Below are 144179 nucleotides of genomic sequence, written 5' to 3'. Positions count from 1 at the left end.
GATCTCTGAGCCTCTTCACCTCTGGTAGCGCCACAGCATCCTAGGAGTCATATACTGGCAACTGGCACCTCCAGGACACTTGCTGCTCCTAGGATGCTTTTCTCTGGGAAAATCTTCTTGCACACGACATTGCTGCCGATTTTACTTCTAGGCCTTTCGTGGCCATCTGCATCCTCAGCCACAAGCAGCTTCTGATGATCAACAGGGCTCTGGGAGAGCAGGGACTCCTGTCTGTGGACAAAGAAAACAAAGACAACTTGTAAGAAGAAAACCTGGAGCTTCTAGATAGAAGAGAAAGGACTATTCAATCAAGGCAGGGCCAAAGCAGGAAACTTTCTAAAATGGAACAAGCAGCAGAAGCAGAGCAGTTTTGCAGAAGAAATTCCCCTCCCAGCACTTGGCTTAAGGAAAAAGCCTGATGTTTCTATGAGAGACTTGAGTTCATGTCTACTATTGGGTTCCAGACATCTGAACATTTAGACTATTGGCTTTCCAGGCTCACACTATTCAAACCGGAAAGTGAAACTACTCTAAAAGCTAGAGGCGATTGCAAGAAATGTTTCTGCTCACACCACGACTGCCGACCATGCATCATTCTTACCTTGCACCTGTCCAAAGGCCTTCCTCCGTCTGCGCTCTGGCAACTCTCACCCAAGCTCGGGCAGGGATGGAGGCTCTTGCCACAAGTAGCCCAAGCCTGGAGATATTCCTCATCCTGATCTTCCACTGCTGACATCTAGGAATTCCCTGGAGCTGCAAACACTTGCCTTTGCTGCTCGAGGATCTTCTCTAGCACCATGCCAAATGCCTTCTCCTATGGCAGTGCTGCAGCATCCTGCGAGCCATGGACTGGAACTGGCACCTTCAGCATAGTTGCTCCTGGGAAACATCCTTCAGCCATTCCCTTACTGCAATGAGCTGGACTCCTACACCTTTGCAAGGCTCTTCCTGGATAGGTGCATCCTCAGCAATGAGACGGTTCTGCTGAGAGCCACGGCTCTGAGGGAGCAGCCAGTCCTGCCCAAAGGCCTTCCTCCGTCCTGCAGTCCTCCAGTCCTGCAGCTCCCACGGAGGCACTGGGAGCCTTGGACACTCTTGCCACAAGTAGCCCAAGCGTCGAGATCTTCCTCATCCTGCTCCTCCACTGCTGACATCAGGGAATTCCCTGGAGCTCCCAACATCTGCCTTTCCTGCTCGAGGATCGTGTCTGGCAGCTCTCTGAGCCTCTTACACTTTGGAAGCGCAACAGCATCCTAGGAGTCATATACTGGCAACTGGCACCTCCAGGACACTTGCTGCTCCTAGGATGCTTTTCTCTGGGAAAATCTTCTTGCACACAACCTTGCTGCAGATTTTACTTCTAGGCCTTTTGTGGCCATCTGCATCCGCAGCCACAAGCAGCTTCTGATGATCGACATGGCTCTGGGAGAGCAGGGACTCCTGTCTGTGGACAAAGAAAACAAAGACAACTTGTAAGAAGAAAACCTGGAGCTTCTAGTTAGAAGAGAAAGGACTATTCAATCAAGGCAGAGCCAAGGGAGGAAACTTTCTAAAATGGAACAAGCAGCAGAAGCACAGCAGTATTGCAGAAGAAATTCCCCTCCCAGCACTTGGCTTAAGGAAAACGCCTGATGTTTCTATGAGAGACTTGAGTTCATGTCTACTATTGGGTACCAGACATCTGAATATTTGGACTATTGGCTTTCCAGGCTCACGCTATTCAAACCAGAAAGTGAAACTACTCTAACAGTAGGGATGATTGCAAGAAATGTTTCTGCTCGCACCACGACTGCCAACCATGCATCATTCTTACCTTGCACCTGTCCAAAGGCCTTCCTCCGTCTGCGCTCCGGCAACTCTCACCCAGGCAAGGGCAAGGATGGAGGCCCTTGCCACAAGTAGCCCAAGCGTGGACATCTTCCTCATCCTGCTACTCCACTGCTGACGTCAGGGTATTCCCTGGAGCTGCAAACACCTGCCTTTGCTGCTCGAGGACCTTCTCTAGCACCATGCAAAACCCCTTCTCCTATGGCAGTGCTGCAGCATCCTGCGAGCCATGGACTGGAACTGGCACCTTCAGCATAGTTGCTCCTGGGAAACATCATTCAGCCATTCCCTTACTGCAATGAGCTGGACTCCTACTCCTCTGCAAGGCTCTTCCTGGACAGGTGCATCCTCAGCAATGAGACGGTTCTGCTGAGAGCCATGGCTCTGAGGGAGCAGCCAGTCCTGTCAAAAGGCCTTCCTCTGACTCCACTCCTGCAGCTCCCACGGAGGCACTGGGAGCCTTGGACACTCTTGCCACAAGTAGCCCAAGCGTGGACATCTTCCTCATCCTGCTCCTCCACTGCTGACGTCAGGGAATTCCCTGGAGCTCCTAAAATCTGCCTTTCCTGCTCGAGGATCGTGTCTGGCAGCTCTCTGAGCCTCTTCGCCTTTGGCAGCGCCACAGCATCCTGAGAGTCATATACTGGAAACTGGCAGCTACAGGACACTTGCTGCTCCTAGGATGCTTTTCTCTGGGAAAATCTTCTTGGACACGACATTGCTCCAGTTTTTACTTCTAGGCCTTTCGTGGCCATCTGCATCCGCAGCCACAAGCAGCTTCTGATGATCGACATGGCTCTGGGAAAACAGGGACTCCTGTCTGTGGACAAAGAAAACAAAGACAACTTGTAAGAAGAAAACCTGGAGCTTCTAGATAGAAGACAAAGGACTATTCAATCAAGGCAGGGCCAAGGGAGGAAACTTTCTAAAATGGAACAAGCAGCAGAAGCACAGTAGTTTTGCAGAAGAAATTCCCTTCCCAGCACTTGGCTTAAGGAAAAAACCTCATGTTTCTATGAGAGACTTGAGTTCATGTCTACTACTGGGTACCAGACATCTGAACATTTAGACTATTGGCTTTCCAGGCTCACGCTATTCAAACCGGAAAGTGAAACTACTCTAACAGTAAGGATGATTGCAAGAAATGTTTCTGTTTACACCACGACTGCCGACCATGCATCATTCTTACCTTCCACCTGTCCAAAAGCCTTCCTCCATCTGCGCTCCGGCAACTCTCACCCAGGCAAGGGCAGGGATGGAGGCTCTTGCCACAAGTAGCCCAAGCGTAGACATCTTCCTCATCCTGCTACTCCACTGCTGACGTCAGGGTATTCCCTGGAGCTGCAAACACCTGCCTTTGCTGCTCGAGGATCTTCTCTAGCATCATGCAAAACCCCTTCTCCTATGGCAGCGCTGCAGCATCCTGCGAGCCACGGACTGGAACTGGCACCTCCAGCAAAGTTGCTCCTGGGAAACATCCCTCAGCCATTCCCTTACTGCAATGAGCTGGACTCCTACTCCTCTGCAATGCTCTTCCTGGACAGGTGCATCCTCAGCAATGAGACGGTTCTGCTGAGAGCCACAGCTCTGAGGGAGCAGCCAGTCCTGCCCAATGGTTGCCCTCTGTCACCAGTCCTGCAGCTCCCACGGAGGCACTGGGAGCCTTGGACACTCTTGCCACAAGTAGCCCAAGCGTGGACATCTTCCTCATCCTGCTCCTCCACTGCTGACGGCAGGGAATTCCCTGGTGCTCCCAACATCTGCCTTTCCTGCTGGAGGATCGTGTCTGGCAGATCTCTGAGCCTCTTTGCCTTTGGCAGCGCCACAGCATCCTAGGAGTCATATACTGGCAACTGGCACCTCCAGGACACTTGCTGCTCCTAGGATGCTTTTCTCTGGGAAAATCTTCTTGCACACGACCTTGCTGCCGATTTTACTCCTAGGCCTTTCGTGGCCATCTGCATTCTCAGCCACAAGAAGCTTCTGATGATCGACATGGCTCTGGGAGAGCAGGGACCCCTGTCTGTGGACAAAGAAAACAAAGACAACTTGTAAGATTAAAACCTGGAGCTTCTAGTTAGAAGAGAAAGGACTATTCAATCAAGGCAGGGCCAAGGGAGGAAACTTTCTAAAATGGAACAAGCAGCAGAAGCACAGTAGTTTTGCAGAAGAAATTCCCCTCCCCGCACTTGGCTTAAGGAAAAAGCATGATGTTTCTATGAGAGACTTGAGTTCATGTCTACTATTGGATAGCAGACATCTGAACATTTAGACTACTGGCTTTCCAGGCTCACGCAATTCAAACCGGAATGTCAAACTATTTCAAAAGCTAGAGATGCTTCGAAGAAATGTTTCTGTATTCACCACAACTGGGGACCATGCATCATTCTTACCTTGCACCTGTCCAAAGGCCTTCCTCCGTCTCCAGTCCTGCCGCTCTCACGGAGGCACTGGGAGCCTTGGACACTCTTGCCACAAGTAGCCCAAGCGTGGACATCTTCCTCATCCTGCTCCTCCACTGCTGACGTCAGGGAATTCCCTGGAGCTCCAAACATCTGCCTTTCCAGCTGGAGGATCATGTCTGGCAGCTCTCTGAGCCTCTTCACCTCTGGTAGCGCCACAGCATCCTAGGAGTCATATACTGGCAACTGGCACCTCCAGGACACTTGCTGCTCCTAGGATGCTTTTCTCTGGGAAAATCTTCTTGCACACGACATTGCTGCCGATTTTACTTCTAGGCCTTTCGTGGCCATCTGCATCCTCAGCCACAAGCAGCTTCTGATGATCAACAGGGCTCTGGGAGAGCAGGGACTCCTGTCTGTGGACAAAGAAAACAAAGACAACTTGTAAGAAGAAAACCTGGAGCTTCTAGATAGAAGACAAAGGACTATTCAATCAAGGCAGGGCCAAGGGAGGAAACTTTCTAAAATGGAACAAGCAGCAGAAGCAGAGCAGTTTTGCAGAAGAAATTCCCCTCCCAGCACTTGGCTTAAGGAAAAAGCCTGATGTTTCTATGAGAGACTTGAGTTCATGTCTACTATTGGGTACCAGACATCTGAACATTTAGACTATTGGCTTTCCAGGCTCACACTATTCAAACCGGAAAGTGAAACTACTCTAAAAGCTAGAGGCGATTGCAAGAAATGTTTCTGCTCACACCACGACTGCCGACCATGCATCATTCTTACCTTGCACCTGTCCAAAGGCCTTCCTCCGTCTGCGCTCTGGCAACTCTCACCCAAGCTCGGGCAGGGATGGAGGCTCTTGCCACAAGTAGCCCAAGCCTGGAGATATTCCTCATCCTGATCTTCCACTGCTGACATCTAGGAATTCCCTGGAGCTGCAAACACTTGCCTTTGCTGCTCGAGGATCTTCTCTAGCACCATGCCAAATGCCTTCTCCTATGGCAGTGCTGCAGCATCCTGCGAGCCATGGACTGGAACTGGCACCTTCAGCATAGTTGCTCCTGGGAAACATCCTTCAGCCATTCCCTTACTGCAATGAGCTGGACTCCTACACCTTTGCAAGGCTCTTCCTGGATAGGTGCATCCTCAGCAATGAGACGGTTCTGCTGAGAGCCACGGCTCTGAGGGAGCAGCCAGTCCTGCCCAAAGGCCTTCCTCCGTCACCAGTCCTGCAGCTCCCACGGAGGCACTGGGAGCCTTGGACACTCTTGCCACAAGTAGCCCAAGCGTCGAGATCTTCCTCATCCTGCTCCTCCACTGCTGACATCAGGGAATTCCCTGGAGCTCCCAACATCTGCCTTTCCTGCTCGAGGATCGTGTCTGGCAGCTCTCTGAGCCTCTTACACTTTGGAAGCGCAACAGCATCCTAGGAGTCATATACTGGCAACTGGCACCTCCAGGACACTTGCTGCTCCTAGGATGCTTTTCTCTGGGAAAATCTTCTTGCACACAACCTTGCTGCAGATTTTACTTCTAGGCCTTTTGTGGCCATCTGCATCCGCAGCCACAAGCAGCTTCTGATGATCGACATGGCTCTGGGAGAGCAGGGACTCCTGTCTGTGGACAAAGAAAACAAAGACAACTTGTAAGAAGAAAACCTGGAGCTTCTAGTTAGAAGAGAAAGGACTATTCAATCAAGGCAGAGCCAAGGGAGGAAACTTTCTAAAATGGAACAAGCAGCAGAAGCACAGCAGTATTGCAGAAGAAATTCCCCTCCCAGCACTTGGCTTAAGGAAAACGCCTGATGTTTCTATGAGAGACTTGAGTTCATGTCTACTATTGGGTACCAGACATCTGAATATTTGGACTATTGGCTTTCCAGGCTCACGCTATTCAAACCGGAAAGTGAAACTACTCTAACAGTAGGGATGATTGCAAGAAATGTTTCTGCTCGCACCACGACTGCCGACCATGCATCATTCTTACCTTGCACCTGTCCAAAGGCCTTCCTCCGTCTGCGCTCCGGCAACTCTCACCCAGGCAAGGGCAAGGATGGAGGCCCTTGCCACAAGTAGCCCAAGCGTGGACATCTTCCTCATCCTGCTACTCCACTGCTGACGTCAGGGTATTCCCTGGAGCTGCAAACACCTGCCTTTGCTGCTCGAGGACCTTCTCTAGCACCATGCCAAACCCCTTCTCCTATGGCAGTGCTGCAGCATCCTGCGAGCCATGGACTGGAACTGGCACCTTCAGCATAGTTGCTCCTGGGAAACATCATTCAGCCATTCCCTTACTGCAATGAGCTGGACTCCTACTCCTCTGCAAGGCTCTTCCTGGACAGGTGCATCCTCAGCAATGAGACGGTTCTGCTGAGAGCCATGGCTCTGAGGGAGCAGCCAGTCCTGTCAAAAGGCCTTCCTCTGACTCCACTCCTGCAGCTCCCACAGAGGCACTGGGAGCCTTGGACACTCTTGCCACAAGTAGCCCAAGCGTGGACATCTTCCTCATCCTGCTCCTCCACTGCTGACGTCAGGGAATTCCCTGGAGCTCCTAAAATCTGCCTTTCCTGCTCGAGGATCGTGTCTGGCAGCTCTCTGAGCCTCTTCGCCTTTGGCAGCGCCACAGCATCCTGAGAGTCATATACTGGAAACTGGCAGCTACAGGACACTTGCTGCTCCTAGGATGCTTTTCTCTGGGAAAATCTTTTTGGACACGACATTGCTCCAGTTTTTACTTCTAGGCCTTTCGTGGCCATCTGCATCCGCAGCCACAAGCAGCTTCTGATGATCGACATGGCTCTGGGAAAACAGGGACTCCTGTCTGTGGACAAAGAAAACAAAGACAACTTGTAAGAAGAAAACCTGGAGCTTCTAGATAGAAGACAAAGGACTATTCAATCAAGGCAGGGCCAAGGGAGGAAACTTTCTAAAATGGAACAAGCAGCAGAAGCACAGTAGTTTTGCAGAAGAAATTCCCTTCCCAGCACTTGGCTTAAGGAAAAAACCTCATGTTTCTATGAGAGACTTGAGTTCATGTCTACTACTGGGTACCAGACATCTGAACATTTAGACTATTGGCTTTCCAGGCTCACGCTATTCAAACCGGAAAGTGAAACTACTCTAACAGTAAGGATGATTGCAAGAAATGTTTCTGTTTACACCACGACTGCCGACCATGCATCATTCTTACCTTCCACCTGTCCAAAAGCCTTCCTCCATCTGCGCTCCGGCAACTCTCACCCAGGCAAGGGCAGGGATGGAGGCTCTTGCCACAAGTAGCCCAAGCGTAGACATCTTCCTCATCCTGCTACTCCACTGCTGACGTCAGGGTATTCCCTGGAGCTGCAAACACCTGCCTTTGCTGCTCGAGGATCTTCTCTAGCATCATGCAAAACCCCTTCTCCTATGGCAGCGCTGCAGCATCCTGCGAGCCACGGACTGGAACTGGCACCTCCAGCAAAGTTGCTCCTGGGAAACATCCCTCAGCCATTCCCTTACTGCAATGAGCTGGACTCCTACTCCTCTGCAATGCTCTTCCTGGACAGGTGCATCCTCAGCAATGAGACGGTTCTGCTGAGAGCCACAGCTCTGAGGGAGCAGCCAGTCCTGCCCAATGGTTGCCCTCTGTCACCAGTCCTGCAGCTCCCACGGAGGCACTGGGAGCCTTGGACACTCTTGCCACAAGTAGCCCAAGCGTGGACATCTTCCTCATCCTGCTCCTCCACTGCTGACGGCAGGGAATTCCCTGGTGCTCCAAACATCTGCCTTTCCTGCTGGAGGATCGTGTCTGGCAGATCTCTGAGCCTCTTTGCCTTTGGCAGCGCCACAGCATCCTAGGAGTCATATACTGGCAACTGGCACCTCCAGGACACTTGCTGCTCCTAGGATGCTTTTCTCTGGGAAAATCTTCTTGCACACGACCTTGCTGCCGATTTTACTTCTAGGCCTTTCGTGGCCATCTGCATCCTCAGCCACAAGCAGGTTCTGATGATCAACAGGGCTCTGGGAGAGCAGGGACTCCTGTCTGTGGACAAAGAAAACAAAGACAACTTGTAAGAAGAAAACCTGGAGCTTCTAGTTAGAAGAAAAAGGACTATTCAATCAAGGCAGGGCCAAAGGAGGAAACTTCCTAAAATGGAACAAGCAGCAGAAGCACAGTAGTTTTGCAGAAGAAATTCCCCTCCCAGCACTTGGCTTAAGGAAAAAGCCTGATGTTTCTATGAGAGACATGAGTTCATGTCTACTATTGGGTACCAGACATCTGAACACTTAGACTATTGGCTTTCCAGGCTCACGCTATTCAAACCGGAAAGTGAAACTACTCTAACAGTAGGGATGATTGCAAGAAATGTTTCTGTTTACACCACGACTGCCGACCATGCATCATTCTTACCTTGCACCTGTCCAAAGGCCTTCCTCCGTCTGCGCTCTGGCAACTCTCACCCAAGCTCGGGCAGGGATGGAGGCTCTTGCCACAAGTAGCCCAAGCCTGGAGATATTCCTCATCCTGATCTTCCACTGCTGACATCTAGGAATTCCCTGGAGCTGCAAACACTTGCATTTGCTGCTCGAGGATCTTCTCTAGCATCATGCCAAACGCCTTCTCCTATGGCAGTGCTGCAGCATCCTGCAAGTCACGGACTGGAACTGGCACCTCCAGCAAAGTTGCTCCGGGGAAACATCCCTCAGCCATTCCCTTACTGCAATGAGCTGGACTCCTACTCCTCTGCAATGCTCTTCCTGGACAGGTGCATCCTCAGCAATGAGACGGTTCTGCTGAGAGCCGCGGCTCTGAGGGAGCAGCCAGTCCTGCCCAAAGGCCTTCCTCCGCCTCCAGTCCCGCAGCTCCCACGGAGGCACTGGGAGCCTTGGACACTCTTGCCACAAGTAGCCCAAGCGTCGAGATCTTCCTCATCCTGCTCCTCCACTGCTGACGGCAGGGAATTCCCTGGAGCTGCAAACACCTGCCTTTGCTGCTCGAGGATCGTGTCTGGCAGCTCTCTGAGCCTCTTCACCTTTGGCTGCGCCACAGCATCCTAGGAGTCATATACTGGCAACTGGCACCTCCAGTACACTTGCTGCTCCTAGGATGCTTTTCTCTGGGAAAATCTTGCACACGACCTTGCTCCAGATTTTACTTCTAGGCCTTTTGTGGCCATCTGCATCCGCAGCCACAAGCAGCTTCTGATGATCGACATGGCTCTGGGAGAGCAGGGACTCCTGTCTGTGGACAAAGAAAACAAAGACAACTTGTAAGATTAAAACCTGGAGCTTCTAGTTAGAAGAGAAAGGACTATTCAATCAAGGCAGGGCCAAGGGAGGAAACTTTCTAAAATGGAACAAGCAGCAGAAGCACAGTACTTTTGCAGAAGAAATTCCCCTCCCAGCACTTGGCTTAAGGAAAAAGCATGATGTTTCTATGAGAGACTTGAGTTCATGTCTACTATTGGATAGCAGACATCTGAACATTTAGACTACTGGCTTTCCAGGCTCACGCAATTCAAACCGGAATGTCAAACTATTTCAAAAGCTAGAGATGCTTCGAAGAAATGTTTCTGTACTCACCACAACTGGGGACCATGCATCATTCTTACCTTGCACCTGTCCAAAGGCCTTCCTCCGTCTCCAGTCCTGCCGCTCTCACGGAGGCACTGGGAGCCTTGGACACTCTTGCCACAAGTAGCCCAAGCATGGACATCTTCCTCATCCTGCTCCTCCACTGCTGACGTCAGGGAATTCCCTGGAGCTCCAAACATCTGCCTTTCCAGCTAGAGGATCATGTCTGGCAGCTCTCTGAGCCTCTTCATCTTTGGCAGCGCCACAGCATCCTAGGAGTCATATACTGGCAACTGGCACCTCCAGGACACTTGCTGCTCCTAGGATGCTTTTCTCTGGGAAAATTTTCTTGCACACGACCTTGCTGCCGATTTTACTTCTAGGCCTTTCGTGGCCATCTGCATCCTCAGCCACAAGCAGGTTCTGATGATCAACAGGGCTCTGGGAGAGCAGGGACTCCTGTCTGTGGACAAAGAAAACAAAGACAACTTGTAAGAAGAAAACCTGGAGCTTCTAGTTAGAAGACAAAGGACTATTCAATCAAGGCAGGGCCAAAGCAGGAAACTTTCTAAAATGGAACAAGCAGCAGAAGCAGAGCAGTTTTGCAGAAGAAATTCCCCTCCCAGCACTTGGCTTAAGGAAAAAGCCTGATGTTTCTATGAGAGACTTGAGTTCATGTCTACTATTGGGTACCAGACATCTGAACATTTAGACTATTGGCTTTCCAGGCTCACGCTATTCAAACCGGAAAGTGAAACTACTCTAACAGTAGGGATGATTGCAAGAAATGTTTCTGTTTACACCACGACTGCCGACCATGCATCATTCTTACCTTGCACCTGTCCAAAGGCCTTCCTCCGTCTGCGCTCTGGCAACTCTCACCCAAGCTCGGGCAGGGATGGAGGCTCTTGCCACAAGTAGCCCAAGCCTGGAGATATTCCTCATCCTGATCTTCCACTGCTGACATCTAGGAATTCCCTGGAGCTGCAAACACCTGCCTTTGCTGCTCGAGGATCTTCTCTAGCACCATGCCAAATGCCTTCTCCTATGGCAGTGCTGCAGCATCCTGCGAGCCATGGACTGGAACTGGCACCTTCAGCATAGTTGCTCCTGGGAAACATCCTTCAGCCATTCCCTTACTGCAATGAGCTGGACTCCTACTCCTTTGCAAGGCTCTTCCTGGATAGGTGCATCCTCAGCAATGAGACGGTTCTGCTGAGAGCCACGGCTCTGAGGGAGCAGCCAGTCCTGCCCAAAGGCCTTCCTCCGTCTCCACTCCTGCAGCTCCCACGGAGGCACTGGGAGCCTTGGACACGCTTGCCACAAGTAGCCCAAGCGTGGACATCTTCCTCATCCTGCTCCGCCACTGCTGACATCAGGGAATTCCCTGGAGCTCCCAACATGTGCCTTTCCTGCTCGAGGATCGTGTCTGGCAGCTCTCTGAGCCTCTTACATTTTGGAAGCGCAACAGCATCCTAGGAGTCCTATACTGGCAACTGGCAGCTCCAGGACACTTGCTGCTCCTAGGATGCTTTTCTCTGGGAAAATCTTCTTGCACACAACCTTGCTGCAGATTTTACTTCTAGGCCTTTCGTGGCCATCTGCATCCACGGCCACAAGCAGCTTCTGATGATCGACATGGCTCTGGGAGAGCAGGGACTCCTGTCTGTGGACAAAGAAAACAAAGACAACTTGTAAGAAGAAAACCTGGAGCTTCTAGATAGAAGACAAAGGACTATTCAATCAAGGCAGGGCCAAGGGAGGAAACTTTCTAAAATGGAACAAGCAGCAGAAGCACAGTAGTTTTGCAGAAGAAATTCCCTTCCCAGCACTTGGCTTAAGGAAAAAACCTCATGTTCCTATGAGAGACTTGAGTTCATGTCTACTACTGGGTACCAGACATCTGAACATTTAGACTATTGGCTTTCCAGGCTCACGCTATTCAAACCTGAAAGTGAAACTACTCTAACAGTAAGGATGATTGCAAGAAATGTTTCTGTTTACACCACGACTGCCGACCATCCATCATTCTTACCTTGCACCTGTCCAAAGGCCTTCCTCCATCTGCGCTCCGGCAACTCTCACCCAGGCAAGGGCAGGGATGGAGGCTCTTGCCACAAGTAGCCCAAGCGTGGACATCTTCCTCATCCTGCTACTCCACTGCTGACGTCAGGGTATTCCCTGGAGCTGCAAAAACCTGCCTTTGCTGCTCGAGGACCTTCTCTAGCACCATGCAAAACCCCTTCTCCTATGGCAGTGCTGCAGCATCCTGCGAGCCACGGACTGGAACTGGCACCTCCAGCAAAGTTGCTCCGGGGAAACATCCCTCAGCCATTCCCTTACTGCAATGAGCTGGACTCCTACTCCTCTGCAATGCTCTTCCTGGACAGGTGCATCCTCAGCAATGAGACGGTTCTGCTGAGAGCCACGGCTCTGAGGGAGCAGCCAGTCCTGCCCAATGGTTGTCCTCCGTCACCAGTCCTGCAGCTCCCACGGAGGCACTGGGAGCCTTGGACACTCTTGCCACAAGTAGCCCAAGCGTGGAGATCTTCCTCATCCTGCTCCTCCACTGCTGACGTCAGGGAATTCCCTGGTGCTCCCAACATCTGCCTTTCCTGCTCGAGGATCGTGTCTGGCAGCTCTCTGAGCCTCTTTGCCTTTGGCAGCGCCACAGCATCCTAGGAGTCATATACTGGCAACTGGCACCTCCAGGACACTTGCTGCTCCTAGGATGCTTTTCTCTGGGAAAATCTTCTTGGACACGACATTGCTCCAGTTTTTACTTCTAGGCCTTTCGTGGCCATCTGCATGCGCAGCCACAAGCAGCTTCTGATGATCGACATGGCTCTGGGAGAGCAGGGACTCCTGTCTGTGGACAAAGAAAACAAAGACAACTTGTAAGAAGAAAACCTGGAGCTTCTAGATAGAAGACAAAGGACTATTCAATCAAGGAAGGGCCAAGGGAGGAAACTTTCTAAAATGGAACAAGCAGCAGAAGCACATTAGTTTTGCAGAAGAAATTCCCCTGCCAGCACTTGGCTTAAGGAAAAAGCCTGATGTTTCTATGAGAGACTTGAGTTCATGTCTACTACTGGGTACCAGACATCTGAACATTTAGACTATTGGCTTTCCATGCTCACGCTATTCAAACCGGAAAGTGAAACTACTCTAACAGTAGGGATGATTGCAAGAAATGTTTCTGTTTACACCACGACTGCCGACCATGCATCATTCTTACCTTGCACCTGTCCAAAGGCCTTCCTCCGTCTGCGCTCTGGCAACTCTCACCCAAGGTCGGGCAGGGATGGAGGCTCGTGCCACAAGTAGCCCAAGCGCGGACATCTTCCTCATCCTGATCTTCCACTGCTGACATCTAGGAATTCCCTGGAGCTGCAAACACTTGCCTTTGCTGCTCAAGGATCTTCTCTAGCACCATGCCAAATGCCTTCTCCTATGGCAGCGCTGCAGCATCCTGCGACTCACGGACTGGAACTGGCACCTCCAGCAAAGTTGCTCCTGGGAAACATCCCTCAGCCATTCCCTTACTGCAATGAGCTGGACTCCTACTCCTTTGCAAGGCTCTTCCTGGACAGGTGCATCCTCAGCAATGAGACGGTTCTGCTGAGAGCCATGGCTCTGAGGGAGCAGCGAGTCCTGTCCAAAGGCCTTCCTCTGACTCCACTCCTGCAGCTCCCACGGAGGCACTGGGAGCCTTGGACACTCTTGCCACAAGTAGCCCAAGCGTGGACATCTTCCTCATCCTGCTCCTCCACTGCTGACGTCAGGGAATTCCCTGGAGCTGCAAACACCTGCCTTTGCTGCTGGAGGATCATGTCTGGCAGCTCTCTGAGCCTCTTCATCTTTGGCTGCGCCACAGCATCCTAGGAGTCATATACTGGCAACTGGCACCTCCAGGACACTTGCTGCTCCTAGGATGCTTTTCTCTGGGAAAATCTTTTTGGACACGACATTGCTCCAGATTTTACTTCTAGGTCTTTCGTGGCCATGTGCATCCGCAGCCACAAGCAGCTTCTGATGATCGACATGGCTCTGGGAGAGCAGGGACTCCTGTCTGTGGACAAAGAAAACAAAGACAACTTGTAAGAAGAAAACCTGGAGCTTCTAGATAGAAGAGAAAGGACTATTCAATCAAGGCAGGGCCAAAGCAGGAAACTTTCTAAAATGGAACAAGCAGCAGAAGCACAGTAGTTTTGCAGAAGAAATTCCCCTCCCAGCACTTGGCTTAAGGAAAAAGTCTGATGTTTCTATGAGAGACTTGAGTTCATGTCTACTATTGGATAGCAGACATCTGAACATTTAGACTACTGGCTTTCCAGGCTCACGCAATTCAAACCGGAATGTCAAACTATTTCAAAAGCTAGAGATGCTTCGAAGAAATGTTTCTGTACTCACCACAACTGGGGACCATGCATCATTCTTACCTTGCACCTGTCCAAAGGCCTTCCTCCGTCTCCAGTCCTGCCGCTCTCACGGAGGCACTGGGAGCCTCGGACACTCTTGCCACAAGTAGCCCAAGCGGGGACATCTTCCTCATCCTGCTCCTCCACTGCTGACGTCAGGGAATTCCCTGGAGCTCCCAACATCTGCCTTTCCAGCTGGAGGATCATGTCTGGCAGCTCTCTGAGCCTCTTCAACTTTGGCAGCGCCACAGCATCCTAGGAGTCATATACTGGCAACTGGCACCTCCAGGACACTTGCTGCTCCTAGGATGCTTTTCTCTGGGAAAATCTTCTTGCATACAGCCTTGCTCCAGTTTTTACTTCTAGGCCTTTCGTGGCCATCTGCATCCACGGCCACAAGCAGGTTCTGATGATCAACAGGGCTCTGGGAGAGCAGGGACTCCTGTCTGTGGACAAAGAAAACAAAGACAACTTGTAAGATTAAAACCTGGAGCTTCTAGTTAGAAGAGAAAGGACTATTCAATCAAGGCAGGGCCAAGGGAGGAAACTTTCTAAAATGGAACAAGCAGCAGAAGCACAGTAGATTTGCAGAAGATATTCCCCTCCCAGCACTTGGCTTAAGGAAAAAACCTCATGTTTCTATGAGAGACTTGAGTTCATGTCTACTATAGGGTAGCAGACATCTGAACATTTAGACTATCGGCTTTCCAGGCTCACGCTATTCAAACCGGAAAGTGAAACTACTCTAAAAGCTAGAGGCGATTGCAAGAAATGTTTCTGCTCGCACCACGACTGCCGACCATGCATCATTCTTACCTTGCACCTGTCCAAAGGCCTTCCTCCGTCTGCGCTCTGGCAACTCTCACCCAAGCTCGGGCAGGGATGGAGGCTCTTGCCACAAGTAGCCCAAGCCTGGAGATATTCCTCATCCTGATCTTCCACTGCTGACATCTAGGAATTCCCTGGAGCTGCAAACACCTGCCTTTGCTGCTCGAGGATCTTCTCTAGCACCATGCCAAATGCCTTCTCCTATGGCAGTGCTGCAGCATCCTGCGAGCCATGGACTGGAACTGGCACCTTCAGCATAGTTGCTCCTGGGAAACATCCTTCAGCCATTCCCTTACTGCAATGAGCTGGACTCCTACTCCTTTGCAAGGCTCTTCCTGGATAGGTGCATCCTCAGCAATGAGACGGTTCTGCTGAGAGCCACGGCTCTGAGGGAGCAGCCAGTCCTGCCCAAAGGCCTTCCTCCGTCTCCACTCCTGCAGCTCCCACGGAGGCACTGGGAGCCTTGGACACGCTTGCCACAAGTAGCCCAAGCGTGGACATCTTCCTCATATTGCTCCGCCACTGCTGACATCAGGGAATTCCCTGGAGCTCCCAACATCTGCCTTTCCTGCTCGAGGATCGTGTCTGGCAGCTCTCTGAGCCTCTTACATTTTGGAAGCGCAACAGCATCCTAGGAGTCCTATACTGGCAACTGGCAGCTCCAGGACACTTGCTGCTCCTAGGATGCTTTTCTCTGGGAAAATCTTCTTGCACACAACCTTGCTGCAGATTTTACTTCTAGGCCTTTCGTGGCCATCTGCATCCACGGCCACAAGCAGCTTCTGATGATCGACATGGCTCTGGGAGAGCAGGGACTCCTGTCTGTGGACAAAGAAAACAAAGACAACTTGTAAGATTAAAACCTGAAGCTTCTAGTTAGAAGAGAAAGGACTATTCAATCAAGGCAGAGCCAAGGGAGGAAACTTTCTAAAATGGAACAAGTAGCAGAAGCACAGCAGTATTGCAGAAGAAATTCCCCTCCCAGCACTTGGCTTAAGGAAAAAGCCTGATGTTTCTATGAGAGACTTGAGTTCATGTCTACTATTGGGTTCCAGACATCTGAACATTTAGACTATTGGCTTTCCAGGCTCACGCTATTCAAACCGGAAAGTGAAACTACTCTAACAGTAGGGATGATTGCAAGAAATGTTTCTGTTTACACCACGACTGCCGACCATGCATCATTCTTACCTTGCACCTGTCCAAAGGCCTTCCTCCATCTGCGCTCCGGCAACTCTCACCCAGGCAAGGGCAGGGATAGAGGCTCTTGCCACAAGTAGCCCAAGCGTGCACATCTTCCTCATCCTGCTACTCCACTGCTGACGTCAGGGTATTCCCTGGAGCTGCAAACACCTGCCTTTGCTGCTCGAGGACCTTCTCTAGCACCATGCCAAACCCCTTCTCCTATGGCAGTGCTGCAGCATCCTGCGAGCCATGGACTAGAACTGGCACCTTCAGCATAGTTGCTCCTGGGAAACATCATTCAGCCATTCCCTTACTGCAATGAGCTGGACTCCTACTCCTTTGCAAGGCTCTTCCTGGACAGGTGCATCCTCAGCAATGAGACGGTTCTGCTGAGAGCCATGGCTCTGAGGGAGCAGCCAGTCCTGTCCAAAGGCCTTCCTCTGACTCCACTCCTGCAGCTCTCACGGAGGCACTGGGAGCCTTGGACACTCTTGCCACAAGTAGCCCAAGCGTGGACATCTTCCTCATCCTGCTCCTCCACTGCTGACATCAGGGAATTCCCTGGAGCTCCTAAAATCTGCCTTTCCTGCTCGAGGATCGTGTCTGGCAGCTCTCTGATCCTCTTCGCCTTTGGCAGCGCCACAGCATCCTGAGAGTCATATACTGGAAACTGGCAGCTACATGACACTTGCCGCTCCTAGGATGCTTTTCTCTGGGAAAATCTTCTTGGACACGACATTGCTCCAGTTTTTACTTCTAGGCCTTTCGTGGCCATCTGCATTCTCAGCCACAAGCAGCTTCTGATGATCGACATGGCTCTGGGAGAGCAGGGACTCCTGTCTGTGGACAAAGAAAACAAAGACAACTTGTAAGAAGAAAACCTGGAGCTTCTAGTTAGAAGAGAAAGGACTATTCAAACAAGGCAGGGCCAAGGGAGGAAACTTTCTAAAATGGAACAAGCAGCAGAAGCACAGTACTTTTGCAGAAGAAATTCCCTTCCCAGCACTTGGCTTAAGGAAAAAACCTCATGTTTCTATGAGAGACTTGAGTTCATGTCTACTACTGGGTACCAGACATCTGAACATTTAGACTATTGGCTTTCCAGGCTCACGCTATTCAAACCGGAAAGTGAAACTATTCTAACAGAAGGGATGATTGCAAGAAATGTTTCTGTTTACACCACGACTGCCGACCATCCATCATTCTTACCTTGCACCTGTCCAAAGGCCTTCCTCCATCTGCGCTCCGGCAACTCTCACCCAGGCAAGGGCAGGGATGGAGGCTCTTGCCACAAGTAGCCCAAGCGTAGACATCTTCCTCATCCTGCTACTCCACTGCTGACGTCAGGGTATTCCCTGGAGCTGCAAACACCTGCCTTTGCTGCTCGAGGATCTTCTCTAGCACCATGCAAAACCCCTTCTCCTATGGCAGTGCTGCAGCATCCTGCGAGCCATGGACTGGAACTGGCACCTCCAGCAAAGTTGCTCCTGGGAAACATCCCTCAGCCATTCCCTTACTGCAATGAGCTGGACTCCTACTCCTCTGCAATGCTCTTCCTGGACAGGTGCATCCTCAGCAATGAGACGGTTCTGCTGAGAGCCACGGCTCTGAGGGAGCAGCCAGTCCTGCCCAATGGTTGTCCTCCGTCACCACTCCTGCAGCTCCCACGGAGGCACTGGGAGCCTTGGACACTCTTGCCACAAGTAGCCCAAGCGTGGACATCTTCCTCATCCTGCTCCTCCACTGCTGACGGCAGGGAATTCCCTGGTGCTCCCAACATCTGCCTTTCCTGCTCGAGGATCGTGTCTGGCAGCTCTCTGAGCCTCTTCAACTTTGGCAGCGCCACAGCATCCTAGGAGTCATATACTGGCAACTGGCACCTCCAGGACACTTGCTGCTCCTAGGATGCTTTTCTCTGGGAAAATCTTCTTGCACACGTCCTTGCTCCAGTTTTTACTCCTAGGCCTTTCGTGGCCATCTGCATTCTCAGCCACAAGCAGCTTCTGATGATCGACATGGCTCTGGGAGAGCAGGGACTCCTGTCTGTGGACAAAGAAAACAAAGACAACTTGTAAGAAGAAAACCTGGAGCTTCTAGTTAGAAAAAAAAGGACTATTCAATCAAGGCAGGGCCAAGGGAGGAAACTTTCTAAAATGGAACAAGCAGCAGAAGCACAGTAGTTTTGCAGAAGAAATTCCCCTCCCAGCACTTGGCTTAAGGAAAAAGCCTGATGTTTCTATGAGAGACTTGAGTTCATGTCTACTATTGGGTACCAGACATCTGAACATTTAGACTATTGGCTTTCCAGGCTCACGCTATTCAAACCGGAAAGTGAAACTACTCTAACAGTAGGGATGATTGCAAGAAATGTTTCTGTTTACACCACGACTGCCGACCATGCATCATTCTTACCTTGCACCTGTCCAAAGGCCTTCTTCCGTCTGCGCTCTGGCAACTCTCACCCAGGCAAGGGCAAGGATGGAGGCTCTTGCCACAAGTAGCCCAAGCGTGGACATCTTCCTCATCCTGCTACTCCACTGCTGACGTCAGGGTATTCCCTGGAGCTGCAAACACCTGCCTTTGCGGCTCGAGGATCTTCTCTAGCACCATGCCAAACCCCTTCTCCTATGGCAGTGCTGCAGCATCCTGCGAGCCATGGACTGGAACTGGCACCTTCAGCATAGTTGCTCCTGGGAAACATCCTTCAGCCATTCCCTTACTGCAATGAGCTGGACTCCTACTCCTCTGCAAGGCTCTTCCTGGACAGGTGCATCCTCAGCAATGAGACGGTTCTGCTGAGAGCCATGGCTCTGAGGGAGCAGCCAGTCCTGTCCAAAGGCCTTCCTCTGACTCCACTCCTGCAGCTCCCACGGAGGCACTGGGAGCCTTGGACACTCTTGCCACAAGTAGCCCAAGCGTCGAGATCTTCCTCATCCTGCTCCTCCACTGCTGACATCAGGGAATTCCCTGGTGCTCCCAACATCTGCCTTTCCTGCTCGAGGATCGTGTCTGGCAGCTCTCTGAGCCTCTTCGCCTTTGGCAGCGCCACAGCATCCTGAGAGTCATATACTGGAAACTGGCAGCTACAGGACACTTGCTGCTCCTAGGATGCTTTTCTCTGGGAAAATCTTCTTGGACACGACATTGCTCCAGTTTTTACTTCTAGGCCTTTCGTGGCCATCTGCATCCGCAGCCACAAGCAGCTTCTGATGATCGACATGGCTCTGGGAGAGCAGGGACTCCTGTCTGTGGACAAAGAAAACAAAGACAACTTGTAAGAAGAAAACCTGGAGCTTCTAGATAGAAGACAAAGGACTATTCAATCAAGGCAGGGCCAAGGGAGGAAACTTTCTAAAATGGAACAAGCAGCAGAAGCACAGCAGTATTGCAGAAGAAATTCCCTTCCCAGCACTTGGCTTAAGGAAAAAACCTCATGTTTCTATGAGAGACTTGAGTTCATGTCTACTACTGGGAACCAGACATCTGAACATTTAGACTATTGGCTTTCCAGGCTCACGCTATTCAAACCGGAAAGTGAAACTACTCTAACAGTAAGGATGATTGCAAGAAATGTTTCTGTTTACACCACGACTGCCGACCATGCATCATTCTTACCTTGCACCTGTCCAAAGGCCTTCCTCCATCTGCGCTCCGGCAACTCTCACCCAGGCAAGGGCAGGGATGGAGGCTCTTGCCACAAGTAGCCCAAGCGTGGACATCTTCCTCATCCTGCTACTCCACTGCTGACGTCAGGGTATTCCCTGGAGCTGCAAACACCTGCCTTTGCTGCTCGAGGATCTTCTCTAGCACCATGCAAAACCCCTTCTCCTAAGGCAGAGCTGCAGCATCCTGCGAGCCACGGACTGGAACTGGCACCTCCAGCAAAGTTGCTCCTGGGAAACATCCCTCAGCCATTCCCTTACTGCAATGAGCTGGACTCCTACTCCTCTGCAATGCTCTTCCTGGACAGGTGCATCCTCAGCAATGAGACAGTTCTGCTGAGAGCCACAGCTCTGAGGAAACAGCCAGTCCTGCCCAATGGTTGCCCTCTGTCACCAGTCCTGCAGCTCCCACGGAGGCACTGGGAGCCTTGGACACTCTTGCCACAAGTAGCCCAAGTGTGGACATCTTCCTCATCCTGCTCCTCCACTGCTGACGTCAGGGAATTCCCTGGTGCTCCCAACATCTGCCTTTCCTGCTGGAGGATCGTGTCTGGCAGATCTCTGAGCCTCTTTGCCTTTGGCAGCGCCACAGCATCCTAGGAGTCATATACTGGCAACTGGCACCTCCAGGACACTTGCTGCTCCTAGGATGCTTTCCTCTAGGAAAAACTTCTTGCACACGTCCTTGCTCCAGTTTTTACTCCTAGGCCTTTCGTGGCCATCTGCATTCTCAGCCACAAGAAGCTTCTGATGATCGACATGGCTCTGGGAGAGCAGGGACCCCTGTCTGTGGACAAAGAAAACAAAGACAACTTGTAAGATTAAAACCTGGAGCTTCTAGTTAGAAGAGAAAGGACTATTCAATCAAGGCAGGGCCAAGGGAGGAAACTTTCTAAAATGGAACAAGCAGCAGAAGCACAGTAGTTTTGCAGAAGAAATTCCCCTCCCCGCACTTGGCTTAAGGAAAAAGCATGATGTTTCTATGAGAGACTTGAGTTCATGTCTACTATTGGATAGCAGACATCTGAACATTTAGACTACTGGCTTTCCAGGCTCACGCAATTCAAACCGGAATGTCAAACTATTTCAAAAGCTAGAGATGCTTCGAAGAAATGTTTCTGTATTCACCACAACTGGGGACCATGCATCATTCTTACCTTGCACCTGTCCAAAGGCCTTCCTCCGTCTCCAGTCCTGCCGCTCTCACGGAGGCACTGGGAGCCTTGGACACTCTTGCCACAAGTAGCCCAAGCGTGGACATCTTCCTCATCCTGCTCCTCCACTGCTGACGTCAGGGAATTCCCTGGAGCTCCAAACATCTGCCTTTCCAGCTGGAGGATCATGTCTGGCAGCTCTCTGAGCCTCTTCACCTCTGGTAGCGCCACAGCATCCTAGGAGTCATATACTGGCAACTGGCACCTCCAGGACACTTGCTGCTCCTAGGATGCTTTTCTCTGGGAAAATCTTCTTGCACACGACATTGCTGCCGATTTTACTTCTAGGCCTTTCGTGGCCATCTGCATCCTCAGCCACAAGCAGCTTCTGATGATCAACAGGGCTCTGGGAGAGCAGGGACTCCTGTCTGTGGACAAAGAAAACAAAGACAACTTGTAAGAAGAAAACCTGGAGCTTCTAGATAGAAGAGAAAGGACTATTCAATCAAGGCAGGGACAAAGCAGGAAACTTTCTAAAATGGAACAAGCAGCAGAAGCAGAGCAGTTTTGCAGAAGAAATTCCCCTCCCAGCACTTGGCTTAAGGAAAAAGCCTGATGTTTCTATGAGAGACTTGAGTTCATGTCTACTATTGGGTTCCAGACATCTGAACATTTAGACTATTGGCTTTCCAGGCTCACACTATTCAAACCGGAAAGTGAAACTACTCTAAAAGCTAGAGGCGATTGCAAGAAATGTTTCTGCTCACACCACGACTGCCGACCATGCATCATTCTTACCTTGCACCTGTCCAAAGGCCTTCCTCCGTCTGCGCTCTGGCAACTCTCACCCAAGCTCGGGCAGGGATGGAGGCTCTTGCCACAAGTAGCCCAAGCCTGGAGATATTCCTCATCCTGATCTTCCACTGCTGACATCTAGGAATTCCCTGGAGCTGCAAACACTTGCCTTTGCTGCTCGAGGATCTTCTCTAGCACCATGCCAAATGCCTTCTCCTATGGCAGTGCTGCAGCATCCTGCGAGCCATGGACTGGAACTGGCACCTTTAGCATAGTTGCTCCTGGGAAACATCCTTCAGCCATTCCCTTACTGCAATGAGCTGGACTCCTACACCTTTGCAAGGCTCTTCCTGGATAGGTGCATCCTCAGCAATGAGACGGTTCTGCTGAGAGCCACGGCTCTGAGGGAGCAGCCAGTCCTGCCCAAAGGCCTTCCTCCGTCCTGCAGTCCTCCAGTCCTGCAGCTCCCACGGAGGCACTGGGAGCCTTGGACACTCTTGCCACAAGTAGCCCAAGCGTCGAGATCTTCCTCATCCTGCTCCTCCACTGCTGACGTCAGGGAATTCCCTGGAGCTCCCAACATCTGCCTTTCCTGCTCGAGGATCGTGTCTGGCAGCTCTCTGAGCCTCTTACACTTTGGAAGCGCAACCGCATCCTAGGAGTCATATACTGGCAACTGGCACCTCCAGGACACTTGCTGCTCCTAGGATGCTTTTCTCTGGGAAAATCTTCTTGCACACAACCTTGCTGCAGATTTTACTTCTAGGCCTTTTGTGGCCATCTGCATCCGCAGCCACAAGCAGCTTCTGATGATCGACATGGCTCTGGGAGAGCAGGGACTCCTGTCTGTGGACAAAGAAAACAAAGACAACTTGTAAGAAGAAAACCTGGAGCTTCTAGTTAGAAGAGAAAGGACTATTCAATCAAGGCAGAGCCAAGGGAGGAAACTTTCTAAAATGGAACAAGCAGCAGAAGCACAGCAGTATTGCAGAAGAAATTCCCCTCCCAGCAGTTGGCTTAAGGAAAACGCCTGATGTTTCTATGAGAGACTTGAGTTCATGTCTACTATTGGGTACCAGACATCTGAATATTTGGACTATTGGCTTTCCAGGCTCACGCTATTCAAACCGGAAAGTGAAACTACTCTAACAGTAGGGATGATTGCAAGAAATGTTTCTGCTCGCACCACGACTGCCGACCATGCATCATTCTTACCTTGCACCTGTCCAAAGGCCTTCCTCCGTCTGCGCTCCGGCAACTCTCACCCAGGCAAGGGCAAGGATGGAGGCCCTTGCCACAAGTAGCCCAAGCGTGGACATCTTCCTCATCCTGCTACTCCACTGCTGACGTCAGGGTATTCCCTGGAGCTGCAAACACCTGCCTTTGCTGCTCGAGGACCTTCTCTAGCACCATGCCAAACCCCTTCTCCTATGGCAGTGCTGCAGCATCCTGCGAGCCATGGACTGGAACTGGCACCTTCAGCATAGTTGCTCCTGGGAAACATCATTCAGCCATTCCCTTACTGCAATGAGCTGGACTCCTACTCCTCTGCAAGGCTCTTCCTGGACAGGTGCATCCTCAGCAATGAGACGGTTCTGCTGAGAGCCATGGCTCTGAGGGAGCAGCCAGTCCTGTCAAAAGGCCTTCCTCTGACTCCACTCCTGCAGCTCCCACGGAGGCACTGGGAGCCTTGGACACTCTTGCCACAAGTAGCCCAAGCGTGGACATCTTCCTCATCCTGCTCCTCCACTGCTGACGTCAGGGAATTCCCTGGAGCTCCTAAAATCTGCCTTTCCTGCTCGAGGATCGTGTCTGGCAGCTCTCTGAGCCTCTTCGCCTTTGGCAGCGCCACAGCATCCTGAGAGTCATATACTGGAAACTGGCAGCTACAGGACACTTGCTGCTCCTAGGATGCTTTTCTCTGGGAAAATCTTTTTGGACACGACATTGCTCCAGTTTTTACTTCTAGGCCTTTCGTGGCCATCTGCATCCGCAGCCACAAGCAGCTTCTGATGATCGACATGGCTCTGGGAAAACAGGGACTCCTGTCTGTGGACAAAGAAAACAAAGACAACTTGTAAGAAGAAAACCTGGAGCTTCTAGATAGAAGACAAAGGACTATTCAATCAAGGCAGGGCCAAGGGAGGAAACTTTCTAAAATGGAACAAGCAGCAGAAGCACAGTAGTTTTGCAGAAGAAATTCCCTTCCCAGCACTTGGCTTAAGGAAAAAACCTCATGTTTCTATGAGAGACTTGAGTTCATGTCTACTACTGGGTACCAGACATCTGAACATTTAGACTATTGGCTTTCCAGGCTCACGCTATTCAAACCGGAAAGTGAAACTACTCTAACAGTAAGGATGATTGCAAGAAATGTTTCTGTTTACACCACGACTGCCGACCATGCATCATTCTTACCTTCCACCTGTCCAAAAGCCTTCCTCCATCTGCGCTCCGGCAACTCTCACCCAGGCAAGGGCAGGGATGGAGGCTCTTGCCACAAGTAGCCCAAGCGTAGACATCTTCCTCATCCTGCTACTCCACTGCTGACGTCAGGGTATTCCCTGGAGCTGCAAACACCTGCCTTTGCTGCTCGAGGATCTTCTCTAGCATCATGCAAAACCCCTTCTCCTATGGCAGTGCTGCAGCATCCTGCGAGCCACGGACTGGAACTGGCACCTCCAGCAAAGTTGCTCCTGGGAAACATCCCTCAGCCATTCCCTTACTGCAATGAGCTGGACTCCTACTCCTCTGCAATGCTCTTCCTGGACAGGTGCATCCTCAGCAATGAGACGGTTCTGCTGAGAGCCACAGCTCTGAGGGAGCAGCCAGTCCTGCCCAATGGTTGCCCTCTGTCACCAGTCCTGCAGCTCCCACGGAGGCACTGGGAGCCTTGGACACTCTTGCCACAAGTAGCCCAAGCGTGGACATCTTCCTCATCCTGCTCCTCCACTGCTGACGGCAGGGAATTCCCTGGTGCTCCAAACATCTGCCTTTCCTGCTGGAGGATCGTGTCTGGCAGATCTCTGAGCCTCTTTGCCTTTGGCAGCGCCACAGCATCCTAGGAGTCATATACTGGCAACTGGCACCTCCAGGACACTTGCTGCTCCTAGGATGCTTTTCTCTGGGAAAATCTTCTTGCACACGACCTTGCTGCCGATTTTACTTCTAGGCCTTTCGTGGCCATCTGCATTCTCAGCCACAAGAAGCTTCTGATGATCGACATGGCTCTGGGAGAGCAGGGACCCCTGTCTGTGGACAAAGAAAACAAAGACAACTTGTAAGATTAAAACCTGGAGCTTCTAGTTAGAAGAGAAAGGACTATTCAATCAAGGCAGGGCCAAGGGAGGAAACTTTCTAAAATGGAACAAGCAGCAGAAGCACAGTAGTTTTGCAGAAGAAATTCCCCTCCCCGCACTTGGCTTAAGGAAAAAGCATGATGTTTCTATGAGAGACTTGAGTTCATGTCTACTATTGGATAGCAGACATCTGAACATTTAGACTACTGGCTTTCCAGGCTCACGCAATTCAAACCGGAATGTCAAACTATTTCAAAAGCTAGAGATGCTTCGAAGAAATGTTTCTGTATTCACCACAACTGGGGACCATGCATCATTCTTACCTTGCACCTGTCCAAAGGCCTTCCTCCGTCTCCAGTCCTGCCGCTCTCACGGAGGCACTGGGAGCCTTGGACACTCTTGCCACAAGTAGCCCAAGCGTGGACATCTTCCTCATCCTGCTCCTCCACTGCTGACGTCAGGGAATTCCCTGGAGCTCCAAACATCTGCCTTTCCAGCTGGAGGATCATGTCTGGCAGCTCTCTGAGCCTCTTCACCTCTGGTAGCGCCACAGCATCCTAGGAGTCATATACTGGCAACTGGCACCTCCAGGACACTTGCTGCTCCTAGGATGCTTTTCTCTGGGAAAATCTTCTTGCACACGACATTGCTGCCGATTTTACTTCTAGGCCTTTCGTGGCCATCTGCATCCTCAGCCACAAGCAGCTTCTGATGATCAACAGGGCTCTGGGAGAGCAGGGACTCCTGTCTGTGGACAAAGAAAACAAAGACAACTTGTAAGAAGAAAACCTGGAGCTTCTAGATAGAAGAGAAAGGACTATTCAATCAAGGCAGGGCCAAAGCAGGAAACTTTCTAAAATGGAACAAGCAGCAGAAGCAGAGCAGTTTTGCAGAAGAAATTCCCCTCCCAGCACTTGGCTTAAGGAAAAAGCCTGATGTTTCTATGAGAGACTTGAGTTCATGTCTACTATTGGGTTCCAGACATCTGAACATTTAGACTATTGGCTTTCCATGCTCACGCTATTCAAACCGGAAAGTGAAACTACTCTAACAGTAGGGATGATTGCAAGAAATGTTTCTGTTTACACCACGACTGCCGACCATGCATCATTCTTACCTTGCACCTGTCCAAAGGCCTTCCTCCGTCTGCGCTCTGGCAACTCTCACCCAAGCTCGGGCAGGGATGGAGGCTCTTGCCACAAGTAGCCCAAGCCTGGAGATATTCCTCATCCTGATCTTCCACTGCTGACATCTAGGAATTCCCTGGAGCTGCAAACACTTGCATTTGCTGCTCGAGGATCTTCTCTAGCATCATGCCAAACGCCTTCTCCTATGGCAGTGCTGCAGCATCCTGCAAGTCACGGACTGGAACTGGCACCTCCAGCAAAGTTGCTCCGGGGAAACATCCCTCAGCCATTCCCTTACTGCAATGAGCTGGACTCCTACTCCTCTGCAATGCTCTTCCTGGACAGGTGCATCCTCAGCAATGAGACGGTTCTGCTGAGAGCCGCGGCTCTGAGGGAGCAGCCAGTCCTGCCCAAAGGCCTTCCTCCGCCTCCAGTCCCGCAGCTCCCACGGAGGCACTGGGAGCCTTGGACACTCTTGCCACAAGTAGCCCAAGCGTCGAGATCTTCCTCATCCTGCTCCTCCACTGCTGACGGCAGGGAATTCCCTGGAGCTGCAAACACCTGCCTTTGCTGCTCGAGGATCGTGTCTGGCAGCTCTCTGAGCCTCTTCACCTTTGGCTGCGCCACAGCATCCTAGGAGTCATATACTGGCAACTGGCACCTCCAGTACACTTGCTGCTCCTAGGATGCTTTTCTCTGGGAAAATCTTGCACACGACCTTGCTCCAGATTTTACTTCTAGGCCTTTTGTGGCCATCTGCATCCGCAGCCACAAGCAGCTTCTGATGATCGACATGGCTCTGGGAGAGCAGGGACTCCTGTCTGTGGACAAAGAAAACAAAGACAACTTGTAAGATTAAAACCTGGAGCTTCTAGTTAGAAGAGAAAGGACTATTCAATCAAGGCAGGGCCAAGGGAGGAAACTTTCTAAAATGGAACAAGCAGCAGAAGCACAGTACTTTTGCAGAAGAAATTCCCCTCCCAGCACTTGGCTTAAGGAAAAAGCATGATGTTTCTATGAGAGACTTGAGTTCATGTCTACTATTGGATAGCAGACATCTGAACATTTAGACTACTGGCTTTCCAGGCTCACGCAATTCAAACCGGAATGTCAAACTATTTCAAAAGCTAGAGATGCTTCGAAGAAATGTTTCTGTACTCACCACAACTGGGGACCATGCATCATTCTTACCTTGCACCTGTCCAAAGGCCTTCCTCCGTCTCCAGTCCTGCCGCTCTCACGGAGGCACTGGGAGCCTTGGACACTCTTGCCACAAGTAGCCCAAGCATGGACATCTTCCTCATCCTGCTCCTCCACTGCTGACGTCAGGGAATTCCCTGGAGCTCCAAACATCTGCCTTTCCAGCTAGAGGATCATGTCTGGCAGCTCTCTGAGCCTCTTCATCTTTGGCAGCGCCACAGCATCCTAGGAGTCATATACTGGCAACTGGCACCTCCAGGACACTTGCTGCTCCTAGGATGCTTTTCTCTGGGAAAATTTTCTTGCACACGACCTTGCTGCCGATTTTACTTCTAGGCCTTTCGTGGCCATCTGCATCCTCAGCCACAAGCAGGTTCTGATGATCAACAGGGCTCTGGGAGAGCAGGGACTCCTGTCTGTGGACAAAGAAAACAAAGACAACTTGTAAGAAGAAAACCTGGAGCTTCTAGTTAGAAGACAAAGGACTATTCAATCAAGGCAGGGCCAAAGCAGGAAACTTTCTAAAATGGAACAAGCAGCAGAAGCAGAGCAGTTTTGCAGAAGAAATTCCCCTCCCAGCACTTGGCTTAAGGAAAAAGCCTGATGTTTCTATGAGAGACTTGAGTTCATGTCTACTATTGGGTACCAGACATCTGAACATTTAGACTATTGGCTTTCCAGGCTCACGCTATTCAAACCGGAAAGTGAAACTACTCTAACAGTAGGGATGATTGCAAGAAATGTTTCTGTTTACACCACGACTGCCGACCATGCATCATTCTTACCTTGCACCTGTCCAAAGGCCTTCCTCCGTCTGCGCTCTGGCAACTCTCACCCAAGCTCGGGCAGGGATGGAGGCTCTTGCCACAAGTAGCCCAAGCCTGGAGATATTCCTCATCCTGATCTTCCACTGCTGACATCTAGGAATTCCCTGGAGCTGCAAACACCTGCCTTTGCTGCTCGAGGATCTTCTCTAGCACCATGCCAAATGCCTTCTCCTATGGCAGTGCTGCAGCATCCTGCGAGCCATGGACTGGAACTGGCACCTTCAGCATAGTTGCTCCTGGGAAACATCCTTCAGCCATTCCCTTACTGCAATGAGCTGGACTCCTACTCCTTTGCAAGGCTCTTCCTGGATAGGTGCATCCTCAGCAATGAGACGGTTCTGCTGAGAGCCACGGCTCTGAGGGAGCAGCCAGTCCTGCCCAAAGGCCTTCCTCCGTCTCCACTCCTGCAGCTCCCACGGAGGCACTGGGAGCCTTGGACACGCTTGCCACAAGTAGCCCAAGCGTGGACATCTTCCTCATCCTGCTCCGCCACTGCTGACATCAGGGAATTCCCTGGAGCTCCCAACATGTGCCTTTCCTGCTCGAGGATCGTGTCTGGCAGCTCTCTGAGCCTCTTACATTTTGGAAGCGCAACAGCATCCTAGGAGTCCTATACTGGCAACTGGCAGCTCCAGGACACTTGCTGCTCCTAGGATGCTTTTCTCTGGGAAAATCTTCTTGCACACAACCTTGCTGCAGATTTTACTTCTAGGCCTTTCGTGGCCATCTGCATCCACGGCCACAAGCAGCTTCTGATGATCGACATGGCTCTGGGAGAGCAGGGACTCCTGTCTGTGGACAAAGAAAACAAAGACAACTTGTAAGAAGAAAACCTGGAGCTTCTAGATAGAAGACAAAGGACTATTCAATCAAGGCAGGGCCAAGGGAGGAAACTTTCTAAAATGGAACAAGCAGCAGAAGCACAGTAGTTTTGCAGAAGAAATTCCCTTCCCAGCACTTGGCTTAAGGAAAAAACCTCATGTTCCTATGAGAGACTTGAGTTCATGTCTACTACTGGGTACCAGACATCTGAACATTTAGACTATTGGCTTTCCAGGCTCACGCTATTCAAACCTGAAAGTGAAACTACTCTAACAGTAAGGATGATTGCAAGAAATGTTTCTGTTTACACCACGACTGCCGACCATCCATCATTCTTACCTTGCACCTGTCCAAAGGCCTTCCTCCATCTGCGCTCCGGCAACTCTCACCAAGGCAAGGGCAGGGATGGAGGCTCTTGCCACAAGTAGCCCAAGCGTGGACATCTTCCTCATCCTGCTACTCCACTGCTGACGTCAGGGTATTCCCTGGAGCTGCAAAAACCTGCCTTTGCTGCTCGAGGACCTTCTCTAGCACCATGCAAAACCCCTTCTCCTATGGCAGTGCTGCAGCATCCTGCGAGCCACGGACTGGAACTGGCACCTCCAGCAAAGTTGCTCCGGGGAAACATCCCTCAGCCATTCCCTTACTGCAATGAGCTGGACTCCTACTCCTCTGCAATGCTCTTCCTGGACAGGTGCATCCTCAGCAATGAGACGGTTCTGCTGAGAGCCACGGCTCTGAGGGAGCAGCCAGTCCTGCCCAATGGTTGTCCTCCGTCACCAGTCCTGCAGCTCCCACGGAGGCACTGGGAGCCTTGGACACTCTTGCCACAAGTAGCCCAAGCGTGGAGATCTTCCTCATCCTGCTCCTCCACTGCTGACGTCAGGGAATTCCCTGGTGCTCCCAACATCTGCCTTTCCTGCTCGAGGATCGTGTCTGGCAGCTCTCTGAGCCTCTTTGCCTTTGGCAGCGCCACAGCATCCTAGGAGTCATATACTGGCAACTGGCACCTCCAGGACACTTGCTGCTCCTAGGATGCTTTTCTCTGGGAAAATCTTCTTGGACACGACATTGCTCCAGTTTTTACTTCTAGGCCTTTCGTGGCCATCTGCATGCGCAGCCACAAGCAGCTTCTGATGATCGACATGGCTCTGGGAGAGCAGGGACTCCTGTCTGTGGACAAAGAAAACAAAGACAACTTGTAAGAAGAAAACCTGGAGCTTCTAGATAGAAGACAAAGGACTATTCAATCAAGGAAGGGCCAAGGGAGGAAACTTTCTAAAATGGAACAAGCAGCAGAAGCACATTAGTTTTGCAGAAGAAATTCCCCTGCCAGCACTTGGCTTAAGGAAAAAGCCTGATGTTTCTATGAGAGACTTGAGTTCATGTCTACTACTGGGTACCAGACATCTGAACATTTAGACTATTGGCTTTCCATGCTCACGCTATTCAAACCGGAAAGTGAAACTACTCTAACAGTAGGGATGATTGCAAGAAATGTTTCTGTTTACACCACGACTGCCGACCATGCATCATTCTTACCTTGCACCTGTCCAAAGGCCTTCCTCCGTCTGCGCTCTGGCAACTCTCACCCAAGGTCGGGCAGGGATGGAGGCTCGTGCCACAAGTAGCCCAAGCGCGGACATCTTCCTCATCCTGATCTTCCACTGCTGACATCTAGGAATTCCCTGGAGCTGCAAACACTTGCCTTTGCTGCTCAAGGATCTTCTCTAGCACCATGCCAAATGCCTTCTCCTATGGCAGCGCTGCAGCATCCTGCGACTCACGGACTGGAACTGGCACCTCCAGCAAAGTTGCTCCTGGGAAACATCCCTCAGCCATTCCCTTACTGCAATGAGCTGGACTCCTACTCCTTTGCAAGGCTCTTCCTGGACAGGTGCATCCTCAGCAATGAGACGGTTCTGCTGAGAGCCATGGCTCTGAGGGAGCAGCGAGTCCTGTCCAAAGGCCTTCCTCTGACTCCACTCCTGCAGCTCCCACGGAGGCACTGGGAGCCTTGGACACTCTTGCCACAAGTAGCCCAAGCGTGGACATCTTCCTCATCCTGCTCCTCCACTGCTGACGTCAGGGAATTCCCTGGAGCTGCAAACACCTGCCTTTGCTGCTGGAGGATCATGTCTGGCAGCTCTCTGAGCCTCTTCATCTTTGGCTGCGCCACAGCATCCTAGGAGTCATATACTGGCAACTGGCACCTCCAGGACACTTGCTGCTCCTAGGATGCTTTTCTCTGGGAAAATCTTTTTGGACACGACATTGCTCCAGATTTTACTTCTAGGTCTTTCGTGGCCATGTGCATCCGCAGCCACAAGCAGCTTCTGATGATCGACATGGCTCTGGGAGAGCAGGGACTCCTGTCTGTGGACAAAGAAAACAAAGACAACTTGTAAGAAGAAAACCTGGAGCTTCTAGATAGAAGAGAAAGGACTATTCAATCAAGGCAGGGCCAAAGCAGGAAACTTTCTAAAATGGAACAAGCAGCAGAAGCACAGTAGTTTTGCAGAAGAAATTCCCCTCCCAGCACTTGGCTTAAGGAAAAAGTCTGATGTTTCTATGAGAGACTTGAGTTCATGTCTACTATTGGATAGCAGACATCTGAACATTTAGACTACTGGCTTTCCAGGCTCACGCAATTCAAACCGGAATGTCAAACTATTTCAAAAGCTAGAGATGCTTGGAAGAAATGTTTCTGTACTCACCACAACTGGGGACCATGCATCATTCTTACCTTGCACCTGTCCAAAGGCCTTCCTCCGTCTCCAGTCCTGCCGCTCTCACGGAGGCACTGGGAGCCTCGGACACTCTTGCCACAAGTAGCCCAAGCGGGGACATCTTCCTCATCCTGCTCCTCCACTGCTGACGTCAGGGAATTCCCTGGAGCTCCCAACATCTGCCTTTCCAGCTGGAGGATCATGTCTGGCAGCTCTCTGAGCCTCTTCAACTTTGGCAGCGCCACAGCATCCTAGGAGTCATATACTGGCAACTGGCACCTCCAGGACACTTGCTGCTCCTAGGATGCTTTTCTCTGGGAAAATCTTCTTGCATACAACCTTGCTCCAGTTTTTACTTCTAGGCCTTTCGTGGCCATCTGCATCCACGGCCACAAGCAGGTTCTGATGATCAACAGGGCTCTGGGAGAGCAGGGACTCCTGTCTGTGGACAAAGAAAACAAAGACAACTTGTAAGATTAAAACCTGGAGCTTCTAGTTAGAAGAGAAAGGACTATTCAATCAAGGCAGGGCCAAGGGAGGAAACTTTCTAAAATGGAACAAGCAGCAGAAGCACAGTAGATTTGCAGAAGATATTCCCCTCCCAGCACTTGGCTTAAGGAAAAAACCTCATGTTTCTATGAGAGACTTGAGTTCATGTCTACTATAGGGTAGCAGACATCTGAACATTTAGACTATCGGCTTTCCAGGCTCACGCTATTCAAACCGGAAAGTGAAACTACTCTAAAAGCTAGAGGCGATTGCAAGAAATGTTTCTGCTCGCACCACGACTGCCGACCATGCATCATTCTTACCTTGCACCTGTCCAAAGGCCTTCCTCCGTCTGCGCTCTGGCAACTCTCACCCAAGCTCGAGCAGGGATGGAGGCTCTTGCCACAAGTAGCCCAAGCCTGGAGATATTCCTCATCCTGATCTTCCACTGCTGACATCTAGGAATTCCCTGGAGCTGCAAACACCTGCCTTTGCTGCTCGAGGATCTTCTCTAGCACCATGCCAAATGCCTTCTCCTATGGCAGTGCTGCAGCATCCTGCGAGCCATGGACTGGAACTGGCACCTTCAGCATAGTTGCTCCTGGGAAACATCCTTCAGCCATTCCCTTACTGCAATGAGCTGGACTCCTACTCCTTTGCAAGGCTCTTCCTGGATAGGTGCATCCTCAGCAATGAGACGGTTCTGCTGAGAGCCACGGCTCTGAGGGAGCAGCCAGTCCTGCCCAAAGGCCTTCCTCCGTCTCCACTCCTGCAGCTCCCACGGAGGCACTGGGAGCCTTGGACACGCTTGCCACAAGTAGCCCAAGCGTGGACATCTTCCTCATATTGCTCCGCCACTGCTGACATCAGGGAATTCCCTGGAGCTCCCAACATCTGCCTTTCCTGCTCGAGGATCGTGTCTGGCAGCTCTCTGAGCCTCTTACATTTTGGAAGCGCAACAGCATCCTAGGAGTCCTATACTGGCAACTGGCAGCTCCAGGACACTTGCTGCTCCTAGGATGCTTTTCTCTGGGAAAATCTTCTTGCACACAACCTTGCTGCAGATTTTACTTCTAGGCCTTTCGTGGCCATCTGCATCCACGGCCACAAGCAGCTTCTGATGATCGACATGGCTCTGGGAGAGCAGGGACTCCTGTCTGTGGACAAAGAAAACAAAGACAACTTGTAAGATTAAAACCTGAAGCTTCTAGTTAGAAGAGAAAGGACTATTCAATCAAGGCAGAGCCAAGGGAGGAAACTTTCTAAAATGGAACAAGCAGCAGAAGCACAGCAGTATTGCAGAAGAAATTCCCCTCCCAGCACTTGGCTTAAGGAAAAAGCCTGATGTTTCTATGAGAGACTTGAGTTCATGTCTACTATTGGGTTCCAGACATCTGAACATTTAGACTATTGGCTTTCCAGGCTCACGCTATTCAAACCGGAAAGTGAAACTACTCTAACAGTAGGGATGATTGCAAGAAATGTTTCTGTTTACACCACGACTGCCGACCATGCATCATTCTTACCTTGCACCTGTCCAAAGGCCTTCCTCCATCTGCGCTCCGGCAACTCTCACCCAGGCAAGGGCAGGGATAGAGGCTCTTGCCACAAGTAGCCCAAGCGTGCACATCTTCCTCATCCTGCTACTCCACTGCTGACGTCAGGGTATTCCCTGGAGCTGCAAACACCTGCCTTTGCTGCTCGAGGACCTTCTCTAGCACCATGCCAAACCCCTTCTCCTATGGCAGTGCTGCAGCATCCTGCGAGCCATGGACTAGAACTGGCACCTTCAGCATAGTTGCTCCTGGGAAACATCATTCAGCCATTCCCTTACTGCAATGAGCTGGACTCCTACTCCTTTGCAAGGCTCTTCCTGGACAGGTGCATCCTCAGCAATGAGACGGTTCTGCTGAGAGCCATGGCTCTGAGGGAGGAGGCAGTCCTGTCCAAAGGCCTTCCTCTGACTCCACTCCTGCAGCTCTCACGGAGGCACTGGGAGCCTTGGACACTCTTGCCACAAGTAGCCCAAGCGTGGACATCTTCCTCATCCTGCTCCTCCACTGCTGACATCAGGGAATTCCCTGGAGCTCCTAAAATCTGCCTTTCCTGCTCGAGGATCGTGTCTGGCAGCTCTCTGATCCTCTTCGCCTTTGGCAGCGCCACAGCATCCTGAGAGTCATATACTGGAAACTGGCAGCTACATGACACTTGCCGCTCCTAGGATGCTTTTCTCTGGGAAAATCTTCTTGGACACGACATTGCTCCAGTTTTTACTTCTAGGCCTTTCGTGGCCATCTGCATTCTCAGCCACAAGCAGGTTCTGATGATCGACATGGCTCTGGGAGAGCAGGGACTCCTGTCTGTGGACAAAGAAAACAAAGACAACTTGTAAGAAGAAAACCTGGAGCTTCTAGTTAGAAGAGAAAGGACTATTCAAACAAGGCAGGGCCAAGGGAGGAAACTTTCTAAAATGGAACAAGCAGCAGAAGCACAGTACTTTTGCAGAAGAAATTCCCTTCCCAGCACTTGGCTTAAGGAAAAAACCTCATGTTTCTATGAGAGACTTGAGTTCATGTCTACTACTGGGTACCAGACATCTGAACATTTAGACTATTGGCTTTCCAGGCTCACGCTATTCAAACCGGAAAGTGAAACTATTCTAACAGAAGGGATGATTGCAAGAAATGTTTCTGTTTACACCACGACTGCCGACCATCCATCATTCTTACCTTGCACCTGTCCAAAGGCCTTCCTCCATCTGCGCTCCGGCAACTCTCACCCAGGCAAGGGCAGGGATGGAGGCTCTTGCCACAAGTAGCCCAAGCGTAGACATCTTCCTCATCCTGCTACTCCACTGCTGACGTCAGGGTATTCCCTGGAGCTGCAAACACCTGCCTTTGCTGCTCGAGGATCTTCTCTAGCACCATGCAAAACCCCTTCTCCTATGGCAGTGCTGCAGCATCCTGCGAGCCATGGACTGGAACTGGCACCTCCAGCAAAGTTGCTCCTGGGAAACATCCCTCAGCCATTCCCTTACTGCAATGAGCTGGACTCCTACTCCTCTGCAATGCTCTTCCTGGACAGGTGCATCCTCAGCAATGAGACGGTTCTGCTGAGAGCCACGGCTCTGAGGGAGCAGCCAGTCCTGCCCAATGGTTGTCCTCCGTCACCACTCCTGCAGCTCCCACGGAGGCACTGGGAGCCTTGGACACTCTTGCCACAAGTAGCCCAAGCGTGGACATCTTCCTCATCCTGCTCCTCCACTGCTGACGGCAGGGAATTCCCTGGTGCTCCCAACATCTGCCTTTCCTGCTCGAGGATCGTGTCTGGCAGCTCTCTGAGCCTCTTCAACTTTGGCAGCGCCACAGCATCCTAGGAGTCATATACTGGCAACTGGCACCTCCAGGACACTTGCTGCTCCTAGGATGCTTTTCTCTGGGAAAATCTTCTTGCACACGTCCTTGCTCCAGTTTTTACTCCTAGGCCTTTCGTGGCCATCTGCATTCTCAGCCACAAGCAGCTTCTGATGATCGACATGGCTCTGGGAGAGCAGGGACTCCTGTCTGTGGACAAAGAAAACAAAGACAACTTGTAAGAAGAAAACCTGGAGCTTCTAGTTAGAAAAAAAAGGACTATTCAATCAAGGCAGGGCCAAGGGAGGAAACTTTCTAAAATGGAACAAGCAGCAGAAGCACAGTAGTTTTGCAGAAGAAATTCCCCTCCCAGCACTTGGCTTAAGGAAAAAGCCTGATGTTTCTATGAGAGACTTGAGTTCATGTCTACTATTGGGTACCAGACATCTGAACATTTAGACTATTGGCTTTCCAGGCTCACGCTATTCAAACCGGAAAGTGAAACTACTCTAACAGTAGGGATGATTGCAAGAAATGTTTCTGTTTACACCACGACTGCCGACCATGCATCATTCTTACCTTGCACCTGTCCAAAGGCCTTCCTCCGTCTGCGCTCTGGCAACTCTCACCCAGGCAAGGGCAAGGATGGAGGCTCTTGCCACAAGTAGCCCAAGCGTGGACATCTTCCTCATCCTGCTACTCCACTGCTGACGTCAGGGTATTCCCTGGAGCTGCAAACACCTGCCTTTGCGGCTCGAGGATCTTCTCTAGCACCATGCCAAACCCCTTCTCCTATGGCAGTGCTGCAGCATCCTGCGAGCCATGGACTGGAACTGGCACCTTCAGCATAGTTGCTCCTGGGAAACATCCTTCAGCCATTCCCTTACTGCAATGAGCTGGACTCCTACTCCTCTGCAAGGCTCTTCCTGGACAGGTGCATCCTCAGCAATGAGACGGTTCTGCTGAGAGCCATGGCTCTGAGGGAGCAGCCAGTCCTGTCCAAAGGCCTTCCTCTGACTCCACTCCTGCAGCTCCCACGGAGGCACTGGGAGCCTTGGACACTCTTGCCACAAGTAGCCCAAGCGTCGAGATCTTCCTCATCCTGCTCCTCCACTGCTGACATCAGGGAATTCCCTGGTGCTCCCAACATCTGCCTTTCCTGCTCGAGGATCGTGTCTGGCAGCTCTCTGAGCCTCTTCGCCTTTGGCAGCGCCACAGCATCCTGAGAGTCATATACTGGAAACTGGCAGCTACAGGACACTTGCTGCTCCTAGGATGCTTTTCTCTGGGAAAATCTTCTTGGACACGACATTGCTCCAGTTTTTACTTCTAGGCCTTTCGTGGCCATCTGCATCCGCAGCCACAAGCAGCTTCTGATGATCGACATGGCTCTGGGAGAGCAGGGACTCCTGTCTGTGGACAAAGAAAACAAAGACAACTTGTAAGAAGAAAACCTGGAGCTTCTAGATAGAAGACAAAGGACTATTCAATCAAGGCAGGGCCAAGGGAGGAAACTTTCTAAAATGGAACAAGCAGCAGAAGCACAGCAGTATTGCAGAAGAAATTCCCTTCCCAGCACTTGGCTTAAGGAAAAAACCTCATGTTTCTATGAGAGACTTGAGTTCATGTCTACTACTGGGAACCAGACATCTGAACATTTAGACTATTGGCTTTCCAGGCTCACGCTATTCAAACCGGAAAGTGAAACTACTCTAACAGTAAGGATGATTGCAAGAAATGTTTCTGTTTACACCACGACTGCCGACCATGCATCATTCTTACCTTGCACCTGTCCAAAGGCCTTCCTCCATCTGCGCTCCGGCAACTCTCACCCAGGCAAGGGCAGGGATGGAGGCTCTTGCCACAAGTAGCCCAAGCGTGGACATCTTCCTCATCCTGCTACTCCACTGCTGACGTCAGGGTATTCCCTGGAGCTGCAAACACCTGCCTTTGCTGCTCGAGGATCTTCTCTAGCACCATGCAAAACCCCTTCTCCTAAGGCAGAGCTGCAGCATCCTGCGAGCCACGGACTGGAACTGGCACCTCCAGCAAAGTTGCTCCTGGGAAACATCCCTCAGCCATTCCCTTACTGCAATGAGCTGGACTCCTACTCCTCTGCAATGCTCTTCCTGGACAGGTGCATCCTCAGCAATGAGACAGTTCTGCTGAGAGCCACAGCTCTGAGGAAGCAGCCAGTCCTGCCCAATGGTTGCCCTCTGTCACCAGTCCTGCAGCTCCCACGGAGGCACTGGGAGCCTTGGACACTCTTGCCACAAGTAGCCCAAGTGTGGACATCTTCCTCATCCTGCTCCTCCACTGCTGACGTCAGGGAATTCCCTGGTGCTCCCAACATCTGCCTTTCCTGCTGGAGGATCGTGTCTGGCAGATCTCTGAGCCTCTTTGCCTTTGGCAGCGCCACAGCATCCTAGGAGTCATATACTGGCAACTGGCACCTCCAGGACACTTGCTGCTCCTAGGATGCTTTCCTCTAGGAAAAACTTCTTGCACACGTCCTTGCTCCAGTTTTTACTCCTAGGCCTTTCGTGGCCATCTGCATTCTCAGCCACAAGAAGCTTCTGATGATCGACATGGCTCTGGGAGAGCAGGGACCCCTGTCTGTGGACAAAGAAAACAAAGACAACTTGTAAGATTAAAACCTGGAGCTTCTAGTTAGAAGAGAAAGGACTATTCAATCAAGGCAGGGCCAAGGGAGGAAACTTTCTAAAATGGAACAAGCAGCAGAAGCACAGTAGTTTTGCAGAAGAAATTCCCCTCCCCGCACTTGGCTTAAGGAAAAAGCATGATGTTTCTATGAGAGACTTGAGTTCATGTCTACTATTGGATAGCAGACATCTGAACATTTAGACTACTGGCTTTCCAGGCTCACGCAATTCAAACCGGAATGTCAAACTATTTCAAAAGCTAGAGATGCTTCGAAGAAATGTTTCTGTATTCACCACAACTGGGGACCATGCATCATTCTTACCTTGCACCTGTCCAAAGGCCTTCCTCCGTCTCCAGTCCTGCCGCTCTCACGGAGGCACTGGGAGCCTTGGACACTCTTGCCACAAGTAGCCCAAGCGTGGACATCTTCCTCATCCTGCTCCTCCACTGCTGACGTCAGGGAATTCCCTGGAGCTCCAAACATCTGCCTTTCCAGCTGGAGGATCATGTCTGGCAGCTCTCTGAGCCTCTTCACCTCTGGTAGCGCCACAGCATCCTAGGAGTCATATACTGGCAACTGGCACCTCCAGGACACTTGCTGCTCCTAGGATGCTTTTCTCTGGGAAAATCTTCTTGCACACGACATTGCTGCCGATTTTACTTCTAGGCCTTTCGTGGCCATCTGCATCCTCAGCCACAAGCAGCTTCTGATGATCAACAGGGCTCTGGGAGAGCAGGGACTCCTGTCTGTGGACAAAGAAAACAAAGACAACTTGTAAGAAGAAAACCTGGAGCTTCTAGATAGAAGAGAAAGGACTATTCAATCAAGGCAGGGACAAAGCAGGAAACTTTCTAAAATGGAACAAGCAGCAGAAGCAGAGCAGTTTTGCAGAAGAAATTCCCCTCCCAGCACTTGGCTTAAGGAAAAAGCCTGATGTTTCTATGAGAGACTTGAGTTCATGTCTACTATTGGGTTCCAGACATCTGAACATTTAGACTATTGGCTTTCCAGGCTCACACCATTCAAACCGGAAAGTGAAACTACTCTAAAAGCTAGAGGCGATTGCAAGAAATGTTTCTGCTCACACCACGACTGCCGACCATGCATCATTCTTACCTTGCACCTGTCCAAAGGCCTTCCTCCGTCTGCGCTCTGGCAACTCTCACCCAAGCTCGGGCAGGGATGGAGGCTCTTGCCACAAGTAGCCCAAGCCTGGAGATATTCCTCATCCTGATCTTCCACTGCTGACATCTAGGAATTCCCTGGAGCTGCAAACACTTGCCTTTGCTGCTCGAGGATCTTCTCTAGCACCATGCCAAATGCCTTCTCCTATGGCAGTGCTGCAGCATCCTGCGAGCCATGGACTGGAACTGGCACCTTTAGCATAGTTGCTCCTGGGAAACATCCTTCAGCCATTCCCTTACTGCAATGAGCTGGACTCCTACACCTTTGCAAGGCTCTTCCTGGATAGGTGCATCCTCAGCAATGAGACGGCTCTGCTGAGAGCCACGGCTCTGAGGGAGCAGCCAGTCCTGCCCAAAGGCCTTCCTCCGTCCTGCAGTCCTCCAGTCCTGCAGCTCCCACGGAGGCACTGGGAGCCTTGGACACTCTTGCCACAAGTAGCCCAAGCGTCGAGATCTTCCTCATCCTGCTCCTCCACTGCTGACATCAGGGAATTCCCTGGAGCTCCCAACATCTGCCTTTCCTGCTCGAGGATCGTGTCTGGCAGCTCTCTGAGCCTCTTACACTTTGGAAGCGCAACAGCATCCTAGGAGTCATATACTGGCAACTGGCACCTCCAGGACACTTGCTGCTCCTAGGATGCTTTTCTCTGGGAAAATCTTCTTGCACACAACCTTGCTGCAGATTTTACTTCTAGGCCTTTTGTGGCCATCTGCATCCGCAGCCACAAGCAGCTTCTGATGATCGACATGGCTCTGGGAGAGCAGGGACTCCTGTCTGTGGACAAAGAAAACAAAGACAACTTGTAAGAAGAAAACCTGGAGCTTCTAGTTAGAAGAGAAAGGACTATTCAATCAAGGCAGAGCCAAGGGAGGAAACTTTCTAAAATGGAACAAGCAGCAGAAGCACAGCAGTATTGCAGAAGAAATTCCCCTCCCAGCAGTTGGCTTAAGGAAAACGCCTGATGTTTCTATGAGAGACTTGAGTTCATGTCTACTATTGGGTACCAGACATCTGAATATTTGGACTATTGGCTTTCCAGGCTCACGCTATTCAAACCGGAAAGTGAAACTACTCTAACAGTAGGGATGATTGCAAGAAATGTTTCTGCTCGCACCACGACTGCCGACCATGCATCATTCTTACCTTGCACCTGTCCAAAGGCCTTCCTCCGTCTGCGCTCCGGCAACTCTCACCCAGGCAAGGGCAAGGATGGAGGCCCTTGCCACAAGTAGCCCAAGCGTGGACATCTTCCTCATCCTGCTACTCCACTGCTGACGTCAGGGTATTCCCTGGAGCTGCAAACACCTGCCTTTGCTGCTCGAGGACCTTCTCTAGCACCATGCCAAACCCCTTCTCCTATGGCAGTGCTGCAGCATCCTGCGAGCCATGGACTGGAACTGGCACCTTCAGCATAGTTGCTCCTGGGAAACATCATTCAGCCATTCCCTTACTGCAATGAGCTGGACTCCTACTCCTCTGCAAGGCTCTTCCTGGACAGGTGCATCCTCAGCAATGAGACGGTTCTGCTGAGAGCCATGGCTCTGAGGGAGCAGCCAGTCCTGTCAAAAGGCCTTCCTCTGACTCCACTCCTGCAGCTCCCACGGAGGCACTGGGAGCCTTGGACACTCTTGCCACAAGTAGCCCAAGCGTGGACATCTTCCTCATCCTGCTCCTCCACTGCTGACGTCAGGGAATTCCCTGGAGCTCCTAAAATCTGCCTTTCCTGCTCGAGGATCGTGTCTGGCAGCTCTCTGAGCCTCTTCGCCTTTGGCAGCGCCACAGCATCCTGAGAGTCATATACTGGAAACTGGCAGCTACAGGACACTTGCTGCTCCTAGGATGCTTTTCTCTGGGAAAATCTTTTTGGACACGACATTGCTCCAGTTTTTACTTCTAGGCCTTTCGTGGCCATCTGCATCCGCAGCCACAAGCAGCTTCTGATGATCGACATGGCTCTGGGAAAACAGGGACTCCTGTCTGTGGACAAAGAAAACAAAGACAACTTGTAAGAAGAAAACCTGGAGCTTCTAGATAGAAGACAAAGGACTATTCAATCAAGGCAGGGCCAAGGGAGGAAACTTTCTAAAATGGAACAAGCAGCAGAAGCACAGTAGTTTTGCAGAAGAAATTCCCTTCCCAGCACTTGGCTTAAGGAAAAAACCTCATGTTTCTATGAGAGACTTGAGTTCATGTCTACTACTGGGTACCAGACATCTGAACATTTAGACTATTGGCTTTCCAGGCTCACGCTATTCAAACCGGAAAGTGAAACTACTCTAACAGTAAGGATGATTGCAAGAAATGTTTCTGTTTACACCACGACTGCCGACCATGCATCATTCTTACCTTCCACCTGTCCAAAAGCCTTCCTCCATCTGCGCTCCGGCAACTCTCACCCAGGCAAGGGCAGGGATGGAGGCTCTTGCCACAAGTAGCCCAAGCGTAGACATCTTCCTCATCCTGCTACTCCACTGCTGACGTCAGGGTATTCCCTGGAGCTGCAAACACCTGCCTTTGCTGCTCGAGGATCTTCTCTAGCATCATGCAAAACCCCTTCTCCTATGGCAGTGCTGCAGCATCCTGCGAGCCACGGACTGGAACTGGCACCTCCAGCAAAGTTGCTCCTGGGAAACATCCCTCAGCCATTCCCTTACTGCAATGAGCTGGACTCCTACTCCTCTGCAATGCTCTTCCTGGACAGGTGCATCCTCAGCAATGAGACGGTTCTGCTGAGAGCCACAGCTCTGAGGGAGCAGCCAGTCCTGCCCAATGGTTGCCCTCTGTCACCAGTCCTGCAGCTCCCACGGAGGCACTGGGAGCCTTGGACACTCTTGCCACAAGTAGCCCAAGCGTGGACATCTTCCTCATCCTGCTCCTCCACTGCTGACGGCAGGGAATTCCCTGGTGCTCCAAACATCTGCCTTTCCTGCTGGAGGATCGTGTCTGGCAGATCTCTGAGCCTCTTTGCCTTTGGCAGCGCCACAGCATCCTAGGAGTCATATACTGGCAACTGGCACCTCCAGGACACTTGCTGCTCCTAGGATGCTTTTCTCTGGGAAAATCTTCTTGCACACGACCTTGCTGCCGATTTTACTTCTAGGCCTTTCGTGGCCATCTGCATTCTCAGCCACAAGAAGCTTCTGATGATCGACATGGCTCTGGGAGAGCAGGGACCCCTGTCTGTGGACAAAGAAAACAAAGACAACTTGTAAGATTAAAACCTGGAGCTTCTAGTTAGAAGAGAAAGGACTATTCAATCAAGGCAGGGCCAAGGGAGGAAACTTTCTAAAATGGAACAAGCAGCAGAAGCACAGTAGTTTTGCAGAAGAAATTCCCCTCCCCGCACTTGGCTTAAGGAAAAAGCATGATGTTTCTATGAGAGACTTGAGTTCATGTCTACTATTGGATAGCAGACATCTGAACATTTAGACTACTGGCTTTCCAGGCTCACGCAATTCAAACCGGAATGTCAAACTATTTCAAAAGCTAGAGATGCTTCGAAGAAATGTTTCTGTATTCACCACAACTGGGGACCATGCATCATTCTTACCTTGCACCTGTCCAAAGGCCTTCCTCCGTCTCCAGTCCTGCCGCTCTCACGGAGGCACTGGGAGCCTTGGACACTCTTGCCACAAGTAGCCCAAGCGTGGACATCTTCCTCATCCTGCTCCTCCACTGCTGACGTCAGGGAATTCCCTGGAGCTCCAAACATCTGCCTTTCCAGCTGGAGGATCATGTCTGGCAGCTCTCTGAGCCTCTTCACCTCTGGTAGCGCCACAGCATCCTAGGAGTCATATACTGGCAACTGGCACCTCCAGGACACTTGCTGCTCCTAGGATGCTTTTCTCTGGGAAAATCTTCTTGCACACGACATTGCTGCCGATTTTACTTCTAGGCCTTTCGTGGCCATCTGCATCCTCAGCCACAAGCAGCTTCTGATGATCAACAGGGCTCTGGGAGAGCAGGGACTCCTGTCTGTGGACAAAGAAAACAAAGACAACTTGTAAGAAGAAAACCTGGAGCTTCTAGATAGAAGAGAAAGGACTATTCAATCAAGGCAGGGCCAAAGCAGGAAACTTTCTAAAATGGAACAAGCAGCAGAAGCAGAGCAGTTTTGCAGAAGAAATTCCCCTCCCAGCACTTGGCTTAAGGAAAAAGCCTGATGTTTCTATGAGAGACTTGAGTTCATGTCTACTATTGGGTTCCAGACATCTGAACATTTAGACTATTGGCTTTCCAGGCTCACACTATTCAAACCGGAAAGTGAAACTACTCTAAAAGCTAGAGGCGATTGCAAGAAATGTTTCTGCTCACACCACGACTGCCGACCATGCATCATTCTTACCTTGCACCTGTCCAAAGGCCTTCCTCCGTCTGCGCTCTGGCAACTCTCACCCAAGCTCGGGCAGGGATGGAGGCTCTTGCCACAAGTAGCCCAAGCCTGGAGATATTCCTCATCCTGATCTTCCACTGCTGACATCTAGGAATTCCCTGGAGCTGCAAACACTTGCCTTTGCTGCTCGAGGATCTTCTCTAGCACCATGCCAAATGCCTTCTCCTATGGCAGTGCTGCAGCATCCTGCGAGCCATGGACTGGAACTGGCACCTTCAGCATAGTTGCTCCTGGGAAACATCCTTCAGCCATTCCCTTACTGCAATGAGCTGGACTCCTACACCTTTGCAAGGCTCTTCCTGGATAGGTGCATCCTCAGCAATGAGACGGTTCTGCTGAGAGCCACGGCTCTGAGGGAGCAGCCAGTCCTGCCCAAAGGCCTTCCTCCGTCACCAGTCCTGCAGCTCCCACGGAGGCACTGGGAGCCTTGGACACTCTTGCCACAAGTAGCCCAAGCGTCGAGATCTTCCTCATCCTGCTCCTCCACTGCTGACATCAGGGAATTCCCTGGAGCTCCCAACATCTGCCTTTCCTGCTCGAGGATCGTGTCTGGCAGCTCTCTGAGCCTCTTACACTTTGGAAGCGCAACAGCATCCTAGGAGTCATATACTGGCAACTGGCACCTCCAGGACACTTGCTGCTCCTAGGATGCTTTTCTCTGGGAAAATCTTCTTGCACACAACCTTGCTGCAGATTTTACTTCTAGACCTTTTGTGGCCATCTGCATCCGCAGCCACAAGCAGCTTCTGATGATCGACATGGCTCTGGGAGAGCAGGGACTCCTGTCTGTGGACAAAGAAAACAAAGACAACTTGTAAGAAGAAAACCTGGAGCTTCTAGTTAGAAGAGAAAGGACTATTCAATCAAGGCAGAGCCAAGGGAGGAAACTTTCTAAAATGGAACAAGCAGCAGAAGCACAGCAGTATTGCAGAAGAAATTCCCCTCCCAGCACTTGGCTTAAGGAAAACGCCTGATGTTTCTATGAGAGACTTGAGTTCATGTCTACTATTGGGTACCAGACATCTGAATATTTGGACTATTGGCTTTCCAGGCTCACGCTATTCAAACCGGAAAGTGAAACTACTCTAACAGTAGGGATGATTGCAAGAAATGTTTCTGCTCGCACCACGACTGCCGACCATGCATCATTCTTACCTTGCACCTGTCCAAAGGCCTTCCTCCGTCTGCGCTCCGGCAACTCTCACCCAGGCAAGGGCAAGGATGGAGGCCCTTGCCACAAGTAGCCCAAGCGTGGACATCTTCCTCATCCTGCTACTCCACTGCTGACGTCAGGGTATTCCCTGGAGCTGCAAACACCTGCCTTTGCTGCTCGAGGACCTTCTCTAGCACCATGCCAAACCCCTTCTCCTATGGCAGTGCTGCAGCATCCTGCGAGCCATGGACTGGAACTGGCACCTTCAGCATAGTTGCTCCTGGGAAACATCATTCAGCCATTCCCTTACTGCAATGAGCTGGACTCCTACTCCTCTGCAAGGCTCTTCCTGGACAGGTGCATCCTCAGCAATGAGACGGTTCTGCTGAGAGCCATGGCTCTGAGGGAGCAGCCAGTCCTGTCAAAAGGCCTTCCTCTGACTCCACTCCTGCAGCTCCCACGGAGGCACTGGGAGCCTTGGACACTCTTGCCACAAGTAGCCCAAGCGTGGACATCTTCCTCATCCTGCTCCTCCACTGCTGACGTCAGGGAATTCCCTGGAGCTCCTAAAATCTGCCTTTCCTGCTCGAGGATCGTGTCTGGCAGCTCTCTGAGCCTCTTCGCCTTTGGCAGCGCCACAGCATCCTGAGAGTCATATACTGGAAACTGGCAGCTACAGGACACTTGCTGCTCCTAGGATGCTTTTCTCTGGGAAAATCTTTTTGGACACGACATTGCTCCAGTTTTTACTTCTAGGCCTTTCGTGGCCATCTGCATCCGCAGCCACAAGCAGCTTCTGATGATCGACATGGCTCTGGGAAAACAGGGACTCCTGTCTGTGGACAAAGAAAACAAAGACAACTTGTAAGAAGAAAACCTGGAGCTTCTAGATAGAAGACAAAGGACTATTCAATCAAGGCAGGGCCAAGGGAGGAAACTTTCTAAAATGGAACAAGCAGCAGAAGCACAGTACTTTTGCAGAAGAAATTCCCCTCCCAGCACTTGGCTTAAGGAAAAAACCTCATGTTTCTATGAGAGACTTGAGTTCATGTCTACTACTGGGTACCAGACATCTGAACATTTAGACTATTGGCTTTCCAGGCTCACGCTATTCAAACCGGAAAGTGAAACTACTCTAACAGTAAGGATGATTGCAAGAAATGTTTCTGTTTACACCACGACTGCCGACCATGCATCATTCTTACCTTCCACCTGTCCAAAAGCCTTCCTCCATCTGCGCTCCGGCAACTCTCACCCAGGCAAGGGCAGGGATGGAGGCTCTTGCCACAAGTAGCCCAAGCGTAGACATCTTCCTCATCCTGCTACTCCACTGCTGACGTCAGGGTATTCCCTGGAGCTGCAAACACCTGCCTTTGCTGCTCGAGGATCTTCTCTAGCATCATGCAAAACCCCTTCTCCTATGGCAGCGCTGCAGCATCCTGCGAGCCACGGACTGGAACTGGCACCTCCAGCAAAGTTGCTCCTGGGAAACATCCCTCAGCCATTCCCTTACTGCAATGAGCTGGACTCCTACTCCTCTGCAATGCTCTTCCTGGACAGGTGCATCCTCAGCAATGAGACGGTTCTGCTGAGAGCCACAGCTCTGAGGGAGCAGCCAGTCCTGCCCAATGGTTGCCCTCTGTCACCAGTCCTGCAGCTCCCACGGAGGCACTGGGAGCCTTGGACACTCTTGCCACAAGTAGCCCAAGCGTGGACATCTTCCTCATCCTGCTCCTCCACTGCTGACGGCAGGGAATTCCCTGGTGCTCCCAACATCTGCCTTTCCTGCTGGAGGATCGTGTCTGGCAGATCTCTGAGCCTCTTTGCCTTTGGCAGCGCCACAGCATCCTAGGAGTCATATACTGGCAACTGGCACCTCCAGGACACTTGCTGCTCCTAGGATGCTTTTCTCTGGGAAAATCTTCTTGCACACGACCTTGCTGCCGATTTTACTTCTAGGCCTTTCGTGGCCATCTGCATCCTCAGCCACAAGCAGGTTCTGATGATCAACAGGGCTCTGGGAGAGCAGGGACTCCTGTCTGTGGACAAAGAAAACAAAGACAACTTGTAAGAAGAAAACCTGGAGCTTCTAGTTAGAAGAAAAAGGACTATTCAATCAAGGCAGGGCCAAAGGAGGAAACTTTCTAAAATGGAACAAGCAGCAGAAGCACAGTAGTTTTGCAGAAGAAATTCCCCTCCCAGCACTTGGCTTAAGGAAAAAGCCTGATGTTTCTATGAGAGACATGAGTTCATGTCTACTATTGGGTACCAGACATCTGAACACTTAGACTATTGGCTTTCCAGGCTCACGCTATTCAAACCGGAAAGTGAAACTACTCTAACAGTAGGGATGATTGCAAGAAATGTTTCTGTTTACACCACGACTGCCGACCATGCATCATTCTTACCTTGCACCTGTCCAAAGGCCTTCCTCCGTCTGCGCTCTGGCAACTCTCACCCAAGCTCGGGCAGGGATGGAGGCTCTTGCCACAAGTAGCCCAAGCCTGGAGATATTCCTCATCCTGATCTTCCACTGCTGACATCTAGGAATTCCCTGGAGCTGCAAACACTTGCCTTTGCTGCTCGAGGATCTTCTCTAGCATCATGCCAAACGCCTTCTCCTATGGCAGTGCTGCAGCATCCTGCAAGTCACGGACTGGAACTGGCACCTCCAGCAAAGTTGCTCCTGGGAAACATCCCTCAGCCATTCCCTTACTGCAATGAGCTGGACTCCTACTCCTCTGCAATGCTCTTCCTGGACAGGTGCATCCTCAGCAATGAGACGGTTCTGCTGAGAGCCACGGCTCTGAGGGAGCAGCCAGTCCTGCCCAAAGGCCTTCCTCCGCCTCCAGTCCCGCAGCTCCCACGGAGGCACTGGGAGCCTTGGACACTCTTGCCACAAGTAGCCCAAGCGTCGAGATCTTCCTCATCCTGCTCCTCCACTGCTGACGGCAGGGAATTCCCTGGAGCTGCAAACACCTGCCTTTGCTGCTCGAGGATCGTGTCTGGCAGCTCTCTGAGCCTCTTCACCTTTGGCTGCGCCACAGCATCCTAGGAGTCATATACTGGCAACTGGCACCTCCAGTACACTTGCTGCTCCTAGGATGCTTTTCTCTGGGAAAATCTTGCACACGACCTTGCTCCAGATTTTACTTCTAGGCCTTTTGTGGCCATCTGCATCCGCAGCCACAAGCAGCTTCTGATGATCGACATGGCTCTGGGAGAGCAGGGACTCCTGTCTGTGGACAAAGAAAACAAAGACAACTTGTAAGATTAAAACCTGGAGCTTCTAGTTAGAAGAGAAAGGACTATTCAATCAAGGCAGGGCCAAGGGAGGAAACTTTCTAAAATGGAACAAGCAGCAGAAGCACAGTACTTTTGCAGAAGAAATTCCCCTCCCAGCACTTGGCTTAAGGAAAAAGCATGATGTTTCTATGAGAGACTTGAGTTCATGTCTACTATTGGATAGCAGACATCTGAACATTTAGACTACTGGCTTTCCAGGCTCACGCAATTCAAACCGGAATGTCAAACTATTTCAAAAGCTAGAGATGCTTCGAAGAAATGTTTCTGTACTCACCACAACTGGGGACCATGCATCATTCTTACCTTGCACCTGTCCAAAGGCCTTCCTCCGTCTCCAGTCCTGCCGCTCTCACGGAGGCACTGGGAGCCTTGGACACTCTTGCCACAAGTAGCCCAAGCATGGACATCTTCCTCATCCTGCTCCTCCACTGCTGACGTCAGGGAATTCCCTGGAGCTCCAAACATCTGCCTTTCCAGCTAGAGGATCATGTCTGGCAGCTCTCTGAGCCTCTTCATCTTTGGCAGCGCCACAGCATCCTAGGAGTCATATACTGGCAACTGGCACCTCCAGGACACTTGCTGCTCCTAGGATGCTTTTCTCTGGGAAAATTTTCTTGCACACGACCTTGCTGCCGATTTTACTTCTAGGCCTTTCGTGGCCATCTGCATCCTCAGCCACAAGCAGGTTCTGATGATCAACAGGGCTCTGGGAGAGCAGGGACTCCTGTCTGTGGACAAAGAAAACAAAGACAACTTGTAAGAAGAAAACCTGGAGCTTCTAGTTAGAAGACAAAGGACTATTCAATCAAGGCAGGGCCAAAGCAGGAAACTTTCTAAAATGGAACAAGCAGCAGAAGCAGAGCAGTTTTGCAGAAGAAATTCCCCTCCCAGCACTTGGCTTAAGGAAAAAGCCTGATGTTTCTATGAGAGACTTGAGTTCATGTCTACTATTGGGTACCAGACATCTGAACATTTAGACTATTGGCTTTCCAGGCTCACGCTATTCAAACCGGAAAGTGAAACTACTCTAAAAGCTAGAGGCGATTTCAAGAAATGTTTCTGCTCACACCACGACTGCCGACCATGCATCATTCTTACCTTGCACCTGTCCAAAGGCCTTCCTCCGTCTGCGCTCTGGCAACTCTCACCCAAGCTCGGGCAGGGATGGAGGCTCTTGCCACAAGTAGCCCAAGCCTGGAGATATTCCTCATCCTGATCTTCCACTGCTGACATCTAGGAATTCCCTGGAGCTGCAAACACCTGCCTTTGCTGCTCGAGGATCTTCTCTAGCACCATGCCAAACCCCTTCTCCTATGGCAGTGCTGCAGCATCCTGCGAGCCATGGACTGGAACTGGCACCTTCAGCATAGTTGCTCCTGGGAAACATCCTTCAGCCATTCCCTTACTGCAATGAGCTGGACTCCTACTCCTTTGCAAGGCTCTTCCTGGACAGGTGCATCCTCAGCAATGAGACGGTTCTGCTGAGAGCCACGGCTCTGAGGGAGCAGCCAGTCCTGCCCAAAGGCCTTCCTCCGTCTCCACTCCTGCAGCTCCCACGGAGGCACTGGGAGCCTTGGACACTCTTGCCACAAGTAGCCCAAGCGTGGACATCTTCCTCATCCTGCTCCGCCACTGCTGACATCAGGGAATTCCCTGGAGCTCCCAACATCTGCCTTTCCTGCTCGAGGATCGTGTCTGGCAGCTCTCTGATCCTCTTCGCCTTTGGCAGCGCCACAGCATCCTAGGAGTCATATACTGGCAACTGGCACCTCCAGGACACTTGCTGCTCCTAGGATGCTTTTCTCTGGGAAAATCTTCTTGGACACGACATTGCTCCAGTTTTTACTTCTAGGCCTTTCGTGGCCATCTGCATCCTCAGCCACAAGCAGCTTCTGATGATCGACATGGCTCTGGGAGAGCAGGGACCCCTGTCTGTGGACAAAGAAAACAAAGACAACTTGTAAGAAGAAAACCTGGAGCTTCTAGTTAGAAGAGAAAGGACTATTCAATCAAGGCAGGGCCAAGGGAGGAAACTTTCTAAAATGGAACAAGCAGCAGAAGCACAGTACTTTTGCAGAAGAAATTCCCCTCCCAGCACTTGGCTTAAGGAAAAAACCTCATGTTTCTATGAGAGACTTGAGTTCATGTCTACTACTGGGTACCAGACATCTGAACATTTAGACTATTGGCTTTCCAGGCTCACGCTATTCAAACCGGAAAGTGAAACTAACAGTAAGGATGATTGCAAGAAATGTTTCTGCTCGCACCACGACTGCCAACCATGCATCATTCTTACCTTGCACCTGTCCAAAGGCCTTCCTCCGTCTGCGCTCCAGCAACTCTCACCCAGGCAAGGGCAGGGATAGAGGCTCTTGCCACAAGTAGCCCAAGCGCGCACATCTTCCTCATCCTGCTACTCCACTGCTGACGTCAGGGTATTCCCTGGAGCTGCAAACACCTGCCTTTGCTGCTCGAGGACCTTCTCTAGCACCATGCCAAACCCCTTCTCCTATGGCAGTGCTGCAGCATCCTGCGAGCCATGGACTGGAACTGGCACCTTCAGCATAGTTGCTCCTGGGAAACATCATTCAGCCATTCCCTTACTGCAATGAGCTGGACTCCTACTCCTCTGCAAGGCTGTTCCTGGACAGGTGCATCCTCAGCAATGAGACGGTTCTGCTGAGAGCCACGGCTCTGAGGGAGCAGCCAGTCCTGTCCAAAGGCCTTCCTCTGACTCCACTCCTGCAGCTCCCACGGAGGCACTGGGAGCCTTGGAGGCTCTTGCCACAAGTAGCCCAAGCGTGGACATCTTCCTCATCCTGCTCCTCCACTGCTGACGTCAGGGAATTCCCTGGAGCTCCTAAAATCTGCCTTTCCTGCTCGAGGATCGTGTCTGGCAGCTCTCTGAGCCTCTTCGCCTTTGGCAGCACCACAGCATCCTAGGAGTCATATACTGGAAACTGGCAGCTACAGGACACTTGCTGCTCCTAGGATGCTTTTCTCTGGGAAAATCTTCTTGGACACGACATTGCTCCAGTTTTTACTTCTAGGCCTTTCGTGGCCATCTGCATCCGCAGCCACAAGCAGCTTCTGATGATCGACATGGCTCTGGGAAAACAGGGACCCCTGTCCGTGGACAAAGAAAACAAAGACAACTTGTAAGAAGAAAACCTGGAGCTTCTAGTTAGAAGAGAAAGGACTATTCAATCAAGGCAGAGCCAAGGGAGGAAACTTTCTAAAATGGAACAAGCAGCAGAAGCACAGTACTTTTGGAGAAGAAATTCCCCTCCCAGCACTTGGCTTAAGGAAAAAGCCTGATGTTTCTATGAGAGACATGAGTTCATGTCTACTATTGGGTACCAGACATCTGAACATTTAGACTATTGGCTTTCCAGGCTCACGCTATTCAAACCGGAAAGTGAAACTACTCTAACAGTAGGGATGATTGCAAGAAATGTTTCTGTTTACACCACGACTGCCGACCATGCATCATTCTTACCTTGCACCTGTCCAAAGGCCTTCCTCCATCTGCGCTCCGGCAACTCTCACCCAGGCAAGGGCAATGATGGAGGCTCTTGCCACAAGTAGCCCAAGCGTGGACATCTTCCTCATCCTGCTACTCCACTGCTGACGTCAGGGTATTCCCTGGAGCTGCAAACACCTGCCTTTGCTGCTCGAGGACCTTCTCTAGCACCATGCCAAACGCCTTCTCCTATGGCAGTGCTGCAGCATCCTGCGAGCCATGGACTGGAACTGGCACCTTCAGCATAGTTGCTCCTGGGAAGCATCCTTCAGCCATTCCCTTACTGCAATGAGCTGGACTCCTACTCCTTTGCAAGGCTCTTCCTGGACAGGTGCATCCTCAGCAATGAGACGGTTCTGCTGAGAGCCATGGCTCTGAGGGAGCAGCGAGTCCTGCCCAAAGGCCTTCCTCTGACTCCGCTCCTGCAGCTCCCACGGAGGCACTGGGAGCCTTGGACACTCTTGCCACAAGTAGCCCAAGCGTCGAGATCTTCCTCATACTGCTCCTCCACTGCTGACATCAGGGAATTCCCTGGAGCTCCTAAAATCTGCCTTTCCTGCTCGAGGATCGTGTCTGGCAGCTCTCTGAGCCTCTTCGCCTTTGGCAGCGCCACAGCATCCTGAGAGTCATATACTGGAAACTGGCAGCTACAGGACACTTGCTGCTCCTAGGATGCTTTTCTCTGGGAAAATCTTCTTGGACACGACATTGCTCCAGTTTTTACTTCTAGGCCTTTCGTGGCCATCTGCATCCGCAGCCACAAGCAGCTTCTGATGATCGACATGGCTCTGGGAGAGCAGGGACTCCTGTCTGTGGACAAAGAAAACAAAGACAACTTGTAAGAAGAAAACCTGGAGCTTCTAGATAGAAGACAAAGGACTATTCAATCAAGGCAGGGCCAAGGGAGGAAACTTTCTAAAATGGAACAAGCAGCAGAAGCACAGTACTTTTGCAGAAGAAATTCCCTTCCCAGCACTTGGCTTAAGGAAAAAACCTCATGTTTCTATGAGAGACTTGAGTTCATGTCTACTACTGGGTACCAGACATCTGAACATTTAGACTATTGGCTTTCCAGGCTCACGCTATTCAAACCTGAAAGTGAAACTACTCTAACAGTAAGGATGATTGCAAGAAATGTTTCTGTTTACACCACGACTGCCGACCATCCATCATTCTTACCTTGCACCTGTCCAAAGGCCTTCCTCCATCTGCGCTCCGGCAACTCTCACCCAGGCAAGGGCAGGGATGGAGGCTCTTGCCACAAGTAGCCCAAGCGTGGACATCTTCCTCATCCTGCTACTCCACTGCTGACGTCAGGGTATTCCCTGGAGCTGCAAACACCTGCCTTTGCTGCTCGAGGATCTTCTCTAGCACCATGCAAAACCCCTTCTCCTAAGGCAGAGCTGCAGCATCCTGCGAGCCACGGACTGGAACTGGCACCTCCAGCAAAGTTGCTCCTGGGAAACATCCCTCAGCCATTCCCTTACTGCAATGAGCTGGACTCCTACTCCTCTGCAATGCTCTTCCTGGACAGGTGCATCCTCAGCAATGAGACAGTTCTGCTGAGAGCCACAGCTCTGAGGAAGCAGCCAGTCCTGCCCAATGGTTGCCCTCTGTCACCAGTCCTGCAGCTCCCACGGAGGCACTGGGAGCCTTGGACACTCTTGCCACAAGTAGCCCAAGCGTGGACATCTTCCTCATCCTGCTCCTCCACTGCTGACGTCAGGGAATTCCCTGGTGCTCCCAACATCTGCCTTTCCTGCTGGAGGATCGTGTCTGGCAGATCTCTGAGCCTCTTTGCCTTTGGCAGCGCCACAGCATCCTAGGAGTCATATACTGGCAACTGGCACCTCCAGGACACTTGCTGCTCCTAGGATGCTTTCCTCTAGGAAAAACTTCTTGCACACGTCCTTGCTCCAGTTTTTACTCCTAGGCCTTTCGTGGCCATCTGCATTCTCAGCCACAAGAAGCTTCTGATGATCGACATGGCTCTGGGAGAGCAGGGACCCCTGTCTGTGGACAAAGAAAACAAAGACAACTTGTAAGATTAAAACCTGGAGCTTCTAGTTAGAAGAGAAAGGACTATTCAATCAAGGCAGGGCCAAGGGAGGAAACTTTCTAAAATGGAACAAGCAGCAGAAGCACAGTAGTTTTGCAGAAGAAATTCCCCTCCCCGCACTTGGCTTAAGGAAAAAGCATGATGTTTCTATGAGAGACTTGAGTTCATGTCTACTATTGGATAGCAGACATCTGAACATTTAGACTACTGGCTTTCCAGGCTCACGCAATTCAAACCGGAATGTCAAACTATTTCAAAAGCTAGAGATGCTTCGAAGAAATGTTTCTGTATTCACCACAACTGGGGACCATGCATTATTCTTACCTTGCACCTGTCCAAAGGCCTTCCTCCGTCTCCAGTCCTGCCGCTCTCACGGAGGCACTGGGAGCCTTGGACACTCTTGCCACAAGTAGCCCAAGCGTGGACATCTTCCTCATCCTGCTCCTCCACTGCTGACGTCAGGGAATTCCCTGGAGCTCCAAACATCTGCCTTTCCAGCTGGAGGATCATGTCTGGCAGCTCTCTGAGCCTCTTCACCTCTGGTAGCGCCACAGCATCCTAGGAGTCATATACTGGCAACTGGCACCTCCAGGACACTTGCTGCTCCTAGGATGCTTTTCTCTGGGAAAATCTTCTTGCACACGACATTGCTGCCGATTTTACTTCTAGGCCTTTCGTGGCCATCTGCATCCTCAGCCACAAGCAGCTTCTGATGATCAACAGGGCTCTGGGAGAGCAGGGACTCCTGTCTGTGGACAAAGAAAACAAAGACAACTTGTAAGAAGAAAACCTGGAGCTTCTAGATAGAAGAGAAAGGACTATTCAATCAAGGCAGGGCCAAAGCAGGAAACTTTCTAAAATGGAACAAGCAGCAGAAGCAGAGCAGTTTTGCAGAAGAAATTCCCCTCCCAGCACTTGGCTTAAGGAAAAAGCCTGATGTTTCTATGAGAGACTTGAGTTCATGTCTACTATTGGGTTCCAGACATCTGAACATTTAGACTATTGGCTTTCCAGGCTCACACTATTCAAACCGGAAAGTGAAACTACTCTAAAAGCTAGAGGCGATTGCAAGAAATGTTTCTGCTCACACCACGACTGCCGACCATGCATCATTCTTACCTTGCACCTGTCCAAAGGCCTTCCTCCGTCTGCGCTCTGGCAACTCTCACCCAAGCTCGGGCAGGGATGGAGGCTCTTGCCACAAGTAGCCCAAGCCTGGAGATATTCCTCATCCTGATCTTCCACTGCTGACATCTAGGAATTCCCTGGAGCTGCAAACACTTGCCTTTGCTGCTCGAGGATCTTCTCTAGCACCATGCCAAATGCCTTCTCCTATGGCAGTGCTGCAGCATCCTGCGAGCCATGGACTGGAACTGGCACCTTCAGCATAGTTGCTCCTGGGAAACATCCTTCAGCCATTCCCTTACTGCAATGAGCTGGACTCCTACACCTTTGCAAGGCTCTTCCTGGATAGGTGCATCCTCAGCAATGAGACGGTTCTGCTGAGAGCCACGGCTCTGAGGGAGCAGCCAGTCCTGCCCAAAGGCCTTCCTCCGTCCTGCAGTCCTCCAGTCCTGCAGCTCCCACGGAGGCACTGGGAGCCTTGGACACTCTTGCCACAAGTAGCCCAAGCGTCGAGATCTTCCTCATCCTGCTCCTCCACTGCTGACATCAGGGAATTCCCTGGAGCTCCCAACATCTGCCTTTCCTGCTCGAGGATCGTGTCTGGCAGCTCTCTGAGCCTCTTACACTTTGGAAGCGCAACAGCATCCTAGGAGTCATATACTGGCAACTGGCACCTCCAGGACACTTGCTGCTCCTAGGATGCTTTTCTCTGGGAAAATCTTCTTGCACACAACCTTGCTGCAGATTTTACTTCTAGGCCTTTTGTGGCCATCTGCATCCGCAGCCACAAGCAGCTTCTGATGATCGACATGGCTCTGGGAGAGCAGGGACTCCTGTCTGTGGACAAAGAAAACAAAGACAACTTGTAAGAAGAAAACCTGGAGCTTCTAGTTAGAAGAGAAAGGACTATTCAATCAAGGCAGAGCCAAGGGAGGAAACTTTCTAAAATGGAACAAGCAGCAGAAGCACAGCAGTATTGCAGAAGAAATTCCCCTCCCAGCACTTGGCTTAAGGAAAACGCCTGATGTTTCTATGAGAGACTTGAGTTCATGTCTACTATTGGGTACCAGACATCTGAATATTTGGACTATTGGCTTTCCAGGCTCACGCTATTCAAACCGGAAAGTGAAACTACTCTAACAGTAGGGATGATTGCAAGAAATGTTTCTGCTCGCACCATGACTGCCGACCATGCATCATTCTTACCTTGCACCTGTCCAAAGGCCTTCCTCCGTCTGCGCTCCGGCAACTCTCACCCAGGCAAGGGCAAGGATGGAGGCCCTTGCCACAAGTAGCCCAAGCGTGGACATCTTCCTCATCCTGCTACTCCACTGCTGACGTCAGGGTATTCCCTGGAGCTGCAAACACCTGCCTTTGCTGCTCGAGGACCTTCTCTAGCACCATGCCAAACCCCTTCTCCTATGGCAGTGCTGCAGCATCCTGCGAGCCATGGACTGGAACTGGCACCTTCAGCATAGTTGCTCCTGGGAAACATCATTCAGCCATTCCCTTACTGCAATGAGCTGGACTCCTACTCCTCTGCAAGGCTGTTCCTGGACAGGTGCATCCTCAGCAATGAGACGGTTCTGCTGAGAGCCATGGCTCTGAGGGAGCAGCCAGTCCTGTCAAAAGGCCTTCCTCTGACTCCACTCCTGAAGCTCCCACGGAGGCACTGGGAGCCTTGGACACTCTTGCCACAAGTAGCCCAAGCGTGGACATCTTCCTCATCCTGCTCCTCCACTGCTGACGTCAGGGAATTCCCTGGAGCTCCTAAAATCTGCCTTTCCTGCTCGAGGATCGTGTCTGGCAGCTCTCTGAGCCTCTTCGCCTTTGGCAGCGCCACAGCATCCTGAGAGTCATATACTGGAAACTGGCACCTCCAGGACACTTGCTGCTCCTAGGATGCTTTTCTCTGGGAAAATCTTTTTGGACACGACATTGCTCCAGTTTTTACTTCTAGGCCTTTCGTGGCCATCTGCATCCGCAGCCACAAGCAGCTTCTGATGATCGACATGGCTCTGGGAAAACAGGGACTCCTGTCTGTGGACAAAGAAAACAAAGACAACTTGTAAGAAGAAAACCTGGAGCTTCTAGATAGAAGACAAAGGACTATTCAATCAAGGCAGGGCCAAGGGAGGAAACTTTCTAAAATGGAACAAGCAGCAGAAGCACAGTAGTTTTGCAGAAGAAATTCCCTTCCCAGCACTTGGCTTAAGGAAAAAACCTCATGTTTCTATGAGAGACTTGAGTTCATGTCTACTACTGGGTACCAGACATCTGAACATTTAGACTATTGGCTTTCCAGGCTCACGCTATTCAAACCGGAAAGTGAAACTACTCTAACAGTAAGGATGATTGCAAGAAATGTTTCTGTTTACACCACGACTGCCGACCATGCATCATTCTTACCTTCCACCTGTCCAAAAGCCTTCCTCCATCTGCGCTCCGGCAACTCTCACCCAGGCAAGGGCAGGGATGGAGGCTCTTGCCACAAGTAGCCCAAGCGTAGACATCTTCCTCATCCTGCTACTCCACTGCTGACGTCAGGGTATTCCCTGGAGCTGCAAACACCTGCCTTTGCTGCTCGAGGATCTTCTCTAGCATCATGCAAAACCCCTTCTCCTATGGCAGCGCTGCAGCATCCTGCGAGCCACGGACTGGAACTGGCACCTCCAGCAAAGTTGCTCCTGGGAAACATCCCTCAGCCATTCCCTTACTGCAATGAGCTGGACTCCTACTCCTCTGCAATGCTCTTCCTGGACAGGTGCATCCTCAGCAATGAGACGGTTCTGCTGAGAGCCACGGCTCTGAGGGAGCAGCCAGTCCTGCCCAATGGTTGCCCTCTGTCACCAGTCCTGCAGCTCCCACGGAGGCACTGGGAGCCTTGGACACTCTTGCCACAAGTAGCCCAAGCGTGGACATCTTCCTCATCCTGCTCCTCCACTGCTGACGGCAGGGAATTCCCTGGTGCTCCAAACATCTGCCTTTCCTGCTGGAGGATCGTGTCTGGCAGATCTCTGAGCCTCTTTGCCTTTGGCAGCGCCACAGCATCCTAGGAGTCATATACTGGCAACTGGCACCTCCAGGACACTTGCTGCTCCTAGGATGCTTTTCTCTGGGAAAATCTTCTTGCACACGACCTTGCTGCCGATTTTACTTCTAGGCCTTTCGTGGCCATCTGCATCCTCAGCCACAAGCAGGTTCTGATGATCAACAGGGCTCTGGGAGAGCAGGGACTCCTGTCTGTGGACAAAGAAAACAAAGACAACTTGTAAGAAGAAAACCTGGAGCTTCTAGTTAGAAGAAAAAGGACTATTCAATCAAGGCAGGGCCAAAGGAGGAAACTTTCTAAAATGGAACAAGCAGCAGAAGCACAGTAGTTTTGCAGAAGAAATTCCCCTCCCAGCACTTGGCTTAAGGAAAAAGCCTGATGTTTCTATGAGAGACATGAGTTCATGTCTACTATTGGGTACCAGACATCTGAACACTTAGACTATTGGCTTTCCAGGCTCACGCTATTCAAACCGGAAAGTGAAACTACTCTAACAGTAGGGATGATTGCAAGAAATGTTTCTGTTTACACCACGACTGCCGACCATGCATCATTCTTACCTTGCACCTGTCCAAAGGCCTTCCTCCGTCTGCGCTCTGGCAACTCTCACCCAAGCTCGGGCAGGGATGGAGGCTCTTGCCACAAGTAGCCCAAGCCTGGAGATATTCCTCATCCTGATCTTCCACTGCTGACATCTAGGAATTCCCTGGAGCTGCAAACACTTGCATTTGCTGCTCGAGGATCTTCTCTAGCATCATGCCAAACGCCTTCTCCTATGGCAGTGCTCCAGCATCCTGCAAGTCACGGACTGGAACTGGCACCTCCAGCAAAGTTGCTCCTGGGAAACATCCCTCAGCCATTCCCTTACTGCAATGAGCTGGACTCCTACTCCTCTGCAATGCTCTTCCTGGACAGGTGCATCCTCAGCAATGAGACGGTTCTGCTGAGAGCCGCGGCTCTGAGGGAGCAGCCAGTCCTGCCCAAAGGCCTTCCTCCGCCTCCAGTCCCGCAGCTCCCACGGAGGCACTGGGAGCCTTGGACACTCTTGCCACAAGTAGCCCAAGCGTCGAGATCTTCCTCATCCTGCTCCTCCACTGCTGACGGCAGGGAATTCCCTGGAGCTGCAAACACCTGCCTTTGCTGCTCGAGGATCGTGTCTGGCAGCTCTCTGAGCCTCTTCACCTTTGGCTGCGCCACAGCATCCTAGGAGTCATATACTGGCAACTGGCACCTCCAGTACACTTGCTGCTCCTAGGATGCTTTTCTCTGGGAAAATCTTGCACACGACCTTGCTCCAGATTTTACTTCTAGGCCTTTTGTGGCCATCTGCATCCGCAGCCACAAGCAGCTTCTGATGATCGACATGGCTCTGGGAGAGCAGGGACTCCTGTCTGTGGACAAAGAAAACAAAGACAACTTGTAAGATTAAAACCTGGAGCTTCTAGTTAGAAGAGAAAGGACTATTCAATCAAGGCAGGGCCAAGGGAGGAAACTTTCTAAAATGGAACAAGCAGCAGAAGCACAGTACTTTTGCAGAAGAAATTCCCCTCCCAGCACTTGGCTTAAGGAAAAAGCATGATGTTTCTATGAGAGACTTGAGTTCATGTCTACTATTGGATAGCAGACATCTGAACATTTAGACTACTGGCTTTCCAGGCTCACGCAATTCAAACCGGAATGTCAAACTATTTCAAAAGCTAGAGATGCTTCGAAGAAATGTTTCTGTACTCACCACAACTGGGGACCATGCATCATTCTTACCTTGCACCTGTCCAAAGGCCTTCCTCCGTCTCCAGTCCTGCCGCTCTCACAGAGGCACTGGGAGCCTTGGACACTCTTGCCACAAGTAGCCCAAGCATGGACATCTTCCTCATCCTGCTCCTCCACTGCTGACGTCAGGGAATTCCCTGGAGCTCCAAACATCTGCCTTTCCAGCTAGAGGATCATGTCTGGCAGCTCTCTGAGCCTCTTCATCTTTGGCAGCGCCACAGCATCCTAGGAGTCATATACTGGCAACTGGCACCTCCAGGACACTTGCTGCTCCTAGGATGCTTTTCTCTGGGAAAATTTTCTTGCACACGACCTTGCTGCCGATTTTACTTCTAGGCCTTTCGTGGCCATCTGCATCCTCAGCCACAAGCAGCTTCTGATGATCAACAGGGCTCTGGGAGAGCAGGGACTCCTGTCTGTGGACAAAGAAAACAAAGACAACTTGTAAGAAGAAAACCTGGAGCTTCTAGTTAGAAGACAAAGGACTATTCAATCAAGGCAGGGCCAAAGCAGGAAACTTTCTAAAATGGAACAAGCAGCAGAAGCAGAGCAGTTTTGCAGAAGAAATTCCCCTCCCAGCACTTGGCTTAAGGAAAAAGCCTGATGTTTCTATGAGAGACTTGAGTTCATGTCTACTATTGGGTACCAGACATCTGAACATTTAGACTATTGGCTTTCCAGGCTCACGCTATTCAAACCGGAAAGTGAAACTACTCTAACAGTAGGGATGATTGCAAGAAATGTTTCTGTTTACACCACGACTGCCGACCATGCATCATTCTTACCTTGCACCTGTCCAAAGGCCTTCCTCCGTCTGCGCTCTGGCAACTCTCACCCAAGCTCGGGCAGGGATGGAGGCTCTTGCCACAAGTAGCCCAAGCCTGGAGATATTCCTCATCCTGATCTTCCACTGCTGACATCTAGGAATTCCCTGGAGCTGCAAACACCTGCCTTTGCTGCTCGAGGATCTTCTCTAGCACCATGCCAAATGCCTTCTCCTATGGCAGTGCTGCAGCATCCTGCGAGCCATGGACTGGAACTGGCACCTTCAGCATAGTTGCTCCTGGGAAACATCCTTCAGCCATTCCCTTACTGCAATGAGCTGGACTCCTACTCCTTTGCAAGGCTCTTCCTGGACAGGTGCATCCTCAGCAATGAGACGGTTCTGCTGAGAGCCACGGCTCTGAGGGAGCAGCCAGTCCTGCCCAAAGGCCTTCCTCCGTCTCCACTCCTGCAGCTCCCACGGAGGCACTGGGAGCCTTGGACACTCTTGCCACAAGTAGCCCAAGCGTGGACATCTTCCTCATCCTGCTCCGCCACTGCTGACATCAGGGAATTCCCTGGAGCTCCCAACATCTGCCTTTCCTGCTCGAGGATCGTGTCTGGCAGCTCTCTGAGCCTCTTACACTTTGGAAGCACAACAGCATCCTAGGAGTCATATACTGGCAACTGGCACCTCCAGGACACTTGCTGCTCCTAGGATGCTTTTCTCTGGGAAAATCTTCTTGGACACGACATTGCTCCAGTTTTTACTTCTAGGCCTTTCGTGGCCATCTGCATCCTCAGCCACAAGCAGCTTCTGATGATCGACATGGCTCTGGGAGAGCAGGGACCCCTGTCTGTGGACAAAGAAAACAAAGACAACTTGTAAGAAGAAAACCTGGAGCTTCTAGTTAGAAGAGAAAGGACTATTCAATCAAGACAGGGCCAAGGGAGGAAACTTTCTAAAATGGAACAAGCAGCAGAAGCACAGTACTTTTGCAGAAGAAATTCCCCTCCCAGCACTTGGCTTAAGGAAAAAACCTCATGTTTCTATGAGAGACTTGAGTTCATGTCTACTACTGGGTACCAGACATCTGAACATTTAGACTATTGGCTTTCCAGGCTCACGCTATTCAAACCGGAAAGTGAAACTAACAGTAAGGATGATTGCAAGAAATGTTTCTGCTCGCACCACGACTGCCAACCATGCATCATTCTTACCTTGCACCTGTCCAAAGGCCTTCCTCCGTCTGCGCTCCAGCAACTCTCACCCAGGCAAGGGCAGGGATAGAGGCTCTTGCCACAAGTAGCCCAAGCGCGCACATCTTCCTCATCCTGCTACTCCACTGCTGACGTCAGGGTATTCCCTGGAGCTGCAAACACCTGCCTTTGCTGCTCGAGGACCTTCTCTAGCACCATGCCAAACCCCTTCTCCTATGGCAGTGCTGCAGCATCCTGCGAGCCATGGACTGGAACTGGCACCTTCAGCATAGTTGCTCCTGGGAAACATCATTCAGCCATTCCCTTACTGCAATGAGCTGGACTCCTACTCCTCTGCAAGGCTGTTCCTGGACAGGTGCATCCTCAGCAATGAGACGGTTCTGCTGAGAGCCACGGCTCTGAGGGAGCAGCCAGTCCTGTCCAAAGGCCTTCCTCTGACTCCACTCCTGCAGCTCCCACGGAGGCACTGGGAGCCTTGGAGGCTCTTGCCACAAGTAGCCCAAGCGTGGACATCTTCCTCATCCTGCTCCTCCACTGCTGACGTCAGGGAATTCCCTGGAGCTCCTAAAATCTGCCTTTCCTGCTCGAGGATCGTGTCTGGCAGCTCTCTGAGCCTCTTCGCCTTTGGCAGCACCACAGCATCCTAGGAGTCATATACTGGAAACTGGCAGCTACAGGACACTTGCTGCTCCTAGGATGCTTTTCTCTGGGAAAATCTTCTTGGACACGACATTGCTCCAGTTTTTACTTCTAGGCCTTTCGTGGCCATCTGCATCCGCAGCCACAAGCAGCTTCTGATGATCGACATGGCTCTGGGAAAACAGGGACCCCTGTCCGTGGACAAAGAAAACAAAGACAACTTGTAAGAAGAAAACCTGGAGCTTCTAGTTAGAAGAGAAAGGACTATTCAATCAAGGCAGGGCCAAGGGAGGAAACTTTCTAAAATGGAACAAGCAGCAGAAGCACAGTACTTTTGGAGAAGAAATTCCCCTCCCAGCACTTGGCTTAAGGAAAAAGCCTGATGTTTCTATGAGAGACATGAGTTCATGTCTACTATTGGGTACCAGACATCTGAACATTTAGACTATTGGCTTTCCAGGCTCACGCTATTCAAACCGGAAAGTGAAACTACTCTAACAGTAGGGATGATTGCAAGAAATGTTTCTGTTTACACCACGACTGCCGACCATGCATCATTCTTACCTTGCACCTGTCCAAAGGCCTTCCTCCATCTGCGCTCCGGCAACTCTCACCCAGGCAAGGGCAATGATGGAGGCTCTTGCCACAAGTAGCCCAAGCGTGGACATCTTCCTCATCCTGCTACTCCACTGCTGACGTCAGGGTATTCCCTGGAGCTGCAAACACCTGCCTTTGCTGCTCGAGGACCTTCTCTAGCACCATGCCAAACGCCTTCTCCTATGGCAGTGCTGCAGCATCCTGCGAGCCATGGACTGGAACTGGCACCTTCAGCATAGTTGCTCCTGGGAAGCATCCTTCAGCCATTCCCTTACTGCAATGAGCTGGACTCCTACTCCTTTGCAAGGCTCTTCCTGGACAGGTGCATCCTCAGCAATGAGACGGTTCTGCTGAGAGCCATGGCTCTGAGGGAGCAGCGAGTCCTGCCCAAAGGCCTTCCTCTGACTCCGCTCCTGCAGCTCCCACGGAGGCACTGGGAGCCTTGGACACTCTTGCCACAAGTAGCCCAAGCGTCGAGATCTTCCTCATACTGCTCCTCCACTGCTGACATCAGGGAATTCCCTGGAGCTCCTAAAATCTGCCTTTCCTGCTCGAGGATCGTGTCTGGCAGCTCTCTGAGCCTCTTCGCCTTTGGCAGCGCCACAGCATCCTGAGAGTCATATACTGGAAACTGGCAGCTACAGGACACTTGCTGCTCCTAGGATGCTTTTCTCTGGGAAAATCTTCTTGGACACGACATTGCTCCAGTTTTTACTTCTAGGCCTTTCGTGGCCATCTGCATCCGCAGCCACAAGCAGCTTCTGATGATCGACATGGCTCTGGGAGAGCAGGGACTCCTGTCTGTGGACAAAGAAAACAAAGACAACTTGTAAGAAGAAAACCTGGAGCTTCTAGATAGAAGACAAAGGACTATTCAATCAAGGCAGGGCCAAGGGAGGAAACTTTCTAAAATGGAACAAGCAGCAGAAGCACAGTACTTTTGCAGAAGAAATTCCCTTCCCAGCACTTGGCTTAAGGAAAAAACCTCATGTTTCTATGAGAGACTTGAGTTCATGTCTACTACTGGGTACCAGACATCTGAACATTTAGACTATTGGCTTTCCAGGCTCACGCTATTCAAACCTGAAAGTGAAACTACTCTAACAGTAAGGATGATTGCAAGAAATGTTTCTGTTTACACCACGACTGCCGACCATCCATCATTCTTACCTTGCACCTGTCCAAAGGCCTTCCTCCATCTGCGCTCCGGCAACTCTCACCCAGGCAAGGGCAGGGATGGAGGCTCTTGCCACAAGTAGCCCAAGCGTGGACATCTTCCTCATCCTGCTACTCCACTGCTGACGTCAGGGTATTCCCTGGAGCTGCAAACACCTGCCTTTGCTGCTCGAGGATCTTCTCTAGCACCATGCAAAACCCCTTCTCCTAAGGCAGAGCTGCAGCATCCTGCGAGCCACGGACTGGAACTGGCACCTCCAGCAAAGTTGCTCCTGGGAAACATCCCTCAGCCATTCCCTTACTGCAATGAGCTGGACTCCTACTCCTCTGCAATGCTCTTCCTGGACAGGTGCATCCTCAGCAATGAGACAGTTCTGCTGAGAGCCACAGCTCTGAGGAAGCAGCCAGTCCTGCCCAATGGTTGCCCTCTGTCACCAGTCCTGCAGCTCCCACGGAGGCACTGGGAGCCTTGGACACTCTTGCCACAAGTAGCCCAAGCGTGGACATCTTCCTCATCCTGCTCCTCCACTGCTGACGTCAGGGAATTCCCTGGTGCTCCCAACATCTGCCTTTCCTGCTGGAGGATCGTGTCTGGCAGATCTCTGAGCCTCTTTGCCTTTGGCAGCGCCACAGCATCCTAGGAGTCATATACTGGCAACTGGCACCTCCAGGACACTTGCTGCTCCTAGGATGCTTTCCTCTAGGAAAAACTTCTTGCACACGTCCTTGCTCCAGTTTTTACTCCTAGGCCTTTCGTGGCCATCTGCATTCTCAGCCACAAGAAGCTTCTGATGATCGACATGGCTCTGGGAGAGCAGGGACCCCTGTCTGTGGACAAAGAAAACAAAGACAACTTGTAAGATTAAAACCTGGAGCTTCTAGTTAGAAGAGAAAGGACTATTCAATCAAGGCAGGGCCAAGGGAGGAAACTTTCTAAAATGGAACAAGCAGCAGAAGCACAGTAGTTTTGCAGAAGAAATTCCCCTCCCCGCACTTGGCTTAAGGAAAAAGCATGATGTTTCTATGAGAGACTTGAGTTCATGTCTACTATTGGATAGCAGACATCTGAACATTTAGACTACTGGCTTTCCAGGCTCACGCAATTCAAACCGGAATGTCAAACTATTTCAAAAGCTAGAGATGCTTCGAAGAAATGTTTCTGTATTCACCACAACTGGGGACCATGCATTATTCTTACCTTGCACCTGTCCAAAGGCCTTCCTCCGTCTCCAGTCCTGCCGCTCTCACGGAGGCACTGGGAGCCTTGGACACTCTTGCCACAAGTAGCCCAAGCGTGGACATCTTCCTCATCCTGCTCCTCCACTGCTGACGTCAGGGAATTCCCTGGAGCTCCAAACATCTGCCTTTCCAGCTGGAGGATCATGTCTGGCAGCTCTCTGAGCCTCTTCACCTCTGGTAGCGCCACAGCATCCTAGGAGTCATATACTGGCAACTGGCACCTCCAGGACACTTGCTGCTCCTAGGATGCTTTTCTCTGGGAAAATCTTCTTGCACACGACATTGCTGCCGATTTTACTTCTAGGCCTTTCGTGGCCATCTGCATCCTCAGCCACAAGCAGCTTCTGATGATCAACAGGGCTCTGGGAGAGCAGGGACTCCTGTCTGTGGACAAAGAAAACAAAGACAACTTGTAAGAAGAAAACCTGGAGCTTCTAGATAGAAGAGAAAGGACTATTCAATCAAGGCAGGGCCAAAGCAGGAAACTTTCTAAAATGGAACAAGCAGCAGAAGCAGAGCAGTTTTGCAGAAGAAATTCCCCTCCCAGCACTTGGCTTAAGGAAAAAGCCTGATGTTTCTATGAGAGACTTGAGTTCATGTCTACTATTGGGTTCCAGACATCTGAACATTTAGACTATTGGCTTTCCAGGCTCACACTATTCAAACCGGAAAGTGAAACTACTCTAAAAGCTAGAGGCGATTGCAAGAAATGTTTCTGCTCACACCACGACTGCCGACCATGCATCATTCTTACCTTGCACCTGTCCAAAGGCCTTCCTCCGTCTGCGCTCTGGCAACTCTCACCCAAGCTCGGGCAGGGATGGAGGCTCTTGCCACAAGTAGCCCAAGCCTGGAGATATTCCTCATCCTGATCTTCCACTGCTGACATCTAGGAATTCCCTGGAGCTGCAAACACTTGCCTTTGCTGCTCGAGGATCTTCTCTAGCACCATGCCAAATGCCTTCTCCTATGGCAGTGCTGCAGCATCCTGCGAGCCATGGACTGGAACTGGCACCTTCAGCATAGTTGCTCCTGGGAAACATCCTTCAGCCATTCCCTTACTGCAATGAGCTGGACTCCTACACCTTTGCAAGGCTCTTCCTGGATAGGTGCATCCTCAGCAATGAGACGGTTCTGCTGAGAGCCACGGCTCTGAGGGAGCAGCCAGTCCTGCCCAAAGGCCTTCCTCCGTCCTGCAGTCCTCCAGTCCTGCAGCTCCCACGGAGGCACTGGGAGCCTTGGACACTCTTGCCACAAGTAGCCCAAGCGTCGAGATCTTCCTCATCCTGCTCCTCCACTGCTGACATCAGGGAATTCCCTGGAGCTCCCAACATCTGCCTTTCCTGCTCGAGGATCGTGTCTGGCAGCTCTCTGAGCCTCTTACACTTTGGAAGCGCAACAGCATCCTAGGAGTCATATACTGGCAACTGGCACCTCCAGGACACTTGCTGCTCCTAGGATGCTTTTCTCTGGGAAAATCTTCTTGCACACAACCTTGCTGCAGATTTTACTTCTAGGCCTTTTGTGGCCATCTGCATCCGCAGCCACAAGCAGCTTCTGATGATCGACATGGCTCTGGGAGAGCAGGGACTCCTGTCTGTGGACAAAGAAAACAAAGACAACTTGTAAGAAGAAAACCTGGAGCTTCTAGTTAGAAGAGAAAGGACTATTCAATCAAGGCAGAGCCAAGGGAGGAAACTTTCTAAAATGGAACAAGCAGCAGAAGCACAGCAGTATTGCAGAAGAAATTCCCCTCCCAGCACTTGGCTTAAGGAAAACGCCTGATGTTTCTATGAGAGACTTGAGTTCATGTCTACTATTGGGTACCAGACATCTGAATATTTGGACTATTGGCTTTCCAGGCTCACGCTATTCAAACCGGAAAGTGAAACTACTCTAACAGTAGGGATGATTGCAAGAAATGTTTCTGCTCGCACCACGACTGCCGACCATGCATCATTCTTACCTTGCACCTGTCCAAAGGCCTTCCTCCGTCTGCGCTCCGGCAACTCTCACCCAGGCAAGGGCAAGGATGGAGGCCCTTGCCACAAGTAGCCCAAGCGTGGACATCTTCCTCATCCTGCTACTCCACTGCTGACGTCAGGGTATTCCCTGGAGCTGCAAACACCTGCCTTTGCTGCTCGAGGACCTTCTCTAGCACCATGCCAAACCCCTTCTCCTATGGCAGTGCTGCAGCATCCTGCGAGCCATGGACTGGAACTGGCACCTTCAGCATAGTTGCTCCTGGGAAACATCATTCAGCCATTCCCTTACTGCAATGAGCTGGACTCCTACTCCTCTGCAAGGCTGTTCCTGGACAGGTGCATCCTCAGCAATGAGACGGTTCTGCTGAGAGCCATGGCTCTGAGGGAGCAGCCAGTCCTGTCAAAAGGCCTTCCTCTGACTCCACTCCTGAAGCTCCCACGGAGGCACTGGGAGCCTTGGACACTCTTGCCACAAGTAGCCCAAGCGTGGACATCTTCCTCATCCTGCTCCTCCACTGCTGACGTCAGGGAATTCCCTGGAGCTCCTAAAATCTGCCTTTCCTGCTCGAGGATCGTGTCTGGCAGCTCTCTGAGCCTCTTCGCCTTTGGCAGCGCCACAGCATCCTGAGAGTCATATACTGGAAACTGGCACCTCCAGGACACTTGCTGCTCCTAGGATGCTTTTCTCTGGGAAAATCTTTTTGGACACGACATTGCTCCAGTTTTTACTTCTAGGCCTTTCGTGGCCATCTGCATCCGCAGCCACAAGCAGCTTCTGATGATCGACATGGCTCTGGGAAAACAGGGACCCCTGTCCGTGGACAAAGAAAACAAAGACAACTTGTAAGAAGAAAACCTGGAGCTTCTAGTTAGAAGAGAAAGGACTATTCAATCAAGGCAGGGCCAAGGGAGGAAACTTTCTAAAATGGAACAAGCAGCAGAAGCACAGTACTTTTGGAGAAGAAATTCCCCTCCCAGCACTTGGCTTAAGGAAAAAGCCTGATGTTTCTATGAGAGACATGAGTTCATGTCTACTATTGGGTACCAGACATCTGAACATTTAGACTATTGGCTTTCCAGGCTCACGCTATTCAAACCGGAAAGTGAAACTACTCTAACAGTAGGGATGATTGCAAGAAATGTTTCTGTTTACACCACGACTGCCGACCATGCATCATTCTTACCTTGCACCTGTCCAAAGGCCTTCCTCCATCTGCGCTCCGGCAACTCTCACCCAGGCAAGGGCAATGATGGAGGCTCTTGCCACAAGTAGCCCAAGCGTGGACATCTTCCTCATCCTGCTACTCCACTGCTGACGTCAGGGTATTCCCTGGAGCTGCAAACACCTGCCTTTGCTGCTCGAGGACCTTCTCTAGCACCATGCCAAACGCCTTCTCCTATGGCAGTGCTGCAGCATCCTGCGAGCCATGGACTGGAACTGGCACCTTCAGCATAGTTGCTCCTGGGAAGCATCCTTCAGCCATTCCCTTACTGCAATGAGCTGGACTCCTACTCCTTTGCAAGGCTCTTCCTGGACAGGTGCATCCTCAGCAATGAGACGGTTCTGCTGAGAGCCATGGCTCTGAGGGAGCAGCGAGTCCTGCCCAAAGGCCTTCCTCTGACTCCGCTCCTGCAGCTCCCACGGAGGCACTGGGAGCCTTGGACACTCTTGCCACAAGTAGCCCAAGCGTCGAGATCTTCCTCATACTGCTCCTCCACTGCTGACATCAGGGAATTCCCTGGAGCTCCTAAAATCTGCCTTTCCTGCTCGAGGATCGTGTCTGGCAGCTCTCTGAGCCTCTTCGCCTTTGGCAGCGCCACAGCATCCTGAGAGTCATATACTGGAAACTGGCAGCTACAGGACACTTGCTGCTCCTAGGATGCTTTTCTCTGGGAAAATCTTCTTGGACACGACATTGCTCCAGTTTTTACTTCTAGGCCTTTCGTGGCCATCTGCATCCGCAGCCACAAGCAGCTTCTGATGATCGACATGGCTCTGGGAGAGCAGGGACTCCTGTCTGTGGACAAAGAAAACAAAGACAACTTGTAAGAAGAAAACCTGGAGCTTCTAGATAGAAGACAAAGGACTATTCAATCAAGGCAGGGCCAAGGGAGGAAACTTTCTAAAATGGAACAAGCAGCAGAAGCACAGTACTTTTGCAGAAGAAATTCCCTTCCCAGCACTTGGCTTAAGGAAAAAACCTCATGTTTCTATGAGAGACTTGAGTTCATGTCTACTACTGGGTACCAGACATCTGAACATTTAGACTATTGGCTTTCCAGGCTCACGCTATTCAAACCTGAAAGTGAAACTACTCTAACAGTAAGGATGATTGCAAGAAATGTTTCTGTTTACACCACGACTGCCGACCATCCATCATTCTTACCTTGCACCTGTCCAAAGGCCTTCCTCCATCTGCGCTCCGGCAACTCTCACCCAGGCAAGGGCAGGGATGGAGGCTCTTGCCACAAGTAGCCCAAGCGTGGACATCTTCCTCATCCTGCTACTCCACTGCTGACGTCAGGGTATTCCCTGGAGCTGCAAACACCTGCCTTTGCTGCTCGAGGATCTTCTCTAGCACCATGCAAAACCCCTTCTCCTAAGGCAGAGCTGCAGCATCCTGCGAGCCACGGACTGGAACTGGCACCTCCAGCAAAGTTGCTCCTGGGAAACATCCCTCAGCCATTCCCTTACTGCAATGAGCTGGACTCCTACTCCTCTGCAATGCTCTTCCTGGACAGGTGCATCCTCAGCAATGAGACAGTTCTGCTGAGAGCCACAGCTCTGAGGAAGCAGCCAGTCCTGCCCAATGGTTGCCCTCTGTCACCAGTCCTGCAGCTCCCACGGAGGCACTGGGAGCCTTGGACACTCTTGCCACAAGTAGCCCAAGCGTGGACATCTTCCTCATCCTGCTCCTCCACTGCTGACGTCAGGGAATTCCCTGGTGCTCCCAACATCTGCCTTTCCTGCTGGAGGATCGTGTCTGGCAGATCTCTGAGCCTCTTTGCCTTTGGCAGCGCCACAGCATCCTAGGAGTCATATACTGGCAACTGGCACCTCCAGGACACTTGCTGCTCCTAGGATGCTTTCCTCTAGGAAAAACTTCTTGCACACGTCCTTGCTCCAGTTTTTACTCCTAGGCCTTTCGTGGCCATCTGCATTCTCAGCCACAAGAAGCTTCTGATGATCGACATGGCTCTGGGAGAGCAGGGACCCCTGTCTGTGGACAAAGAAAACAAAGACAACTTGTAAGATTAAAACCTGGAGCTTCTAGTTAGAAGAGAAAGGACTATTCAATCAAGGCAGGGCCAAGGGAGGAAACTTTCTAAAATGGAACAAGCAGCAGAAGCACAGTAGTTTTGCAGAAGAAATTCCCCTCCCCGCACTTGGCTTAAGGAAAAAGCATGATGTTTCTATGAGAGACTTGAGTTCATGTCTACTATTGGATAGCAGACATCTGAACATTTAGACTACTGGCTTTCCAGGCTCACGCAATTCAAACCGGAATGTCAAACTATTTCAAAAGCTAGAGATGCTTCGAAGAAATGTTTCTGTATTCACCACAACTGGGGACCATGCATTATTCTTACCTTGCACCTGTCCAAAGGCCTTCCTCCGTCTCCAGTCCTGCCGCTCTCACGGAGGCACTGGGAGCCTTGGACACTCTTGCCACAAGTAGCCCAAGCGTGGACATCTTCCTCATCCTGCTCCTCCACTGCTGACGTCAGGGAATTCCCTGGAGCTCCAAACATCTGCCTTTCCAGCTGGAGGATCATGTCTGGCAGCTCTCTGAGCCTCTTCACCTCTGGTAGCGCCACAGCATCCTAGGAGTCATATACTGGCAACTGGCACCTCCAGGACACTTGCTGCTCCTAGGATGCTTTTCTCTGGGAAAATCTTCTTGCACACGACATTGCTGCCGATTTTACTTCTAGGCCTTTCGTGGCCATCTGCATCCTCAGCCACAAGCAGCTTCTGATGATCAACAGGGCTCTGGGAGAGCAGGGACTCCTGTCTGTGGACAAAGAAAACAAAGACAACTTGTAAGAAGAAAACCTGGAGCTTCTAGATAGAAGAGAAAGGACTATTCAATCAAGGCAGGGCCAAAGCAGGAAACTTTCTAAAATGGAACAAGCAGCAGAAGCAGAGCAGTTTTGCAGAAGAAATTCCCCTCCCAGCACTTGGCTTAAGGAAAAAGCCTGATGTTTCTATGAGAGACTTGAGTTCATGTCTACTATTGGGTTCCAGACATCTGAACATTTAGACTATTGGCTTTCCAGGCTCACACTATTCAAACCGGAAAGTGAAACTACTCTAAAAGCTAGAGGCGATTGCAAGAAATGTTTCTGCTCACACCACGACTGCCGACCATGCATCATTCTTACCTTGCACCTGTCCAAAGGCCTTCCTCCGTCTGCGCTCTGGCAACTCTCACCCAAGCTCGGGCAGGGATGGAGGCTCTTGCCACAAGTAGCCCAAGCCTGGAGATATTCCTCATCCTGATCTTCCACTGCTGACATCTAGGAATTCCCTGGAGCTGCAAACACTTGCCTTTGCTGCTCGAGGATCTTCTCTAGCACCATGCCAAATGCCTTCTCCTATGGCAGTGCTGCAGCATCCTGCGAGCCATGGACTGGAACTGGCACCTTCAGCATAGTTGCTCCTGGGAAACATCCTTCAGCCATTCCCTTACTGCAATGAGCTGGACTCCTACACCTTTGCAAGGCTCTTCCTGGATAGGTGCATCCTCAGCAATGAGACGGTTCTGCTGAGAGCCACGGCTCTGAGGGAGCAGCCAGTCCTGCCCAAAGGCCTTCCTCCGTCCTGCAGTCCTCCAGTCCTGCAGCTCCCACGGAGGCACTGGGAGCCTTGGACACTCTTGCCACAAGTAGCCCAAGCGTCGAGATCTTCCTCATCCTGCTCCTCCACTGCTGACATCAGGGAATTCCCTGGAGCTCCCAACATCTGCCTTTCCTGCTCGAGGATCGTGTCTGGCAGCTCTCTGAGCCTCTTACACTTTGGAAGCGCAACAGCATCCTAGGAGTCATATACTGGCAACTGGCACCTCCAGGACACTTGCTGCTCCTAGGATGCTTTTCTCTGGGAAAATCTTCTTGCACACAACCTTGCTGCAGATTTTACTTCTAGGCCTTTTGTGGCCATCTGCATCCGCAGCCACAAGCAGCTTCTGATGATCGACATGGCTCTGGGAGAGCAGGGACTCCTGTCTGTGGACAAAGAAAACAAAGACAACTTGTAAGAAGAAAACCTGGAGCTTCTAGTTAGAAGAGAAAGGACTATTCAATCAAGGCAGAGCCAAGGGAGGAAACTTTCTAAAATGGAACAAGCAGCAGAAGCACAGCAGTATTGCAGAAGAAATTCCCCTCCCAGCACTTGGCTTAAGGAAAACGCCTGATGTTTCTATGAGAGACTTGAGTTCATGTCTACTATTGGGTACCAGACATCTGAATATTTGGACTATTGGCTTTCCAGGCTCACGCTATTCAAACCGGAAAGTGAAACTACTCTAACAGTAGGGATGATTGCAAGAAATGTTTCTGCTCGCACCACGACTGCCGACCATGCATCATTCTTACCTTGCACCTGTCCAAAGGCCTTCCTCCGTCTGCGCTCCGGCAACTCTCACCCAGGCAAGGGCAAGGATGGAGGCCCTTGCCACAAGTAGCCCAAGCGTGGACATCTTCCTCATCCTGCTACTCCACTGCTGACGTCAGGGTATTCCCTGGAGCTGCAAACACCTGCCTTTGCTGCTCGAGGACCTTCTCTAGCACCATGCCAAACCCCTTCTCCTATGGCAGTGCTGCAGCATCCTGCGAGCCATGGACTGGAACTGGCACCTTCAGCATAGTTGCTCCTGGGAAACATCATTCAGCCATTCCCTTACTGCAATGAGCTGGACTCCTACTCCTCTGCAAGGCTGTTCCTGGACAGGTGCATCCTCAGCAATGAGACGGTTCTGCTGAGAGCCATGGCTCTGAGGGAGCAGCCAGTCCTGTCAAAAGGCCTTCCTCTGACTCCACTCCTGAAGCTCCCACGGAGGCACTGGGAGCCTTGGACACTCTTGCCACAAGTAGCCCAAGCGTGGACATCTTCCTCATCCTGCTCCTCCACTGCTGACGTCAGGGAATTCCCTGGAGCTCCTAAAATCTGCCTTTCCTGCTCGAGGATCGTGTCTGGCAGCTCTCTGAGCCTCTTCGCCTTTGGCAGCGCCACAGCATCCTGAGAGTCATATACTGGAAACTGGCACCTCCAGGACACTTGCTGCTCCTAGGATGCTTTTCTCTGGGAAAATCTTTTTGGACACGACATTGCTCCAGTTTTTACTTCTAGGCCTTTCGTGGCCATCTGCATCCGCAGCCACAAGCAGCTTCTGATGATCGACATGGCTCTGGGAAAACAGGGACTCCTGTCTGTGGACAAAGAAAACAAAGACAACTTGTAAGAAGAAAACCTGGAGCTTCTAGATAGAAGACAAAGGACTATTCAATCAAGGCAGGGCCAAGGGAGGAAACTTTCTAAAATGGAACAAGCAGCAGAAGCACAGTAGTTTTGCAGAAGAAATTCCCTTCCCAGCACTTGGCTTAAGGAAAAAACCTCATGTTTCTATGAGAGACTTGAGTTCATGTCTACTACTGGGTACCAGACATCTGAACATTTAGACTATTGGCTTTCCAGGCTCACGCTATTCAAACCGGAAAGTGAAACTACTCTAACAGTAAGGATGATTGCAAGAAATGTTTCTGTTTACACCACGACTGCCGACCATGCATCATTCTTACCTTCCACCTGTCCAAAAGCCTTCCTCCATCTGCGCTCCGGCAACTCTCACCCAGGCAAGGGCAGGGATGGAGGCTCTTGCCACAAGTAGTCCAAGCGTAGACATCTTCCTCATCCTGCTACTCCACTGCTGACGTCAGGGTATTCCCTGGAGCTGCAAACACCTGCCTTTGCTGCTCGAGGATCTTCTCTAGCATCATGCAAAACCCCTTCTCCTATGGCAGCGCTGCAGCATCCTGCGAGCCACGGACTGGAACTGGCACCTCCAGCAAAGTTGCTCCTGGGAAACATCCCTCAGCCATTCCCTTACTGCAATGAGCTGGACTCCTACTCCTCTGCAATGCTCTTCCTGGACAGGTGCATCCTCAGCAATGAGACGGTTCTGCTGAGAGCCACGGCTCTGAGGGAGCAGCCAGTCCTGCCCAATGGTTGCCCTCTGTCACCAGTCCTGCAGCTCCCACGGAGGCACTGGGAGCCTTGGACACTCTTGCCACAAGTAGCCCAAGCGTGGACATCTTCCTCATCCTGCTCCTCCACTGCTGACGGCAGGGAATTCCCTGGTGCTCCAAACATCTGCCTTTCCTGCTGGAGGATCGTGTCTGGCAGATCTCTGAGCCTCTTTGCCTTTGGCAGCGCCACAGCATCCTAGGAGTCATATACTGGCAACTGGCACCTCCAGGACACTTGCTGCTCCTAGGATGCTTTTCTCTGGGAAAATCTTTTTGGACACGACATTGCTCCAGTTTTTACTTCTAGGCCTTTCGTGGCCATCTGCATCCGCAGCCACAAGCAGCTTCTGATGATCGACATGGCTCTGGGAAAACAGGGACTCCTGTCTGTGGACAAAGAAAACAAAGACAACTTGTAAGAAGAAAACCTGGAGCTTCTAGATAGAAGACAAAGGACTATTCAATCAAGGCAGGGCCAAGGGAGGAAACTTTCTAAAATGGAACAAGCAGCAGAAGCACAGTAGTTTTGCAGAAGAAATTCCCTTCCCAGCACTTGGCTTAAGGAAAAAACCTCATGTTTCTATGAGAGACTTGAGTTCATGTCTACTACTGGGTACCAGACATCTGAACATTTAGACTATTGGCTTTCCAGGCTCACGCTATTCAAACCGGAAAGTGAAACTACTCTAACAGTAAGGATGATTGCAAGAAATGTTTCTGTTTACACCACGACTGCCGACCATGCATCATTCTTACCTTCCACCTGTCCAAAAGCCTTCCTCCATCTGCGCTCCGGCAACTCTCACCCAGGCAAGGGCAGGGATGGAGGCTCTTGCCACAAGTAGTCCAAGCGTAGACATCTTCCTCATCCTGCTACTCCACTGCTGACGTCAGGGTATTCCCTGGAGCTGCAAACACCTGCCTTTGCTGCTCGAGGATCTTCTCTAGCATCATGCAAAACCCCTTCTCCTATGGCAGCGCTGCAGCATCCTGCGAGCCACGGACTGGAACTGGCACCTCCAGCAAAGTTGCTCCTGGGAAACATCCCTCAGCCATTCCCTTACTGCAATGAGCTGGACTCCTACTCCTCTGCAATGCTCTTCCTGGACAGGTGCATCCTCAGCAATGAGACGGTTCTGCTGAGAGCCACGGCTCTGAGGGAGCAGCCAGTCCTGCCCAATGGTTGCCCTCTGTCACCAGTCCTGCAGCTCCCACGGAGGCACTGGGAGCCTTGGACACTCTTGCCACAAGTAGCCCAAGCGTGGACATCTTCCTCATCCTGCTCCTCCACTGCTGACGGCAGGGAATTCCCTGGTGCTCCAAACATCTGCCTTTCCTGCTGGAGGATCGTGTCTGGCAGATCTCTGAGCCTCTTTGCCTTTGGCAGCGCCACAGCATCCTAGGAGTCATATACTGGCAACTGGCACCTCCAGGACACTTGCTGCTCCTAGGATGCTTTTCTCTGGGAAAATCTTCTTGCACACGACCTTGCTGCCGATTTTACTTCTAGGCCTTTCGTGGCCATCTGCATCCTCAGCCACAAGCAGGTTCTGATGATCAACAGGGCTCTGGGAGAGCAGGGACTCCTGTCTGTGGACAAAGAAAACAAAGACAACTTGTAAGAAGAAAACCTGGAGCTTCTAGTTAGAAGAAAAAGGACTATTCAATCAAGGCAGGGCCAAAGGAGGAAACTTTCTAAAATGGAACAAGCAGCAGAAGCACAGTAGTTTTGCAGAAGAAATTCCCCTCCCAGCACTTGGCTTAAGGAAAAAGCCTGATGTTTCTATGAGAGACATGAGTTCATGTCTACTATTGGGTACCAGACATCTGAACACTTAGACTATTGGCTTTCCAGGCTCACGCTATTCAAACCGGAAAGTGAAACTACTCTAACAGTAGGGATGATTGCAAGAAATGTTTCTGTTTACACCACGACTGCCGACCATGCATCATTCTTACCTTGCACCTGTCCAAAGGCCTTCCTCCGTCTGCGCTCTGGCAACTCTCACCCAAGCTCGGGCAGGGATGGAGGCTCTTGCCACAAGTAGCCCAAGCCTGGAGATATTCCTCATCCTGATCTTCCACTGCTGACATCTAGGAATTCCCTGGAGCTGCAAACACTTGCATTTGCTGCTCGAGGATCTTCTCTAGCATCATGCCAAACGCCTTCTCCTATGGCAGTGCTGCAGCATCCTGCAAGTCACGGACTGGAACTGGCACCTCCAGCAAAGTTGCTCCTGGGAAACATCCCTCAGCCATTCCCTTACTGCAATGAGCTGGACTCCTACTCCTCTGCAATGCTCTTCCTGGACAGGTGCATCCTCAGCAATGAGACGGTTCTGCTGAGAGCCGCGGCTCTGAGGGAGCAGCCAGTCCTGCCCAAAGGCCTTCCTCCGCCTCCAGTCCCGCAGCTCCCACGGAGGCACTGGGAGCCTTGGACACTCTTGCCACAAGTAGCCCAAGCGTCGAGATCTTCCTCATCCTGCTCCTCCACTGCTGACGGCAGGGAATTCCCTGGAGCTGCAAACACCTGCCTTTGCTGCTCGAGGATCGTGTCTGGCAGCTCTCTGAGCCTCTTCACCTTTGGCTGCGCCACAGCATCCTAGGAGTCATATACTGGCAACTGGCACCTCCAGTACACTTGCTGCTCCTAGGATGCTTTTCTCTGGGAAAATCTTGCACACGACCTTGCTCCAGATTTTACTTCTAGGCCTTTTGTGGCCATCTGCATCCGCAGCCACAAGCAGCTTCTGATGATCGACATGGCTCTGGGAGAGCAGGGACTCCTGTCTGTGGACAAAGAAAACAAAGACAACTTGTAAGATTAAAACCTGGAGCTTCTAGTTAGAAGAGAAAGGACTATTCAATCAAGGCAGGGCCAAGGGAGGAAACTTTCTAAAATGGAACAAGCAGCAGAAGCACAGTACTTTTGCAGAAGAAATTCCCCTCCCAGCACTTGGCTTAAGGAAAAAGCATGATGTTTCTATGAGAGACTTGAGTTCATGTCTACTATTGGATAGCAGACATCTGAACATTTAGACTACTGGCTTTCCAGGCTCACGCAATTCAAACCGGAATGTCAAACTATTTCAAAAGCTAGAGATGCTTCGAAGAAATGTTTCTGTACTCACCACAACTGGGGACCATGCATCATTCTTACCTTGCACCTGTCCAAAGGCCTTCCTCCGTCTCCAGTCCTGCCGCTCTCACAGAGGCACTGGGAGCCTTGGACACTCTTGCCACAAGTAGCCCAAGCATGGACATCTTCCTCATCCTGCTCCTCCACTGCTGACGTCAGGGAATTCCCTGGAGCTCCAAACATCTGCCTTTCCAGCTAGAGGATCATGTCTGGCAGCTCTCTGAGCCTCTTACACTTTGGAAGCGCCACAGCATCCTAGGAGTCATATACTGGCAACTGGCACCTCCAGGACACTTGCTGCTCCTAGGATGCTTTTCTCTGGGAAAATTTTCTTGCACACGACCTTGCTGCCGATTTTACTTCTAGGCCTTTCGTGGCCATCTGCATCCTCAGCCACAAGCAGCTTCTGATGATCAACAGGGCTCTGGGAGAGCAGGGACTCCTGTCTGTGGACAAAGAAAACAAAGACAACTTGTAAGAAGAAAACCTGGAGCTTCTAGTTAGAAGACAAAGGACTATTCAATCAAGGCAGGGCCAAAGCAGGAAACTTTCTAAAATGGAACAAGCAGCAGAAGCAGAGCAGTTTTGCAGAAGAAATTCCCCTCCCAGCACTTGGCTTAAGGAAAAAGCCTGATGTTTCTATGAGAGACTTGAGTTCATGTCTACTATTGGGTACCAGACATCTGAACATTTAGACTATTGGCTTTCCAGGCTCACGCTATTCAAACCGGAAAGTGAAACTACTCTAACAGTAGGGATGATTGCAAGAAATGTTTCTGTTTACACCACGACTGCCGACCATGCATCATTCTTACCTTGCACCTGTCCAAAGGCCTTCCTCCGTCTGCGCTCTGGCAACTCTCACCCAAGCTCGGGCAGGGATGGAGGCTCTTGCCACAAGTAGCCCAAGCCTGGAGATATTCCTCATCCTGATCTTCCACTGCTGACATCTAGGAATTCCCTGGAGCTGCAAACACCTGCCTTTGCTGCTCGAGGATCTTCTCTAGCACCATGCCAAATGCCTTCTCCTATGGCAGTGCTGCAGCATCCTGCGAGCCATGGACTGGAACTGGCACCTTCAGCATAGTTGCTCCTGGGAAACATCCTTCAGCCATTCCCTTACTGCAATGAGCTGGACTCCTACTCCTTTGCAAGGCTCTTCCTGGACAGGTGCATCCTCAGCAATGAGACGGTTCTGCTGAGAGCCACGGCTCTGAGGGAGCAGCCAGTCCTGCCCAAAGGCCTTCCTCCGTCTCCACTCCTGCAGCTCCCACGGAGGCACTGGGAGCCTTGGACACTCTTGCCACAAGTAGCCCAAGCGTGGACATCTTCCTCATCCTGCTCCGCCACTGCTGACATCAGGGAATTCCCTGGAGCTCCCAACATCTGCCTTTCCTGCTCGAGGATCGTGTCTGGCAGCTCTCTGATCCTCTTCGCCTTTGGCAGCGCCACAGCATCCTAGGAGTCATATACTGGCAACTGGCACCTCCAGGACACTTGCTGCTCCTAGGATGCTTTTCTCTGGGAAAATCTTCTTGGACACGACATTGCTCCAGTTTTTACTTCTAGGCCTTTCGTGGCCATCTGCATCCTCAGCCACAAGCAGCTTCTGATGATCGACATGGCTCTGGGAGAGCAGGGACCCCTGTCTGTGGACAAAGAAAACAAAGACAACTTGTAAGAAGAAAACCTGGAGCTTCTAGTTAGAAGAGAAAGGACTATTCAATCAAGGCAGGGCCAAGGGAGGAAACTTTCTAAAATGGAACAAGCAGCAGAAGCACAGTACTTTTGCAGAAGAAATTCCCCTCCCAGCACTTGGCTTAAGGAAAAAACCTCATGTTTCTATGAGAGACTTGAGTTCATGTCTACTACTGGGTACCAGACATCTGAACATTTAGACTATTGGCTTTCCAGGCTCACGCTATTCAAACCGGAAAGTGAAACTAACAGTAAGGATGATTGCAAGAAATGTTTCTGCTCGCACCACGACTGCCAACCATGCATCATTCTTACCTTGCACCTGTCCAAAGGCCTTCCTCCGTCTGCGCTCCAGCAACTCTCACCCAGGCAAGGGCAGGGATAGAGGCTCTTGCCACAAGTAGCCCAAGCGCGCACATCTTCCTCATCCTGCTACTCCACTGCTGACGTCAGGGTATTCCCTGGAGCTGCAAACACCTGCCTTTGCTGCTCGAGGACCTTCTCTAGCACCATGCCAAACCCCTTCTCCTATGGCAGTGCTGCAGCATCCTGCGAGCCATGGACTGGAACTGGCACCTTCAGCATAGTTGCTCCTGGGAAACATCATTCAGCCATTCCCTTACTGCAATGAGCTGGACTCCTACTCCTCTGCAAGGCTGTTCCTGGACAGGTGCATCCTCAGCAATGAGACGGTTCTGCTGAGAGCCACGGCTCTGAGGGAGCAGCCAGTCCTGTCCAAAGGCCTTCCTCTGACTCCACTCCTGCAGCTCCCACGGAGGCACTGGGAGCCTTGGAGGCTCTTGCCACAAGTAGCCCAAGCGTGGACATCTTCCTCATCCTGCTCCTCCACTGCTGACGTCAGGGAATTCCCTGGAGCTCCTAAAATCTGCCTTTCCTGCTCGAGGATCGTGTCTGGCAGCTCTCTGAGCCTCTTCGCCTTTGGCAGCGCCACAGCATCCTGAGAGTCATATACTGGAAACTGGCAGCTCCAGGACACTTGCTGCTCCTAGGATGCTTTTCTCTGGGAAAATCTTCTTGGACACGACATTGCTCCAGTTTTTACTTCTAGGCCTTTCGTGGCCATCTGCATCCGCAGCCACAAGCAGCTTCTGATGATCGACATGGCTCTGGGAGAGCAGGGACTCCTGTCTGTGGACAAAGAAAACAAAGACAACTTGTAAGAAGAAAACCTGGAGCTTCTAGATAGAAGACAAAGGACTATTCAATCAAGGCAGGGCCAAGGGAGGAAACTTTCTAAAATGGAACAAGCAGCAGAAGCACAGTACTTTTGCAGAAGAAATTCCCTTCTCAGCACTTGGCTTAAGGAAAAAACCTCATGTTTCTATGAGAGACTTGAGTTCATGTCTACTACTGGGTACCAGACATCTGAACATTTAGACTATTGGCTTTCCAGGCTCACGCTATTCAAACCTGAAAGTGAAACTACTCTAACAGTAAGGATGATTGCAAGAAATGTTTCTGTTTACACCACGACTGCCGACCATCCATCATTCTTACCTTGCACCTGTCCAAAGGCCTTCCTCCATCTGCGCTCCGGCAACTCTCACCCAGGCAAGGGCAGGGATGGAGGCTCTTGCCACAAGTAGCCCAAGCGTGGACATCTTCCTCATCCTGCTACTCCACTGCTGACGTCAGGGTATTCCCTGGAGCTGCAAACACCTGCCTTTGCTGCTCGAGGACCTTCTCTAGCACCATGCAAAACCCCTTCTCCTATGGCAGTGCTGCAGCATCCTGCGAGCCACGGACTGGAACTGGCACCTCCAGCAAAGTTGCTCCTGGGAAACATCCCTCAGCCATTCCCTTACTGCAATGAGCTGGACTCCTACTCCTCTGCAATGCTCTTCCTGGACAGGTGCATCCTCAGCAATGAGACGGTTCTGCTGAGAGCCACGGCTCTGAGGGAGCAGCCAGTCCTGCCCAATGGTTGCCCTCCGTCACCAGTCCTGCAGCTCCCACGGAGCCACTGGGAGCCTTGGACACTCTTGCCACAAGTAGCCCAAGCGTGGACATCTTCCTCATCCTGCTCCTCCACTGCTGACGGCAGGGAATTCCCTGGTGCTCCCAACATCTGCCTTTCCTGCTCGAGGATCGTGTCTGGCAGATCTCTGAGCCTCTTTGCCTTTGGAAGCGCCACAGCATCCTAGGAGTCATATACTGGCAACTGGCACCTCCAGGACACTTGCTGCTTCTAGGATGCTTTCCTCTAGGAAAATCTTCTTGCACACGTCCTTGCTCCAGTTTTTACTCCTAGGCCTTTCGTGGCCATCTGCATTCTCAGCCACAAGAAGGTTCTGATGATCGACATGGCTCTGGGAGAGCAGGGACTCCTGTCTGTGGACAAAGAAAACAAAGACAACTTGTAAGAAGAAAACCTGGAGCTTCTAGTTAGAAGAAAAAGGACTATTCAATCAAGGCAGGGCCAAAGGAGGAAACTTTCTAAAATGGAAGAAGCAGCAGAAGCACAGTAGTTTTGCAGAAGAAATTCCCCTCCCAGCACTTGGCTTAAGGAAAAAGCCTGATGTTTCTATGAGAGACATGAGTTCATGTCTACTATTGGGTACCAGACATCTGAACACTTAGACTATTGGCTTTCCAGGCTCACGCTATTCAAACCGGAAAGTGAAACTACTCTAACAGTAGGGATGATTGCAAGAAATGTTTCTGTTTACACCACGACTGCCGACCATGCATCATTCTTACCTTGCACCTGTCCAAAGGCCTTCCTCCGTCTGCGCTCTGGCAACTCTCACCCAAGCTCGGGCAGGGATGGAGGCTCTTGCCACAAGTAGCCCAAGCCTGGAGATATTCCTCATCCTGATCTTCCACTGCTGACATCTAGGAATTCCCTGGAGCTGCAAACACTTGCATTTGCTGCTCGAGGATCTTCTCTAGCATCATGCCAAACGCCTTCTCCTATGGCAGTGCTGCAGCATCCTGCAAGTCACGGACTGGAACTGGCACCTCCAGCAAAGTTGCTCCTGGGAAACATCCCTCAGCCATTCCCTTACTGCAATGAGCTGGACTCCTACTCCTCTGCAATGCTCTTCCTGGACAGGTGCATCCTCAGCAATGAGACGGTTCTGCTGAGAGCCGCGGCTCTGAGGGAGCAGCCAGTCCTGCCCAAAGGCCTTCCTCCGCCTCCAGTCCCGCAGCTCCCACGGAGGCACTGGGAGCCTTGGACACTCTTGCCACAAGTAGCCCAAGCGTCGAGATCTTCCTCATCCTGCTCCTCCACTGCTGACGGCAGGGAATTCCCTGGAGCTGCAAACACCTGCCTTTGCTGCTCGAGGATCGTGTCTGGCAGCTCTCTGAGCCTCTTCACCTTTGGCTGCGCCACAGCATCCTTGGAGTCATATACTGGCAACTGGCACCTCCAGTACACTTGCTGCTCCTAGGATGCTTTTCTCTGGGAAAATCTTGCACACGACCTTGCTCCAGATTTTACTTCTAGGCCTTTTGTGGCCATCTGCATCCGCAGCCACAAGCAGCTTCTGATGATCGACATGGCTCTGGGAGAGCAGGGACTCCTGTCTGTGGACAAAGAAAACAAAGACAACTTGTAAGATTAAAACCTGGAGCTTCTAGTTAGAAGAGAAAGGACTATTCAATCAAGGCAGGGCCAAGGGAGGAAACTTTCTAAAATGGAACAAGCAGCAGAAGCACAGTACTTTTGCAGAAGAAATTCCCCTCCCAGCACTTGGCTTAAGGAAAAAGCCTGATGTTTCTATAAGAGACTTGAGTTCATGTCTACTATTGGATAGCAGACATCTGAACATTTAGACTACTGGCTTTCCAGGCTCACGCAATTCAAACCGGAATGTCAAACTATTTCAAAAGCTAGAGATGCTTCGAAGAAATGTTTCTGTATTCACCACAACTGGGGACCATGCATCATTCTTACCTTGCACCTGTCCAAAGGCCTTCCTCCGTCTCCAGTCCTGCCGCTCTCACGGAGGCACTGGGAGCCTTGGACACTCTTGCCACAAGTAGCCCAAGCGTGGACATCTTCCTCATCCTGCTCCTCCACTGCTGACGTCAGGGAATTCCCTGGAGCTCCAAACATCTGCCTTTCCAGCTGGAGGATCATGTCTGGCAGCTCTCTGAGCCTCTTCACCTCTGGTAGCGCCACAGCATCCTAGGAGTCATATACTGGCAACTGGCACCTCCAGGACACTTGCTGCTCCTAGGATGCTTTTCTCTGGGAAAATCTTCTTGCACACGACATTGCTGCCGATTTTACTTCTAGGCCTTTCGTGGCCATCTGCATCCTCAGCCACAAGCAGCTTCTGATGATCAACAGGGCTCTGGGAGAGCAGGGACTCCTGTCTGTGGACAAAGAAAACAAAGACAACTTGTAAGAAGAAAACCTGGAGCTTCTAGATAGAAGAGAAAGGACTATTCAATCAAGGCAGGGCCAAAGCAGGAAACTTTCTAAAATGGAACAAGCAGCAGAAGCAGAGCAGTTTTGCAGAAGAAATTCCCCTCCCAGCACTTGGCTTAAGGAAAAAGCCTGATGTTTCTATGAGAGACTTGAGTTCATGTCTACTATTGGGTTCCAGACATCTGAACATTTAGACTATTGGCTTTCCAGGCTCACACTATTCAAACCGGAAAGTGAAACTACTCTAAAAGCTAGAGGCGATTTCAAGAAATGTTTCTGCTCACACCACGACTGCCGACCATGCATCATTCTTACCTTGCACCTGTCCAAAGGCCTTCCTCCGTCTGCGCTCTGGCAACTCTCACCCAAGCTCGGGCAGGGATGGAGGCTCTTGCCACAAGTAGCCCAAGCCTGGAGATATTCCTCATCCTGATCTTCCACTGCTGACATCTAGGAATTCCCTGGAGCTGCAAACACTTGCCTTTGCTGCTCGAGGATCTTCTCTAGCACCATGCCAAATGCCTTCTCCTATGGCAGTGCTGCAGCATCCTGCGAGCCATGGACTGGAACTGGCACCTTCAGCATAGTTGCTCCTGGGAAACATCCTTCAGCCATTCCCTTACTGCAATGAGCTGGACTCCTACACCTTTGCAAGGCTCTTCCTGGATAGGTGCATCCTCAGCAATGAGACGGTTCTGCTGAGAGCCACGGCTCTGAGGGAGCAGCCAGTCCTGCCCAAAGGCCTTCCTCCGTCCTGCAGTCCTCCAGTCCTGCAGCTCCCACGGAGGCACTGGGAGCCTTGGACACTCTTGCCACAAGTAGCCCAAGCGTCGAGATCTTCCTCATCCTGCTCCTCCACTGCTGACATCAGGGAATTCCCTGGAGCTCCCAACATCTGCCTTTCCTGCTCGAGGATCGTGTCTGGCAGCTCTCTGAGCCTCTTACACTTTGGAAGCGCAACAGCATCCTAGGAGTCATATACTGGCAACTGGCACCTCCAGGACACTTGCTGCTCCTAGGATGCTTTTCTCTGGGAAAATCTTCTTGCACACAACCTTGCTGCAGATTTTACTTCTAGGCCTTTTGTGGCCATCTGCATCCGCAGCCACAAGCAGCTTCTGATGATCGACATGGCTCTGGGAGAGCAGGGACTCCTGTCTGTGGACAAAGAAAACAAAGACAACTTGTAAGAAGAAAACCTGGAGCTTCTAGTTAGAAGAGAAAGGACTATTCAATCAAGGCAGAGCCAAGGGAGGAAACTTTCTAAAATGGAACAAGCAGCAGAAGCACAGCAGTATTGCAGAAGAAATTCCCCTCCCAGCACTTGGCTTAAGGAAAACGCCTGATGTTTCTATGAGAGACTTGAGTTCATGTCTACTATTGGGTACCAGACATCTGAATATTTGGACTATTGGCTTTCCAGGCTCACGCTATTCAAACCGGAAAGTGAAACTACTCTAACAGTAGGGATGATTGCAAGAAATGTTTCTGCTCGCACCACGACTGCCGACCATGCATCATTCTTACCTTGCACCTGTCCAAAGGCCTTCCTCCGTCTGCGCTCCGGCAACTCTCACCCAGGCAAGGGCAAGGATGGAGGCCCTTGCCACAAGTAGCCCAAGCGTGGACATCTTCCTCATCCTGCTACTCCACTGCTGACGTCAGGGTATTCCCTGGAGCTGCAAACACCTGCCTTTGCTGCTCGAGGACCTTCTCTAGCACCATGCCAAACCCCTTCTCCTATGGCAGTGCTGCAGCATCCTGCGAGCCATGGACTGGAACTGGCACCTTCAGCATAGTTGCTCCTGGGAAACATCATTCAGCCATTCCCTTACTGCAATGAGCTGGACTCCTACTCCTCTGCAAGGCTCTTCCTGGACAGGTGCATCCTCAGCAATGAGACGGTTCTGCTGAGAGCCATGGCTCTGAGGGAGCAGCCAGTCCTGTCAAAAGGCCTTCCTCTGACTCCACTCCTGAAGCTCCCACGGAGGCACTGGGAGCCTTGGACACTCTTGCCACAAGTAGCCCAAGCGTGGACATCTTCCTCATCCTGCTCCTCCACTGCTGACGTCAGGGAATTCCCTGGAGCTCCTAAAATCTGCCTTTCCTGCTCGAGGATCGTGTCTGGCAGCTCTCTGAGCCTCTTCGCCTTTGGCAGCGCCACAGCATCCTGAGAGTCATATACTGGAAACTGGCAGCTACAGGACACTTGCTGCTCCTAGGATGCTTTTCTCTGGGAAAATCTTTTTGGACACGACATTGCTCCAGTTTTTACTTCTAGGCCTTTCGTGGCCATCTGCATCCGCAGCCACAAGCAGCTTCTGATGATCGACATGGCTCTGGGAGAGCAGGGACTCCTGTCTGTGGACAAAGAAAACAAAGACAACTTGTAAGAAGAAAACCTGGAGCTTCTAGATAGAAGACAAAGGACTATTCAATCAAGGCAGGGCCAAGGGAGGAAACTTTCTAAAATGGAACAAGCAGCAGAAGCACAGTACTTTTGCAGAAGAAATTCCCTTCCCAGCACTTGGCTTAAGGAAAAAACCTCATGTTTCTATGAGAGACTTGAGTTCATGTCTACTACTGGGTACCAGACATCTGAACATTTAGACTATTGGCTTTCCAGGCTCACGCTATTCAAACCGGAAAGTGAAACTACTCTAACAGAAGGGATGATTGCAAGAAATGTTTCTGTTTACACCACGACTGCCGACCATGCATCATTCTTACCTTCCACCTGTCCAAAAGCCTTCCTCCATCTGCGCTCCGGCAACTCTCACCCAGGCAAGGGCAGGGATGGAGGCTCTTGCCACAAGTAGCCCAAGCGTGGACATCTTCCTCATCCTGCTACTCCACTGCTGACGTCAGGGTATTCCCTGGAGCTGCAAACACCTGCCTTTGCTGCTCGAGGACCTTCTCTAGCACCATGCAAAACCCCTTCTCCTATGGCAGTGCTGCAGCATCCTGCGAGCCACGGACTGGAACTGGCACCTCCAGCAAAGTTGCTCCTGGGAAACATCCCTCAGCCATTCCCTTACTGCAATGAGCTGGACTCCTACTCCTCTGCAATGCTCTTCCTGGACAGGTGCATCCTCAGCAATGAGACGGTTCTGCTGAGAGCCACGGCTCTGAGGGAGCAGCCAGTCCTGCCCAATGGTTGCCCTCCGTCACCAGTCCTGCAGCTCCCACGGAGCCACTGGGAGCCTTGGACACTCTTGCCACAAGTAGCCCAAGCGTGGACATCTTCCTCATCCTGCTCCTCCACTGCTGACGGCAGGGAATTCCCTGGTGCTCCCAACATCTGCCTTTCCTGCTCGAGGATCGTGTCTGGCAGATCTCTGAGCCTCTTTGCCTTTGGAAGCGCCACAGCATCCTAGGAGTCATATACTGGCAACTGGCACCTCCAGGACACTTGCTGCTTCTAGGATGCTTTCCTCTAGGAAAATCTTCTTGCACACGTCCTTGCTCCAGTTTTTACTCCTAGGCCTTTCGTGGCCATCTGCATTCTCAGCCACAAGAAGGTTCTGATGATCGACATGGCTCTGGGAGAGCAGGGACTCCTGTCTGTGGACAAAGAAAACAAAGACAACTTGTAAGAAGAAAACCTGGAGCTTCTAGTTAGAAGAAAAAGGACTATTCAATCAAGGCAGGGCCAAAGGAGGAAACTTTCTAAAATGGAAGAAGCAGCAGAAGCACAGTAGTTTTGCAGAAGAAATTCCCCTCCCAGCACTTGGCTTAAGGAAAAAGCCTGATGTTTCTATGAGAGACATGAGTTCATGTCTACTATTGGGTACCAGACATCTGAACACTTAGACTATTGGCTTTCCAGGCTCACGCTATTCAAACCGGAAAGTGAAACTACTCTAACAGTAGGGATGATTGCAAGAAATGTTTCTGTTTACACCACGACTGCCGACCATGCATCATTCTTACCTTGCACCTGTCCAAAGGCCTTCCTCCGTCTGCGCTCTGGCAACTCTCACCCAAGCTCGGGCAGGGATGGAGGCTCTTGCCACAAGTAGCCCAAGCCTGGAGATATTCCTCATCCTGATCTTCCACTGCTGACATCTAGGAATTCCCTGGAGCTGCAAACACTTGCATTTGCTGCTCGAGGATCTTCTCTAGCATCATGCCAAACGCCTTCTCCTATGGCAGTGCTGCAGCATCCTGCAAGTCACGGACTGGAACTGGCACCTCCAGCAAAGTTGCTCCTGGGAAACATCCCTCAGCCATTCCCTTACTGCAATGAGCTGGACTCCTACTCCTCTGCAATGCTCTTCCTGGACAGGTGCATCCTCAGCAATGAGACGGTTCTGCTGAGAGCCGCGGCTCTGAGGGAGCAGCCAGTCCTGCCCAAAGGCCTTCCTCCGCCTCCAGTCCCGCAGCTCCCACGGAGGCACTGGGAGCCTTGGACACTCTTGCCACAAGTAGCCCAAGCGTCGAGATCTTCCTCATCCTGCTCCTCCACTGCTGACGGCAGGGAATTCCCTGGAGCTGCAAACACCTGCCTTTGCTGCTCGAGGATCGTGTCTGGCAGCTCTCTGAGCCTCTTCACCTTTGGCTGCGCCACAGCATCCTTGGAGTCATATACTGGCAACTGGCACCTCCAGTACACTTGCTGCTCCTAGGATGCTTTTCTCTGGGAAAATCTTGCACACGACCTTGCTCCAGATTTTACTTCTAGGCCTTTTGTGGCCATCTGCATCCGCAGCCACAAGCAGCTTCTGATGATCGACATGGCTCTGGGAGAGCAGGGACTCCTGTCTGTGGACAAAGAAAACAAAGACAACTTGTAAGATTAAAACCTGGAGCTTCTAGTTAGAAGAGAAAGGACTATTCAATCAAGGCAGGGCCAAGGGAGGAAACTTTCTAAAATGGAACAAGCAGCAGAAGCACAGTACTTTTGCAGAAGAAATTCCCCTCCCAGCACTTGGCTTAAGGAAAAAGCCTGATGTTTCTATAAGAGACTTGAGTTCATGTCTACTATTGGATAGCAGACATCTGAACATTTAGACTACTGGCTTTCCAGGCTCACGCAATTCAAACCGGAATGTCAAACTATTTCAAAAGCTAGAGATGCTTCGAAGAAATGTTTCTGTATTCACCACAACTGGGGACCATGCATCATTCTTACCTTGCACCTGTCCAAAGGCCTTCCTCCGTCTCCAGTCCTGCCGCTCTCACGGAGGCACTGGGAGCCTTGGACACTCTTGCCACAAGTAGCCCAAGCGTGGACATCTTCCTCATCCTGCTCCTCCACTGCTGACGTCAGGGAATTCCCTGGAGCTCCAAACATCTGCCTTTCCAGCTGGAGGATCATGTCTGGCAGCTCTCTGAGCCTCTTCACCTCTGGTAGCGCCACAGCATCCTAGGAGTCATATACTGGCAACTGGCACCTCCAGGACACTTGCTGCTCCTAGGATGCTTTTCTCTGGGAAAATCTTCTTGCACACGACATTGCTGCCGATTTTACTTCTAGGCCTTTCGTGGCCATCTGCATCCTCAGCCACAAGCAGCTTCTGATGATCAACAGGGCTCTGGGAGAGCAGGGACTCCTGTCTGTGGACAAAGAAAACAAAGACAACTTGTAAGAAGAAAACCTGGAGCTTCTAGATAGAAGAGAAAGGACTATTCAATCAAGGCAGGGCCAAAGCAGGAAACTTTCTAAAATGGAACAAGCAGCAGAAGCAGAGCAGTTTTGCAGAAGAAATTCCCCTCCCAGCACTTGGCTTAAGGAAAAAGCCTGATGTTTCTATGAGAGACTTGAGTTCATGTCTACTATTGGGTACCAGACATCTGAACATTTAGACTATTGGCTTTCCAGGCTCACGCTATTCAAACCGGAAAGTGAAACTACTCTAAAAGCTAGAGGCGATTTCAAGAAATGTTTCTGCTCACACCACGACTGCCGACCATGCATCATTCTTACCTTGCACCTGTCCAAAGGCCTTCCTCCGTCTGCGCTCTGGCAACTCTCACCCAAGCTCGGGCAGGGATGGAGGCTCTTGCCACAAGTAGCCCAAGCCTGGAGATATTCCTCATCCTGATCTTCCACTGCTGACATCTAGGAATTCCCTGGAGCTGCAAACACTTGCCTTTGCTGCTCGAGGATCTTCTCTAGCACCATGCCAAATGCCTTCTCCTATGGCAGTGCTGCAGCATCCTGCGAGCCATGGACTGGAACTGGCACCTTCAGCATAGTTGCTCCTGGGAAACATCCTTCAGCCATTCCCTTACTGCAATGAGCTGGACTCCTACACCTTTGCAAGGCTCTTCCTGGATAGGTGCATCCTCAGCAATGAGACGGTTCTGCTGAGAGCCACGGCTCTGAGGGAGCAGCCAGTCCTGCCCAAAGGCCTTCCTCCGTCCTGCAGTCCTCCAGTCCTGCAGCTCCCACGGAGGCACTGGGAGCCTTGGACACTCTTGCCACAAGTAGCCCAAGCGTCGAGATCTTCCTCATCCTGCTCCTCCACTGCTGACATCAGGGAATTCCCTGGAGCTCCCAACATCTGCCTTTCCTGCTCGAGGATCGTGTCTGGCAGCTCTCTGAGCCTCTTACACTTTGGAAGCGCAACAGCATCCTAGGAGTCATATACTGGCAACTGGCACCTCCAGGACACTTGCTGCTCCTAGGATGCTTTTCTCTGGGAAAATCTTCTTGCACACAACCTTGCTGCAGATTTTACTTCTAGGCCTTTTGTGGCCATCTGCATCCGCAGCCACAAGCAGCTTCTGATGATCGACATGGCTCTGGGAGAGCAGGGACTCCTGTCTGTGGACAAAGAAAACAAAGACAACTTGTAAGAAGAAAACCTGGAGCTTCTAGTTAGAAGAGAAAGGACTATTCAATCAAGGCAGAGCCAAGGGAGGAAACTTTCTAAAATGGAACAAGCAGCAGAAGCACAGCAGTATTGCAGAAGAAATTCCCCTCCCAGCACTTGGCTTAAGGAAAACGCCTGATGTTTCTATGAGAGACTTGAGTTCATGTCTACTATTGGGTACCAGACATCTGAATATTTGGACTATTGGCTTTCCAGGCTCACGCTATTCAAACCGGAAAGTGAAACTACTCTAACAGTAGGGATGATTGCAAGAAATGTTTCTGCTCGCACCACGACTGCCGACCATGCATCATTCTTACCTTGCACCTGTCCAAAGGCCTTCCTCCGTCTGCGCTCCGGCAACTCTCACCCAGGCAAGGGCAAGGATGGAGGCCCTTGCCACAAGTAGCCCAAGCGTGGACATCTTCCTCATCCTGCTACTCCACTGCTGACGTCAGGGTATTCCCTGGAGCTGCAAACACCTGCCTTTGCTGCTCGAGGACCTTCTCTAGCACCATGCCAAACCCCTTCTCCTATGGCAGTGCTGCAGCATCCTGCGAGCCATGGACTGGAACTGGCACCTTCAGCATAGTTGCTCCTGGGAAACATCATTCAGCCATTCCCTTACTGCAATGAGCTGGACTCCTACTCCTCTGCAAGGCTCTTCCTGGACAGGTGCATCCTCAGCAATGAGACGGTTCTGCTGAGAGCCATGGCTCTGAGGGAGCAGCCAGTCCTGTCAAAAGGCCTTCCTCTGACTCCACTCCTGAAGCTCCCACGGAGGCACTGGGAGCCTTGGACACTCTTGCCACAAGTAGCCCAAGCGTGGACATCTTCCTCATCCTGCTCCTCCACTGCTGACGTCAGGGAATTCCCTGGAGCTCCTAAAATCTGCCTTTCCTGCTCGAGGATCGTGTCTGGCAGCTCTCTGAGCCTCTTCGCCTTTGGCAGCGCCACAGCATCCTGAGAGTCATATACTGGAAACTGGCAGCTACAGGACACTTGCTGCTCCTAGGATGCTTTTCTCTGGGAAAATCTTTTTGGACACGACATTGCTCCAGTTTTTACTTCTAGGCCTTTCGTGGCCATCTGCATCCGCAGCCACAAGCAGCTTCTGATGATCGACATGGCTCTGGGAGAGCAGGGACTCCTGTCTGTGGACAAAGAAAACAAAGACAACTTGTAAGAAGAAAACCTGGAGCTTCTAGATAGAAGACAAAGGACTATTCAATCAAGGCAGGGCCAAGGGAGGAAACTTTCTAAAATGGAACAAGCAGCAGAAGCACAGTACTTTTGCAGAAGAAATTCCCTTCCCAGCACTTGGCTTAAGGAAAAAACCTCATGTTTCTATGAGAGACTTGAGTTCATGTCTACTACTGGGTACCAGACATCTGAACATTTAGACTATTGGCTTTCCAGGCTCACGCTATTCAAACCGGAAAGTGAAACTACTCTAACAGAAGGGATGATTGCAAGAAATGTTTCTGTTTACACCACGACTGCCGACCATGCATCATTCTTACCTTCCACCTGTCCAAAAGCCTTCCTCCATCTGCGCTCCGGCAACTCTCACCCAGGCAAGGGCAGGGATGGAGGCTCTTGCCACAAGTAGCCCAAGCGTAGACATCTTCCTCATCCTGCTACTCCACTGCTGACGTCAGGGTATTCCCTGGAGCTGCAAACACCTGCCTTTGCTGCTCGAGGATCTTCTCTAGCATCATGCAAAACCCCTTCTCCTATGGCAGCGCTGCAGCATCCTGCGAGCCACGGACTGGAACTGGCACCTCCAGCAAAGTTGCTCCTGGGAAACATCCCTCAGCCATTCCCTTACTGCAATGAGCTGGACTCCTACTCCTCTGCAATGCTCTTCCTGGACAGGTGCATCCTCAGCAATGAGACGGTTCTGCTGAGAGCCACGGCTCTGAGGGAGCAGCCAGTCCTGCCCAATGGTTGCCCTCTGTCACCAGTCCTGCAGCTCCCACGGAGGCACTGGGAGCCTTGGACACTCTTGCCACAAGTAGCCCAAGCGTGGACATCTTCCTCATCCTGCTCCTCCACTGCTGACGGCAGGGAATTCCCTGGTGCTCCAAACATCTGCCTTTCCTGCTGGAGGATCGTGTCTGGCAGATCTCTGAGCCTCTTTGCCTTTGGCAGCGCCACAGCATCCTAGGAGTCATATACTGGCAACTGGCACCTCCAGGACACTTGCTGCTCCTAGGATGCTTTTCTCTGGGAAAATCTTCTTGCACACGACCTTGCTGCCGATTTTACTTCTAGGCCTTTCGTGGCCATCTGCATCCTCAGCCACAAGCAGGTTCTGATGATCAACAGGGCTCTGGGAGAGCAGGGACTCCTGTCTGTGGACAAAGAAAACAAAGACAACTTGTAAGAAGAAAACCTGGAGCTTCTAGTTAGAAGAAAAAGGACTATTCAATCAAGGCAGGGCCAAAGGAGGAAACTTTCTAAAATGGAACAAGCAGCAGAAGCACAGTAGTTTTGCAGAAGAAATTCCCCTCCCAGCACTTGGCTTAAGGAAAAAGCCTGATGTTTCTATGAGAGACATGAGTTCATGTCTACTATTGGGTACCAGACATCTGAACACTTAGACTATTGGCTTTCCAGGCTCACGCTATTCAAACCGGAAAGTGAAACTACTCTAACAGTAGGGATGATTGCAAGAAATGTTTCTGTTTACACCACGACTGCCGACCATGCATCATTCTTACCTTGCACCTGTCCAAAGGCCTTCCTCCGTCTGCGCTCTGGCAACTCTCACCCAAGCTCGGGCAGGGATGGAGGCTCTTGCCACAAGTAGCCCAAGCCTGGAGATATTCCTCATCCTGATCTTCCACTGCTGACATCTAGGAATTCCCTGGAGCTGCAAACACTTGCATTTGCTGCTCGAGGATCTTCTCTAGCATCATGCCAAACGCCTTCTCCTATGGCAGTGCTGCAGCATCCTGTAGGTCACGGACTGGAACTGGCACCTCCAGCAAAGTTGCTCCTGGGAAACATCCCTCAGCCATTCCCTTACTGCAATGAGCTGGACTCCTACTCCTCTGCAATGCTCTTCCTGGACAGGTGCATCCTCAGCAATGAGACGGTTCTGCTGAGAGCCGCGGCTCTGAGGGAGCAGCCAGTCCTGCCCAAAGGCCTTCCTCCGCCTCCAGTCCCGCAGCTCCCACGGAGGCACTGGGAGCCTTGGACACTCTTGCCACAAGTAGCCCAAGCGTCGAGATCTTCCTCATCCTGCTCCTCCACTGCTGACGGCAGGGAATTCCCTGGAGCTGCAAACACCTGCCTTTGCTGCTCGAGGATCGTGTCTGGCAGCTCTCTGAGCCTCTTCACCTTTGGCTGCGCCACAGCATCCTTGGAGTCATATACTGGCAACTGGCACCTCCAGTACACTTGCTGCTCCTAGGATGCTTTTCTCTGGGAAAATCTTGCACACGACCTTGCTCCAGATTTTACTTCTAGGCCTTTTGTGGCCATCTGCATCCGCAGCCACAAGCAGCTTCTGATGATCGACATGGCTCTGGGAGAGCAGGGACTCCTGTCTGTGGACAAAGAAAACAAAGACAACTTGTAAGATTAAAACCTGGAGCTTCTAGTTAGAAGAGAAAGGACTATTCAATCAAGGCAGGGCCAAGGGAGGAAACTTTCTAAAATGGAACAAGCAGCAGAAGCACAGTAGTTTTGCAGAAGAAATTCCCCTCCCAGCACTTGGCTTAAGGAAAAAGTCTGATGTTTCTATGAGAGACTTGAGTTCATGTCTACTATTGGATAGCAGACATCTGAACATTTAGACTACTGGCTTTCCAGGCTCACGCAATTCAAACCGGAATGTCAAACTATTTCAAAAGCTAGAGATGCTTGGAAGAAATGTTTCTGTACTCACCACAACTGGGGACCATGCATCATTCTTACCTTGCACCTGTCCAAAGGCCTTCCTCCGTCTCCAGTCCTGCCGCTCTCACGGAGGCACTGGGAGCCTCGGACACTCTTGCCACAAGTAGCCCAAGCGGGGACATCTTCCTCATCCTGCTCCTCCACTGCTGACGTCAGGGAATTCCCTGGAGCTCCCAACATCTGCCTTTCCAGCTGGAGGATCATGTCTGGCAGCTCTCTGAGCCTCTTCAACTTTGGCAGCGCCACAGCATCCTAGGAGTCATATACTGGCAACTGGCACCTCCAGGACACTTGCTGCTCCTAGGATGCTTTTCTCTGGGAAAATCTTCTTGCATACAACCTTGCTCCAGTTTTTACTTCTAGGCCTTTCGTGGCCATCTGCATCCACGGCCACAAGCAGGTTCTGATGATCAACAGGGCTCTGGGAGAGCAGGGACTCCTGTCTGTGGACAAAGAAAACAAAGACAACTTGTAAGATTAAAACCTGGAGCTTCTAGTTAGAAGAGAAAGGACTATTCAATCAAGGCAGGGCCAAGGGAGGAAACTTTCTAAAATGGAACAAGCAGCAGAAGCACAGTAGATTTGCAGAAGATATTCCCCTCCCAGCACTTGGCTTAAGGAAAAAACCTCATGTTTCTATGAGAGACTTGAGTTCATGTCTACTATAGGGTAGCAGACATCTGAACATTTAGACTATCGGCTTTCCAGGCTCACGCTATTCAAACCGGAAAGTGAAACTACTCTAAAAGCTAGAGGCGATTGCAAGAAATGTTTCTGCTCGCACCACGACTGCCGACCATGCATCATTCTTACCTTGCACCTGTCCAAAGGCCTTCCTCCGTCTGCGCTCTGGCAACTCTCACCCAAGCTCGGGCAGGGATGGAGGCTCTTGCCACAAGTAGCCCAAGCCTGGAGATATTCCTCATCCTGATCTTCCACTGCTGACATCTAGGAATTCCCTGGAGCTGCAAACACCTGCCTTTGCTGCTCGAGGATCTTCTCTAGCACCATGCCAAATGCCTTCTCCTATGGCAGTGCTGCAGCATCCTGCGAGCCATGGACTGGAACTGGCACCTTCAGCATAGTTGCTCCTGGGAAACATCCTTCAGCCATTCCCTTACTGCAATGAGCTGGACTCCTACTCCTTTGCAAGGCTCTTCCTGGATAGGTGCATCCTCAGCAATGAGACGGTTCTGCTGAGAGCCACGGCTCTGAGGGAGCAGCCAGTCCTGCCCAAAGGCCTTCCTCCGTCTCCACTCCTGCAGCTCCCACGGAGGCACTGGGAGCCTTGGACACGCTTGCCACAAGTAGCCCAAGCGTGGACATCTTCCTCATATTGCTCCGCCACTGCTGACATCAGGGAATTCCCTGGAGCTCCCAACATCTGCCTTTCCTGCTCGAGGATCGTGTCTGGCAGCTCTCTGAGCCTCTTACATTTTGGAAGCGCAACAGCATCCTAGGAGTCCTATACTGGCAACTGGCAGCTCCAGGACACTTGCTGCTCCTAGGATGCTTTTCTCTGGGAAAATCTTCTTGCACACAACCTTGCTGCAGATTTTACTTCTAGGCCTTTCGTGGCCATCTGCATCCACGGCCACAAGCAGCTTCTGATGATCGACATGGCTCTGGGAGAGCAGGGACTCCTGTCTGTGGACAAAGAAAACAAAGACAACTTGTAAGATTAAAACCTGAAGCTTCTAGTTAGAAGAGAAAGGACTATTCAATCAAGGCAGAGCCAAGGGAGGAAACTTTCTAAAATGGAACAAGCAGCAGAAGCACAGCAGTATTGCAGAAGAAATTCCCCTCCCAGCACTTGGCTTAAGGAAAAAGCCTGATGTTTCTATGAGAGACTTGAGTTCATGTCTACTATTGGGTTCCAGACATCTGAACATTTAGACTATTGGCTTTCCAGGCTCACGCTATTCAAACCGGAAAGTGAAACTACTCTAACAGTAGGGATGATTGCAAGAAATGTTTCTGTTTACACCACGACTGCCGACCATGCATCATTCTTACCTTGCACCTGTCCAAAGGCCTTCCTCCATCTGCGCTCCGGCAACTCTCACCCAGGCAAGGGCAGGGATAGAGGCTCTTGCCACAAGTAGCCCAAGCGTGCACATCTTCCTCATCCTGCTACTCCACTGCTGACGTCAGGGTATTCCCTGGAGCTGCAAACACCTGCCTTTGCTGCTCGAGGACCTTCTCTAGCACCATGCCAAACCCCTTCTCCTATGGCAGTGCTGCAGCATCCTGCGAGCCATGGACTAGAACTGGCACCTTCAGCATAGTTGCTCCTGGGAAACATCATTCAGCCATTCCCTTACTGCAATGAGCTGGACTCCTACTCCTTTGCAAGGCTCTTCCTGGACAGGTGCATCCTCAGCAATGAGACGGTTCTGCTGAGAGCCATGGCTCTGAGGGAGGAGGCAGTCCTGTCCAAAGGCCTTCCTCTGACTCCACTCCTGCAGCTCTCACGGAGGCACTGGGAGCCTTGGACACTCTTGCCACAAGTAGCCCAAGCGTGGACATCTTCCTCATCCTGCTCCTCCACTGCTGACATCAGGGAATTCCCTGGAGCTCCTAAAATCTGCCTTTCCTGCTCGAGGATCGTGTCTGGCAGCTCTCTGATCCTCTTCGCCTTTGGCAGCGCCACAGCATCCTGAGAGTCATATACTGGAAACTGGCAGCTACATGACACTTGCCGCTCCTAGGATGCTTTTCTCTGGGAAAATCTTCTTGGACACGACATTGCTCCAGTTTTTACTTCTAGGCCTTTCGTGGCCATCTGCATTCTCAGCCACAAGCAGGTTCTGATGATCGACATGGCTCTGGGAGAGCAGGGACTCCTGTCTGTGGACAAAGAAAACAAAGACAACTTGTAAGAAGAAAACCTGGAGCTTCTAGTTAGAAGAGAAAGGACTATTCAAACAAGGCAGGGCCAAGGGAGGAAACTTTCTAAAATGGAACAAGCAGCAGAAGCACAGTACTTTTGCAGAAGAAATTCCCTTCCCAGCACTTGGCTTAAGGAAAAAACCTCATGTTTCTATGAGAGACTTGAGTTCATGTCTACTACTGGGTACCAGACATCTGAACATTTAGACTATTGGCTTTCCAGGCTCACGCTATTCAAACCGGAAAGTGAAACTATTCTAACAGAAGGGATGATTGCAAGAAATGTTTCTGTTTACACCACGACTGCCGACCATCCATCATTCTTACCTTGCACCTGTCCAAAGGCCTTCCTCCATCTGCGCTCCGGCAACTCTCACCCAGGCAAGGGCAGGGATGGAGGCTCTTGCCACAAGTAGCCCAAGCGTAGACATCTTCCTCATCCTGCTACTCCACTGCTGACGTCAGGGTATTCCCTGGAGCTGCAAACACCTGCCTTTGCTGCTCGAGGATCTTCTCTAGCACCATGCAAAACCCCTTCTCCTATGGCAGTGCTGCAGCATCCTGCGAGCCATGGACTGGAACTGGCACCTCCAGCAAAGTTGCTCCTGGGAAACATCCCTCAGCCATTCCCTTACTGCAATGAGCTGGACTCCTACTCCTCTGCAATGCTCTTCCTGGACAGGTGCATCCTCAGCAATGAGACGGTTCTGCTGAGAGCCACGGCTCTGAGGGAGCAGCCAGTCCTGCCCAATGGTTGTCCTCCGTCACCACTCCTGCAGCTCCCACGGAGGCACTGGGAGCCTTGGACACTCTTGCCACAAGTAGCCCAAGCGTGGACATCTTCCTCATCCTGCTCCTCCACTGCTGACGGCAGGGAATTCCCTGGTGCTCCCAACATCTGCCTTTCCTGCTCGAGGATCGTGTCTGGCAGCTCTCTGAGCCTCTTCAACTTTGGCAGCGCCACAGCATCCTAGGAGTCATATACTGGCAACTGGCACCTCCAGGACACTTGCTGCTCCTAGGATGCTTTTCTCTGGGAAAATCTTCTTGCACACGTCCTTGCTCCAGTTTTTACTCCTAGGCCTTTCGTGGCCATCTGCATTCTCAGCCACAAGCAGCTTCTGATGATCGACATGGCTCTGGGAGAGCAGGGACTCCTGTCTGTGGACAAAGAAAACAAAGACAACTTGTAAGAAGAAAACCTGGAGCTTCTAGTTAGAAAAAAAAGGACTATTCAATCAAGGCAGGGCCAAGGGAGGAAACTTTCTAAAATGGAACAAGCAGCAGAAGCACAGTAGTTTTGCAGAAGAAATTCCCCTCCCAGCACTTGGCTTAAGGAAAAAGCCTGATGTTTCTATGAGAGACTTGAGTTCATGTCTACTATTGGGTACCAGACATCTGAACATTTAGACTATTGGCTTTCCAGGCTCACGCTATTCAAACCGGAAAGTGAAACTACTCTAACAGTAGGGATGATTGCAAGAAATGTTTCTGTTTACACCACGACTGCCGACCATGCATCATTCTTACCTTGCACCTGTCCAAAGGCCTTCCTCCGTCTGCGCTCTGGCAACTCTCACCCAGGCAAGGGCAAGGATGGAGGCTCTTGCCACAAGTAGCCCAAGCGTGGACATCTTCCTCATCCTGCTACTCCACTGCTGACGTCAGGGTATTCCCTGGAGCTGCAAACACCTGCCTTTGCGGCTCGAGGATCTTCTCTAGCACCATGCCAAACCCCTTCTCCTATGGCAGTGCTGCAGCATCCTGCGAGCCATGGACTGGAACTGGCACCTTCAGCATAGTTGCTCCTGGGAAACATCCTTCAGCCATTCCCTTACTGCAATGAGCTGGACTCCTACTCCTCTGCAAGGCTCTTCCTGGACAGGTGCATCCTCAGCAATGAGACGGTTCTGCTGAGAGCCATGGCTCTGAGGGAGCAGCCAGTCCTGTCCAAAGGCCTTCCTCTGACTCCACTCCTGCAGCTCCCACGGAGGCACTGGGAGCCTTGGACACTCTTGCCACAAGTAGCCCAAGCGTCGAGATCTTCCTCATCCTGCTCCTCCACTGCTGACATCAGGGAATTCCCTGGTGCTCCCAACATCTGCCTTTCCTGCTCGAGGATCGTGTCTGGCAGCTCTCTGAGCCTCTTCGCCTTTGGCAGCGCCACAGCATCCTGAGAGTCATATACTGGAAACTGGCAGCTACAGGACACTTGCTGCTCCTAGGATGCTTTTCTCTGGGAAAATCTTCTTGGACACGACATTGCTCCAGTTTTTACTTCTAGGCCTTTCGTGGCCATCTGCATCCGCAGCCACAAGCAGCTTCTGATGATCGACATGGCTCTGGGAGAGCAGGGACTCCTGTCTGTGGACAAAGAAAACAAAGACAACTTGTAAGAAGAAAACCTGGAGCTTCTAGATAGAAGACAAAGGACTATTCAATCAAGGCAGGGCCAAGGGAGGAAACTTTCTAAAATGGAACAAGCAGCAGAAGCACAGCAGTATTGCAGAAGAAATTCCCTTCCCAGCACTTGGCTTAAGGAAAAAACCTCATGTTTCTATGAGAGACTTGAGTTCATGTCTACTACTGGGAACCAGACATCTGAACATTTAGACTATTGGCTTTCCAGGCTCACGCTATTCAAACCGGAAAGTGAAACTACTCTAACAGTAAGGATGATTGCAAGAAATGTTTCTGTTTACACCACGACTGCCGACCATGCATCATTCTTACCTTGCACCTGTCCAAAGGCCTTCCTCCATCTGCGCTCCGGCAACTCTCACCCAGGCAAGGGCAGGGATGGAGGCTCTTGCCACAAGTAGCCCAAGCGTGGACATCTTCCTCATCCTGCTACTCCACTGCTGACGTCAGGGTATTCCCTGGAGCTGCAAACACCTGCCTTTGCTGCTCGAGGATCTTCTCTAGCACCATGCAAAACCCCTTCTCCTAAGGCAGAGCTGCAGCATCCTGCGAGCCACGGACTGGAACTGGCACCTCCAGCAAAGTTGCTCCTGGGAAACATCCCTCAGCCATTCCCTTACTGCAATGAGCTGGACTCCTACTCCTCTGCAATGCTCTTCCTGGACAGGTGCATCCTCAGCAATGAGACAGTTCTGCTGAGAGCCACAGCTCTGAGGAAGCAGCCAGTCCTGCCCAATGGTTGCCCTCTGTCACCAGTCCTGCAGCTCCCACGGAGGCACTGGGAGCCTTGGACACTCTTGCCACAAGTAGCCCAAGTGTGGACATCTTCCTCATCCTGCTCCTCCACTGCTGACGTCAGGGAATTCCCTGGTGCTCCCAACATCTGCCTTTCCTGCTGGAGGATCGTGTCTGGCAGATCTCTGAGCCTCTTTGCCTTTGGCAGCGCCACAGCATCCTAGGAGTCATATACTGGCAACTGGCACCTCCAGGACACTTGCTGCTCCTAGGATGCTTTCCTCTAGGAAAAACTTCTTGCACACGTCCTTGCTCCAGTTTTTACTCCTAGGCCTTTCGTGGCCATCTGCATTCTCAGCCACAAGAAGCTTCTGATGATCGACATGGCTCTGGGAGAGCAGGGACCCCTGTCTGTGGACAAAGAAAACAAAGACAACTTGTAAGATTAAAACCTGGAGCTTCTAGTTAGAAGAGAAAGGACTATTCAATCAAGGCAGGGCCAAGGGAGGAAACTTTCTAAAATGGAACAAGCAGCAGAAGCACAGTAGTTTTGCAGAAGAAATTCCCCTCCCCGCACTTGGCTTAAGGAAAAAGCATGATGTTTCTATGAGAGACTTGAGTTCATGTCTACTATTGGATAGCAGACATCTGAACATTTAGACTACTGGCTTTCCAGGCTCACGCAATTCAAACCGGAATGTCAAACTATTTCAAAAGCTAGAGATGCTTCGAAGAAATGTTTCTGTATTCACCACAACTGGGGACCATGCATCATTCTTACCTTGCACCTGTCCAAAGGCCTTCCTCCGTCTCCAGTCCTGCCGCTCTCACGGAGGCACTGGGAGCCTTGGACACTCTTGCCACAAGTAGCCCAAGCGTGGACATCTTCCTCATCCTGCTCCTCCACTGCTGACGTCAGGGAATTCCCTGGAGCTCCAAACATCTGCCTTTCCAGCTGGAGGATCATGTCTGGCAGCTCTCTGAGCCTCTTCACCTCTGGTAGCGCCACAGCATCCTAGGAGTCATATACTGGCAACTGGCACCTCCAGGACACTTGCTGCTCCTAGGATGCTTTTCTCTGGGAAAATCTTCTTGCACACGACATTGCTGCCGATTTTACTTCTAGGCCTTTCGTGGCCATCTGCATCCTCAGCCACAAGCAGCTTCTGATGATCAACAGGGCTCTGGGAGAGCAGGGACTCCTGTCTGTGGACAAAGAAAACAAAGACAACTTGTAAGAAGAAAACCTGGAGCTTCTAGATAGAAGAGAAAGGACTATTCAATCAAGGCAGGGACAAAGCAGGAAACTTTCTAAAATGGAACAAGCAGCAGAAGCAGAGCAGTTTTGCAGAAGAAATTCCCCTCCCAGCACTTGGCTTAAGGAAAAAGCCTGATGTTTCTATGAGAGACTTGAGTTCATGTCTACTATTGGGTTCCAGACATCTGAACATTTAGACTATTGGCTTTCCAGGCTCACACTATTCAAACCGGAAAGTGAAACTACTCTAAAAGCTAGAGGCGATTGCAAGAAATGTTTCTGCTCACACCACGACTGCCGACCATGCATCATTCTTACCTTGCACCTGTCCAAAGGCCTTCCTCCGTCTGCGCTCTGGCAACTCTCACCCAAGCTCGGGCAGGGATGGAGGCTCTTGCCACAAGTAGCCCAAGCCTGGAGATATTCCTCATCCTGATCTTCCACTGCTGACATCTAGGAATTCCCTGGAGCTGCAAACACTTGCCTTTGCTGCTCGAGGATCTTCTCTAGCACCATGCCAAATGCCTTCTCCTATGGCAGTGCTGCAGCATCCTGCGAGCCATGGACTGGAACTGGCACCTTTAGCATAGTTGCTCCTGGGAAACATCCTTCAGCCATTCCCTTACTGCAATGAGCTGGACTCCTACACCTTTGCAAGGCTCTTCCTGGATAGGTGCATCCTCAGCAATGAGACGGTTCTGCTGAGAGCCACGGCTCTGAGGGAGCAGCCAGTCCTGCCCAAAGGCCTTCCTCCGTCCTGCAGTCCTCCAGTCCTGCAGCTCCCACGGAGGCACTGGGAGCCTTGGACACTCTTGCCACAAGTAGCCCAAGCGTCGAGATCTTCCTCATCCTGCTCCTCCACTGCTGACATCAGGGAATTCCCTGGAGCTCCCAACATCTGCCTTTCCTGCTCGAGGATCGTGTCTGGCAGCTCTCTGAGCCTCTTACACTTTGGAAGCGCAACAGCATCCTAGGAGTCATATACTGGCAACTGGCACCTCCAGGACACTTGCTGCTCCTAGGATGCTTTTCTCTGGGAAAATCTTCTTGCACACAACCTTGCTGCAGATTTTACTTCTAGGCCTTTTGTGGCCATCTGCATCCGCAGCCACAAGCAGCTTCTGATGATCGACATGGCTCTGGGAGAGCAGGGACTCCTGTCTGTGGACAAAGAAAACAAAGACAACTTGTAAGAAGAAAACCTGGAGCTTCTAGTTAGAAGAGAAAGGACTATTCAATCAAGGCAGAGCCAAGGGAGGAAACTTTCTAAAATGGAACAAGCAGCAGAAGCACAGCAGTATTGCAGAAGAAATTCCCCTCCCAGCAGTTGGCTTAAGGAAAACGCCTGATGTTTCTATGAGAGACTTGAGTTCATGTCTACTATTGGGTACCAGACATCTGAATATTTGGACTATTGGCTTTCCAGGCTCACGCTATTCAAACCGGAAAGTGAAACTACTCTAACAGTAGGGATGATTGCAAGAAATGTTTCTGCTCGCACCACGACTGCCGACCATGCATCATTCTTACCTTGCACCTGTCCAAAGGCCTTCCTCCGTCTGCGCTCCGGCAACTCTCACCCAGGCAAGGGCAAGGATGGAGGCCCTTGCCACAAGTAGCCCAAGCGTGGACATCTTCCTCATCCTGCTACTCCACTGCTGACGTCAGGGTATTCCCTGGAGCTGCAAACACCTGCCTTTGCTGCTCGAGGACCTTCTCTAGCACCATGCCAAACCCCTTCTCCTATGGCAGTGCTGCAGCATCCTGCGAGCCATGGACTGGAACTGGCACCTTCAGCATAGTTGCTCCTGGGAAACATCATTCAGCCATTCCCTTACTGCAATGAGCTGGACTCCTACTCCTCTGCAAGGCTCTTCCTGGACAGGTGCATCCTCAGCAATGAGACGGTTCTGCTGAGAGCCATGGCTCTGAGGGAGCAGCCAGTCCTGTCAAAAGGCCTTCCTCTGACTCCACTCCTGCAGCTCCCACGGAGGCACTGGGAGCCTTGGACACTCTTGCCACAAGTAGCCCAAGCGTGGACATCTTCCTCATCCTGCTCCTCCACTGCTGACGTCAGGGAATTCCCTGGAGCTCCTAAAATCTGCCTTTCCTGCTCGAGGATCGTGTCTGGCAGCTCTCTGAGCCTCTTCGCCTTTGGCAGCGCCACAGCATCCTGAGAGTCATATACTGGAAACTGGCAGCTACAGGACACTTGCTGCTCCTAGGATGCTTTTCTCTGGGAAAATCTTTTTGGACACGACATTGCTCCAGTTTTTACTTCTAGGCCTTTCGTGGCCATCTGCATCCGCAGCCACAAGCAGCTTCTGATGATCGACATGGCTCTGGGAAAACAGGGACTCCTGTCTGTGGACAAAGAAAACAAAGACAACTTGTAAGAAGAAAACCTGGAGCTTCTAGATAGAAGACAAAGGACTATTCAATCAAGGCAGGGCCAAGGGAGGAAACTTTCTAAAATGGAACAAGCAGCAGAAGCACAGTAGTTTTGCAGAAGAAATTCCCTTCCCAGCACTTGGCTTAAGGAAAAAACCTCATGTTTCTATGAGAGACTTGAGTTCATGTCTACTACTGGGTACCAGACATCTGAACATTTAGACTATTGGCTTTCCAGGCTCACGCTATTCAAACCGGAAAGTGAAACTACTCTAACAGTAAGGATGATTGCAAGAAATGTTTCTGTTTACACCACGACTGCCGACCATGCATCATTCTTACCTTCCACCTGTCCAAAAGCCTTCCTCCGTCTGCGCTCCGGCAACTCTCACCCAGGCAAGGGCAGGGATGGAGGCTCTTGCCACAAGTAGCCCAAGCGTAGACATCTTCCTCATCCTGCTACTCCACTGCTGACGTCAGGGTATTCCCTGGAGCTGCAAACACCTGCCTTTGCTGCTCGAGGATCTTCTCTAGCATCATGCAAAACCCCTTCTCCTATGGCAGTGCTGCAGCATCCTGCGAGCCACGGACTGGAACTGGCACCTCCAGCAAAGTTGCTCCTGGGAAACATCCCTCAGCCATTCCCTTACTGCAATGAGCTGGACTCCTACTCCTCTGCAATGCTCTTCCTGGACAGGTGCATCCTCAGCAATGAGACGGTTCTGCTGAGAGCCACAGCTCTGAGGGAGCAGCCAGTCCTGCCCAATGGTTGCCCTCTGTCACCAGTCCTGCAGCTCCCACGGAGGCACTGGGAGCCTTGGACACTCTTGCCACAAGTAGCCCAAGCGTGGACATCTTCCTCATCCTGCTCCTCCACTGCTGACGGCAGGGAATTCCCTGGTGCTCCAAACATCTGCCTTTCCTGCTGGAGGATCGTGTCTGGCAGATCTCTGAGCCTCTTTGCCTTTGGCAGCGCCACAGCATCCTAGGAGTCATATACTGGCAACTGGCACCTCCAGGACACTTGCTGCTCCTAGGATGCTTTTCTCTGGGAAAATCTTCTTGCACACGACCTTGCTGCCGATTTTACTTCTAGGCCTTTCGTGGCCATCTGCATCCGCAGCCACAAGCAGCTTCTGATGATCGACATGGCTCTGGGAAAACAGGGACTCCTGTCTGTGGACAAAGAAAACAAAGACAACTTGTAAGAAGAAAACCTGGAGCTTCTAGATAGAAGACAAAGGACTATTCAATCAAGGCAGGGCCAAGGGAGGAAACTTTCTAAAATGGAACAAGCAGCAGAAGCACAGTAGTTTTGCAGAAGAAATTCCCCTCCCCGCACTTGGCTTAAGGAAAAAGCATGATGTTTCTATGAGAGACTTGAGTTCATGTCTACTATTGGATAGCAGACATCTGAACATTTAGACTACTGGCTTTCCAGGCTCACGCAATTCAAACCGGAATGTCAAACTATTTCAAAAGCTAGAGATGCTTCGAAGAAATGTTTCTGTATTCACCACAACTGGGGACCATGCATCATTCTTACCTTGCACCTGTCCAAAGGCCTTCCTCCGTCTCCAGTCCTGCCGCTCTCACGGAGGCACTGGGAGCCTTGGACACTCTTGCCACAAGTAGCCCAAGCGTGGACATCTTCCTCATCCTGCTCCTCCACTGCTGACGTCAGGGAATTCCCTGGAGCTCCAAACATCTGCCTTTCCAGCTGGAGGATCGTGTCTGGCAGCTCTCTGAGCCTCTTCACCTCTGGTAGCGCCACAGCATCCTAGGAGTCATATACTGGCAACTGGCACCTCCAGGACACTTGCTGCTCCTAGGATGCTTTTCTCTGGGAAAATCTTCTTGCACACGACATTGCTGCCGATTTTACTTCTAGGCCTTTCGTGGCCATCTGCATCCTCAGCCACAAGCAGCTTCTGATGATCAACAGGGCTCTGGGAGAGCAGGGACTCCTGTCTGTGGACAAAGAAAACAAAGACAACTTGTAAGAAGAAAACCTGGAGCTTCTAGATAGAAGAGAAAGGACTATTCAATCAAGGCAGGGCCAAAGCAGGAAACTTTCTAAAATGGAACAAGCAGCAGAAGCAGAGCAGTTTTGCAGAAGAAATTCCCCTCCCAGCACTTGGCTTAAGGAAAAAGCCTGATGTTTCTATGAGAGACTTGAGTTCATGTCTACTATTGGGTTCCAGACATCTGAACATTTAGACTATTGGCTTTCCAGGCTCACACTATTCAAACCGGAAAGTGAAACTACTCTAAAAGCTAGAGGCGATTGCAAGAAATGTTTCTGCTCACACCACGACTGCCGACCATGCATCATTCTTACCTTGCACCTGTCCAAAGGCCTTCCTCCGTCTGCGCTCTGGCAACTCTCACCCAAGCTCGGGCAGGGATGGAGGCTCTTGCCACAAGTAGCCCAAGCCTGGAGATATTCCTCATCCTGATCTTCCACTGCTGACATCTAGGAATTCCCTGGAGCTGCAAACACTTGCCTTTGCTGCTCGAGGATCTTCTCTAGCACCATGCCAAATGCCTTCTCCTATGGCAGTGCTGCAGCATCCTGCGAGCCATGGACTGGAACTGGCACCTTCAGCATAGTTGCTCCTGGGAAACATCCTTCAGCCATTCCCTTACTGCAATGAGCTGGACTCCTACACCTTTGCAAGGCTCTTCCTGGATAGGTGCATCCTCAGCAATGAGACGGTTCTGCTGAGAGCCACGGCTCTGAGGGAGCAGCCAGTCCTGCCCAAAGGCCTTCCTCCGTCACCAGTCCTGCAGCTCCCACGGAGGCACTGGGAGCCTTGGACACTCTTGCCACAAGTAGCCCAAGCGTCGAGATCTTCCTCATCCTGCTCCTCCACTGCTGACATCAGGGAATTCCCTGGAGCTCCCAACATCTGCCTTTCCTGCTCGAGGATCGTGTCTGGCAGCTCTCTGAGCCTCTTACACTTTGGAAGCGCAACAGCATCCTAGGAGTCATATACTGGCAACTGGCACCTCCAGGACACTTGCTGCTCCTAGGATGCTTTTCTCTGGGAAAATCTTCTTGCACACAACCTTGCTGCAGATTTTACTTCTAGACCTTTTGTGGCCATCTGCATCCGCAGCCACAAGCAGCTTCTGATGATCGACATGGCTCTGGGAGAGCAGGGACTCCTGTCTGTGGACAAAGAAAACAAAGACAACTTGTAAGAAGAAAACCTGGAGCTTCTAGTTAGAAGAGAAAGGACTATTCAATCAAGGCAGAGCCAAGGGAGGAAACTTTCTAAAATGGAACAAGCAGCAGAAGCACAGCAGTATTGCAGAAGAAATTCCCCTCCCAGCACTTGGCTTAAGGAAAACGCCTGATGTTTCTATGAGAGACTTGAGTTCATGTCTACTATTGGGTACCAGACATCTGAATATTTGGACTATTGGCTTTCCAGGCTCACGCTATTCAAACCGGAAAGTGAAACTACTCTAACAGTAGGGATGATTGCAAGAAATGTTTCTGCTCGCACCACGACTGCCGACCATGCATCATTCTTACCTTGCACCTGTCCAAAGGCCTTCCTCCGTCTGCGCTCCGGCAACTCTCACCCAGGCAAGGGCAAGGATGGAGGCCCTTGCCACAAGTAGCCCAAGCGTGGACATCTTCCTCATCCTGCTACTCCACTGCTGACGTCAGGGTATTCCCTGGAGCTGCAAACACCTGCCTTTGCTGCTCGAGGACCTTCTCTAGCACCATGCCAAACCCCTTCTCCTATGGCAGTGCTGCAGCATCCTGCGAGCCATGGACTGGAACTGGCACCTTCAGCATAGTTGCTCCTGGGAAACATCATTCAGCCATTCCCTTACTGCAATGAGCTGGACTCCTACTCCTCTGCAAGGCTCTTCCTGGACAGGTGCATCCTCAGCAATGAGACGGTTCTGCTGAGAGCCATGGCTCTGAGGGAGCAGCCAGTCCTGTCAAAAGGCCTTCCTCTGACTCCACTCCTGCAGCTCCCACGGAGGCACTGGGAGCCTTGGACACTCTTGCCACAAGTAGCCCAAGCGTGGACATCTTCCTCATCCTGCTCCTCCACTGCTGACGTCAGGGAATTCCCTGGAGCTCCTAAAATCTGCCTTTCCTGCTCGAGGATCGTGTCTGGCAGCTCTCTGAGCCTCTTCGCCTTTGGCAGCGCCACAGCATCCTGAGAGTCATATACTGGAAACTGGCAGCTACAGGACACTTGCTGCTCCTAGGATGCTTTTCTCTGGGAAAATCTTTTTGGACACGACATTGCTCCAGTTTTTACTTCTAGGCCTTTCGTGGCCATCTGCATCCGCAGCCACAAGCAGCTTCTGATGATCGACATGGCTCTGGGAAAACAGGGACTCCTGTCTGTGGACAAAGAAAACAAAGACAACTTGTAAGAAGAAAACCTGGAGCTTCTAGATAGAAGACAAAGGACTATTCAATCAAGGCAGGGCCAAGGGAGGAAACTTTCTAAAATGGAACAAGCAGCAGAAGCACAGTACTTTTGCAGAAGAAATTCCCTTCCCAGCACTTGGCTTAAGGAAAAAACCTCATGTTTCTATGAGAGACTTGAGTTCATGTCTACTACTGGGTACCAGACATCTGAACATTTAGACTATTGGCTTTCCAGGCTCACGCTATTCAAACCGGAAAGTGAAACTACTCTAACAGTAAGGATGATTGCAAGAAATGTTTCTGTTTACACCACGACTGCCGACCATGCATCATTCTTACCTTCCACCTGTCCAAAAGCCTTCCTCCATCTGCGCTCCGGCAACTCTCACCCAGGCAAGGGCAGGGATGGAGGCTCTTGCCACAAGTAGCCCAAGCGTAGACATCTTCCTCATCCTGCTACTCCACTGCTGACGTCAGGGTATTCCCTGGAGCTGCAAACACCTGCCTTTGCTGCTCGAGGATCTTCTCTAGCATCATGCAAAACCCCTTCTCCTATGGCAGCGCTGCAGCATCCTGCGAGCCACGGACTGGAACTGGCACCTCCAGCAAAGTTGCTCCTGGGAAACATCCCTCAGCCATTCCCTTACTGCAATGAGCTGGACTCCTACTCCTCTGCAATGCTCTTCCTGGACAGGTGCATCCTCAGCAATGAGACGGTTCTGCTGAGAGCCACAGCTCTGAGGGAGCAGCCAGTCCTGCCCAATGGTTGCCCTCTGTCACCAGTCCTGCAGCTCCCACGGAGGCACTGGGAGCCTTGGACACTCTTGCCACAAGTAGCCCAAGCGTGGACATCTTCCTCATCCTGCTCCTCCACTGCTGACGGCAGGGAATTCCCTGGTGCTCCAAACATCTGCCTTTCCTGCTGGAGGATCGTGTCTGGCAGATCTCTGAGCCTCTTTGCCTTTGGCAGCGCCACAGCATCCTAGGAGTCATATACTGGCAACTGGCACCTCCAGGACACTTGCTGCTCCTAGGATGCTTTTCTCTGGGAAAATCTTCTTGCACACGACCTTGCTGCCGATTTTACTTCTAGGCCTTTCGTGGCCATCTGCATCCTCAGCCACAAGCAGGTTCTGATGATCAACAGGGCTCTGGGAGAGCAGGGACTCCTGTCTGTGGACAAAGAAAACAAAGACAACTTGTAAGAAGAAAACCTGGAGCTTCTAGTTAGAAGAAAAAGGACTATTCAATCAAGGCAGGGCCAAAGGAGGAAACTTTCTAAAATGGAACAAGCAGCAGAAGCACAGTAGTTTTGCAGAAGAAATTCCCCTCCCAGCACTTGGCTTAAGGAAAAAGCCTGATGTTTCTATGAGAGACATGAGTTCATGTCTACTATTGGGTACCAGACATCTGAACACTTAGACTATTGGCTTTCCAGGCTCACGCTATTCAAACCGGAAAGTGAAACTACTCTAACAGTAGGGATGATTGCAAGAAATGTTTCTGTTTACACCACGACTGCCGACCATGCATCATTCTTACCTTGCACCTGTCCAAAGGCCTTCCTCCGTCTGCGCTCTGGCAACTCTCACCCAAGCTCGGGCAGGGATGGAGGCTCTTGCCACAAGTAGCCCAAGCCTGGAGATATTCCTCATCCTGATCTTCCACTGCTGACATCTAGGAATTCCCTGGAGCTGCAAACACTTGCATTTGCTGCTCGAGGATCTTCTCTAGCATCATGCCAAACGCCTTCTCCTATGGCAGTGCTGCAGCATCCTGCAAGTCACGGACTGGAACTGGCACCTCCAGCAAAGTTGCTCCTGGGAAACATCCCTCAGCCATTCCCTTACTGCAATGAGCTGGACTCCTACTCCTCTGCAATGCTCTTCCTGGACAGGTGCATCCTCAGCAATGAGACGGTTCTGCTGAGAGCCACGGCTCTGAGGGAGCAGCCAGTCCTGCCCAAAGGCCTTCCTCCGCCTCCAGTCCCGCAGCTCCCACGGAGGCACTGGGAGCCTTGGACACTCTTGCCACAAGTAGCCCAAGCGTCGAGATCTTCCTCATCCTGCTCCTCCACTGCTGACGGCAGGGAATTCCCTGGAGCTGCAAACACCTGCCTTTGCTGCTCGAGGATCGTGTCTGGCAGCTCTCTGAGCCTCTTCACCTTTGGCTGCGCCACAGCATCCTAGGAGTCATATACTGGCAACTGGCACCTCCAGTACACTTGCTGCTCCTAGGATGCTTTTCTCTGGGAAAATCTTGCACACGACCTTGCTCCAGATTTTACTTCTAGGCCTTTTGTGGCCATCTGCATCCGCAGCCACAAGCAGCTTCTGATGATCGACATGGCTCTGGGAGAGCAGGGACTCCTGTCTGTGGACAAAGAAAACAAAGACAACTTGTAAGATTAAAACCTGGAGCTTCTAGTTAGAAGAGAAAGGACTATTCAATCAAGGCAGGGCCAAGGGAGGAAACTTTCTAAAATGGAACAAGCAGCAGAAGCACAGTACTTTTGCAGAAGAAATTCCCCTCCCAGCACTTGGCTTAAGGAAAAAGCATGATGTTTCTATGAGAGACTTGAGTTCATGTCTACTATTGGATAGCAGACATCTGAACATTTAGACTACTGGCTTTCCAGGCTCACGCAATTCAAACCGGAATGTCAAACTATTTCAAAAGCTAGAGATGCTTCGAAGAAATGTTTCTGTACTCACCACAACTGGGGACCATGCATCATTCTTACCTTGCACCTGTCCAAAGGCCTTCCTCCGTCTCCAGTCCTGCCGCTCTCACGGAGGCACTGGGAGCCTTGGACACTCTTGCCACAAGTAGCCCAAGCATGGACATCTTCCTCATCCTGCTCCTCCACTGCTGACGTCAGGGAATTCCCTGGAGCTCCAAACATCTGCCTTTCCAGCTAGAGGATCATGTCTGGCAGCTCTCTGAGCCTCTTCATCTTTGGCAGCGCCACAGCATCCTAGGAGTCATATACTGGCAACTGGCACCTCCAGGACACTTGCTGCTCCTAGGATGCTTTTCTCTGGGAAAATTTTCTTGCACACGACCTTGCTGCCGATTTTACTTCTAGGCCTTTCGTGGCCATCTGCATCCTCAGCCACAAGCAGGTTCTGATGATCAACAGGGCTCTGGGAGAGCAGGGACTCCTGTCTGTGGACAAAGAAAACAAAGACAACTTGTAAGAAGAAAACCTGGAGCTTCTAGTTAGAAGACAAAGGACTATTCAATCAAGGCAGGGCCAAAGCAGGAAACTTTCTAAAATGGAACAAGCAGCAGAAGCAGAGCAGTTTTGCAGAAGAAATTCCCCTCCCAGCACTTGGCTTAAGGAAAAAGCCTGATGTTTCTATGAGAGACTTGAGTTCATGTCTACTATTGGGTACCAGACATCTGAACATTTAGACTATTGGCTTTCCAGGCTCACGCTATTCAAACCGGAAAGTGAAACTACTCTAAAAGCTAGAGGCGATTTCAAGAAATGTTTCTGCTCACACCACGACTGCCGACCATGCATCATTCTTACCTTGCACCTGTCCAAAGGCCTTCCTCCGTCTGCGCTCTGGCAACTCTCACCCAAGCTCGGGCAGGGATGGAGGCTCTTGCCACAAGTAGCCCAAGCCTGGAGATATTCCTCATCCTGATCTTCCACTGCTGACATCTAGGAATTCCCTGGAGCTGCAAACACCTGCCTTTGCTGCTCGAGGATCTTCTCTAGCACCATGCCAAACCCCTTCTCCTATGGCAGTGCTGCAGCATCCTGCGAGCCATGGACTGGAACTGGCACCTTCAGCATAGTTGCTCCTGGGAAACATCCTTCAGCCATTCCCTTACTGCAATGAGCTGGACTCCTACTCCTTTGCAAGGCTCTTCCTGGACAGGTGCATCCTCAGCAATGAGACGGTTCTGCTGAGAGCCACGGCTCTGAGGGAGCAGCCAGTCCTGCCCAAAGGCCTTCCTCCGTCTCCACTCCTGCAGCTCCCACGGAGGCACTGGGAGCCTTGGACACTCTTGCCACAAGTAGCCCAAGCGTGGACATCTTCCTCATCCTGCTCCGCCACTGCTGACATCAGGGAATTCCCTGGAGCTCCCAACATCTGCCTTTCCTGCTCGAGGATCGTGTCTGGCAGCTCTCTGATCCTCTTCGCCTTTGGCAGCGCCACAGCATCCTAGGAGTCATATACTGGCAACTGGCACCTCCAGGACACTTGCTGCTCCTAGGATGCTTTTCTCTGGGAAAATCTTCTTGGACACGACATTGCTCCAGTTTTTACTTCTAGGCCTTTCGTGGCCATCTGCATCCTCAGCCACAAGCAGCTTCTGATGATCGACATGGCTCTGGGAGAGCAGGGACCCCTGTCTGTGGACAAAGAAAACAAAGACAACTTGTAAGAAGAAAACCTGGAGCTTCTAGTTAGAAGAGAAAGGACTATTCAATCAAGGCAGGGCCAAGGGAGGAAACTTTCTAAAATGGAACAAGCAGCAGAAGCACAGTACTTTTGCAGAAGAAATTCCCCTCCCAGCACTTGGCTTAAGGAAAAAACCTCATGTTTCTATGAGAGACTTGAGTTCATGTCTACTACTGGGTACCAGACATCTGAACATTTAGACTATTGGCTTTCCAGGCTCACGCTATTCAAACCGGAAAGTGAAACTAACAGTAAGGATGATTGCAAGAAATGTTTCTGCTCGCACCACGACTGCCAACCATGCATCATTCTTACCTTGCACCTGTCCAAAGGCCTTCCTCCGTCTGCGCTCCAGCAACTCTCACCCAGGCAAGGGCAGGGATAGAGGCTCTTGCCACAAGTAGCCCAAGCGCGCACATCTTCCTCATCCTGCTACTCCACTGCTGACGTCAGGGTATTCCCTGGAGCTGCAAACACCTGCCTTTGCTGCTCGAGGACCTTCTCTAGCACCATGCCAAACGCCTTCTCCTATGGCAGTGCTGCAGCATCCTGCGAGCCATGGACTGGAACTGGCACCTTCAGCATAGTTGCTCCTGGGAAACATCATTCAGCCATTCCCTTACTGCAATGAGCTGGACTCCTACTCCTCTGCAAGGCTGTTCCTGGACAGGTGCATCCTCAGCAATGAGACGGTTCTGCTGAGAGCCACGGCTCTGAGGGAGCAGCCAGTCCTGTCCAAAGGCCTTCCTCTGACTCCACTCCTGCAGCTCCCACGGAGGCACTGGGAGCCTTGGAGGCTCTTGCCACAAGTAGCCCAAGCGTGGACATCTTCCTCATCCTGCTCCTCCACTGCTGACGTCAGGGAATTCCCTGGAGCTCCTAAAATCTGCCTTTCCTGCTCGAGGATCGTGTCTGGCAGCTCTCTGAGCCTCTTCGCCTTTGGCAGCACCACAGCATCCTAGGAGTCATATACTGGAAACTGGCAGCTACAGGACACTTGCTGCTCCTAGGATGCTTTTCTCTGGGAAAATCTTCTTGGACACGACATTGCTCCAGTTTTTACTTCTAGGCCTTTCGTGGCCATCTGCATCCGCAGCCACAAGCAGCTTCTGATGATCGACATGGCTCTGGGAAAACAGGGACCCCTGTCCGTGGACAAAGAAAACAAAGACAACTTGTAAGAAGAAAACCTGGAGCTTCTAGTTAGAAGAGAAAGGACTATTCAATCAAGGCAGGGCCAAGGGAGGAAACTTTCTAAAATGGAACAAGCAGCAGAAGCACAGTACTTTTGGAGAAGAAATTCCCCTCCCAGCACTTGGCTTAAGGAAAAAGCCTGATGTTTCTATGAGAGACATGAGTTCATGTCTACTATTGGGTACCAGACATCTGAACATTTAGACTATTGGCTTTCCAGGCTCACGCTATTCAAACCGGAAAGTGAAACTACTCTAACAGTAGGGATGATTGCAAGAAATGTTTCTGTTTACACCACGACTGCCGACCATGCATCATTCTTACCTTGCACCTGTCCAAAGGCCTTCCTCCATCTGCGCTCCGGCAACTCTCACCCAGGCAAGGGCAATGATGGAGGCTCTTGCCACAAGTAGCCCAAGCGTGGACATCTTCCTCATCCTGCTACTCCACTGCTGACGTCAGGGTATTCCCTGGAGCTGCAAACACCTGCCTTTGCTGCTCGAGGACCTTCTCTAGCACCATGCCAAACGCCTTCTCCTATGGCAGTGCTGCAGCATCCTGCGAGCCATGGACTGGAACTGGCACCTTCAGCATAGTTGCTCCTGGGAAGCATCCTTCAGCCATTCCCTTACTGCAATGAGCTGGACTCCTACTCCTTTGCAAGGCTCTTCCTGGACAGGTGCATCCTCAGCAATGAGACGGTTCTGCTGAGAGCCATGGCTCTGAGGGAGCAGCGAGTCCTGCCCAAAGGCCTTCCTCTGACTCCGCTCCTGCAGCTCCCACGGAGGCACTGGGAGCCTTGGACACTCTTGCCACAAGTAGCCCAAGCGTCGAGATCTTCCTCATACTGCTCCTCCACTGCTGACATCAGGGAATTCCCTGGAGCTCCTAAAATCTGCCTTTCCTGCTCGAGGATCGTGTCTGGCAGCTCTCTGAGCCTCTTCGCCTTTGGCAGCGCCACAGCATCCTGAGAGTCATATACTGGAAACTGGCAGCTACAGGACACTTGCTGCTCCTAGGATGCTTTTCTCTGGGAAAATCTTCTTGGACACGACATTGCTCCAGTTTTTACTTCTAGGCCTTTCGTGGCCATCTGCATCCGCAGCCACAAGCAGCTTCTGATGATCGACATGGCTCTGGGAGAGCAGGGACTCCTGTCTGTGGACAAAGAAAACAAAGACAACTTGTAAGAAGAAAACCTGGAGCTTCTAGATAGAAGACAAAGGACTATTCAATCAAGGCAGGGCCAAGGGAGGAAACTTTCTAAAATGGAACAAGCAGCAGAAGCACAGTACTTTTGCAGAAGAAATTCCCTTCCCAGCACTTGGCTTAAGGAAAAAACCTCATGTTTCTATGAGAGACTTGAGTTCATGTCTACTACTGGGTACCAGACATCTGAACATTTAGACTATTGGCTTTCCAGGCTCACGCTATTCAAACCTGAAAGTGAAACTACTCTAACAGTAAGGATGATTGCAAGAAATGTTTCTGTTTACACCACGACTGCCGACCATCCATCATTCTTACCTTGCACCTGTCCAAAGGCCTTCCTCCATCTGCGCTCCGGCAACTCTCACCCAGGCAAGGGCAGGGATGGAGGCTCTTGCCACAAGTAGCCCAAGCGTGGACATCTTCCTCATCCTGCTACTCCACTGCTGACGTCAGGGTATTCCCTGGAGCTGCAAACACCTGCCTTTGCTGCTCGAGGATCTTCTCTAGCACCATGCAAAACCCCTTCTCCTAAGGCAGAGCTGCAGCATCCTGCGAGCCACGGACTGGAACTGGCACCTCCAGCAAAGTTGCTCCTGGGAAACATCCCTCAGCCATTCCCTTACTGCAATGAGCTGGACTCCTACTCCTCTGCAATGCTCTTCCTGGACAGGTGCATCCTCAGCAATGAGACAGTTCTGCTGAGAGCCACAGCTCTGAGGAAGCAGCCAGTCCTGCCCAATGGTTGCCCTCTGTCACCAGTCCTGCAGCTCCCACGGAGGCACTGGGAGCCTTGGACACTCTTGCCACAAGTAGCCCAAGCGTGGACATCTTCCTCATCCTGCTCCTCCACTGCTGACGTCAGGGAATTCCCTGGTGCTCCCAACATCTGCCTTTCCTGCTGGAGGATCGTGTCTGGCAGATCTCTGAGCCTCTTTGCCTTTGGCAGCGCCACAGCATCCTAGGAGTCATATACTGGCAACTGGCACCTCCAGGACACTTGCTGCTCCTAGGATGCTTTCCTCTAGGAAAAACTTCTTGCACACGTCCTTGCTCCAGTTTTTACTCCTAGGCCTTTCGTGGCCATCTGCATTCTCAGCCACAAGAAGCTTCTGATGATCGACATGGCTCTGGGAGAGCAGGGACCCCTGTCTGTGGACAAAGAAAACAAAGACAACTTGTAAGATTAAAACCTGGAGCTTCTAGTTAGAAGAGAAAGGACTATTCAATCAAGGCAGGGCCAAGGGAGGAAACTTTCTAAAATGGAACAAGCAGCAGAAGCACAGTAGTTTTGCAGAAGAAATTCCCCTCCCCGCACTTGGCTTAAGGAAAAAGCATGATGTTTCTATGAGAGACTTGAGTTCATGTCTACTATTGGATAGCAGACATCTGAACATTTAGACTACTGGCTTTCCAGGCTCACGCAATTCAAACCGGAATGTCAAACTATTTCAAAAGCTAGAGATGCTTCGAAGAAATGTTTCTGTATTCACCACAACTGGGGACCATGCATTATTCTTACCTTGCACCTGTCCAAAGGCCTTCCTCCGTCTCCAGTCCTGCCGCTCTCACGGAGGCACTGGGAGCCTTGGACACTCTTGCCACAAGTAGCCCAAGCGTGGACATCTTCCTCATCCTGCTCCTCCACTGCTGACGTCAGGGAATTCCCTGGAGCTCCAAACATCTGCCTTTCCAGCTGGAGGATCATGTCTGGCAGCTCTCTGAGCCTCTTCACCTCTGGTAGCGCCACAGCATCCTAGGAGTCATATACTGGCAACTGGCACCTCCAGGACACTTGCTGCTCCTAGGATGCTTTTCTCTGGGAAAATCTTCTTGCACACGACATTGCTGCCGATTTTACTTCTAGGCCTTTCGTGGCCATCTGCATCCTCAGCCACAAGCAGCTTCTGATGATCAACAGGGCTCTGGGAGAGCAGGGACTCCTGTCTGTGGACAAAGAAAACAAAGACAACTTGTAAGAAGAAAACCTGGAGCTTCTAGATAGAAGAGAAAGGACTATTCAATCAAGGCAGGGCCAAAGCAGGAAACTTTCTAAAATGGAACAAGCAGCAGAAGCAGAGCAGTTTTGCAGAAGAAATTCCCCTCCCAGCACTTGGCTTAAGGAAAAAGCCTGATGTTTCTATGAGAGACTTGAGTTCATGTCTACTATTGGGTTCCAGACATCTGAACATTTAGACTATTGGCTTTCCAGGCTCACACTATTCAAACCGGAAAGTGAAACTACTCTAAAAGCTAGAGGCGATTGCAAGAAATGTTTCTGCTCACACCACGACTGCCGACCATGCATCATTCTTACCTTGCACCTGTCCAAAGGCCTTCCTCCGTCTGCGCTCTGGCAACTCTCACCCAAGCTCGGGCAGGGATGGAGGCTCTTGCCACAAGTAGCCCAAGCCTGGAGATATTCCTCATCCTGATCTTCCACTGCTGACATCTAGGAATTCCCTGGAGCTGCAAACACTTGCCTTTGCTGCTCGAGGATCTTCTCTAGCACCATGCCAAATGCCTTCTCCTATGGCAGTGCTGCAGCATCCTGCGAGCCATGGACTGGAACTGGCACCTTCAGCATAGTTGCTCCTGGGAAACATCCTTCAGCCATTCCCTTACTGCAATGAGCTGGACTCCTACACCTTTGCAAGGCTCTTCCTGGATAGGTGCATCCTCAGCAATGAGACGGTTCTGCTGAGAGCCACGGCTCTGAGGGAGCAGCCAGTCCTGCCCAAAGGCCTTCCTCCGTCCTGCAGTCCTCCAGTCCTGCAGCTCCCACGGAGGCACTGGGAGCCTTGGACACTCTTGCCACAAGTAGCCCAAGCGTCGAGATCTTCCTCATCCTGCTCCTCCACTGCTGACATCAGGGAATTCCCTGGAGCTCCCAACATCTGCCTTTCCTGCTCGAGGATCGTGTCTGGCAGCTCTCTGAGCCTCTTACACTTTGGAAGCGCAACAGCATCCTAGGAGTCATATACTGGCAACTGGCACCTCCAGGACACTTGCTGCTCCTAGGATGCTTTTCTCTGGGAAAATCTTCTTGCACACAACCTTGCTGCAGATTTTACTTCTAGGCCTTTTGTGGCCATCTGCATCCGCAGCCACAAGCAGCTTCTGATGATCGACATGGCTCTGGGAGAGCAGGGACTCCTGTCTGTGGACAAAGAAAACAAAGACAACTTGTAAGAAGAAAACCTGGAGCTTCTAGTTAGAAGAGAAAGGACTATTCAATCAAGGCAGAGCCAAGGGAGGAAACTTTCTAAAATGGAACAAGCAGCAGAAGCACAGCAGTATTGCAGAAGAAATTCCCCTCCCAGCACTTGGCTTAAGGAAAACGCCTGATGTTTCTATGAGAGACTTGAGTTCATGTCTACTATTGGGTACCAGACATCTGAATATTTGGACTATTGGCTTTCCAGGCTCACGCTATTCAAACCGGAAAGTGAAACTACTCTAACAGTAGGGATGATTGCAAGAAATGTTTCTGCTCGCACCATGACTGCCGACCATGCATCATTCTTACCTTGCACCTGTCCAAAGGCCTTCCTCCGTCTGCGCTCCGGCAACTCTCACCCAGGCAAGGGCAAGGATGGAGGCCCTTGCCACAAGTAGCCCAAGCGTGGACATCTTCCTCATCCTGCTACTCCACTGCTGACGTCAGGGTATTCCCTGGAGCTGCAAACACCTGCCTTTGCTGCTCGAGGACCTTCTCTAGCACCATGCCAAACCCCTTCTCCTATGGCAGTGCTGCAGCATCCTGCGAGCCATGGACTGGAACTGGCACCTTCAGCATAGTTGCTCCTGGGAAACATCATTCAGCCATTCCCTTACTGCAATGAGCTGGACTCCTACTCCTCTGCAAGGCTGTTCCTGGACAGGTGCATCCTCAGCAATGAGACGGTTCTGCTGAGAGCCATGGCTCTGAGGGAGCAGCCAGTCCTGTCAAAAGGCCTTCCTCTGACTCCACTCCTGAAGCTCCCACGGAGGCACTGGGAGCCTTGGACACTCTTGCCACAAGTAGCCCAAGCGTGGACATCTTCCTCATCCTGCTCCTCCACTGCTGACGTCAGGGAATTCCCTGGAGCTCCTAAAATCTGCCTTTCCTGCTCGAGGATCGTGTCTGGCAGCTCTCTGAGCCTCTTCGCCTTTGGCAGCGCCACAGCATCCTGAGAGTCATATACTGGAAACTGGCAGCTACAGGACACTTGCTGCTCCTAGGATGCTTTTCTCTGGGAAAATCTTCTTGGACACGACATTGCTCCAGTTTTTACTTCTAGGCCTTTCGTGGCCATCTGCATCCGCAGCCACAAGCAGCTTCTGATGATCGACATGGCTCTGGGAAAACAGGGACTCCTGTCTGTGGACAAAGAAAACAAAGACAACTTGTAAGAAGAAAACCTGGAGCTTCTAGATAGAAGACAAAGGACTATTCAATCAAGGCAGGGCCAAGGGAGGAAACTTTCTAAAATGGAACAAGCAGCAGAAGCACAGTAGTTTTGCAGAAGAAATTCCCTTCCCAGCACTTGGCTTAAGGAAAAAACCTCATGTTTCTATGAGAGACTTGAGTTCATGTCTACTACTGGGTACCAGACATCTGAACATTTAGACTATTGGCTTTCCAGGCTCACGCTATTCAAACCGGAAAGTGAAACTACTCTAACAGTAAGGATGATTGCAAGAAATGTTTCTGTTTACACCACGACTGCCGACCATGCATCATTCTTACCTTCCACCTGTCCAAAAGCCTTCCTCCATCTGCGCTCCGGCAACTCTCACCCAGGCAAGGGCAGGGATGGAGGCTCTTGCCACAAGTAGCCCAAGCGTAGACATCTTCCTCATCCTGCTACTCCACTGCTGACGTCAGGGTATTCCCTGGAGCTGCAAACACCTGCCTTTGCTGCTCGAGGATCTTCTCTAGCATCATGCAAAACCCCTTCTCCTATGGCAGCGCTGCAGCATCCTGCGAGCCACGGACTGGAACTGGCACCTCCAGCAAAGTTGCTCCTGGGAAACATCCCTCAGCCATTCCCTTACTGCAATGAGCTGGACTCCTACTCCTCTGCAATGCTCTTCCTGGACAGGTGCATCCTCAGCAATGAGACGGTTCTGCTGAGAGCCACGGCTCTGAGGGAGCAGCCAGTCCTGCCCAATGGTTGCCCTCTGTCACCAGTCCTGCAGCTCCCACGGAGGCACTGGGAGCCTTGGACACTCTTGCCACAAGTAGCCCAAGCGTGGACATCTTCCTCATCCTGCTCCTCCACTGCTGACGGCAGGGAATTCCCTGGTGCTCCAAACATCTGCCTTTCCTGCTGGAGGATCGTGTCTGGCAGATCTCTGAGCCTCTTTGCCTTTGGCAGCGCCACAGCATCCTAGGAGTCATATACTGGCAACTGGCACCTCCAGGACACTTGCTGCTCCTAGGATGCTTTTCTCTGGGAAAATCTTCTTGCACACGACCTTGCTGCCGATTTTACTTCTAGGCCTTTCGTGGCCATCTGCATCCTCAGCCACAAGCAGGTTCTGATGATCAACAGGGCTCTGGGAGAGCAGGGACTCCTGTCTGTGGACAAAGAAAACAAAGACAACTTGTAAGAAGAAAACCTGGAGCTTCTAGTTAGAAGAAAAAGGACTATTCAATCAAGGCAGGGCCAAAGGAGGAAACTTTCTAAAATGGAACAAGCAGCAGAAGCACAGTAGTTTTGCAGAAGAAATTCCCCTCCCAGCACTTGGCTTAAGGAAAAAGCCTGATGTTTCTATGAGAGACATGAGTTCATGTCTACTATTGGGTACCAGACATCTGAACACTTAGACTATTGGCTTTCCAGGCTCACGCTATTCAAACCGGAAAGTGAAACTACTCTAACAGTAGGGATGATTGCAAGAAATGTTTCTGTTTACACCACGACTGCCGACCATGCATCATTCTTACCTTGCACCTGTCCAAAGGCCTTCCTCCGTCTGCGCTCTGGCAACTCTCACCCAAGCTCGGGCAGGGATGGAGGCTCTTGCCACAAGTAGCCCAAGCCTGGAGATATTCCTCATCCTGATCTTCCACTGCTGACATCTAGGAATTCCCTGGAGCTGCAAACACTTGCATTTGCTGCTCGAGGATCTTCTCTAGCATCATGCCAAACGCCTTCTCCTATGGCAGTGCTCCAGCATCCTGCAAGTCACGGACTGGAACTGGCACCTCCAGCAAAGTTGCTCCTGGGAAACATCCCTCAGCCATTCCCTTACTGCAATGAGCTGGACTCCTACTCCTCTGCAATGCTCTTCCTGGACAGGTGCATCCTCAGCAATGAGACGGTTCTGCTGAGAGCCGCGGCTCTGAGGGAGCAGCCAGTCCTGCCCAAAGGCCTTCCTCCGCCTCCAGTCCCGCAGCTCCCACGGAGGCACTGGGAGCCTTGGACACTCTTGCCACAAGTAGCCCAAGCGTCGAGATCTTCCTCATCCTGCTCCTCCACTGCTGACGGCAGGGAATTCCCTGGAGCTGCAAACACCTGCCTTTGCTGCTCGAGGATCGTGTCTGGCAGCTCTCTGAGCCTCTTCACCTTTGGCTGCGCCACAGCATCCTAGGAGTCATATACTGGCAACTGGCACCTCCAGTACACTTGCTGCTCCTAGGATGCTTTTCTCTGGGAAAATCTTGCACACGACCTTGCTCCAGATTTTACTTCTAGGCCTTTTGTGGCCATCTGCATCCGCAGCCACAAGCAGCTTCTGATGATCGACATGGCTCTGGGAGAGCAGGGACTCCTGTCTGTGGACAAAGAAAACAAAGACAACTTGTAAGATTAAAACCTGGAGCTTCTAGTTAGAAGAGAAAGGACTATTCAATCAAGGCAGGGCCAAGGGAGGAAACTTTCTAAAATGGAACAAGCAGCAGAAGCACAGTACTTTTGCAGAAGAAATTCCCCTCCCAGCACTTGGCTTAAGGAAAAAGCATGATGTTTCTATGAGAGACTTGAGTTCATGTCTACTATTGGATAGCAGACATCTGAACATTTAGACTACTGGCTTTCCAGGCTCACGCAATTCAAACCGGAATGTCAAACTATTTCAAAAGCTAGAGATGCTTCGAAGAAATGTTTCTGTACTCACCACAACTGGGGACCATGCATCATTCTTACCTTGCACCTGTCCAAAGGCCTTCCTCCGTCTCCAGTCCTGCCGCTCTCACAGAGGCACTGGGAGCCTTGGACACTCTTGCCACAAGTAGCCCAAGCATGGACATCTTCCTCATCCTGCTCCTCCACTGCTGACGTCAGGGAATTCCCTGGAGCTCCAAACATCTGCCTTTCCAGCTAGAGGATCATGTCTGGCAGCTCTCTGAGCCTCTTCATCTTTGGCAGCGCCACAGCATCCTAGGAGTCATATACTGGCAACTGGCACCTCCAGGACACTTGCTGCTCCTAGGATGCTTTTCTCTGGGAAAATTTTCTTGCACACGACCTTGCTGCCGATTTTACTTCTAGGCCTTTCGTGGCCATCTGCATCCTCAGCCACAAGCAGCTTCTGATGATCAACAGGGCTCTGGGAGAGCAGGGACTCCTGTCTGTGGACAAAGAAAACAAAGACAACTTGTAAGAAGAAAACCTGGAGCTTCTAGTTAGAAGACAAAGGACTATTCAATCAAGGCAGGGCCAAAGCAGGAAACTTTCTAAAATGGAACAAGCAGCAGAAGCAGAGCAGTTTTGCAGAAGAAATTCCCCTCCCAGCACTTGGCTTAAGGAAAAAGCCTGATGTTTCTATGAGAGACTTGAGTTCATGTCTACTATTGGGTACCAGACATCTGAACATTTAGACTATTGGCTTTCCAGGCTCACGCTATTCAAACCGGAAAGTGAAACTACTCTAACAGTAGGGATGATTGCAAGAAATGTTTCTGTTTACACCACGACTGCCGACCATGCATCATTCTTACCTTGCACCTGTCCAAAGGCCTTCCTCCGTCTGCGCTCTGGCAACTCTCACCCAAGCTCGGGCAGGGATGGAGGCTCTTGCCACAAGTAGCCCAAGCCTGGAGATATTCCTCATCCTGATCTTCCACTGCTGACATCTAGGAATTCCCTGGAGCTGCAAACACCTGCCTTTGCTGCTCGAGGATCTTCTCTAGCACCATGCCAAATGCCTTCTCCTATGGCAGTGCTGCAGCATCCTGCGAGCCATGGACTGGAACTGGCACCTTCAGCATAGTTGCTCCTGGGAAACATCCTTCAGCCATTCCCTTACTGCAATGAGCTGGACTCCTACTCCTTTGCAAGGCTCTTCCTGGACAGGTGCATCCTCAGCAATGAGACGGTTCTGCTGAGAGCCACGGCTCTGAGGGAGCAGCCAGTCCTGCCCAAAGGCCTTCCTCCGTCTCCACTCCTGCAGCTCCCACGGAGGCACTGGGAGCCTTGGACACTCTTGCCACAAGTAGCCCAAGCGTGGACATCTTCCTCATCCTGCTCCGCCACTGCTGACATCAGGGAATTCCCTGGAGCTCCCAACATCTGCCTTTCCTGCTCGAGGATCGTGTCTGGCAGCTCTCTGATCCTCTTCGCCTTTGGCAGCGCCACAGCATCCTAGGAGTCATATACTGGCAACTGGCACCTCCAGGACACTTGCTGCTCCTAGGATGCTTTTCTCTGGGAAAATCTTCTTGGACACGACATTGCTCCAGTTTTTACTTCTAGGCCTTTCGTGGCCATCTGCATCCTCAGCCACAAGCAGCTTCTGATGATCGACATGGCTCTGGGAGAGCAGGGACCCCTGTCTGTGGACAAAGAAAACAAAGACAACTTGTAAGAAGAAAACCTGGAGCTTCTAGTTAGAAGAGAAAGGACTATTCAATCAAGACAGGGCCAAGGGAGGAAACTTTCTAAAATGGAACAAGCAGCAGAAGCACAGTACTTTTGCAGAAGAAATTCCCCTCCCAGCACTTGGCTTAAGGAAAAAACCTCATGTTTCTATGAGAGACTTGAGTTCATGTCTACTACTGGGTACCAGACATCTGAACATTTAGACTATTGGCTTTCCAGGCTCACGCTATTCAAACCGGAAAGTGAAACTAACAGTAAGGATGATTGCAAGAAATGTTTCTGCTCGCACCACGACTGCCAACCATGCATCATTCTTACCTTGCACCTGTCCAAAGGCCTTCCTCCGTCTGCGCTCCAGCAACTCTCACCCAGGCAAGGGCAGGGATAGAGGCTCTTGCCACAAGTAGCCCAAGCGCGCACATCTTCCTCATCCTGCTACTCCACTGCTGACGTCAGGGTATTCCCTGGAGCTGCAAACACCTGCCTTTGCTGCTCGAGGACCTTCTCTAGCACCATGCCAAACCCCTTCTCCTATGGCAGTGCTGCAGCATCCTGCGAGCCATGGACTGGAACTGGCACCTTCAGCATAGTTGCTCCTGGGAAACATCATTCAGCCATTCCCTTACTGCAATGAGCTGGACTCCTACTCCTCTGCAAGGCTGTTCCTGGACAGGTGCATCCTCAGCAATGAGACGGTTCTGCTGAGAGCCACGGCTCTGAGGGAGCAGCCAGTCCTGTCCAAAGGCCTTCCTCTGACTCCACTCCTGCAGCTCCCACGGAGGCACTGGGAGCCTTGGAGGCTCTTGCCACAAGTAGCCCAAGCGTGGACATCTTCCTCATCCTGCTCCTCCACTGCTGACGTCAGGGAATTCCCTGGAGCTCCTAAAATCTGCCTTTCCTGCTCGAGGATCGTGTCTGGCAGCTCTCTGAGCCTCTTCGCCTTTGGCAGCACCACAGCATCCTAGGAGTCATATACTGGAAACTGGCAGCTCCAGGACACTTGCTGCTCCTAGGATGCTTTTCTCTGGGAAAATCTTCTTGGACACGACATTGCTCCAGTTTTTACTTCTAGGCCTTTCGTGGCCATCTGCATCCGCAGCCACAAGCAGCTTCTGATGATCGACATGGCTCTGGGAAAACAGGGACCCCTGTCCGTGGACAAAGAAAACAAAGACAACTTGTAAGAAGAAAACCTGGAGCTTCTAGTTAGAAGAGAAAGGACTATTCAATCAAGGCAGGGCCAAGGGAGGAAACTTTCTAAAATGGAACAAGCAGCAGAAGCACAGTACTTTTGCAGAAGAAATTCCCCTCCCAGCACTTGGCTTAAGGAAAAAGCCTGATGTTTCTATGAGAGACATGAGTTCATGTCTACTATTGGGTACCAGACATCTGAACATTTAGACTATTGGCTTTCCAGGCTCACGCTATTCAAACCGGAAAGTGAAACTACTCTAACAGTAGGGATGATTGCAAGAAATGTTTCTGTTTACACCACGACTGCCGACCATGCATCATTCTTACCTTGCACCTGTCCAAAGGCCTTCCTCCATCTGCGCTCCAGCAACTCTCACCCAGGCAAGGGCAATGATGGAGGCTCTTGCCACAAGTAGCCCAAGCGTGGACATCTTCCTCATCCTGCTACTCCACTGCTGACGTCAGGGTATTCCCTGGAGCTGCAAACACCTGCCTTTGCTGCTCGAGGACCTTCTCTAGCACCATGCCAAACGCCTTCTCCTATGGCAGTGCTGCAGCATCCTGCGAGCCATGGACTGGAACTGGCACCTTCAGCATAGTTGCTCCTGGGAAGCATCCTTCAGCCATTCCCTTACTGCAATGAGCTGGACTCCTACTCCTTTGCAAGGCTCTTCCTGGACAGGTGCATCCTCAGCAATGAGACGGTTCTGCTGAGAGCCATGGCTCTGAGGGAGCAGCGAGTCCTGCCCAAAGGCCTTCCTCTGACTCCGCTCCTGCAGCTCCCACGGAGGCACTGGGAGCCTTGGACACTCTTGCCACAAGTAGCCCAAGCGTCGAGATCTTCCTCATACTGCTCCTCCACTGCTGACATCAGGGAATTCCCTGGAGCTCCTAAAATCTGCCTTTCCTGCTCGAGGATCGTGTCTGGCAGCTCTCTGAGCCTCTTCGCCTTTGGCAGCGCCACAGCATCCTGAGAGTCATATACTGGAAACTGGCAGCTACAGGACACTTGCTGCTCCTAGGATGCTTTTCTCTGGGAAAATCTTCTTGGACACGACATTGCTCCAGTTTTTACTTCTAGGCCTTTCGTGGCCATCTGCATCCGCAGCCACAAGCAGCTTCTGATGATCGACATGGCTCTGGGAGAGCAGGGACTCCTGTCTGTGGACAAAGAAAACAAAGACAACTTGTAAGAAGAAAACCTGGAGCTTCTAGATAGAAGACAAAGGACTATTCAATCAAGGCAGGGCCAAGGGAGGAAACTTTCTAAAATGGAACAAGCAGCAGAAGCACAGTACTTTTGCAGAAGAAATTCCCTTCCCAGCACTTGGCTTAAGGAAAAAACCTCATGTTTCTATGAGAGACTTGAGTTCATGTCTACTACTGGGTACCAGACATCTGAACATTTAGACTATTGGCTTTCCAGGCTCACGCTATTCAAACCTGAAAGTGAAACTACTCTAACAGTAAGGATGATTGCAAGAAATGTTTCTGTTTACACCACGACTGCCGACCATCCATCATTCTTACCTTGCACCTGTCCAAAGGCCTTCCTCCATCTGCGCTCCGGCAACTCTCACCCAGGCAAGGGCAGGGATGGAGGCTCTTGCCACAAGTAGCCCAAGCGTGGACATCTTCCTCATCCTGCTACTCCACTGCTGACGTCAGGGTATTCCCTGGAGCTGCAAACACCTGCCTTTGCTGCTCGAGGATCTTCTCTAGCACCATGCAAAACCCCTTCTCCTAAGGCAGAGCTGCAGCATCCTGCGAGCCACGGACTGGAACTGGCACCTCCAGCAAAGTTGCTCCTGGGAAACATCCCTCAGCCATTCCCTTACTGCAATGAGCTGGACTCCTACTCCTCTGCAATGCTCTTCCTGGACAGGTGCATCCTCAGCAATGAGACAGTTCTGCTGAGAGCCACAGCTCTGAGGAAGCAGCCAGTCCTGCCCAATGGTTGCCCTCTGTCACCAGTCCTGCAGCTCCCACGGAGGCACTGGGAGCCTTGGACACTCTTGCCACAAGTAGCCCAAGCGTGGACATCTTCCTCATCCTGCTCCTCCACTGCTGACGTCAGGGAATTCCCTGGTGCTCCCAACATCTGCCTTTCCTGCTGGAGGATCGTGTCTGGCAGATCTCTGAGCCTCTTTGCCTTTGGCAGCGCCACAGCATCCTAGGAGTCATATACTGGCAACTGGCACCTCCAGGACACTTGCTGCTCCTAGGATGCTTTCCTCTAGGAAAAACTTCTTGCACACGTCCTTGCTCCAGTTTTTACTCCTAGGCCTTTCGTGGCCATCTGCATTCTCAGCCACAAGAAGCTTCTGATGATCGACATGGCTCTGGGAGAGCAGGGACCCCTGTCTGTGGACAAAGAAAACAAAGACAACTTGTAAGATTAAAACCTGGAGCTTCTAGTTAGAAGAGAAAGGACTATTCAATCAAGGCAGGGCCAAGGGAGGAAACTTTCTAAAATGGAACAAGCAGCAGAAGCACAGTAGTTTTGCAGAAGAAATTCCCCTCCCCGCACTTGGCTTAAGGAAAAAGCATGATGTTTCTATGAGAGACTTGAGTTCATGTCTACTATTGGATAGCAGACATCTGAACATTTAGACTACTGGCTTTCCAGGCTCACGCAATTCAAACCGGAATGTCAAACTATTTCAAAAGCTAGAGATGCTTCGAAGAAATGTTTCTGTATTCACCACAACTGGGGACCATGCATTATTCTTACCTTGCACCTGTCCAAAGGCCTTCCTCCGTCTCCAGTCCTGCCGCTCTCACGGAGGCACTGGGAGCCTTGGACACTCTTGCCACAAGTAGCCCAAGCGTGGACATCTTCCTCATCCTGCTCCTCCACTGCTGACGTCAGGGAATTCCCTGGAGCTCCAAACATCTGCCTTTCCAGCTGGAGGATCATGTCTGGCAGCTCTCTGAGCCTCTTCACCTCTGGTAGCGCCACAGCATCCTAGGAGTCATATACTGGCAACTGGCACCTCCAGGACACTTGCTGCTCCTAGGATGCTTTTCTCTGGGAAAATCTTCTTGCACACGACATTGCTGCCGATTTTACTTCTAGGCCTTTCGTGGCCATCTGCATCCTCAGCCACAAGCAGCTTCTGATGATCAACAGGGCTCTGGGAGAGCAGGGACTCCTGTCTGTGGACAAAGAAAACAAAGACAACTTGTAAGAAGAAAACCTGGAGCTTCTAGATAGAAGAGAAAGGACTATTCAATCAAGGCAGGGCCAAAGCAGGAAACTTTCTAAAATGGAACAAGCAGCAGAAGCAGAGCAGTTTTGCAGAAGAAATTCCCCTCCCAGCACTTGGCTTAAGGAAAAAGCCTGATGTTTCTATGAGAGACTTGAGTTCATGTCTACTATTGGGTTCCAGACATCTGAACATTTAGACTATTGGCTTTCCAGGCTCACACTATTCAAACCGGAAAGTGAAACTACTCTAAAAGCTAGAGGCGATTGCAAGAAATGTTTCTGCTCACACCACGACTGCCGACCATGCATCATTCTTACCTTGCACCTGTCCAAAGGCCTTCCTCCGTCTGCGCTCTGGCAACTCTCACCCAAGCTCGGGCAGGGATGGAGGCTCTTGCCACAAGTAGCCCAAGCCTGGAGATATTCCTCATCCTGATCTTCCACTGCTGACATCTAGGAATTCCCTGGAGCTGCAAACACTTGCCTTTGCTGCTCGAGGATCTTCTCTAGCACCATGCCAAATGCCTTCTCCTATGGCAGTGCTGCAGCATCCTGCGAGCCATGGACTGGAACTGGCACCTTCAGCATAGTTGCTCCTGGGAAACATCCTTCAGCCATTCCCTTACTGCAATGAGCTGGACTCCTACACCTTTGCAAGGCTCTTCCTGGATAGGTGCATCCTCAGCAATGAGACGGTTCTGCTGAGAGCCACGGCTCTGAGGGAGCAGCCAGTCCTGCCCAAAGGCCTTCCTCCGTCCTGCAGTCCTCCAGTCCTGCAGCTCCCACGGAGGCACTGGGAGCCTTGGACACTCTTGCCACAAGTAGCCCAAGCGTCGAGATCTTCCTCATCCTGCTCCTCCACTGCTGACATCAGGGAATTCCCTGGAGCTCCCAACATCTGCCTTTCCTGCTCGAGGATCGTGTCTGGCAGCTCTCTGAGCCTCTTACACTTTGGAAGCGCAACAGCATCCTAGGAGTCATATACTGGCAACTGGCACCTCCAGGACACTTGCTGCTCCTAGGATGCTTTTCTCTGGGAAAATCTTCTTGCACACAACCTTGCTGCAGATTTTACTTCTAGGCCTTTTGTGGCCATCTGCATCCGCAGCCACAAGCAGCTTCTGATGATCGACATGGCTCTGGGAGAGCAGGGACTCCTGTCTGTGGACAAAGAAAACAAAGACAACTTGTAAGAAGAAAACCTGGAGCTTCTAGTTAGAAGAGAAAGGACTATTCAATCAAGGCAGAGCCAAGGGAGGAAACTTTCTAAAATGGAACAAGCAGCAGAAGCACAGCAGTATTGCAGAAGAAATTCCCCTCCCAGCACTTGGCTTAAGGAAAACGCCTGATGTTTCTATGAGAGACTTGAGTTCATGTCTACTACTGGGTACCAGACATCTGAATATTTGGACTATTGGCTTTCCAGGCTCACGCTATTCAAACCGGAAAGTGAAACTACTCTAACAGTAGGGATGATTGCAAGAAATGTTTCTGCTCGCACCACGACTGCCGACCATGCATCATTCTTACCTTGCACCTGTCCAAAGGCCTTCCTCCGTCTGCGCTCCGGCAACTCTCACCCAGGCAAGGGCAAGGATGGAGGCCCTTGCCACAAGTAGCCCAAGCGTGGACATCTTCCTCATCCTGCTACTCCACTGCTGACGTCAGGGTATTCCCTGGAGCTGCAAACACCTGCCTTTGCTGCTCGAGGACCTTCTCTAGCACCATGCCAAACCCCTTCTCCTATGGCAGTGCTGCAGCATCCTGCGAGCCATGGACTGGAACTGGCACCTTCAGCATAGTTGCTCCTGGGAAACATCATTCAGCCATTCCCTTACTGCAATGAGCTGGACTCCTACTCCTCTGCAAGGCTGTTCCTGGACAGGTGCATCCTCAGCAATGAGACGGTTCTGCTGAGAGCCATGGCTCTGAGGGAGCAGCCAGTCCTGTCAAAAGGCCTTCCTCTGACTCCACTCCTGAAGCTCCCACGGAGGCACTGGGAGCCTTGGACACTCTTGCCACAAGTAGCCCAAGCGTGGACATCTTCCTCATCCTGCTCCTCCACTGCTGACGTCAGGGAATTCCCTGGAGCTCCTAAAATCTGCCTTTCCTGCTCGAGGATCGTGTCTGGCAGCTCTCTGAGCCTCTTCGCCTTTGGCAGCGCCACAGCATCCTGAGAGTCATATACTGGAAACTGGCAGCTACAGGACACTTGCTGCTCCTAGGATGCTTTTCTCTGGGAAAATCTTCTTGGACACGACATTGCTCCAGTTTTTACTTCTAGGCCTTTCGTGGCCATCTGCATCCGCAGCCACAAGCAGCTTCTGATGATCGACATGGCTCTGGGAAAACAGGGACTCCTGTCTGTGGACAAAGAAAACAAAGACAACTTGTAAGAAGAAAACCTGGAGCTTCTAGATAGAAGACAAAGGACTATTCAATCAAGGCAGGGCCAAGGGAGGAAACTTTCTAAAATGGAACAAGCAGCAGAAGCACAGTAGTTTTGCAGAAGAAATTCCCTTCCCAGCACTTGGCTTAAGGAAAAAACCTCATGTTTCTATGAGAGACTTGAGTTCATGTCTACTACTGGGTACCAGACATCTGAACATTTAGACTATTGGCTTTCCAGGCTCACGCTATTCAAACCGGAAAGTGAAACTACTCTAACAGTAAGGATGATTGCAAGAAATGTTTCTGTTTACACCACGACTGCCGACCATGCATCATTCTTACCTTCCACCTGTCCAAAAGCCTTCCTCCATCTGCGCTCCGGCAACTCTCACCCAGGCAAGGGCAGGGATGGAGGCTCTTGCCACAAGTAGCCCAAGCGTAGACATCTTCCTCATCCTGCTACTCCACTGCTGACGTCAGGGTATTCCCTGGAGCTGCAAACACCTGCCTTTGCTGCTCGAGGATCTTCTCTAGCATCATGCAAAACCCCTTCTCCTATGGCAGCGCTGCAGCATCCTGCGAGCCACGGACTGGAACTGGCACCTCCAGCAAAGTTGCTCCTGGGAAACATCCCTCAGCCATTCCCTTACTGCAATGAGCTGGACTCCTACTCCTCTGCAATGCTCTTCCTGGACAGGTGCATCCTCAGCAATGAGACGGTTCTGCTGAGAGCCACGGCTCTGAGGGAGCAGCCAGTCCTGCCCAATGGTTGCCCTCTGTCACCAGTCCTGCAGCTCCCACGGAGGCACTGGGAGCCTTGGACACTCTTGCCACAAGTAGCCCAAGCGTGGACATCTTCCTCATCCTGCTCCTCCACTGCTGACGGCAGGGAATTCCCTGGTGCTCCAAACATCTGCCTTTCCTGCTGGAGGATCGTGTCTGGCAGATCTCTGAGCCTCTTTGCCTTTGGCAGCGCCACAGCATCCTAGGAGTCATATACTGGCAACTGGCACCTCCAGGACACTTGCTGCTCCTAGGATGCTTTTCTCTGGGAAAATCTTCTTGCACACGACCTTGCTGCCGATTTTACTTCTAGGCCTTTCGTGGCCATCTGCATCCTCAGCCACAAGCAGGTTCTGATGATCAACAGGGCTCTGGGAGAGCAGGGACTCCTGTCTGTGGACAAAGAAAACAAAGACAACTTGTAAGAAGAAAACCTGGAGCTTCTAGTTAGAAGAAAAAGGACTATTCAATCAAGGCAGGGCCAAAGGAGGAAACTTTCTAAAATGGAACAAGCAGCAGAAGCACAGTAGTTTTGCAGAAGAAATTCCCCTCCCAGCACTTGGCTTAAGGAAAAAGCCTGATGTTTCTATGAGAGACATGAGTTCATGTCTACTATTGGGTACCAGACATCTGAACACTTAGACTATTGGCTTTCCAGGCTCACGCTATTCAAACCGGAAAGTGAAACTACTCTAACAGTAGGGATGATTGCAAGAAATGTTTCTGTTTACACCACGACTGCCGACCATGCATCATTCTTACCTTGCACCTGTCCAAAGGCCTTCCTCCGTCTGCGCTCTGGCAACTCTCACCCAAGCTCGGGCAGGGATGGAGGCTCTTGCCACAAGTAGCCCAAGCCTGGAGATATTCCTCATCCTGATCTTCCACTGCTGACATCTAGGAATTCCCTGGAGCTGCAAACACTTGCATTTGCTGCTCGAGGATCTTCTCTAGCATCATGCCAAACGCCTTCTCCTATGGCAGTGCTGCAGCATCCTGCAAGTCACGGACTGGAACTGGCACCTCCAGCAAAGTTGCTCCTGGGAAACATCCCTCAGCCATTCCCTTACTGCAATGAGCTGGACTCCTACTCCTCTGCAATGCTCTTCCTGGACAGGTGCATCCTCAGCAATGAGACGGTTCTGCTGAGAGCCGCGGCTCTGAGGGAGCAGCCAGTCCTGCCCAAAGGCCTTCCTCCGCCTCCAGTCCCGCAGCTCCCACGGAGGCACTGGGAGCCTTGGACACTCTTGCCACAAGTAGCCCAAGCGTCGAGATCTTCCTCATCCTGCTCCTCCACTGCTGACGGCAGGGAATTCCCTGGAGCTGCAAACACCTGCCTTTGCTGCTCGAGGATCGTGTCTGGCAGCTCTCTGAGCCTCTTCACCTTTGGCTGCGCCACAGCATCCTAGGAGTCATATACTGGCAACTGGCACCTCCAGTACACTTGCTGCTCCTAGGATGCTTTTCTCTGGGAAAATCTTGCACACGACCTTGCTCCAGATTTTACTTCTAGGCCTTTTGTGGCCATCTGCATCCGCAGCCACAAGCAGCTTCTGATGATCGACATGGCTCTGGGAGAGCAGGGACTCCTGTCTGTGGACAAAGAAAACAAAGACAACTTGTAAGATTAAAACCTGGAGCTTCTAGTTAGAAGAGAAAGGACTATTCAATCAAGGCAGGGCCAAGGGAGGAAACTTTCTAAAATGGAACAAGCAGCAGAAGCACAGTACTTTTGCAGAAGAAATTCCCCTCCCAGCACTTGGCTTAAGGAAAAAGCATGATGTTTCTATGAGAGACTTGAGTTCATGTCTACTATTGGATAGCAGACATCTGAACATTTAGACTACTGGCTTTCCAGGCTCACGCAATTCAAACCGGAATGTCAAACTATTTCAAAAGCTAGAGATGCTTCGAAGAAATGTTTCTGTACTCACCACAACTGGGGACCATGCATCATTCTTACCTTGCACCTGTCCAAAGGCCTTCCTCCGTCTCCAGTCCTGCCGCTCTCACAGAGGCACTGGGAGCCTTGGACACTCTTGCCACAAGTAGCCCAAGCATGGACATCTTCCTCATCCTGCTCCTCCACTGCTGACGTCAGGGAATTCCCTGGAGCTCCAAACATCTGCCTTTCCAGCTAGAGGATCATGTCTGGCAGCTCTCTGAGCCTCTTCATCTTTGGCAGCGCCACAGCATCCTAGGAGTCATATACTGGCAACTGGCACCTCCAGGACACTTGCTGCTCCTAGGATGCTTTTCTCTGGGAAAATTTTCTTGCACACGACCTTGCTGCCGATTTTACTTCTAGGCCTTTCGTGGCCATCTGCATCCTCAGCCACAAGCAGCTTCTGATGATCAACAGGGCTCTGGGAGAGCAGGGACTCCTGTCTGTGGACAAAGAAAACAAAGACAACTTGTAAGAAGAAAACCTGGAGCTTCTAGTTAGAAGACAAAGGACTATTCAATCAAGGCAGGGCCAAAGCAGGAAACTTTCTAAAATGGAACAAGCAGCAGAAGCAGAGCAGTTTTGCAGAAGAAATTCCCCTCCCAGCACTTGGCTTAAGGAAAAAGCCTGATGTTTCTATGAGAGACTTGAGTTCATGTCTACTATTGGGTACCAGACATCTGAACATTTAGACTATTGGCTTTCCAGGCTCACGCTATTCAAACCGGAAAGTGAAACTACTCTAACAGTAGGGATGATTGCAAGAAATGTTTCTGTTTACACCACGACTGCCGACCATGCATCATTCTTACCTTGCACCTGTCCAAAGGCCTTCCTCCGTCTGCGCTCTGGCAACTCTCACCCAAGCTCGGGCAGGGATGGAGGCTCTTGCCACAAGTAGCCCAAGCCTGGAGATATTCCTCATCCTGATCTTCCACTGCTGACATCTAGGAATTCCCTGGAGCTGCAAACACCTGCCTTTGCTGCTCGAGGATCTTCTCTAGCACCATGCCAAATGCCTTCTCCTATGGCAGTGCTGCAGCATCCTGCGAGCCATGGACTGGAACTGGCACCTTCAGCATAGTTGCTCCTGGGAAACATCCTTCAGCCATTCCCTTACTGCAATGAGCTGGACTCCTACTCCTTTGCAAGGCTCTTCCTGGACAGGTGCATCCTCAGCAATGAGACGGTTCTGCTGAGAGCCACGGCTCTGAGGGAGCAGCCAGTCCTGCCCAAAGGCCTTCCTCCGTCTCCACTCCTGCAGCTCCCACGGAGGCACTGGGAGCCTTGGACACTCTTGCCACAAGTAGCCCAAGCGTGGACATCTTCCTCATCCTGCTCCGCCACTGCTGACATCAGGGAATTCCCTGGAGCTCCCAACATCTGCCTTTCCTGCTCGAGGATCGTGTCTGGCAGCTCTCTGATCCTCTTCGCCTTTGGCAGCGCCACAGCATCCTAGGAGTCATATACTGGCAACTGGCACCTCCAGGACACTTGCTGCTCCTAGGATGCTTTTCTCTGGGAAAATCTTCTTGGACACGACATTGCTCCAGTTTTTACTTCTAGGCCTTTCGTGGCCATCTGCATCCTCAGCCACAAGCAGCTTCTGATGATCGACATGGCTCTGGGAGAGCAGGGACCCCTGTCTGTGGACAAAGAAAACAAAGACAACTTGTAAGAAGAAAACCTGGAGCTTCTAGTTAGAAGAGAAAGGACTATTCAATCAAGACAGGGCCAAGGGAGGAAACTTTCTAAAATGGAACAAGCAGCAGAAGCACAGTACTTTTGCAGAAGAAATTCCCCTCCCAGCACTTGGCTTAAGGAAAAAACCTCATGTTTCTATGAGAGACTTGAGTTCATGTCTACTACTGGGTACCAGACATCTGAACATTTAGACTATTGGCTTTCCAGGCTCACGCTATTCAAACCGGAAAGTGAAACTAACAGTAAGGATGATTGCAAGAAATGTTTCTGCTCGCACCACGACTGCCAACCATGCATCATTCTTACCTTGCACCTGTCCAAAGGCCTTCCTCCGTCTGCGCTCCAGCAACTCTCACCCAGGCAAGGGCAGGGATAGAGGCTCTTGCCACAAGTAGCCCAAGCGCGCACATCTTCCTCATCCTGCTACTCCACTGCTGACGTCAGGGTATTCCCTGGAGCTGCAAACACCTGCCTTTGCTGCTCGAGGACCTTCTCTAGCACCATGCCAAACCCCTTCTCCTATGGCAGTGCTGCAGCATCCTGCGAGCCATGGACTGGAACTGGCACCTTCAGCATAGTTGCTCCTGGGAAACATCATTCAGCCATTCCCTTACTGCAATGAGCTGGACTCCTACTCCTCTGCAAGGCTGTTCCTGGACAGGTGCATCCTCAGCAATGAGACGGTTCTGCTGAGAGCCACGGCTCTGAGGGAGCAGCCAGTCCTGTCCAAAGGCCTTCCTCTGACTCCACTCCTGCAGCTCCCACGGAGGCACTGGGAGCCTTGGAGGCTCTTGCCACAAGTAGCCCAAGCGTGGACATCTTCCTCATCCTGCTCCTCCACTGCTGACGTCAGGGAATTCCCTGGAGCTCCTAAAATCTGCCTTTCCTGCTCGAGGATCGTGTCTGGCAGCTCTCTGAGCCTCTTCGCCTTTGGCAGCACCACAGCATCCTAGGAGTCATATACTGGAAACTGGCAGCTCCAGGACACTTGCTGCTCCTAGGATGCTTTTCTCTGGGAAAATCTTCTTGGACACGACATTGCTCCAGTTTTTACTTCTAGGCCTTTCGTGGCCATCTGCATCCGCAGCCACAAGCAGCTTCTGATGATCGACATGGCTCTGGGAAAACAGGGACCCCTGTCCGTGGACAAAGAAAACAAAGACAACTTGTAAGAAGAAAACCTGGAGCTTCTAGTTAGAAGAGAAAGGACTATTCAATCAAGGCAGGGCCAAGGGAGGAAACTTTCTAAAATGGAACAAGCAGCAGAAGCACAGTACTTTTGCAGAAGAAATTCCCCTCCCAGCACTTGGCTTAAGCAAAAAGCCTGATGTTTCTATGAGAGACATGAGTTCATGTCTACTATTGGGTACCAGACATCTGAACATTTAGACTATTGGCTTTCCATGCTCACGCTATTCAAACCGGAAAGTGAAACTACTCTAACAGTAGGGATGATTGCAAGAAATGTTTCTGTTTACACCACGACTGCCGACCATGCATCATTCTTACCTTGCACCTGTCCAAAGGCCTTCCTCCATCTGCGCTCCGGCAACTCTCACCCAGGCAAGGGCAATGATGGAGGCTCTTGCCACAAGTAGCCCAAGCGTGGACATCTTCCTCATCCTGCTACTCCACTGCTGACGTCAGGGTATTCCCTGGAGCTGCAAACACCTGCCTTTGCTGCTCGAGGACCTTCTCTAGCACCATGCCAAACGCCTTCTCCTATGGCAGTGCTGCAGCATCCTGCGAGCCATGGACTGGAACTGGCACCTTCAGCATAGTTGCTCCTGGGAAGCATCCTTCAGCCATTCCCTTACTGCAATGAGCTGGACTCCTACTCCTTTGCAAGGCTCTTCCTGGACAGGTGCATCCTCAGCAATGAGACGGTTCTGCTGAGAGCCATGGCTCTGAGGGAGCAGCCAGTCCTGCCCAAAGGCCTTCCTCTAACTCCGCTCCTGCAGCTCCCACGGAGGCACTGGGAGCCTTGGACACTCTTGCCACAAGTAGCCCAAGCGTCGAGATCTTCCTCATACTGCTCCTCCACTGCTGACATCAGGGAATTCCCTGGAGCTCCTAAAATCTGCCTTTCCTGCTCGAGGATCGTGTCTGGCAGCTCTCTGAGCCTCTTCGCCTTTGGCAGCGCCACAGCATCCTGAGAGTCATATACTGGAAACTGGCAGCTACAGGACACTTGCTGCTCCTAGGATGCTTTTCTCTGGGAAAATCTTCTTGGACACGACATTGCTCCAGTTTTTACTTCTAGGCCTTTCGTGGCCATCTGCATCCGCAGCCACAAGCAGCTTCTGATGATCGACATGGCTCTGGGAGAGCAGGGACTCCTGTCTGTGGACAAAGAAAACAAAGACAACTTGTAAGAAGAAAACCTGGAGCTTCTAGATAGAAGACAAAGGACTATTCAATCAAGGCAGGGCCAAGGGAGGAAACTTTCTAAAATGGAACAAGCAGCAGAAGCACAGTACTTTTGCAGAAGAAATTCCCTTCTCAGCACTTGGCTTAAGGAAAAAACCTCATGTTTCTATGAGAGACTTGAGTTCATGTCTACTACTGGGTACCAGACATCTGAACATTTAGACTATTGGCTTTCCAGGCTCACGCTATTCAAACCTGAAAGTGAAACTACTCTAACAGTAAGGATGATTGCAAGAAATGTTTCTGTTTACACCACGACTGCCGACCATCCATCATTCTTACCTTGCACCTGTCCAAAGGCCTTCCTCCATCTGCGCTCCGGCAACTCTCACCCAGGCAAGGGCAGGGATGGAGGCTCTTGCCACAAGTAGCCCAAGCGTGGACATCTTCCTCATCCTGCTACTCCACTGCTGACGTCAGGGTATTCCCTGGAGCTGCAAACACCTGCCTTTGCTGCTCGAGGACCTTCTCTAGCACCATGCAAAACCCCTTCTCCTATGGCAGTGCTGCAGCATCCTGCGAGCCACGGACTGGAACTGGCACCTCCAGCAAAGTTGCTCCTGGGAAACATCCCTCAGCCATTCCCTTACTGCAATGAGCTGGACTCCTACTCCTCTGCAATGCTCTTCCTGGACAGGTGCATCCTCAGCAATGAGACGGTTCTGCTGAGAGCCACGGCTCTGAGGGAGCAGCCAGTCCTGCCCAATGGTTGCCCTCCGTCACCAGTCCTGCAGCTCCCACGGAGCCACTGGGAGCCTTGGACACTCTTGCCACAAGTAGCCCAAGCGTGGACATCTTCCTCATCCTGCTCCTCCACTGCTGACGGCAGGGAATTCCCTGGTGCTCCCAACATCTGCCTTTCCTGCTCGAGGATCGTGTCTGGCAGATCTCTGAGCCTCTTTGCCTTTGGAAGCGCCACAGCATCCTAGGAGTCATATACTGGCAACTGGCACCTCCAGGACACTTGCTGCTTCTAGGATGCTTTCCTCTAGGAAAATCTTCTTGCACACGTCCTTGCTCCAGTTTTTACTCCTAGGCCTTTCGTGGCCATCTGCATTCTCAGCCACAAGAAGGTTCTGATGATCGACATGGCTCTGGGAGAGCAGGGACTCCTGTCTGTGGACAAAGAAAACAAAGACAACTTGTAAGAAGAAAACCTGGAGCTTCTAGTTAGAAGACAAAGGACTATTCAATCAAGGCAGGGCCAAAGGAGGAAACTTTCTAAAATGGAAGAAGCAGCAGAAGCACAGTAGTTTTGCAGAAGAAATTCCCCTCCCAGCACTTGGCTTAAGGAAAAAGCCTGATGTTTCTATGAGAGACATGAGTTCATGTCTACTATTGGGTACCAGACATCTGAACACTTAGACTATTGGCTTTCCAGGCTCACGCTATCCAAACCGGAAAGTGAAACTACTCTAACAGTAGGGATGATTGCAAGAAATGTTTCTGTTTACACCACGACTGCCGACCATGCATCATTCTTACCTTGCACCTGTCCAAAGGCCTTCCTCCGTCTGCGCTCTGGCAACTCTCACCCAAGCTCGGGCAGGGATGGAGGCTCTTGCCACAAGTAGCCCAAGCCTGGAGATATTCCTCATCCTGATCTTCCACTGCTGACATCTAGGAATTCCCTGGAGCTGCAAACACTTGCATTTGCTGCTCGAGGATCTTCTCTAGCATCATGCCAAACGCCTTCTCCTATGGCAGTGCTGCAGCATCCTGCAAGTCACGGACTGGAACTGGCACCTCCAGCAAAGTTGCTCCTGGGAAACATCCCTCAGCCATTCCCTTACTGCAATGAGCTGGACTCCTACTCCTCTGCAATGCTCTTCCTGGACAGGTGCATCCTCAGCAATGAGACGGTTCTGCTGAGAGCCGCGGCTCTGAGGGAGCAGCCAGTCCTGCCCAAAGGCCTTCCTCCGCCTCCAGTCCCGCAGCTCCCACGGAGGCACTGGGAGCCTTGGACACTCTTGCCACAAGTAGCCCAAGCGTCGAGATCTTCCTCATCCTGCTCCTCCACTGCTGACGGCAGGGAATTCCCTGGAGCTGCAAACACCTGCCTTTGCTGCTCGAGGATCGTGTCTGGCAGCTCTCTGAGCCTCTTCACCTTTGGCTGCGCCACAGCATCCTTGGAGTCATATACTGGCAACTGGCACCTCCAGTACACTTGCTGCTCCTAGGATGCTTTTCTCTGGGAAAATCTTGCACACGACCTTGCTCCAGATTTTACTTCTAGGCCTTTTGTGGCCATCTGCATCCGCAGCCACAAGCAGCTTCTGATGATCGACATGGCTCTGGGAGAGCAGGGACTCCTGTCTGTGGACAAAGAAAACAAAGACAACTTGTAAGATTAAAACCTGGAGCTTCTAGTTAGAAGAGAAAGGACTATTCAATCAAGGCAGGGCCAAGGGAGGAAACTTTCTAAAATGGAACAAGCAGCAGAAGCACAGTACTTTTGCAGAAGAAATTCCCCTCCCAGCACTTGGCTTAAGGAAAAAGCCTGATGTTTCTATAAGAGACTTGAGTTCATGTCTACTATTGGATAGCAGACATCTGAACATTTAGACTACTGGCTTTCCAGGCTCACGCAATTCAAACCGGAATGTCAAACTATTTCAAAAGCTAGAGATGCTTCGAAGAAATGTTTCTGTATTCACCACAACTGGGGACCATGCATCATTCTTACCTTGCACCTGTCCAAAGGCCTTCCTCCGTCTCCAGTCCTGCCGCTCTCACGGAGGCACTGGGAGCCTTGGACACTCTTGCCACAAGTAGCCCAAGCGTGGACATCTTCCTCATCCTGCTCCTCCACTGCTGACGTCAGGGAATTCCCTGGAGCTCCAAACATCTGCCTTTCCAGCTGGAGGATCATGTCTGGCAGCTCTCTGAGCCTCTTCACCTCTGGTAGCGCCACAGCATCCTAGGAGTCATATACTGGCAACTGGCACCTCCAGGACACTTGCTGCTCCTAGGATGCTTTTCTCTGGGAAAATCTTCTTGCACACGACATTGCTGCCGATTTTACTTCTAGGCCTTTCGTGGCCATCTGCATCCTCAGCCACAAGCAGCTTCTGATGATCAACAGGGCTCTGGGAGAGCAGGGACTCCTGTCTGTGGACAAAGAAAACAAAGACAACTTGTAAGAAGAAAACCTGGAGCTTCTAGATAGAAGAGAAAGGACTATTCAATCAAGGCAGGGCCAAAGCAGGAAACTTTCTAAAATGGAACAAGCAGCAGAAGCAGAGCAGTTTTGCAGAAGAAATTCCCCTCCCAGCACTTGGCTTAAGGAAAAAGCCTGATGTTTCTATGAGAGACTTGAGTTCATGTCTACTATTGGGTTCCAGACATCTGAACATTTAGACTATTGGCTTTCCAGGCTCACACTATTCAAACCGGAAAGTGAAACTACTCTAAAAGCTAGAGGCGATTTCAAGAAATGTTTCTGCTCACACCACGACTGCCGACCATGCATCATTCTTACCTTGCACCTGTCCAAAGGCCTTCCTCCGTCTGCGCTCTGGCAACTCTCACCCAAGCTCGGGCAGGGATGGAGGCTCTTGCCACAAGTAGCCCAAGCCTGGAGATATTCCTCATCCTGATCTTCCACTGCTGACATCTAGGAATTCCCTGGAGCTGCAAACACTTGCCTTTGCTGCTCGAGGATCTTCTCTAGCACCATGCCAAATGCCTTCTCCTATGGCAGTGCTGCAGCATCCTGCGAGCCATGGACTGGAACTGGCACCTTCAGCATAGTTGCTCCTGGGAAACATCCTTCAGCCATTCCCTTACTGCAATGAGCTGGACTCCTACACCTTTGCAAGGCTCTTCCTGGATAGGTGCATCCTCAGCAATGAGACGGTTCTGCTGAGAGCCACGGCTCTGAGGGAGCAGCCAGTCCTGCCCAAAGGCCTTCCTCCGTCCTGCAGTCCTCCAGTCCTGCAGCTCCCACGGAGGCACTGGGAGCCTTGGACACTCTTGCCACAAGTAGCCCAAGCGTCGAGATCTTCCTCATCCTGCTCCTCCACTGCTGACATCAGGGAATTCCCTGGAGCTCCCAACATCTGCCTTTCCTGCTCGAGGATCGTGTCTGGCAGCTCTCTGAGCCTCTTACACTTTGGAAGCGCAACAGCATCCTAGGAGTCATATACTGGCAACTGGCACCTCCAGGACACTTGCTGCTCCTAGGATGCTTTTCTCTGGGAAAATCTTCTTGCACACAACCTTGCTGCAGATTTTACTTCTAGGCCTTTTGTGGCCATCTGCATCCGCAGCCACAAGCAGCTTCTGATGATCGACATGGCTCTGGGAGAGCAGGGACTCCTGTCTGTGGACAAAGAAAACAAAGACAACTTGTAAGAAGAAAACCTGGAGCTTCTAGTTAGAAGAGAAAGGACTATTCAATCAAGGCAGAGCCAAGGGAGGAAACTTTCTAAAATGGAACAAGCAGCAGAAGCACAGCAGTATTGCAGAAGAAATTCCCCTCCCAGCACTTGGCTTAAGGAAAACGCCTGATGTTTCTATGAGAGACTTGAGTTCATGTCTACTATTGGGTACCAGACATCTGAATATTTGGACTATTGGCTTTCCAGGCTCACGCTATTCAAACCGGAAAGTGAAACTACTCTAACAGTAGGGATGATTGCAAGAAATGTTTCTGCTCGCACCACGACTGCCGACCATGCATCATTCTTACCTTGCACCTGTCCAAAGGCCTTCCTCCGTCTGCGCTCCGGCAACTCTCACCCAGGCAAGGGCAAGGATGGAGGCCCTTGCCACAAGTAGCCCAAGCGTGGACATCTTCCTCATCCTGCTACTCCACTGCTGACGTCAGGGTATTCCCTGGAGCTGCAAACACCTGCCTTTGCTGCTCGAGGACCTTCTCTAGCACCATGCCAAACCCCTTCTCCTATGGCAGTGCTGCAGCATCCTGCGAGCCATGGACTGGAACTGGCACCTTCAGCATAGTTGCTCCTGGGAAACATCATTCAGCCATTCCCTTACTGCAATGAGCTGGACTCCTACTCCTCTGCAAGGCTCTTCCTGGACAGGTGCATCCTCAGCAATGAGACGGTTCTGCTGAGAGCCATGGCTCTGAGGGAGCAGCCAGTCCTGTCAAAAGGCCTTCCTCTGACTCCACTCCTGAAGCTCCCACGGAGGCACTGGGAGCCTTGGACACTCTTGCCACAAGTAGCCCAAGCGTGGACATCTTCCTCATCCTGCTCCTCCACTGCTGACGTCAGGGAATTCCCTGGAGCTCCTAAAATCTGCCTTTCCTGCTCGAGGATCGTGTCTGGCAGCTCTCTGAGCCTCTTCGCCTTTGGCAGCGCCACAGCATCCTGAGAGTCATATACTGGAAACTGGCAGCTACAGGACACTTGCTGCTCCTAGGATGCTTTTCTCTGGGAAAATCTTTTTGGACACGACATTGCTCCAGTTTTTACTTCTAGGCCTTTCGTGGCCATCTGCATCCGCAGCCACAAGCAGCTTCTGATGATCGACATGGCTCTGGGAGAGCAGGGACTCCTGTCTGTGGACAAAGAAAACAAAGACAACTTGTAAGAAGAAAACCTGGAGCTTCTAGATAGAAGACAAAGGACTATTCAATCAAGGCAGGGCCAAGGGAGGAAACTTTCTAAAATGGAACAAGCAGCAGAAGCACAGTACTTTTGCAGAAGAAATTCCCTTCCCAGCACTTGGCTTAAGGAAAAAACCTCATGTTTCTATGAGAGACTTGAGTTCATGTCTACTACTGGGTACCAGACATCTGAACATTTAGACTATTGGCTTTCCAGGCTCACGCTATTCAAACCGGAAAGTGAAACTACTCTAACAGAAGGGATGATTGCAAGAAATGTTTCTGTTTACACCACGACTGCCGACCATGCATCATTCTTACCTTCCACCTGTCCAAAAGCCTTCCTCCATCTGCGCTCCGGCAACTCTCACCCAGGCAAGGGCAGGGATGGAGGCTCTTGCCACAAGTAGCCCAAGCGTAGACATCTTCCTCATCCTGCTACTCCACTGCTGACGTCAGGGT

The sequence above is a fragment of the Aphelocoma coerulescens genome, unplaced genomic scaffold, assembly GCF_041296385.1.
Source record: "Aphelocoma coerulescens isolate FSJ_1873_10779 unplaced genomic scaffold, UR_Acoe_1.0 HiC_scaffold_99, whole genome shotgun sequence".
Lineage (NCBI taxonomy): Eukaryota > Metazoa > Chordata > Aves > Passeriformes > Corvidae > Aphelocoma > Aphelocoma coerulescens.
This window is presented reverse-complemented; position numbering follows the sequence as displayed.